General features: G+C 35.4%; 3 protein-coding genes across 7 annotated transcripts; 1 reads left to right on the top strand and 2 right to left on the bottom strand.

Annotated features, from left to right (window-relative positions):
* Positions 1-24,012: 24,012 nt before the first annotated feature.
* On the bottom strand, positions 24,013-77,854 carry OGFOD3 (2-oxoglutarate and iron dependent oxygenase domain containing 3). 2 transcript variants are annotated; one of them, XM_051995649.1, is made up of 9 exons: positions 77,698-77,854; positions 70,569-70,786; positions 57,935-58,010; positions 53,780-53,822; positions 38,457-38,521; positions 36,762-36,818; positions 33,963-34,116; positions 31,669-31,792; positions 24,013-24,209 (listed from the first exon to the last, which is right to left on the bottom strand). In XM_051995649.1, the coding sequence occupies exons 1-9, from the start codon at positions 77,784-77,786 to the stop codon at positions 24,073-24,075; spliced, it is 963 nt and encodes a 320-aa protein (XP_051851609.1). In that variant the 5' UTR covers positions 77,787-77,854; the 3' UTR covers positions 24,013-24,072. The 2 variants fall into 2 exon arrangements, with proteins under 2 accessions (XP_051851609.1, XP_051851610.1); XM_051995650.1 differs by lacking the exon at positions 36,762-36,818.
* Positions 77,855-77,958: 104 nt separating this feature from the next.
* Positions 77,959-117,057, top strand: HEXD (hexosaminidase D). 4 transcript variants are annotated; one of them, XM_051995640.1, is made up of 13 exons: positions 77,959-78,247; positions 84,457-84,602; positions 86,620-86,729; positions 88,829-88,916; positions 90,296-90,460; positions 94,377-94,560; positions 106,158-106,229; positions 106,792-106,987; positions 114,274-114,356; positions 115,202-115,280; positions 115,381-115,432; positions 116,270-116,359; positions 116,681-116,821. In XM_051995640.1, exons 2-13 carry the CDS (start codon positions 84,519-84,521, stop codon positions 116,729-116,731), a joined length of 1,254 nt encoding a protein of 417 aa, XP_051851600.1. In that variant the 5' UTR covers positions 77,959-78,247; positions 84,457-84,518; the 3' UTR covers positions 116,732-116,821. The 4 variants fall into 4 exon arrangements, with proteins under 4 accessions (XP_051851600.1, XP_051851598.1, XP_051851597.1 ...); XM_051995637.1 differs by having other exon boundaries at positions 77,970-78,247; positions 115,381-115,482; positions 116,681-117,057; XM_051995638.1 differs by lacking the exon at positions 115,381-115,432 and having other exon boundaries at positions 77,969-78,247; positions 116,681-117,057.
* A 122-nt stretch (positions 117,058-117,179) lies between these two features.
* On the bottom strand, positions 117,180-142,330 carry LOC127560786 (cytochrome b-245 chaperone 1). The gene is made up of 8 exons (XM_051995655.1): positions 142,210-142,330; positions 137,906-138,076; positions 136,243-136,365; positions 135,959-136,000; positions 133,827-133,900; positions 133,023-133,119; positions 130,986-131,130; positions 117,180-129,421 (listed from the first exon to the last, which is right to left on the bottom strand). The coding sequence occupies exons 3-8, from the start codon at positions 136,325-136,327 to the stop codon at positions 129,301-129,303; spliced, it is 564 nt and encodes a 187-aa protein (XP_051851615.1). The 5' UTR covers positions 136,328-136,365; positions 137,906-138,076; positions 142,210-142,330; the 3' UTR covers positions 117,180-129,300.
* Positions 142,331-144,179: the final 1,849 nt, after the last annotated feature.

Below are 144,179 nucleotides of genomic sequence, written 5' to 3'. Positions count from 1 at the left end.
GTAGATATGATCTGGTTCCCACAGAAGGGACTAGCCCTCATAAGGCCCTCAAAGAAGAAATTTTAAAGGATCTTAAAAGAGAATTAGAAGAAAAATGGGGAAAGCAAAAGAAAACTTTTCAAGAGGATCAGGATAAGGCATGTAACTCAGTAAAGATAGAGTGAAAAAAGAAAACAACTCCCTGAAAAGCAGAATTTGTGAATTGGAAAAGATGAAAAAAAACTCCCAGGAAAACAGAATTTGTGAATTGGAAAAAGAAAAAAATTCCAAGGAAAACAGAATTTGTGAATTGGAAAAAGAAAATAATTCTTTAAAAAAAAAATTGGTGAAATGGAAAAAAAATTCCACAGAACAAAAAAACTCATTTAAAAACTCAATTGGACAAATACAAAAAAAAATTTTTTTAAGTAAATGAAAATAATTTATTAAAAATCAGACTTGAATAAATGGAAATAAATGTCTTGAGGAGGTACCAAGAAAATTGACTGAAAAAAATAGGAAAAAATGTGAAGTACCTACTTGGGAAAACAACAGACCTGGAAAATGGATCTAGGAGAGATAATCTAAGTATTATTGGACTCTGTGAAAATCATGATGAAAAAAAGAGCATAGACACCATTTTTCAGGAAATGATCAAAGAGAACTGCCCAGATTTTATAGAAACAGAAGGTAAAATTGACATTGAAAGAATTAATCGGTCACCTGCTGAAAGAGATCCCAAAATAAAAACTGCAAGGAATATTGTGGCTAACTTTCAGAACTATCAGACCAAGGAAAAAATACTACAAGCAGCCAGAAAAAAAAAAAAAACAATTCAAATATCAAGGAGCCACAATAAGAATCACTCAAGATCTAGCAGCATCCACATTAAAGGATCGAAGGGACTGGAAGCTGATATTCCAAAAGGCAAGGGAACTTGGTATGCAGCCAAGAATAACTGATCCAGCCAAACTGAGCATTTTCTTCCAGGGAAGAAAATGGACATTCAATGAAATAGGTGAATTCCATTTATTTCTGATGAAAAAAACAGAGGTAAACAAAAAGTTTGATCTCCAAATATAGATCTCAAGAGAAGCATAAACAGGTAAAAAGAACTCTTGAAAACTGTATTTCTGTTATGGGTATACAGAAAGAATACATGTATAATTTGGTTTTATTGTTATAATATAAAAAAGGAACTAGAAGTGGAAAAGAAATTGTACCAGAAAAAGGGAAAAGTTGAGATAAAAAGAGGGAAACTTACATCTCACAAAGAGGCAAAAGAAATCTATTATATCTGAGGGAAAGAAGGGAAAGGGATGAACATAGTGTGAATCTTACTTTCATTGGAATTGGCTCAAAGAGAAAATATTAGACACATTTGGTTTACATAGAAACTTCTCCCACCTCACTGAAAAGTGGGAGGGGAAAAGCAAAAAGGGAAGAGATAGGCTAAACAGAAGGGAATACAGAAATAGTAAGGGAAAGGTTTAGGAAAAGGGGGAGGGACTTTAAGGGGGAGAGAGGGATTCTAAAGAGGGAGGGCTGCATGAAGCAAGTAGTGTTCATAAGTTAAATACTGGGAAGTGGGGTAAAATGGGAAAAAAAGAGAAAAGCATAATTTGGGGAATATAAGATAGCAGGAAATACAGAATTAGTAGTTTTAACCATAAAGGTGAATGGAGTAAACTCTCCCATAAAGCGGAGGAGGATATCAGACTAGATTAAAAGCCAGAATCCTACAATATGTTGTTTACAGGAAACACTCTTGAAGCAGGAGATACATACAGAGTAAAGGTAAAAGGCTGGAGCAGAATCTACTATGTTTCAGGTGAAGTCAAAAAAGCAGGGGTAGCCATCCTGATCTCAGATCAAGCAAAAGCAAAAATTGATCTAATGAAAAGAGATAAGCAAGGGCACTATATCTTGCTAAAGGGTAGCATAGATAATGAAGCAATATCGATATTAAATATATATGCATCAAGTAGTGTAGCATCTAAATTCCTAAAGGAGAAGTTAAGAGAGCTGCAAGAAGAAATAGACAGCAAATCTCAACCTTGCACTCTCAGAACTAGATAAATCAAGCCACAAAATAAATAAAAAAGAAGTTAAAGAGGTAAATAGAACACTAGAAAAGTTAGGGATGCTAGATCTTTGGAGAAAACTGAATGGAGACAGAAAGGAGTACACTTTCTTTTCAGCAGTTCATGGAACCTATACAAAAATTGACCATATATTAGGACATAAAGACCTCAAATTCAAATGTAGAAAGGCAGAAATAGTAAATGCATCCTTTTCAGATCACAATGCAATGAACATTACATTCAATTAAAAAGCCAGGGGAAAATAGCAAAAAATAATTGGAAACTAAATAATCTCATCCTAAAGAATGAATGCATGAAACAGCAAATCATAGACACAATTAATAATTTCACCCAAGAGAATGACAATAATGAGACAACATACCAAAATGTGTGGGATTCAATCAAAGAGGTAATAAGGAGAAATTTTATATCTCTAAAGGCTTACTTGAATAAAATAGAGAAAGAGAAAATCAGTGAATTAGGCTTACAACTAAAAAAGCCAGAAAAAGAGCAAATTAAAAATCCCCAGTCAAACACTAAACTTGAAATTCTAAAAATAAAAGGAGAGATTAATAAAATTAAAAGTAAAAAAAAAACTGTTGAATTAATAAATAAAACTAGTAGTTGATTCTATGAAAAAAAAAACAACAAAATAGATAAACTCCCTGGTAAATTTGATTAGAAAAAGGAAAGAGGAAAATCAAATTATTAGTCTCAAAAATGAAAAGGAAGAACTTTCCACTAATGAAGAGGACATTAGAGCAATAATTAGGAGTTACTTTACCCAACTTTATGCCAATAAATTTGATAAAGTGGATGAATACCTTCAAAAATATAGTTTGCCTAGATTAACAGAGGAAGAAGTAAATTGGTTAAATAATCCCATTTTATTTTTATTTTATTTTTATTTTAAATTTTTATTTAATAATTACTTTATATTGACAGAATCCATGCCAGGGTAATTTTTTTTTACAACATTATCTCTTGCACTCGTTTCTGTTCCCATTTTTTTCCCCTCCCTCCCTCCACTCCCTCCCCTAGATGGCAAGCAGTCCTTTATATGTTGGATATGTTGCAGTATATCCTAGATACAATATATGTTTGCAGAACCGAACAGTTCTCTTGTTGCATAGGGAGAATTGGATTCAGAAGGTATAAATAACCCGGGAAGAAAAACAAAAATGCAGATAGTTCACATTCATTTCCCAGTGTTCTTTCTTTGGGTGTAGCTGCTTTTGTCCGTCATTTATCAACTGAAACTCAGTTAGGTCTCTTTGTCAAAGAAATCCACTTCCATCAAAATATGTCCTCATACAATATCGTTGTCGAAGTGTATAATGATCTCCTGGTTCTGCTCATTTCACTTAGCATCAGTTCATGTAAGTCTCTCCAAGCCTCTCTGTATTCATCCTGCTGGTCATTTCTTACAGAACAATAATATTCCATAACATTCATATACCACAATTTACCCAGCCATTCTCCAATTGATGGGCATCCATTCATTTTCCAGTTTCTAGCCACTACAAATAGGGCTGCTACAAACATTTTGGCACATACAGGTCCCTTTCCTTTCTTTAGTATTTCTTTGGGATATAAGCCCAATAGAAACACTGCTGGATCAAAGGGTATGCACAATTTGATAATTTTTTGGGCTTAATTCCATATTGCTCTCCAGAATGGTTGAATTCGTTCACAACTCCACCAACAATGCATCGGTGTCCCAGTTTTCCCGCATCCCCTCCAACATTCATCAAATTTTAGAAAAATTTTAGAAAAAAGAAATAGAAAAAAGCTATCATTCAACTCCCTAAGAAAAAATCCCCAGAACCAGATGGACTTACATGTAAATTCTACCATACATTTAAAGAACAATTAACTCCAATGCTATGTAAACTATTTGAAAAATAAGAATTGAAGGAGTCCTAATAAAATTCCTTACACTCAAGGGAGATGTTAGAATCCTAGTGTTAACTCAATGGAATTGATACAATGCCTATTGGTTCACACCTTAGAGTGAATCCTTACAAAGTGATAAGTCAGTTGCCTAATTTAGCATGGTACTTAGCAAATTCTTTAGCTCACTAATATATTTAAGTACTCATTAGAGTTCACAAGTATGGGAGATTCACAAAGTTAACTTTGTAACTTTGTGAATTCACATCTCCCTTAATCCCTCTGTCAGAGGAGTCAACTTTTAAGAGATCATATATAAGAAGCTAACAGAGGCTGTCAGAAGTTCAGTTGAAAAGATTGACAGGGGAGCACTCTGGGAGGAAGCCCACAAGCCCACTTTTGGAGGCAGAGTCAGATTCATTCCATTTTCCACCTTTGTGCTGGCTGGAGGCTGAAGGACAAACCTTTGGATTTGGAGACATTCGGAGGGAGCTCCAAGCAGAGAGATATGCCACCAAGAAAACTAACCGGGTTATTTTGAAGGAAGCAATAAAAGATCTGAATTTTTATGTAATACCTGGCTGCATTTGGAATGATTATTACTTTGAACTGAAACTAAGGCTGCCTCCAGAAAACCTCCCCAAGAAACCTGCTCCCCAAGAGAACCATTATATATTATATAAAAGGAGAGAACACCACATTTTGGTGCCCTGAACGTGAGATTGACAGGACTCTGATCTCAGTGGAAAAGTCTCCTCAACCCAGAAATTAGGGTGAGTACAACAAAGAAATTTTGTTAAAAGAGTTAAAGTAGAATTTCAGCTAAAATGGGACAGATGCTTAGACAACAGCCTTCTGTTTCTGTTCAAGGAAAATATTTAGAGAGCATTGTCAAAGTTATGAAAAGCCAAGGTTTGATTATAATTTTGCAGCAGATCACTGAACTTTTAGAAACTGTAAAGCACATATGTCCTTGTTTCTCTAGATCTCTATGGATCTAGAGGAGTGGAAATTAGTAGGAGAGGATCTTTGTCAATTAATAAAAATGGACCTGACTCAATTTCCAAAGACATACTTAATACATATAATTTAATACAACTGGCTTCAAGAAATTTTATAAGTGTTTAAAATAAGGAAAAAGAAGAAAGAGCAAGAAGGGGAAGTGCCAACTAAACTAGGTGAAAAGCAGGAAGAATCAGATAAGAATGGAGTTAAGTACAATTCTGAGTGTGATACTTCACAGCAGGAGAAATTAGATCATTCCACATTTCATGACCCTCCCCCCTCAATTAACCCTTCATGGGTGGAGGAAGAAGTGGGAGGGAGAGAGGCAAAAACACAATCAGCTTCTCCTATGAAGCAGAATATGACAAAATTAGAAAAGGCATTAATTAAGGCAAAAAATGAAGGAGAAGATATATCTGATTTTATAAATGCATAGCCTGTGATCGAAGAGCTTGACCCTTCAGGTCAAAAAGGGAGAAGATTTGGAAAAAATTAAAGATTTGAAAAAGGGATGCACTCTTTATGGGGCTATATCATCTTATATTAAGATGTTACTATTTAACATATATAGGACTGCTTGCCATCTAGGGGAGGGGGTGGAGGGAGGGAGGGGAAAAATCGGAACAGAAGTGAGTGCAAGGGATAATGTTGTAAAAAATTACCCTGGCATGGATTCTGTCAATAAAAAGTTATTATAATAAAAAAAAGTTTTTTAAAAATGTTAAGATGTTACTAGATAATTTGTCTTATGAAATCTTAACCCTGAATGATTGGAAATCCATAGCAAGGATGTGTTTAGAACCTGGACAAAATTTGTTGTGGCTTTCAAAGTATCATGAATTATGTAGGATTCAAGCCCAAAGAAATAGGCAAACAGGAGTTAATGTACAAATAGCTTTTGACCAACTAGCTGGTGAAGATCAGTATGGATAGAATTCAGAACAGATTTATTATCCCATACCAGTGTATGAGCAAATTTGTAAGGCTGCAATAAAAGCTTGGGGTTCCCTCCCAGGACAAAAAGATGGAGGGGAAGGCTTCACAAAACTAGAGGAAGGTCCCAATGAGCCTTTTGTGGATTTTGTGGGTCGTTTACAAACAGCTGTCATAAGAACCATTGGAGATAATGCAGCTACAGAAATAATGACCAGACATCTGGCTAAGGAAATTGCCAATGAGGTTTGCAAAAGAATTATATGGGATAACTAGACAAAGATGATCCCTTAGAGGAGATCATAAGACGCTGTGCCACAGTGGGCACAAATGCTTATTATACCCAAACTATGATGAACAGGGAAAGACAAGGTCCTTCTTGGCAGAGGAATTCTAGAGAAACTCATCAATGTTTTCAGTGTGGAAAAGTTGGACATTTGAGAGCTCATTGTAGATATGGAGATAGAGTGAGAAGACAGGGTGAGAGAAAACCCAACATCCCATGTCCAAAATGCAACTGAGGTTTTCACTGAGCCTCTGAATGTAGATTGACACAGGGAAATGAGAGGCAGGGCCCAGCCCCAAGATATCAATCAAAAGACAGGTGGGACATGATAGCAGCTGAGGTTACAACCAGAGAGTGTTTGGAAGGGGAGGACTCTGATGTGATCAATCAGCCTAAAAGTAATCACATGGCACAAAGAGATTACATGATCAAGCAACATAAAAGCAATGAGATAGCATCAAGGGATTACAGTTGGGGAGAATACAGGCCTTTTAACCCAACAGGGCAGTGTCCAGTACAAACAGCTCCAATGTAATTGCCAGATGATGAGGAGAAATCCCAAAAGTGGGAAATAGAAGGGAATTAGATAGGTTAACTGCCTGGGAGAGAGGGTTTGCTTGTATTTCTACACATGTAGAAATGTGTGCATTTCTACACACACCCATCAGAAGGAATCAGATGGGTGCCAATGAGCCATATTCGCCTTGTCCATCAGAGAGAAACAGAAAAAGAGAAAAACCTCAAAACAAAGGAGAAGATTTAAGAAACATCAGACACTGAAATAGCATGGCTGACAATGAGACTATTAAAAGAACTTTAAAATCTTTAGCTTTCAGTTCTTGAAAACCAGCAGGAATCATTGGATTCCTTGAGATGAAAAATTGTTGATGAGACTATTGCAGTACTTCAAAGCTTGTAGGAATTATTGGATTCCTAGCACATGAACTAATGGACAACGGATTCCTTTTGAACTGTTTCTAAGACTTATGGACATGTATAAATTCTCATGTTGGTTCATGTTATTTGTTACATTACTACTAGCCTGTGTTATATTGCTATGAGCTTATGTAATCTATGTAATTATGTGTAATACCCTCCATATTGATGGATTTATGTATACCTGTTTCAAGTGAGTTCCTTCAGAAACCCTCTAATCTGATTTGATTTCCCATTTCCTTTGGTGTTTTCATCTCCCTTCCTGAGATGTCAGGGAGGGTGTGACCAACTTCTTTTTATGGTATTTTCACTTCTTTTTTGAGCAGTCAGGGAAGGTGTGATCACCTTCTTTTTGGTGGTTCTCACCTCCTTGAGAAGTCAGGGAGGTCATGACCACCTATGTTCTAAATTAAAAGAAAGCGGAAGATATTATGAGCCAGAACTTGAAACAAGGTGATAACTCAAGGGAGATGTTAGAATCCTAGTGTTAACTCAATGGATTTGATATAATGCTTATTGGTTTACACCTTAGAGCAAATCCTTACAAAGTGATAAGTCAGTTGCCTAATAACAAAGTTAACTTTGTAACTTTGTGAATTCACACCTCCCTTAATCCCTACCTCAGAGGAGGACTCAGCTTTAAGAGATCATATATAAGAAGGTGACAGAGGCTCAGTCAGAAGTTCAATTAAAAAGATTGAGAGGGGAGCACTCTGAGAGGAAGCCCACACACATGGTACTGATACCTACACCAGGTAAGATGAAAACAGAGAAAGAAAATTATAGACCAATTTCCCTAATGAATATTGAAGCAAAAATCTTAAATAAAATATTACCAAAAAGATTACAGAAAATCACTCCCAGGATAATACAACATGACCAAGTAGGATTTATACCAGGAATGCAGGACTGGTTCAGTATTAGGAAAATTATTAACATAATTGACTATACAAATAACCAAATTAATAAAAACCATATGATCATCTCAACAGATGCAGAAAAAGCTTTTGATAAAATCCAACACACATTCCTATTAAAAACACTAGAGAACATAGGAATAAGTGGACTTTTCCTTAAAATAGTCATGAGCATATATTTAAAACCATCAGTAAGCATCATATATAATGGGGATAAACTGGAACTATTCCCAATAAAATCAGGAGTGAAACAAGTGAAACACTGTCACGATTACTCTTCAATATTGTATTAGAAATGTTAGCTTCAGCAATGAGATGAAAAAGAGATTAAAGGAATTAGAGTAGGAAACCAAATTATCACCTTTTGCTGATGATATGATGGTATATTTAGAGAATCCCAGAGATTCTACTAAAAAGCTATTAGAAATAATCCACAACCTTAGCAAAGTTGCAGGATACAAAAGAAATCCACATAAATGCTCAGGATTTTTATACATCACTGACAAAATCCAACAGCAAGAGATAAAAAGAGAAATTCCATTTAAAATACCTGACAATAGTATAAAATATTGGTATCTGTCTGCCAAGGGAAAGTCAGGAAATATATGAGTAAAACTACAAAATACTTTTCACACAAATAAAGTCAGATCTAAACAATTGGAAAAAATATTAAGTGCTCTTGGATAGGCTGAGTGAGTGTAATAAAGATGACAATACTACCTAAATTAATCTATTTATTTAGTGGTATACCAATCAGACTCCCAAGAAACTATTTTAATGACTTAGAAAAAATAACAACAAAATTCATCTGGAAGAAGAAAAGGTCAAGACTTTCAAGGGAACTAATGAAAAAAACAATCAAGTGAAGTTGGCCTAGCTATACCAGATCTAAAACTATATTATGAAACAGGGACATTAATACATTGTTGGTGGAATTGTGAACACATCCAGCCACTCTAGAGAGCAATTTGGAACTATGCTCAAAAAGTTATCAAACTGTGCATACCCTTTGATCCAGCAGTGTTTCTACTGGGCTTATACCCCAAAGAGATACTAAAGAAGGGAAAGGGACCTGTATGTGCCAAAATGTTTGTGGCAGCCTGTTTGTAGTGGCTAGAAACTGGAAAATGAATGGATGCCCATCAATTGGAGAATGATTGAGTAAATTGTGGTATGTGAAAGTTATGGAATATTATTGTTCTGTAAGAAATGACCAGCAGGATGAATACAGAGAGGACTGGTGAGACTTACATGAACTGATGCTGAGTGAAATGAGCAGAACCAGGAGATCATTATATACCTCAACAATGATACTTTTTGAGGATATATTCTGATGGAAGTGGATCTCTTTGATAAAGAGAGCTAATTCAGTTTCAATTGATAAATGATGGACAGAAGCAGCTACACCCAAAGAAAGAACACTGGGAAATGAATATAAACTGCTTGCATTTTTGTTTTTCTTCCCAGGTTATTTATACCTTCTGAATCCAATTCTCCCTGTGCAACAAGAGAACTGTTCGGTTCTGCACACATATATTGTATCTAGGATATATTGTAACCTGTTTAATATATAAAGGACTGCTTGCCATCTGGGGGAGGGAGTGGAGGGAGGGAGGGGAAGAATCAGAATAGAAGTGAGTGCAAGGGATAATGTTGTAAAAAATTACTCTGGCATGGGTTCTGTCAATAAAAAGTTATTTAAAAATAAAAAATTTTCAAAAAATTTTAAAAGGCCTCATTTCCAAAATAGATAGAGAACTTATTATTTTAAAAAGTTATAATAAAAAAAGCCAAATTGTCTAATAACATCTTAACATAAGATGATGTAGACTCATTAAGAGTGCAAGCCTTTTTCAGATCTTTGTTAATTTCTAGATTAATCGGAGTGTATTTTCTTTTTTCTTGATCTGAAGAGTCAAACTCTTCAATCACAGGGTATATCTCTAATTTTTTTTTATAGCTTTTTATTTACAAGATATATGTATGGGTAATTTTTCAGCATTGACAATTGCAAAACCTTTTGTTCTAATTTTTCACCTCCTTGCCCCCACCCTTCCCCCCAGATGGCAGGTAGATCAATACATGTTAAATATGTTAAAGTATATGTTAAATACAATATATGTATACATATCCATACAGTTATTTTGCTGCATAAGAAGAATCAGTCTTTGAAATAATGTACAATTAACCTGTGAAGGAAATCAAAAATGCAGATGGACAAAAACAGAGGGATTGGGAATGCTATATAGTGGTTCACACTCAATTTCCAGAGTCCTTTCGCTGGGTTAGCTGGTTCTATTCATTATTGAACAAATGGAACTGATTCATCTCATTGTTGAAGAGAGCCACATCCATCAGAATTAATCATTATATAGTCTTGTTGTTGAAGTATATAATGATTTCCTGGTCCTGCTCATTTCACTCAGCATCAGTTCATGCAAGTCTCTCCAGGCCTTTCTGAAATCATCCTGCTGGTCATTTCTTACAGAACAATAATATTCCATAATATTCATATATCACAATTTATTCAGTCATTCTCTAATTGATGGGCATCCACTCAGTTTCCAGTTTCTGGTCACTACAATGAGATCTGCCACAAACTTTCTTGCCCATACAGGTCCTTTTCCTTTCTTTAAGATTTCTTTGGCATATAAGCCCAGTGGTAACACTGCTGGATCAAAGGGAATGCACAGTTTGATAACTTTTTGAGCATAGTTCCAAATCGCTCTCCAGAATGGGTGGACCAACAATGTATCAGTGTCCCAGTTTTCCCATATCCCCTCCATCATTCAGCATTATTTATATACTTCTATTTTTAGATCAGACGTATCTTGCCCTTTTTCTTTAGCTTTAATTAGTGTCTTTTGTAACTGTGTCATAGGTGCAGATGGTGTCACTGCCCTTCCCCCTTCTCCTCCTCCCTCCACGCATGAGGGAGGAATTGAGGGAAGACAGTCAAGAGATGGGGAATGCCATAATGATGCCTACAAGGGTATAACTGAGCTGTGAAAGTAAGAAGCACCACTCCCCTTAAATTCATCAGTACTGTTCTTGTCCAATTCTCCATGCCTTTCAGCTGTTTTGTCAGTACCATCCCCCTCCTGCTCTTTCTCCTTTTTCTTTATTTTAAAACTTGTGGGATTCCTTAAAACCAATTGTATTATGTTGCATATACAGAACGTTTCCTTAGGAATTGAATCAGGATCATTATCACTGTAATATTCAATTAGTTGCTCTCCCACTAGTTTCCACTTATCTGGCTCTAATTTTTCTTCCTTAGAGAACCAATGAGATATGTATCCAAGAGTCCAATGATCTGCTCCCAAGTTAAATCAAACTTTGCCATTTTATTAACCTAATTATGCTTTCTACACCCTTCCTGACTATACCCCCTAGAGCAGCAGCAGGCATAGTAAATCAGTAAAATGCCAAAAATCAATTTCTTTAGCTATGTCCCACATGCTATGCTCTCACCAATTTTCTGCTTGCTTTTTGCCTGATATTTCCTTGTTTGGCTGTTCAAGTTAAAATCTTCCCTAGTTTTAAAACTTGTGGGATTCTTTAACACATTGTATTCACTTGGTTCTCCCATTATTAACTGCTGTATAGTAGCTTCTTTTTCCTTTTCTGTCTCAGCCAGTAAGCTGAACTCTTGTTCTTTCTTTTCTAGCTACTTTAACTTAACTTTTTGTTTTTTCTCTAATTCAACTTGTAATTTTTGCATTTCTTATTCTAGTATCTGTAAGGTGATTTTTCATTTTTTCTCTAACTCAATCTGTAACTCCTGTATTTTTTGCTCAATATGCTCAATCACCTTGATCATTTCTTGATTTTTTTCTTGCTGAGCTGTACTTAATGGGTGTGGGAGCAAAAGCCTCAGAGCTAGGGAATAAGCTTCCTGCCCCTCTTCAGAGGTAATTGCTCCTCTGCTGATTGATCATATCAGAGTACTGAAGTAGAACTATAGAAGACTCTCTGGGTGTAACCTCAGCTGCCATCTTGCCCCACTTGTTTTTTGTTGGAAGTTTTGGAGGTGGGCTCTGCCTCTCATCCCCCTGGGTCAATCTACATTCTGAGGCCCAGTGGAAGCCCTTGTTGCATTTTGGACACAGAGTTTTGGGTCTTGTTCTTTCATCCTGTCTTCTCACTCTGTCTCTATGCCTACATTGAACTTTCAGATGCCCTACTTTACCACACTGAAAGCATTGATGAGTCTCTCTGGAAGTCCCTTGCCCAGAGGGACCCTGTCTTCCCATGTTCTGCATTATAGACTGGGTATAAAAGGCATTTGTGCCCACTGTCTTATGATCTCTAAAGGAGCATCTTTGTGTAATCTCAGAATAATTCGTCTACAAACCTCATTAGCATTTTCCTTAGCAAGTTGTTTGATCATTATTCCTGTGCTGAATTTTCTCCAATCGTTCGTATGACAGCTGTTTACAGATGTCCCACAAAATCAACTAAGGGTAGCAAAGTAGCTGGATACAAAATAAATCCCCATAAATCCTCAGCATTTTTATGCATCACCAACAAAATCCAACAGCAAGAGATACAAAGAGAAATTCCATTCAGAATAACTGTTGATAGCATAAAATATTTGGGAATCTATCTACCAAAGGAAAGTCAGGAATTTCCACACAAATAAAGTCAGACTTAAATAATTGGAAAAATATTAAGTGCTCTTGGATAGGCTGAGCGAATATAATAAAGATGACAATACTCCCTAAACTAATCTATTTATTTAGTGCTATACCAATCAGACTTCCAAGAAAATACTTTAATGATCTAGAAAAAATAACAACCAAATTCATATGGAACAATAAAAAGTCGAGAATCTCAAGGGAATTAATGAAAAAAAAAATCAAATGAAGGTGGCCTAGCTGTACCTGATCTAAAATTATATTATAAAGCAGCAGTCACCAAAACCATTTGGTATTGGCTAAGAAATAGATTAGTTGATCAGTGGAAAAGGTTAGGTTCACAAGACAGAATAGTCAACTATAGCTATCTAGTGTTTGATAAACCCAAAGATCCTAACTTTTGGGATAAGAATTCATTATTTGATAAAAACTGCTGGGATAACTGGAAATTAGTATGGCAGAAATTAGGCATGGACACTTAACACCACTTACTTAACACCATATACCAAGATAAGATCAAAATGGGTCCATGACCTAGGCATAAAGAATGAGATTATAAATAAATTAGAGGAACATAGGATAGTTTATCTCTCAGACTTGTGGAGGAGAAAGAAATTTGTGACCAAAGATGAACTAGAGACTATTACCGATCACAAAATAATTTTGATTATATCAAATTAAAAAGCCTTTGTACAAACAAAACTAATGCAAACAAGATTAGAAGGGAAGCAACAACCTGGGAAAACATCTTCACAGTTAAAGGTTCTGATAAAGGCCTCATTTCCAAAATATATAGAGAACTGACTCAAATTTATAAGAAATCAAGCCATTCTCCAATTGATAAATGGTCAAAGGATATGAACAGACAATTTTCAGATGATGAAATTGAAACTATTACCACTCATGAAAGAGTGTTCCAAATCATTATTGATCAGAGAAATGCAAATTAAGACAACAACTCTGAGATATCACTATACACCTGTCAGATTGGCTAAGATGACAGGAAAAAATAATGATGAATGTTGGAGGGGATGCGGGAAAACTGGGACACTGATGGCATTGTTGGTGGAACTGTGAACGAATCCAACCATTCTGGAGAGCAATCTGGAATTATGCCCAAAAAGTTATCAAATTGTGCATACCCTTTGATCCAGCAGTGTTTCTATTGGGCTTATATCCCAAAGAAATACTAAAGAAAGGAAAGGGACCTGTATGTGCCAAAATGTTTGTGGCAGCCCTGTTTGTAGTGGCTAGAAACTGGAAATTGAATGGATGCCCATCAATTGGAGAATGGCTGGGTAAATTGTGGTATATGAATGTTATGGAATATTATTGTTCTGTAAGAAATGACCAGCAGGATGAATACAGAGAGGCTTGGAGAGACTTACATGAACTGATGCTAAGTGAAATGAGCAGAACCAGGAGATCATTATACACTTCAACAACGATATTGTATGAGGATGTATTCTGATGGAAGTGGATTTCTTTGACAAAGACTCAGTTTCAATTGATCAATGATGGACAGAAGTAGCTACACCCAAAGAAAGAACACTGGAAAACGAATGTCAACTATTTGCATTTTTTTTTCTTTCCGAGTTGTTTTTACCTTCTGAATCCAATTCTCCCTGTGCAACAAGAGAACTGCTCGGTTCTGCAAACATATATTGTATCTAGGATATACTGCAACATATCTAGCATATATAGGACTGCTTGCCATCTAGGGAAGGGGGTGGAGGGAGGGAGGGAAAAAATCGGAACAGAAGTGAGTGCAAGGGATAATGTTGTAAAAAAAATTACCCTGGCATGGATTCTGTCAATATAAAGTTATTATAAAATAAAATAAATATTTAAAAAAAATCAACTAAGGGTTCATTTGGACCTTGCTCTATTTTTGTGAAGGTTTCCCCCTCTGTCTTGCATTTCTGGGAGCATGCCCCATGCTTTAATAACAGTAGGAACAATTTGCTCATATGCTATCAAAGGGTAATTAATCTGTACTGAAGTGTCTGCATACTGACCTTTACCTGCTAGTTGGTCAAAGGTGATTTGTATATTAACTCCAATTTGCCTATTTCATTGGGCTTGTATTTTATATAGTTCACTGTACTCCAAAAGCCACAAGAAATTTTGTCTATCACACTAAGGGTGCCATTCCCAAACAGGCAATAAGATAGTATTTCTTTATGATTATCAAATTGTCAAGGTTTTTGGTTTTTTTTAGGGCAGCATATCTGGGGATATAAAAATACCATCTGCATTAGGATGTGAAGAGCTAGTAACAAACTTTTAACTACAGAGTTTCAAGACTATGTTTCTCACGGTCCAGAGGGGTGTCCATCCACTTCAGATTCAAGTACACCTTTTCAGAGTTCTGGCCCTCTACAGAAAAGCAAGTAACTTTCATTGGAAATAGCTTAATACACAGATTTAATCTTCTTTTGATTGAAATACTAGAGCAAAACAGTGGCAGTAAAATTTCTAAGTCACAAAATGTTACAGTATTTCAAAAGATAAAATATTTAGTTTTGATGAAATGTTGTCATCTACTTTTTTCTTTACTATTTCAGTAACATAATGAATGGTACTGAACTGGAGACGAAGGGCAAAATAATTAATATTACAATTTACTTATTTCAGAATAACAGGACATATTTGATTTCTTAAAAATGTAATAATTACTTTTCTCAGATACAGCAAGTATGCAAGGTTTCTAATAAAACAATTAGCAAAGTTTGCAAAACAATTCACCTGTCCTTTCAAATAACTTAAAAGTCCAAAAATCAGTGCAGGCTGAATACAGAACAGAATATTCTGCCCCTTCATTGTAAATTCACATTACAGGCAATATGTAAAGTATTTACTTAAGAGAAGATCTTTAAAAGGACAGCTAGGTAGCAAGGTAGATACAGGGCCAGGCCTAAAATCAGGAAGACTTATCTTTCTGACTTCAAATCTGGGCTCAGATAATTAACAGCTATGTGACCACAAATCACTTAACCCGGTTTCCTTAACTCTCATCTGTAAAATGAGCTAGAGTTGGAAATGACCAATCACATTAGTATCTTTGTCAAAAAAAAAAAAAAAAAAAAAAAAAAAAAACCTCCAAATGGGGTCAGGAATAATCAGATATGACTGAAATGAGTGAACAACAATCTTTAAAAACTGAAGAACTAAAAGTCAAAGAAAAAAGACTAAAGGGTTATCGATTTGGGAATGTTTTAAAAAAAAGGGAGAAGAGTATGTCAGAGAAGGAGCGAGTATGTTGGCATTGAGAGGAGACAGAGATGGGACAGGGGGAAGAGATGGCAGGAGAAAAGGAGGAAGAGAGGAAAATGGCTTGTTGGAAATAGTGGACAGAAAGGCACACAAACTCCTAGTGAACTTGCCATTTGCCAGGGAAAAGGAGACACCCCATGAGGTTGGGGCCTGTCTTTGGCTAGCAGATTGGATCCTGGGAGACTTGGTACCCTAAAAAGGTTAGCTGTGAGAAGTGGGAGTTGGGAAGTATGGTGGAATGGAGGAAGGGCTGCCATGTGGAAAGGTCCTTGTCACGTTAAATTGTCAGGTGACAATCTAATTTTCCCTTCCTCCCACTGAGTGCGATGCAGCTGCTTTTTAACAAACTGTAGCATCTTGTTGATTGAAGCATTAATTGCTTATATTGTTTAAAGGAATAGCCTACATTTACATGGTGTTTATAACTGGATGTTTTATTTATTTATAAATAAATATTTATTTTAAATATTTTATTTTATTTAGTCTATAGCTATTCTAAGAGGTTTGTTGGAAACGTAAGTTTTCTGAAAGCGATTTATTTCTACCAAGGTGTCCTATCAGTCTTCAACAAATTATTTAATGTTTATCTAAGTGCATGATGGTGTCCTTGTTTAAGGAATATAACCAAAAAAAAAAAAAAAAAACCCAAAAACCTAGAGCAGAATTTTAACCTGATTCGAGAAGTTGATAGGGCTATTTCCAAAAAGTTTATAGGGACTCCTCAATTGGAGGAAAGTGACTTAACACTTTTTTTAAGAATGAAGAAATTGTTAATTCCGATAAGATTCTTTTATGTGAAATTTAAGATTCTATATTCTGTATGACTTTTAATTGATTGTATTGAAACATTTTAAAGTTGTACCCATTATTTAAAGGAACTCTGAGTAGCTTTAAAAAATAATAAATAAAACAAAATAAAACATAAATAAATGGATAAATAAATAGAAATAAATAAAAAATGAAGAAATTTTTTAAAAAGTAGATTTTGCCTTTGTTCCATTGAAAATATTTCTGTTATAGACAAAATGCAATTTAGAATTTTTCTACATATAGGGTATTTTAAAAGCAAAATGATCGGTATAATGTTGAACTTAAAACCATATACTTAGATAAGGAAGATAAGCTGTTAACTTTCTAGGATCAATTACTATGAGCTAGATTTATCTGAAGCTTTGACTGATGAGAATTGTTACAGGAGATAAAATCTCTTGAGACTGCAGCTGATATAACTATAACTATATATATATATATATATACATATATATATAGAGAGAGAGAGAGAGAAAGAGAGAGAGAGAGAGAGAGAGAGAGAGAGAGAGCTGATAAAACTCCAAATAGTTTTAAATTCAGGTATGACTGTCTGATAGATCATCAAGTCAGTGATCCATCTCTGAAATGAATGTCATAAGCTACTCAGAAGTTGTTATAGGTGGAAGTTAGTGTCTGGGAACAAATTAGAAGGACGATCTTGGCCTCGGCTGAAGGTAGGATCCTTCTGACTCAAATTCCCAGGCCCAATTTTGAATGAGAACCCACCTGATTATTCCTGAGTCTTGCTTAAGGTGGAATTGTTAAAAATTAGAACAGTTACCTAAAATAAAACTGCATTAAGGATGTTTTATCCTGTATGTACTCTCAGATCAAGACCTAAAATACCAGTTTTGATACTATTTAAATCATGTTCCTGATTTCTCCTCTTATAGCAAATTTTTGTAATCAGAGCAAGTAGTCAGTGGAAGATACAAAACACAATACCAGTATACAGATATTATTTTGATTTGCAGCCCAGCCCTGGAGGATTCTCTGGTTGCTACTATAAAATCTTTAACTCTTTTGCTTCCTGGGGCTAGAGTTTCTTCATTTGAAGGCCTACTTTGCCTAAGTTTTTGAAGCCACTCCCACTTTCCCTTTTGTTCATTGAGGGGAAGCAGACAATTTTAGCAGGCCCTGATCAGGCTAAGGATTTTTTTTAGGACCCTGAAAAGTAAGCTAATCTGCTTAGAGCCTTTTACACTGTATGTTGATGGAAGGCAGAGCAAGGTCTGAACCTTATCCTAGACTTCTTGCTTACCTCTCAAAGATTTATGTTGACTTTAAATGCGGTTTTCATATTTTGCATGATCAGGGTAACTATATGGAAAGAAGGGGTATTTTTGACAGCCAAACAATTCCCCATTAAGTATGTAGGGAAAACAATTACTGCCATATGTCCACGGACCCAGAGAGGTTTCTGTTGTTTCCTAAAGGAAGGGGAATTCACTTCAGGTGAAGGGAAGCAGGCTTACAGGTCAGCTGTCCATGTTGCTGATTATTTGCACCTGACTATGGCAACTTAATTCCCCAACTCCTGACTCCTTCACTCTCTCATATAGTTCCCAAACAAGTAAATTCTGAAAGGACTATTAAAAGGGCCTACACATGTACCCCTTACAAAGGGGCTTCAAACTGCTTTCCATCTTGTTAACACCTGTCCTAATTAGGTAAAAGCCTTTCCTTGTAAGTTTTTGCTGGGAGAGAGCATATTCAGAGAAGGGCGGGCACAATGTTCTATACATACATTGCACCTACTCCTTTGAGGAAACAAAAGCAAGAATTTTGGGAAAACATTCTTTAGTATTTGTCCTAGGAAAAAACTATTTATTTGAATGAGAGGCATTTATGATAGCCTCATCTTCCCCCCAGCCTTCCTCTGGGTGGATTTCTGATTACTGTTACTGTGTCTAGTAACCTCCATATTGACTCCACTTTTGTTTATTCTTTCTCTTTTGCTCTTATTTAGTCCTTGTATTTTTAATATATTTGTGAGAGTTGCTTCTTCCAGAGTCTGGATCATGACTACTTGTTCAACTTGAAATAACCTGAGACCTGATTCTAACATTCAGCACCAGATGCTGCTGTCATTGCCTAGAAATCACTTGTCTCCCCTCTTCAGTCTGGACTTCACTGGGTAGGGCTATATGCCCCTTGTCAGACTGAAGCAGTTTCAGAAAATGAGATCTCCGTCCCTTTGTCCCAAATGAATCTGGATCTTGAGGTGGGAATGGTGTGACAGTGGACTTGAGACCCCAGGGCTTTCACAGTGCTGTAGTTCTATGGCTGCCAGGTGCAATCTGTTCTGTGATGACTAGGTTTCCAAGACAGATAATGGGAGTTGGTGGAAACGGGGTCTCTGATTCCTGCTCATTGTTTTAAGCAGCAATATCTTGTCACCTGCTTGCTTATGCACTTAATTGTTATGAGCCAGAACTTGAAACAAGGTGCTAAGTAAGTGGAATTGAGGAGACAGTGGTTAAATCTAGTTTAGCATTGATTTAATCCTACAACAAATAATGGTTTCCTAGTGATATGACTGGTATATACTCAGTATGGAACATATAAGAAGGAGCTCTCAGGGCCAGAAAGGACAGGAGCACTAGAAGTTCTCGGAGGCTGAGACAAATTCATTCCATCTTCCACCTTTGTGCTGGCTGGAGGCTGAAACACACACCTGTTTTGTGATTTTAGGGAAAGGTTCAGATTCGCCCCTACAAAATGATGCTCTCGGACTCAATTAAAGTGAAACCAAAATTTAATTATGCAATACACGGAATAGATTGCTTGCAATAATGACTAATACAGCAAATAACACATAAAAGACAAAGAATGATGAAAATTATGATTAGAATAGCAGAAAAAGAGAGAATATATTACATCACTGGTCAAGGGAACTTCAACTCTAATTTACGGCTGGGAGGCCCCGGTATTTCAGCCTGTGAGTCTTGATCGGGATCCTAGGCAGATCGTCATCTCCATAGGTGATCGTCATCTCCAATGGAGAATGCTTTGCCCACTTTTTATAGGAATCAGGACAAAGAAGGCTTTGGGCCAAATGAAGACCTCATGTAAGACAGGGACGTACCGACGAGGGCTCCAGGTGGTTATAGTCAAATGTTGCATTGACAAGGGGGCCAGTCTTATCAATAGCAATGGTTCCAAGGAGTGGCAAGTTCCTGGAATCATGTATTTGGAGCTAAAACACATGTGGTATGTGCCTAGTTTATAGGTTAAAAAATGGTCAAGTTCCCACAGGAGAAGGAGTGAAAGCATATGCTCTTATGGGTTAGGGAACGGTCAAGTTCTCACAGGAGAGTCACGTCCTACCTCGATTAGGTTCACATGGAGATTGGGTTCACATGGTTCGGATGGAGATTAGGTTCACATGGGGAAGGTCACGTTCTTACAATGATTTGAAATGAACTTACTACCAATAAGGAGATTTCTTATTCAACACCGTTGGATTCGGAGACATTCGAGGGAGCTAGAGGCAGAAGCTGGCAGAGGCAAAAGACTAGTAGCAGGAGCTCTCAGAACCAACGAGAGAGCTAGGCCTCTAAAAAAGCTAACTGGGCCCCAGGAAAAGAAACAAGACTTTGAAGGAGACAATAAAGGATATGGACTTTAATCTTTGGCTACATTTGGGGCGATTACTGAACTGAAACAAAAGCTGCTCCCAGAAGCCCCCCAAGAAACTGCTCCCAGAGAATATTATATTTTAGAGAAGAATATTACACTTAATCATTAGAGTTGTTCAAGATTTAGTGTGTGTGTGTGTGTGGGGAGGGATTGGTTCTAAATGGTAGAGGGCAGATTATAATTGGTACTGAAGAGGGACCAGCCTGAAACCTAGGTAAACAAAGATGGAAGATGTATATATTGTATAATGGAAGATGTATATACTGGGGTGAGAAATCTTCAAACGGATGAAAAAAGAGGGAGGACAATATGGGACTGATTGGATGAAGTTTTCTTAGAACTGAGATTAGACCAAAGTCATATGATCCCTATTCCCAGAGCCAGAAGATGAGGTCTTGAACTCAGGGTCCACAAAGGACCCTGGGAAGTCACATGATCTCTAAAAAGTAAGATAGTAAGTTATAGGAAGTGACCTGGCCTGTGGGAAGCAGATAATATTGGTGACTCTTGGTCAAGAATGGTTATGTCCTTTTAGTCTATCCAATGAAAAGGCTTGGGTCTTTTCCCATTTAACCATGTGTTCTACTTCCAGCTGGCCAGATTCCAGGAGCACATGGGGGATGCCTTGCAGGTGTGTGTCTAGGCCTCTCTCTTCAGGGATTAAATAAATGCTTTCTCTTTGTACCTGAAGATGTCTTTGATTAGTTAATTTGGGAAAGAGGTCTAGCATCTGTTCCACACAGTTTTAAACATAAAGACATTAAAATTTCCTTCCATTTTACCCTCAATCTGAGTTTCATCTCACCCAAATCTTGATGAGTTTTTGTTTTTTTACAATTGTGATAATCCAAATTCAAATTATTATATTTTATTAGTTCATTTCCTTGCTTCTCCCCGCAAAACTAGGAGAAGAAAATGCAGTTGTCTTTAGGAAGGATACAGGTAAGTAGTCCGGTATGATAGTTTGATTTTTGCTATTATTGTTGCTGCTTTTCCTCCATCCCCTTTCCAAATCAGTGTGAAGAATCTATGACTCATGAAATTTACTTATGCAGCAGCAAGATTAACTACCATATTCTTAAGTCCTAAAAACTCTTAAATATTATGTCTTTTCAAATAAAAACAAGGAAGTTCTTACAGGGATCATCTTACTAAGCCCATGTTACATATGTGGAATAAGAAGAAAAATTAGTATCTGGTTCAGTGATAGAAATGACAAGGGGAAACCCAAAACACACACACACTCTCTCTCTCTAACTTTGGGGGAGAACGCTAAGTTCTTCCCTGAAGAGACCCACCCCAGAGAATCAAGATAAAGTGGTTTTTATTCTGTTATCTATTGAATTGGAAATTAGCCCAAAGACACTCATTTTCCAAGATTTTCTATTCTGATTCCAGCCCAGGCTGTCTCCAGCCCCCATCAAGAACTGACCCCAGCTTGTAGCCAAAGCTTCTATGAGCCAACTTGGGGCTCAGTCCTTGCAGAGGACCTAACATGCTATGCCAAGAAACCTCTCCTTGGCATAAGCTGCAACCTTCTGCACGCTGAAATGATACTCTCTTTCAGCATTACCCTCTCTTTTATCTCTTTCTCATCTATTTCCCTAACAAGACTTTATACCTCTCTGTCAGAATTTCTCTGCTAGAAACTTTACTTTTCTGACAGGACTTTGCTACCAAGGAATTCAATCTTTCTATTCATGCATAGCAAAGGCTGACTTTCCAACACCAATAATAAATTTCTTTTACCAGTCTAGCTTTTCAGGTTCGTAAATTTCTTTACGAAGGACCTTTGTGCCAGCAGAAAGGGAATTCCCACAACTGCCTACTCTGTGCTGAATCCTAGGGGAATCTAGGGGAGCCAAACCTCTTCATTTGGTTCCCTGAACCCCAAACCTGCCACTAATTTCATCATTTAACTCCCTGACCACACCAGGAATTCTAACCTCATCAGATACATACATACTCACAAAACTATGTTTAGAACTCAAACCCCTAATTCTTCAATTTATACTGCATCTTTCCAGAGACTATTCTAAGCAACATTGTTTTCTTAATATAACCTTTAACCTGAGTGTGTGTAATGTGAGATTGTTTGTGTAGGGAGGTAAGCACATATCTAAAGAGAGTTAAGGAGGGATGAGAGGAGGAATGCAGGGAAGATGCTTAGACACTCTATACAAGCAGAACTGGAAAGCTCAATGGGGAAAGGTAACTTAATTATTAGGAAGATAATCTCTGAGTGTTAAGTAGTACTTGAGAAATTAGTCGGTCATATTTGATAGTCATCTCTTCAACAGTCTATATTTTTATGATATTAAATAATATGAACAGATTTAAAGGGAAGAAATAAAGAGGTATATACATTACTAAACTGGTAAAGACCAGGTGAACAGGATCTTAAGAGAAGTTTTTTGTTTGAGTAAAATGAAAATTCTCAATTTTTGACAGAATCTAAAAAGTAAATCTTTCTATTAAATTCAAAAAGTAATTAACATTACAAATGTCAGTTTGGATTTTACTTGAATTTACTCTTTTTAACAGTCCTTAAAATATAGTTCTTCTGATTAGATGAATTTTTTTTAAATTCTGTAATATTTTAAATGATACAAACTCCTGACAAATGAAGTTCTGCACAACCATTATCTGTGCTCTCCTCCTTTCAAATTTGGCATGTTATTTTACACTTTTACTATTACATGTCCACAAGATCCTTACAAAGACATATTTTTCTAATGAATATGTTCGTTGTTTTTTTCTGTCAAATATCATCTGAACAAAGCTTAAATAAAATACCATTCCTATAACCAGAATAAACTTGTACAAAAACAATGAAAATTATGGTGTGTTTTGGCTAATAGAAATGTGTTTATTTAGAGTCATTCAAAGTAAAAAAAAAAAAACTTTATTTCAAACTTGGGTTGTTTTTTTCTGCCCAAACTATGAGAAGAACTAATTATTTCACCTATTACTTAAGACAAATTGAGATCCAGGAAAGACCTTAACCAAGATTGGCCCATTGTATCTGGGGTAATCTCTAGTGTCCAGACCCAAGTCTTAACCCTGGACTCAGATGACAGGAGGAGCCCAGCAAAGCTGCCCAGCCTCACTTAAAACCAGTTCAATTGCAAGTCAAGACATCATCTTCCAGAAGTTACTGGTTCCTTGGGAACAACAACAAGATACTTAAAGGTTAATTGTTGTATTTATTTGTTCCCCCAAGCAAGAAGACTAAAAGCTATGTTTTTATGGGTAATGGATATGTTAAAATAGGGTTAACATTTTAATTGGTCTTGAATAGCCCTAAAATGGTTCTCCAAATCTTGAGTATGGTCATCTAAAAAAACAGTCTGCCTATGCAGAATGGGAATTTCCAAATAAGTAACATTATATACATTCCCCCAAAATGTAGAATGTCAATTGTTTTAGTTAGGCAGTGGTAGACAATTATGTTCAGTCTTAGAATTTTTTCTCTATTTCTCAAATGAGTAAATATAGTTTCTCAATGAAAAGTTCGTTGTTCCTCTTACAGTATGTTCCTCATACATACTTAAATATTTATAAAATAAAATTCACTGTAAATAAGTGATACGTTAAATATGGCCATGGAGTTTTTAAATTCAAATTTATCACTTTATTATTTCAAACCATGAACCCACAAGGCCCTTATCTTAAAGATATGCTGGGTCCCCAATACCATGGTCAGGATTGCAGGTGAAAGAGATGGTAATTGCATAACGAGTACCCCAATGGACTTTCTCTACCTGATGGAGATTTTCTGAACCCGAGGTGAAGAAGGAGACTCGACCTAAAAGAAGCAGAAAGCAATATCATTACTGAAGACAAGGCAGATAATACTTGAAGGATGACTGGCTATTTGAAAAATGCTATCATTTGGACCACTGAATATTTGTGTATGAAGAACTCCCATAAAAATAACTAATTTTACTTAAAGAGAGCTACTAAAAAAAGTTAATGTGCAGAGGATAAAATGCTTTAATTTTACAAGAGAAAAATCAGATAAAGGAATGAAAAAACAAACCCAGAGAAAAGAATAGGAACACAAATTCTTTTGGGGGACAAAGTCCAAGACTAGAGTGACCAAGGTTTTAGATTATATATTGACATTTATAAAACTAGACTTTGAAAGGATTGTAGGATTTTGGCAGTTTATTAGAATCTAAATGAAGCCAGATACTATATTAAGACACCATGGTAAAATTTTTAAAGTATACTATTTAAAAAGAAATAAGGAAAATAACCTATAGATTCTGCCATCAAACCCAGGGGTTATTCAGAAGATCACCAGAATCCATGGACAGAAAACAAGGCATGAAATAGCCCAGGGCAATTGGAAATAGCCCAGAGTCTGGCCTGAAGTCAGAGATACTCAGTGGTGGGAATGCTCCCAAACCACTGGCAGAAGATTCCTAGGCAAAGACCACCCTGGAGTAACCTCAAAAGCCCAATGATGGGAGCCTCATATGGGACAACCCCAGAAGCCAGTAGTAAGGAGAAAGACCTAAGATATAACCTAATGGGGAGCATCCCTGGAGCTCTGTGACTAAAGGGAGGTTCCAATACCAGAAGAGCATTGGAGTTCCTTGAAGATAGGAGCTAGTCTTAGTCAATCCATTTGGAATAAAGCAGGGCCTGCTAATGCTATTCAGAAGCATGAGAGCAGAACCTGAACAAAGCAGTCTTTCTTTAATCCCCAAACTGGACAGCAAAGATGCTAAAATGAGCTAACCAAGAAAAATATTTAATATCATGAGAAAATACCTTGTACCTGGAAATAGCTGGGGCTCAACTTGGACTCACAAGAAAAAAATAAGTCCTGGCCCAAAAATTACAACATTATCTAGAACAAATAAAACAGGAGATACTAAATGGAATGCTTAAGGAAGAAAAAAATGGCAAAGAGTGGAACAGTGGAAAATCCCAACCAAGTAAGGAATTATTAGAAAATCAGAATAGCCAAGTAGAAATCAACAACTAATTATGACAAGAAACATATTTTTAAAAAACTGAAAAAATATAAGATTATAATATAAAAAATAAATAACATGAAAAACAGATCAAGAAGCAATTTAAGAATTATCAGATCACCTGAAAATCATGACCAAAAATGCAAAAGCTAGGCATTGCATTCAAGAAATTATAAAAGAAAATTGCCAAGAACTTAGAACCAGAGGGCAAAGTAAAAATGGAAAGAAATCACTAGTCACTTCTTGAAACCCCCTTAATATAAAATAACTCCCCAGAATGTTATAACAAAAATCTAGAGCATTCAGGTCCAAGAAAAAAATATTACAAGCGGTCAACAGAAAGAGTTCATCTCCCAAGGAGTCAGAGACAAGACTACCTAAGATTTAGCAGCTAACACTTTGGAGAGATGAGCTTAGAATCTCCGAAAGGCAAAAAGAAAAACTCTTACAAACCAAGAATTATCTACTGTAGAAAAACAAGTGCACTTATATATGCTTGATAGAATTGTAAACTAATTCAGCCATTCTGAAAATCAATTTAGAAATATACCCCCCCCCAAAAAAAAAAAAAAAATATATATATATATATATATATATATATATATATATATATATTCTTTGACCCAGAAAGACCAATATTAGACTTATATCCCAAAAAGATTAAAGAAAGAAGAGAGGAACCATGTTTACAAAAATATAACAAGACTTTTTTTGTGGTGGCAAAGAACTGAAAATTAAAGTATACCCTCATTGTGGAATATTTAAGAAAACTCTGCTATAAGAATATAATGTAATATATTGTAACATATGAAATGATGAAAAAGATGATTTTATAGGAAAGTAGGACTGCTTCTATAAACTGATTTGGAATGCAGTGAGCAGAATTAAGAGAATAATTTATAGTGACAACATAATAGAGAAAAACAACTTTAAAAGACTTAAATTCTTTATCAAAACAATGATAAACTATGAGTCCAGAGAACTCAAAATGAACCATATTAACAACCTCCTATCAGAGAAGTGATAAGCATAAAATTAAAAATGAGCTCTATGCATTTTTATTTGAAATAAATGCAGGAATTTGTTTTGCTGGACTGTGCATATTATGAAGATCTTGCTTTTCATTTTCTAAAAATTATTCTTTAACTGGGGGGAAAGTGGCACGGAAAGATACTGCTTGTAAAAATAAGTACTTTTTTTTAAAAAAAGAAAAAAACCTATACTTCATGTTTTCATGTTCTTATTCTCTCTCAGTTTTCTCAAATATTTTGTGATTATATATCATCCTGTCTTTCTGAAAGAAACAAAACAAAAACCAGACTCAAACATAATTAAGGCTATGTGAACTAAACTATTTTACAGGCACCAGAGTCTAACTAAACCCTTTCTTTTAATATATGAGCCCTCTGATATTACTAAAGAAAGACAGATTGTTTTTAAAATACACCAATTATTCAATACATAATATAAACACATAACCCAATGCTATTTGTGATCAAAGAAAGCAGTCCTGACATCACTAGCCATGGAAACAACATGAAAAACAAAACAAAAAAAAAATAGAATTTGCTGCAACATTCTAATTAGAAATACTTTATTGGCTTCCCAGTGACAGTCTTGAATTCATTCTCAGATACATCCTCGATAACTTGAGTGATACCAAGGCACTGGGGTATCCACTGAGTAATGCCATACATCAATTATATGGTCGAGTTTAACCATTCTACCACCACTACCACAATATGTGTAGGAGTTGTTGGGGGAAGGACAAACTCTAAGTCTTTCTTTAGATTGGTTATTAGAAACCAAAATTGGGGAGAAACCAGAATAGGGGGAAAAAACGGGTGTCAAACATCTTGCCTGTTCAGGTCACTTTTTTGTTGTCATTACTAGTGAGCATACTTTACTACTTTGTAAGACTGTTTTAAATGAAAAAGCTTATTCCTGGAAAAAGAAATGTCATTTTTATTAAGGTTTTTAAATGCTATACCTAAATTTTCCCCAGTAGTATATGTGGAAAGCTTTTTGGTGATTAGTGATTGGCTTAAAGTTTCTTTGAAAAAAAGTAGAAAAATATTAAAATAATGAAGTGTAAGAAAGTCAAACTAATTCTACTTTGGAATTAATTCTATATTCTACTGATTTCATGGTATAATTAATTCTATATTTGTTCAAGTCCCCTTTTCTTTTCTTTTCTTTTCTTTTTTAATAGCTTTTTATTTACAAGTTATGGGTAATTTTACAGCATTGACAACTGCAAAATCTTTTGTACCAATTTTTCCCCTCCTTCTCCCCACCCTCTCCCCTAGATGGCAGGATGACCAGTAGATGTTAAATATATTAAAGTATAAATTAGATACACAATAAATATACATGATCAAACTGTTATTTCGCTGTACAAAAAGAATCGGACTCTGAAATATTGTACAATTAGCCTGTGAAGGAAATCCAAAATGCAGGCAGGCAAAAATATAGGGATTGGCAATTCAATGTAATGGTTCTTAGTCATCTCCCAGAGTTCTTTCGCTGGACGTAGCTGGTTCAGTTTATTATTGTTCCACTGGAACTGGTTTGGTTCATCTCATTGCTGAAGATGGCCAGGTCCATCAGAATTGATCATCATATAGTACTGTTGTTGAAGTATATAAGGATCTCCTGGCCCTGCTTGTTTCACTCAGCATCAGTTCGTGTAAGTCTCTCCAGGCCTTTATGAAATCATCCTGTTGATCATTTCTTACCAAACAATATTCCATAATATTCATATACCACAATTTATTCAACCATTCTCCAATTGATGGGCATCTACTCAGTTTCCAGTTTCTGGCCACTACAAAGAGGGCTGCCACAAACATTTGTGCAGATATAGATCCCTTTCCCTTCTTTATGATCTCTTTGGGATATAAGCCCATTAGTAACACTGTTGGATCAAAGGGTATGCACAGTTTGATAATTTTTTGAGCATAGTTCCAAATTGCCCTCCAGAATGGTTAGATGTATTCACAATTCCACCAACAAGGTATTAGTGTCCCGGTTTTCCCATATTCCTTCCAACATTCGTCATTATCTTTCCCTGTCATTCTAGCCAGTCTGACAGGTGTGTAGTGGTATCTCAGAGTTGTCTTAATTTGCATTTCTCTGATTGATAATGTCAAGTCTCCTTTTCAATGCCCTTTAGTTAAGTTTTCGAATTCAGTTTTCCCCTCTGGGCTAGTTTAATTGTCAACCTGATAAAAGACATTGTAATTAAAATGAAAGGATTGCCATCTTCTAGACCATTAGCTCCAGGGTAAATATCAAGACACCTGGTGTTATCTTTAAGTCCTAAAATTAGTTCTAAGAAATTTATTGTCCCAAAACTATTCTTAAAATACTAAGGAAAGCAAACTTTCTCCATGCCAGAGACTCTATTAACTTTAATTCACTAACAAAAATTACAGAATACAGATGGATCCCATACATCAATCAGCATTATTTTTATGACAGAGGAGTAATCACTAGTTCCATGTAGCTACTAACCTAAAATACTCAAGTAATCTATTCATAATGTTCCTATCCCATGTGTCAGCTCTATAAACAATCACAGTGTTTCTCCATCTACCAAGTTCTGTTATTAGAAGTTTATAAAAATGAGCTATCTTCTCTCAAGATCTCAGACACAGCTGAGGCAGCCATTGACCTTCTTTATTAATAAGATAATGCTCAAAACTTTATTCTTCAGCTTACCTTAATTTCAATCTTAATGTGTATGTGGGGCATGATAGCAACTGAGGTTACACCCAGAGAGACTTTAGAAATTCAGGACTCTGATGTCATCAACCAACAGAAAAGCAATCAGGATTACAGTTGGGGAGAATATAGACTTTTTAACCCAACTGGGCAGTATCCAGTACAAATAGCTCTAATGTAATTACCAGATGATGAAGAGAAATCCCAAAAATGGTAAATAGAAGGGAATTAGATAGGTTAACTGCTTGGGGAAGAGGGTCTGCTTATATTTCCATAGGTGGACAAAGAATCAAATGGGTGACAATGAGACTGTCAAAAGAACTTTAAAATCTTCAGCTTTCAGTTCCTGAAAAACCAGCAACAATCATTGGATTTCCCGAGATGAAATAGAAAAAGAGAAAAACTTCAAAACAAAAGAGATTTAAGAAGCATCTGACACTGAAAGAGCATGGTTGACAATGAGACTATTAAAAGGACTTTTAAACTCTTCAGAGACTGTTTTAGTTCTTGAAAAACCAGCAAGAGTCATTGGATTTCTTGAGATGAAAAAATTGTTGATGAGACTATTGCAGTACTTCAGAGCTTACAGGAATTATTGGATTTCTAGCACATCAATTAATGGATAATGGAATACTTTTGGACTATTTCTAGGACTTATGGACATGTATAAATTTTCAGGTTGATTCATGTTATTTGTTACATTACTAGTAGCCTGTGTTATATTGCTATGTGCTTATGTATTTTATGTAATTGCAAGAATCATTGGATTTCTTGAGATGAAAAATTGTTGATGAGACTATTGCAGTACTTAAATTTTCATGTTGATTCATGTTATTTGTTACATTACTACTAGCCTGTGTTACCGTGTTTCCCCGATAATAAGACAATGTCTTATTATTTTTTTGGACATAAAAACACCAGAGGGCTTATTTTCAGGGGAGGGCTTATTTTAATGAACATTGACAGCAATTTTAATAAACAGGTAAATGTGAACAAAAAAAAGTACCTTTATTCAATAATGATCATGTCATCTTCTTCAACAACATCATCATAAGTGTCCATACCCTGAATTCCATCCTGGATGTCTTGCGCCTCTATTTCCTTCAGAAGAAGTGGACCCAATCTGTCATGTCCAGCAACATGTCATATTTAAATGAACATGTCTTGTCCAGGTAACCTGCTCGTAGTGCCTTGGCGACACAGCTGTCAGTAATTTTATCCCATGACTTCTTCACCCAAGTCATGACTTCTTGCAGACAGGGCTTCACAAAGTTTCCACGCTGATTTCTTTCCATTCTATTTTCAATGTAGTCATTGACTTCCATGCGCAAATGGTCCTTGAGGGTACCGTAATGTAGCGTGTAGCGCAGGGGATCATCTTCACTACAGTAGCAATCTCAATAGGGCTTATTTTCAGGGGAGGCCTTATTATCAGGGAAACATGGTAGATGCTTGCCGAATTCTTTACATTGACAAAATTATCATGTCCTCACAGTTACTGTATCTAATCAAAAGGTCAAGTTATGATGTCCCCCAGAGGTTTTTTCTTCTATAAAGAACCTACTACTTTTTTGCAAGTTCATTAGGAATTGTATATCTTATGGCAGCAAATTCTCTAGGAACTTTCACTACCTTATGGCATCTTTCTCCTTGTTATAATTAACTTCTTAAGGAATTTAGTCTGCCTTATGGCATCTCTTGTTTATTAGGAACTGAACCCCACCTTATGGTTTCTTCTCCCTTGTTAATAGTGAGTTCTGCTAGGAGACTTAGGCCAGTTCTTTCCCCTGGTTAATCACTAATTCGCCACCTTATGGTTTCTTCTCCCTTGTTAATAGTGAGTTCTGCTAGGAGACTTAGGCCAGTTCTTTCCCCTGGTTAATCACTAATTCGCTTTTAGAACTTAGCCCACTAGTCAATGATATAATAATAAAATCTTTGCTTCTTAATTTGAAGATGATTTAAGCTTACAATTTCTTTTGAGATACCTTGTGACAGTGGCCTGAAAATCCAATATACTTTGTGGTTCAGACCCTACTCCCCAACATTCAGTGGACTATATGGGGAGAGTCCTGAAACTCCAATATATTTCTGGGATTCAGTGTCCTATACCCCATCAATATATGTTTTGATAGCTGTACTCTACTCATACTCTTACTACTTGTGGGGCTAGATTTGGTGAACAAGAATGTAACATTTTAGGGAAAGCATCTTCTAAGAATAATTTTGATATTATAATTTTTAGTGAAAATTAAATTTGGGGACAAAAAAGAAAACAATAAAACAGAGTTAAAAAAGTGAAAAGATACCCCCCAAAATGTGAAATATCATATTAGAAAAACAATTGATCTATAAAATAAGTTGAGGAAAGATAACTTAAGAATTATTAGATTACCTGAAAGCCATGATCAAAGAGACTAGACATCTTATCAAATCCTCGACTGCATAAATCCAGAGGATAAAATAGAAATTGCAAGAATTCACTAATCACTCCTGAAAAAATACCAAAATTAAAACTTCCAGGAATATTATAGCCAGTAATTATAGACCTACCAACTTTAGGTTCCACAGTCTTGTTAAAACCCTCTTCCATGAACATAAATCTTCCTCCACCAAAGTCTTCCATATAATCTGAGAGATACAGCAGTGAGGTATAATCAAAGGAACCATATGTTACCTATAAACCAAAGAAACATGAATGGAATAATACTGTTTGCTAGTTATCTGTAGAAATGAAATCTCAAAAGCCATGTATAAGATTTTCCAATTCCAGTTCAGGACCAAATTGGACCTGACTTATCTGAAAGTTAATGAAAAAAATAAATAGCCCTCATTTTGGTAGCCCTTTCCAAATTTCTTGACAATTTAAAAGGGTTTATTGACAAAGTAATTCCCAAGATAGAGAGAAATTGATAGGTTATGATTTTTATTTAGATAGGACATGAGACTGGACATGAGCAATGGTATTTATATTCTCTTTCCCTTTTTCTGAACATAGTTAATCCAACTTGCTCTCACATTAGCAGCAGATCTGGTGAATTTTTTCAGAAGGTGGTCATGACCACAGACAATAAGCTACAATTCAAACTCTTTCTAAAGATCCTAGGAATCAGTCTGGTAAGAAGCTGGGCACAGCAGTTACCCTTACCTCATACTACCAGCAGATCTTGTGATTTTTGTCAGTAGAGAGACAGCCACAGGTATGACCACAAACATTAAGTTACAACTCAAACTTTCTCTAAAGGTATAGTGAGAGGTAGAGAAGAGATATATTCCTATATTTTGCTACTAATCTGAGCTCCTCTATTGTGATTCTCAAACTGTAACAACAGTTACATGGCAACAGAGCCATGTAAATTTCCCTCTCCGACTCTTCAAATAGCCAGTTAAATCCAATCAGATCCCAGAAAAGTCAAAGTCTAATCTAATTGCAAGGCCAGTGCAAAGCCTCCCCTTATTTCTCTTTCTCAAATTGGAGAGAGACCAGCATAGGAATTAGAGAAAGAAATGGCAAACACTCCAGTAAATTAGTCAAGAAAATCCCAAATCAGGTCACAAAAAGTCAATACAACAGAAATGAATGAAAAACAAAGTACAAGAACTTCTGAGAAGTTCACTTCCTCTCAGGCTACAGATGGTCCCAGAGAACAATAAACCCAGATGCTCTCCCCACAGCATCAGTATTCAGCTCTTTTCTAGAGAACTAGTAGCTGCTTAGCTCTCTGGCCCTGTCAGTATTTTATCTCCTACAAACAACTTCTCTTGGTATCTCCTGGGCTTTCTATCACTGATTTCTCCCTTTGTTCAAGTTTCTCTTCTGCTTCCTCTATCATTTATTTAGTCATCTTCCCTTGCTCTCTTGTAGTTTCTGCTGCAATTAGCTTATCTTTTTCCAATGCCTCAAGTGAGTACCTCCTCCTAAGTTGTGATTATCTTTAATTTATGAAGGGAAATTCAAAAGATTCAATTTTTTGATAAATATGACCCCAGTAGTCCTTATACATCCTGTATAATCTTCCCATACTTTCAAAATAATTATTTGATTCATAGTTTCTTAGTTATAACCTTCAAAATTCTGAGAACATTCACATAAAAATCAGCTGATAAACTACCATGCTCTGTGTCTATTATTACTCCTAGTCATTGCTCTGCCTTCAAACAAGTCCTCCACATTTTATCTGAGAAGCTAGATATTCAAATATTCACAGAAATATTCAAATATTCACAGACTCATACTCAGGTACTACTCAGGACCTCTCCTGGCCATTCCAACTCTAAAATTCTGTAACTCTATGGTATCTAGTATTGACTTGTAATTACTCATTCATTTATTTACTCATTTATTGTGTTTAAAAACTTTCATTATTATTTGACTTTCCACCTTATATATGTCTTGTCTCCCAAACTAGAATGCAAATTCCAAGGTTAGGTATGATTTCTTGTAAGTATTTTTCTGTACTTCCCATAGAACCTAATTCAGTAGCATGTATGTATTATTATACTCAATAAATATTTCATTAATAGTTATGCCCTATTTGCTTCTTTTGCTAATACAAGAAACTAGGATAAATCTCAAAATTGTAGGAAAGAAAATCCGGAAATATTAAACAATAAAAGATATAAAGAACATATAACATAGAGAATTAATAATCACAATAAGGAGTTTGCCCTTTGACCTACAATAAATTCCTGCCTTGATCTATTTCATAAAGTATCAAAGTATCATTTCTATATGTCATGTAAAAGATAATTCAATCAATATACAATTTAAGTCTTATGTTCAATATGACATATTAAAAAGGAAAATGTTTTACACACATACACACACACACATACATGCACCCCACCTTATCAATATGAGGATGCCAGTATTCATCATGAGTTGTCTTGGCCTCTGTACTATTTATCCGGGAGAAGAAGGTAGGTTTTGTCAGATACATGGATGAAAAGTTGATATCAAAAGCTTGACCAATTGCATGTTGAATTTTTTGCCTCACATCACTGTAAAAACAAACAAAACACAAATCTACTCACTTTAAAAGCAAACTCGATATGCAAAATAAATATTTTAATTATCTTTAACATGACTCCTATCAAATTTCATTAGTCTAGAGAAGTTCTGGGAAAGAAAGTCCCTCCTATATTAAAGCAGATCTGCAACTTGAATTTTCACTTGGGACACTAAGAGATTAAATGACTTACCAAAATTTATAACCAGTATTTCAAAATTTCCTGACTCTGTAGCCAAGAAAACAAATTAAAATTAATGTAAATGGAATCTGACTTTCCCATAGGAAAAAAAATGGTATAACAGAGACACAGTATAAAGAATATCAGTTTCAGAGTAAAACAAACAGGATTCTAGACTGGATTCTACCTCTATATCAACTATATGGTCTCAAGCAAATGACAATTTCTGAACTCCAGTTTCCATATAGGTTAAAGTATGGGTACTTACTATAAGGAGCAATGAAATAATGTAATAAAAGTGCTTTTTTATAGCCTATGTCTCTATGCTATTTTTTATACTGGAAGTATATTTTTAAAGATCATTTTATTTTTAATTGATTCCTTTAGTTGTAACATTATATACATTTTAAAAATATATCCCCTGGCATACCCATTGAGCACACCTTATATACAAGGATTTTGAAAGTGTATATTTCATACCCATAGATTCTCACCACTGAAAAGAAGGGAGAATGTTATATTTTCTCATTATTTCTCCAGAGCCAAGATTGGTCAGTGTAACCATGCTGTGTTCAGTTCTGTTCTTTCCAATTAATACTGCTGAAGTCACTATGTATATTATTTTTCTAACTAAAGTTCTGCTAACTTCACTTTTTTCAATTCATCTTTCTGTCCCTGTCACTTGATACTTGTGTTATTTTAGGAAAGTCAACTAACTTCCTAAGGCCTTAAGTGCTTAAACCTATGAACAGAGAGGAATGACTTCTAAGGTTCTTTCCAGATTTAAATCTTTGATGCTTGGATCCCATCCGAATTCCTGTTTCTTTTAATTCTTCACATTTAACATTTCTTATAGCACAATAATAGTCCATTATATTTAGGTAACAATTAGTTGAGCTATTTTCCAAATGAAAATGATGACCAATTTTTAAAAGAAATGGTAATGAATTCTATATTCTACTGTAAATAATATTTCGACCTAAAAGAAAGTTTTCTAACATATAATTAAACATGGCAACATAGTAATCCATCACATAAAATCACACTGATCTGAATAAAGGACAAACTTTTTTCATAAATCTAATTTATATGATCAGGATTATTTTTCATTACCAATATATTCCTTCTTTTCAAAACCATATATTTCCTTATAATTTCAAAAGAGACTCCATTTAAGTGACTTGGCATAGATAGCACCATGATATAGTATCCCAAATTTTTATTTTATTCTGTAATTTCTGCCTTATTTTTATTGCAACAACTTAGAACACATTAACATCAGATATGTAGAATTCATGAGGACTTATGAGTTGAGATTTTGAGAAGCATCATTACAGAAATTTAGAGAATTTAATATTTTTTGTTATTAGTTGTTATTTTTGGAAGAAGAAATTGATTTAGGGATATCTGATTTCCTGAAAAAAGATTCATTGCAAATTCCCTTTTAGCAAACAAACTAATTAATTAGTTTGACATGCATATTAAACACTTACTAAGACAAAGATATTAGGAGGAAAAGGTAGAGAAGTAGTTTTGAAGGACCCTGTCACATTATATGGAAAATAGTGAAAACTGCCAGGCTAAATCATTAGCAGAATATACATGGTAGAATTACAGAAGAAAATGTGGGATATAAATATTTCTTTTTCTTTTTTTTTTTTAATAACTTTTTATTGATAGAACCCATGCCAGGGTAACTTTTTACAGCATTATCCTTTGCATTCACTTCTGTTCCGATTTTTCCCCTCCCTCTCTTTACCCCCTCCCCCAGATGGCAAGCAGTCCTTTACATGTTGAATAGGTTACAGTATGGAATATAAATATTTTAAAAACAATGGATCCAAATCATTAAATTGATAGATTTTTAAGATTGATCTTATGTATCTAATAAAAGGCATACACAAACAAAATCTGAATTAAATTCAAAATGGAAAAGCCTGAGTCTAAGCATAAGTCTACTGCCTAACTTTCTCACAATATAAAAAATATTATTGCCAAATTTAAAATTAGGGTATGCATATATGTGCATATATGTATGATCTCATTGAGATCAATTTATATTTTACAGCCAAGTCTGTGAATGTGTATTACCAAAAATAAGTTACACAATTTTATTTTTTAACTAGCTAGATGTAAAAGTACATAGATCATTAAAAGATAGACAGGAAATTTAGGTAATGTATGAATTGTCATTAATATATCCCTTTTCTTCTGAATCAATTCCTAATCTCATCAGTGTAATCTAGTGTAAATCCACTTTTAGCAGTCAGGGTATTCTTTTTGCAAAGATGACAAAGAAACATCTTACATTTGATCTGTGGCTAATTGTCCACCAAAAAAAACATGTATTCAGACACATGTCCTTGAAAGCTCGAACATTTAAAGAAGATTTTTCTAAAGCCTTAGCACTAAAATTCAAGAATATATCTTGTTTTGACTTCTTTGAATTATTTTACCGGTATAGCTGAAAATCCTCTTCTGAAAAGATATTTTGAATTTTTGCCCCAAAATATCTGTAAAAAAATATATATTTTTTAATAAAAAAGAAACAAATCATACAATAGTTTTTCACTCTATTTTCCCTATTGCCTTTAAAATCACCTTTTTCTCCACCATTTAGCCAATTAACATGGCAAAATAAAATTCCTGAAAATTAACTTGTTCTTTGAAAAGAAATTATTTAAAACCATCTATTTAGTGCACTGACAAAAAAAAATCGCCAAAAAATATATAAAATTTACACTAAGTAATAATAACATTCACCAAGGTTGAGAAAAATATGTATTGGTTCCCTTACCTAACAAAAGCAAAGGCATTTCAAGGGAAATGGAATGAATTAGTTTAAAAGTACATTGGGCTATGAGTCAAAAGATCCAGATTTAAATCCTAAGACCTACGCCCTCTACAAAGCTGTGATTTTTTCCAAATTAATAAAAATTAAATTCAGCCCTAATGAAAAAGGGTTTGCTGACATTAAGGCTAGGAACACTGGGATAAAATACCACAGAAGTTATTTTCTGAGCAATATATACTTTAAAAGTGAATTCAATCTCATATACTTCTATGATAAAATGGAATGCTAGGGTAGGTATGTTTTATTATTATTTGTACAGATTTACAAAATGTTTTCCAGCTCCCTCATCTGTAAAATAAGGGATTCAACAAGGAGTCCTCTGAGGTTCCTTCCAACTCTAAGTTTATGATCCTCTGAATCTGTGTCTTTTACTACTGACACAATTTTGTTTGTGTATGCCTTTTATTAGATACATAAGATCAGTCTTAAAATCTATTCAGTTTAATGGATTGGAACCATTGTTTTTGAGCTATTTGTAGCCATTGTTTCTTCTGTAATTCTACCATGTATTCTGTTAATAATCTAGCCTAGTAGTTGCTACTATGTTCCATATAAAAATATAAAAGCTGAACAGTGCAAATCTATATAGAATGCTTTCTTAAGTCTTACCTACCCATATTATTCATTCTTCAAGGCCCTGGTAAAGATGTAGCTGCAAGAATTCACTATACACTATTCCAAACCAATCAATCTCTCCTGTCTGTGAACTAGTATTGTATCTACCATACAGTTTAACTTTTAATTGCTCTCGAATGCTATATGAGCACACCTTGTCTCTTCAACTAGATTAAAATTACTTGCAGTAAAAAGGTCAATTCCTTTTTTTTTTCAATTCTTCAGATTAGTTTTTTAAAAGTGTGAGAATTCTATACTTATTTAATACTTTCTAAACTCATTCAATCTTTTTTAATCATGACCTCATCCTAAATTTTTCTGGCAGAGATACTGGAGTGGTTTACTATTTCTTTTTCTAGCCCTTTTTATAGATGAGGAAACTGATGTAAACAGGATTAAGTGACTTGCCCAGAATCACAGAGTGTATAAGGCTAGATTTGAACTAAGGAAGATCTCCAAATCCAGCATTCTGTCTAATACACTATTAAAGGAAATTAATAGGCTATGGTTTTTCCAAATTAATAAAAATAAGATCAGTCTAAATAAAAAGGCCTGTGGGTAGGAACAGTGGAATGAAATACCACAGAAGTTATTTTCTGAGTAATATAAACTATAAAAAGAAATTCAATCTCATATACTTCTATGATACAACAGAATGCTAGGGTAGGCATTTTATTATTACCTGTAAAGATTTACAAAATGTTTTCCAAATGAAAGTGCTCCAGAATGTAAGTCTAAGATGGAAGCCTGGAAAAGATTGAGAATGAAATGAAAACTTAGTGATGAAAAATCAAGAAAAAAAAAATTTATTCAACTGAAGGCTATAAGTAGCACAGCTCTTATTTGCATAAGAAAATAAATATTTTTTACAATCTGATAGTATATACATGTTCATTTGTGTATTTATTATTTCCCTATATTTAACATTAGTTATATTCTTTCCTTTAGTTGATAAGATGTTAGAAGAATCTTATAGTTCTGATCTGTAACTTAGCAATGGAGGAGAGAGGGATAGCTAGAAAATGCAGTGGATAGAACATCAACCCTAAAATCAGGAGGATCTGAGTTCAAATTCAGCCTCAGATATAAGCCCAAAGCCAATTTTGTATTTATGGCTTGCATTTCTTTGATTAAAAATTCATTAGAAACTGCTAGGAGGATTCCAGCTTTTCAGATAATTCATTATTTGACAAAAATTGCTGGGAAAACTGGAAAATAGTATGGCAGAAACTAGGCAAGACTAATTATCTCACACCCCAAAGATAAGATGAAAATGGATTCATGATTTAGATACAAAAGGTGAAACTAAAAACAAATTAGAAAAGCAAAGAATACTTTATCTGTCAGATCTTTGGAGAAGAGAGGAATTTTTGACTAAAGAAGAACTGGAGAACATGTGTAAAGTCTGGGCTAGCTCCCTGGAGATCTCAGGATCAGCCAGAGTCAGGATAAGCAAAAGTCCTTGATCTTTTGGGGGGAAAAGTGAAAGAGACAGACAAACTGCCACAGGCTCACCACCAATCTTTTTCCTCCTTGTCCTGCCAAAAAGTGAGAATGGCTTGTCTCACATCTCCCTCTAATCCTTCCTACAATTATCTGTATACACCAAAACATCAAGCCAGCACAGAACAGTGAGAAGGGCCATTTTTCCAAACATATGCAAATAGAATCATTATCCAATAGGTAATTAGTCTTAAGTGCTCAGTTGTTTGATTCAGGCACACCTTTTAAGAGTTTCAGCCTTTTACATCTCCCACTTTCTTTTGTTTTAGAATACAGGTGGTCACACCATCCCTGACTTCTCAGGAAAGGAGGTGAAAACACCAAAAAGGAGGTGATCATGCCCTTCCTGATTTCTCAGGAAGAGAGATGAAAAACACCAAAGGGAAGTGGGAGTCAAGCCAGATACTGTTAGCGGGTTTCTGGGCTGAAGGGTCTTATTAGAAACAGGTATGCACAAATCCATCAGCATGGGAGGTATTATACAAGCACATAGCAATAAAGCACAGGCTATTAGTGATGACTTTCCCCAGTGCAGGCTCGATGTAGTGTGACAAACATGGGCTGTACATGAGTGATGTAACAAATAATATGAATCAACATGGTGTTGTAAAAGATTTCCAGAAGTCCTAGAAGGAGGGTATGTAAATAACAATCACACATATGCTTCCTTCAGCAGCCAAGAGATAGTCCAAAACCAATCTATTGTCCATTACTTCATGTGTCAGGGAATTCAATGATCCCTGCAAGTTTTTGAAGTCCTTCATCAGTCTTATTAGGTGTTAGGGAATCCAATGATTCCTGCAGATTGTGAAGTTTTGCAACAGTCTCATCATGTCTCAGGGAATCCAATGATTCCTGACAGTTTTCAAGACCTACAACAATCTTATTATGTCTCAGAGTTTTCCTGAGAGTTTTCAAGTATTACTAAAGTCTTACTAACAATTTTTGATGTTCATGAGTCAATTGCCATAACTGCCATGCTCTTTCAATGGTGAATGGATGGCCATCAATTGGAGAATGATTGGGTAAATTGTGGTATACGAATGTTATGGAATATTATAGTTCTGTAAGAAATGATCAGCAGGATGAATACAGAGAGGCTTGGAGAGACTTACATGAACTGATGCTAAGTGAAATGAGCAGAGCCAGGAGATCATTATATACTTCAACAATGATACTATATGAGGATGTATTCTGATGGAAATGGATTTCTTTGACAAAGATATCTAATTCAGTTTCGATTGATCAATGATGCAGAAGCAGATAACAACCAAAGAAAGAACACTGGGAAATGAATGTAAATTGTCTGCATTTTTGTTTTTCTTTCCAGGTTATTTTTATCTTCTGAATCCAATTCTTCCGGTGCAACAAAAGAACTGTTCAGTTTTGCACACATATATTGTATCTAGGATATATTGTGACATACTTAACATGTATAGGACTGCCTGCCTTCTGGGGAAAGGGGTGGAGGGAGGGCGGGGAAAAGTTGGAACAGAAGTGAGTGCAAGGGATAATGTTGTAAAAAAATTACCCAGGCATGGGTTCTGTCAATAAAGTTATAATTATGAAAAAAAAAAAAAAAGAAATAAAGGAATGTTGGCCAACATGGTTAGAAGGCTTTGAATTACCATCAAAAATAGTACCTGGAAGTCCACTATAAGATTGGAAATGCAAGATATATATGCTGGATGCTTTCTCACTTGCTCTTGAAGTTCCTTAAAGAGCTGATATATATTAGAAGCTACAAATTTTATTTGGGCTGTGGCAATTCTTTGTACCACATCTACTGAAGAAGCCGAATCAGATATTATATTCATATCTCCTGGATAATAAGTAAGAGCTAGAATGGTTGCATACAATTCATTCTGCTGAGTAGACTGAAAAGGAGTTCTAATTACTCTCTTTAGAGTTGTCACAAGAGTATACAGCACAAATATTATGTTTGGATGCAATTTGTAAAGATAGTTGGTTCTTTAAGAAGAATTTTAGAAACATTTTCTTCAAGAATCCATCATCAATTATGTAATAGTCTGGTTATCTTTAATGGAGACCCGTGTGTAAAATTTGGAGCTATAGCTAATAAAATTTGCCACTCTGGGATGGTTTCACAGCATACATTAATTTATGCATTAATGATAATTGTACTGCTTGCTTATTGGCCTTTAATAAAATTCTAGCCACAAGCACTGTGTAAGGAGTAAGGCTTTATTCTGATTGTTTTGGGAGGTTCACCCTCTCTATCACACTGTCTCCTTGATGAAGGACTGCTTGATGAAGGGGGCCTCTTTTGTAGCAAAAACTGATATTTCTGAGGGTTTCTGAGTGACTCTTTCAACCACACTGGATAAAGCCAGTTCAACTTCTCTCAAAGCCTCTTGAGCTTCTTTTGTAAGCTGGCGTGGTGAGTTTAAAGTACTGTCTCCCCTTAAAATATCATATAATGGTTGCAAATGATAGGTAATCAAGCCTAACACTAGATGAATCCATTGGATATCTCCAATCAATTTCTTAAAGTCATTTAAGGTGTTTAGCTTCTCTGTTCTTAAGGAAAGTTTTTGTACTGTAAGCACCTTAGGGTATACGTCATATCCTAAATATTAAAAAGGAGCATGTCTTTGAATTTTTTCTGGAGCTATATTCAATTTATAGTTCCTTAGTGTTTCTACGGTTTTGTAGAATGCTTCTAACATTTGTTCCTCAAGTGCACATCCCAATACATCATCCATATAATGTAATAACATGACTTCTGGAAATGCTTTTCTTACTGGAGTAAGAGCAGCAGCAACATACATTTGACATATAGTAGGGCTGTTTTTCATTCCCTGTGGCAAAACTGTCCATTTATATCTTTTATAAGGCTCACTCTTATAAGGGCACTGAAAAGACAAATCTTTTCATATCCACCTTATCTAGAGGGACAGAATAGAAACAATCCTTAATGTCTATAACCAAAGAGGGCATTCTCTAGGCAACTGAGTAGGAGATGGAAGTCCAGGCTGAAGAGTTCCCATAGTTTCCATCTGTTCATTTACTTTTCTTAAATCAGTCAACATCCTCCATTTTCCAGATTTCTTTCTTACAGCAAATCCAGGGGAATTCCAAGGACTTGGAGAAGGTTGTAGGTGTCCTTGGTCAAGTTGCTCCTGTACTATATCTAAAAAGGCCTGAATTTTATCTTTGGTTAAGGTGTGGTTCTATCCACACAAGTGTATAAGTTTTCCACTGAATAGGAACAGGTGAGAGTGTTGGCAGGCCTTCAACAGCAGCCCTGCCTAAAAATCCAAAGTATCATTTGTAATCCTAATTGTTGTAAAATGTCTCTTCCCCACAGATTGACAGGGATTTTTTCAACTATAAAAGGAGTTAAAAACTCCTGTTTTGCCTTCAAAAGTCCATCTCAAAGGGATAGCACTAACTTCAACTGCTATTGATCCTCCTACACCAGACATATAGGTGTCTGCCTTAATCTTTGGTTAGTGACTGGGCTAATTGGCACCTCTAATGACTGTTCAATCTGTACATGTCTACCAATTCTTCTAATGATATGCCATTTATATAGATAGTGAGCATAGGACAGTCAGCTGTAACTGCTGCTGTCTAGTATATTCCTAGATTTTGTTGCTTGGAGTCAGAATCTGGGTGACTATCACCAAATTGCTTATTAGGAGTCTGTATCAGTAAACCTGGTGCTACTACTTCTCCTGGTTGATAAGTCACACGTTGTCTACCTGTATTAATGACTGGGATATTATCTATACATTCCCCAGTTTCCCACATCAGTGTATGGATGCATACTGTTTTGTAAGTACTCTCAGGAGGTGAAATGGTCAAGCCTACCGTGCCTGGAGGCAAAGGATCCGTAGGCTGAAGAGGAACAGATTTCACCTCTCCAGGGGGTATCTCAGTTGTCCCCGCTGCATACAACTCTATTCTCCCCAATTGTAATCCTTTTCTCCCATCAGATTGCTTCCTAGCTGATTGGTCATGTCTAGGGTATATAATAGCAGCTGGTGCTACATCCAGAGAGCCTTTAGAACACTTCTAAAGTGTTCTCTTCTAAACACTTCTGAATACTTCTAAAGGCTCTCTGGATGTAGCACCAGCTGCTATCATGCCCCAAGTATTTTTTGTCTTGGGCCCTGGGGCTGGGCCCCTCATCCTGTTTCCCTGAATCAGTCTACATTCTAATGCCCAACGGAAGCCTCTGTTGTTGCATTTTGGACATGGGGTTTTGGGTCTTGTTCTCCCACCCTGTTTTCTCACTCTGTCTCTATACTAACATTGAGCTTTCAGATACCCTATTTTACCACACTGAAAGCATTGATGAGTCTCTCTGGAAGTCCCTTGAGAAAAAGGGAACCTGTCTTCCTATGTTCAGATCTTGGAAAGTCTTCATCATAGCCTGGCTATAAAAGGTATTTGTGCCCACTGTGGCACAGCATCTTATGATCTCCTCTAAAGAAGCATCCTTGTGAAGTCTTAGTTTAATTCTTTTACAAACCTCAATAGCATTTTCTTTAGCAAGTTGGACAGTTCATAGGACAGCTGTCTGCATATGTCCCACAAAATCAGCAAAGAGTTCATTTGACCCCTGTGCTATTTTTGTGAAGGTCTCTCCTTTGTCCTGTTTACCACAGGGAAAACCCCAAGCTTTGATAGCAGCTGAAGTAATTTGCTCATATGCTGTTATGGGGTAATTAATCTGTATTGAAATGTCTGCATAAGAACCTACACCTGTTGGTTGGTCATAGGTGATTGGAGTATTAACTCCACTTTGATTGTTTCACTGGACTTGTATCCTACAGAGCTCACTATATTCAGAAAGCCACAAGTTTTGTCCAGGTTCTAAGCATGTCCTTGCTGTAGATTTCCAGTCACTAGGGGTTAAGACTTCATAAGCCAAATTCTGTAATAACATCTTAACATACAATGATATAGCCCCATAAAGAGTGCAAGCCTTTTTCAGATCTTTGATGATTTCTAGATCAAAAGGAGTATATCTTCTACTTTCTTGACCTGAAGAATTAAACTTTAAATCATAGAATACATTTCTATTCTCAAATTGGCTGTATTCTGCCTTTCTTCTGTGGCTTTAAGTAGTGCTTTTTGCAATCTAGTCATAGGAGGGGGTGACTGCTGGCGGCAAAGTGCTGGTGATATTACTGTCCCTCCCACTCCTCCTCCTCCCTCCACCCAGGAAGGTGAAGTTGATGGGGGAAGAGTCAAGAATTTTCTCTGATGTACACGGGGTTGAAGCTGGGCTGTAAGAGTGAGAATCACCACGCCTTTCAAGTTCACTTAAATCCACATGCCTTCTGGTCATATTGCCATTAATCTTCCTTTGTCTTCCTCTTTTTCCTCACATTTCCTCATTTAGCTATTCCCAAAACTTTTCTTTTTTCTATAACTTGTGGGATTCTTTAAGGCCAACTGTATTATTGTACATATAGAATGTTTCCTTGGAAACAGAATCAGGACCATTATCATTATAATATTTACATAGCTGATCTCCTACTAGTTTCCAATTATCCATTTCTATTTCTTCTTCCTTGAAGAAGCAAGGGGACGTACATTCTAATGTATCCACAAGTCCATCAATCTGCTCTCAAGTTACAATCAAACCCTGTATCTTTATCAGTCTGAATATGCTTCCTGTAGATCTCCTTTGGGGTGGGCTTGGGGGTGGGGGAGAATCTTTTCCTAATATCTGCCCCATTTCAGCTAGAAAATGAGAGTTACTAGTTTAGCTCTTAACAAAGTAAATAAGTTCCTTGTTTGTCTATTAAAATACTCACCCTATTTCCTGGTCACCTGGAACTTCTTCTGTGAAATTAGGGTCCTTGGTTCACACATTGGGTGTCAAAATGTAAAGTCCAGGTCTCAGGATCAACCCAAGTCAGGATAAGTAAAAATCCTTGGTCTTTAGGGGGAGAAGTGAAGGAGACAGACAAACTGCCACAAGCTCGCCATCAACCTTTCTCCTCCTCGTCCTGCCAAAAAGTTGAGTCTGGCTTGTCTTATACCACCCTCTAATCCTTCCTATGATTATCTGTTTACACCAAAATATCAAGCCAGCATGGAACAGTGAGAAGGGCCATTTTCCCAAACATATGCTAATAGAATCATTGTCCAAGAGGTAAAATTAGCCTTAAGTGCTCAGTTGTCTGATTCAAGTATATCTTTTAAGAGTTTCAGACCTTTACAAACATGGACTGAGAGAAATAAAATATCATTTAAAAATTATTGGAAGGTATGTATGAAAATTAGTGCACTGTCAGTGAAATTACAAATTAGTCCAAAAAAAGCGAAAATAGGAAAAAGACCCATATATGTAAAAAAAATATTACAACAGCTCTTTTTGAGGTGACAAAGAATTAGAAACTGTAGAGATACCTATCAGTTGGAGATAACAAGGTAATGACATGTGAATGTGATAAAATACTATTGTGCCATGAAAAATGATAGAGGAGAATTTCAAAAAAACCTGGGAAGATTTATATGAACACATACAAAGTGAGCAGAACCAAGAGAACAATTTACACAGTAACAACAAAATTATAAAAATGACTGTGAACTTTGATGAACACAATGACCCACCACAAACATAAAGGACTCATAGTGAAATATGCTATCCACTTCCAGATAAAGAACTCAGATAGATGATCTCAGAGTGCATATGGAAGCATATTTTTCCCTTTCTTTTTCTTTTTTTTTTTTTAATTTGGAAACCTGGCTAATTCAGAAATTTGTTTTCCATGACTCAATATTTGTAATGGGTTTTATATTTCTTGCCTTCTCAGTAGGTGGTGGGAAAGGGTATGGTAAAGGAGGGAACTTGAAACTGAAAATAAAATAAAGTTGAATTTTTAAAATTCACAAAAAACTTTATGGATACCAACATGTTTGTAGAAAAATTGATATTTTCTTTTTTCTCTCAGCCCAAAGATATATTTTAAAAAGTTTTTTGTTTTCTCAAAGAAACTTTTATAAATACTTCTACAAAATAGTCAGGAGCTGATACTATTATATAACAATTTTATGCAATATAAAAAATTTATGAAAAATTCTGATAATAATTCTTTCAAAGACATTCATTCTTCTCAAGGTCTTTTGTGCTTTTGCAGAAAATAAATTAGCTTTTCACACATGTTGATTAGAGTGTTCCTTAATGCTTTACAAAATTTTAAAATTATCTTTATTTGATATAAAATAACTTCAATTCTGGGGGCAAAAATAAGGAATAAATTCAATACAAAATTTAAAGGAACTTTTTTGTCCCACAAAATTATTCCTGTCTTAGTGGACATTCAGGAGGGAAAGGAGAACAGAGAAAGGACAAGAGAGAGAAACAAAAGGTAAAAGATTTATGCTATCTTATGAATATGACTACTAAGAAAACATACATATTTCTCAGTACTAGATTCACCTTAATAAAAATAAATCAGAAGTCAGGACACAAAGAATGGCAAGTAAAAATTTCAAAGGAGACCTACTAACCCCATTCTTCAAAGAACCAAGAATATAAGCAAAAGATACAGAATTAAATAGAATTAACAATAACAAAATCATAAAAAAGAGTGGGTCAAAGAAAATAATGAGGAAATAACAATTGTATAAAAGATCATGATAATGACAAAAAATAACAATTTCTGAAATGGAGCAAAAGTCTTCAGAGGAAAAAATATATTCCTAAAGATACAGTAACAAAAAAGAGAGGTTTTAAGAAATGAAACAAATAAATAAGCCCTCACAAAGAACAAGGTACAAAATATTAAAAATTAGATGAAATAAGACTTAAATGTGATCCAAAAAGGTTATATAAAGCTAAAAAATGTTTCTTTAAGAAGACTAAGTAAATTTATAAGGAGAAGGAACTCAAATTAACTCAAAAATGCTCAAAGTAAAACTATGTAAACAGAAAAAGATTCAAGAGAAACAGAATGCAAAATATAAATGGTGAGATAGGAAAATTAAAAACTACATAGAGAAAACAAGACTAAAATTACCAAAGATCACAGGAGAAAGGAAACACAATTAAAGAACTTGAACATTAGCAAATAAAACAAAAAGGACAATACTGAAAACAGAAAAGAATATTAATATATACCCAAATATTTCAAGCCAAAGGAAAATATATCAACACCTAATAAGGAAGAGGTGATTGTGAATTTCTAAGAGATCAAGGAATGTCACATAGTTTTAAATTATTCTTAAAAATTAAGAAAGTAGTTCACCAGATGTCATATATGAAATACTGTCCTAATACCCCGAAAGGATAAAACAAAGAAATATATCAGGAAATCATTAATTAAGGAAGATTCAGAAATTTTTAAAAAATCCTGAACTACAATAATTCATTACAATTCAAGAATTACATTATAATTAAGATACATTACAATTAATATAGTAATTTATCCAAGAAATCATTCATTATGATCAAGCTAGATTTATATTAGGTATGATTCAATATTAGGAGAACAATCAACATAATCATATCAAAAATAAAAATATCAAAAACTACATGATTATCTAAATAAATATAGGAAAAAAAAAAAACATTGACAAAGTGCAACATCTAATTGTGCTAAGGAAAAAATCCCTCCAAATCAAAATCTTCTAAAAAAGGATCTTTTTTTTTCATCATAGAAAGTATCTAACTTTAGGTATCTTAAGATAACAAAAACAAGTATCCCATTCAATGGGCATTCTTTAGAAACTTTCTCAATAAAAACAATAGTAAAGATATCATCTCAAGTATTATTTGAACTAATTCTACAAATGCTAGCTAGGACAAATAACATCTTAGATTCTGTTATTTTTATATGAAAATATTGTTGATTTTTGTATATTTATTTCAGTTTCTAAATCTAAGAGACAATGATAAAAAGAGCAATGCTTCAGCACATCAAGGTGTAATAACTTGATCTTTGGGTATCCATCAATTCTGAAGTACTCCTAGGTGAGCAGAAATCCATAAAGCATAGGCAGAAGCTATCAGGAAGCTACTTCAAGGAAGGTACAGTTTGAATCTTTCACTATGCTGCCAATTAAGTTCTGCTTTGTCAATCAAAGTTGACATGTTAGTTTGATGGAATCCCTAGTAGATAGTGGTCCTTTTATATCATCCAATTCTTTTTCTTTTTTTAATAATTATTCACTTTATTAAAGTATGGGTACTGTTCACCTGAGTTTTAGCAAAGCTATGGCCCACTTTACTCTTCTCATTGTGATCAGTTCCAGTCAATCCAATTTAAGAAAAAAAATGGGGATAAACTAGAGAGTGTGAAAGAGAGGAGGATCAAGATCATGAAGGACCTTGAGTCCAAAACTTATAAGGATGAAGTAAAGGAACTTGCCATCTTTAACCTGGAGAACAAAGATCCCAAAAGGGCATGATGGCTGTCTTTAGGGCCTACACTAGGTGGAAATTGGAAGTTGGGATGTGAAAACTATGGAAGACTATTCTGTTTAGCCTCTGAGGCCAGAACTTAGTAAGCAATGTATGAAAATTACAAAAAGGGAAACTTGGGCTAGCTATCAGAAAAACAAATGAACAATAATTAAAGCTGTCCTAAAGAGGAATGATAAGCTCCCCTCTCTTTGGAGCTCTTCAGAAAAAGAGCTGGATCTTATGAAGTATGTTATGAAGGGGATTCCTAGTCCTTTGGACTACAAGACCACTAAGATCTATTTCAACTTTTAGATTCTGTAATTCTCTAACTCAGAAGAGATGTTACAGGTCATGTAGTATAATTCCTTCATTTACCAAAATAAAAATTACTTTGAACAATTAGAAAATATATGATAAATGAGTGGATGTATGTGTGTGTGTGTGTGTGTGTGTGTGTGTGTGTGTGTATTGAACTAGATGGCTCAATGGATAATGTGCTGTCAGGAATCATGAAGACTCAACTTCCTGAGTTCAAAAATGGCCTCAGATACTTACTAGCTGTGTAACCCTAGGCAAGCCAATTAACCCTGTTTGCCTCAGTTTCCTCATCTGTAAAATAAGCTAAAGAAGGAAATGGCAAACCACAGTATTTCTGCCAAGAAAACCCCAAATGGTGTCACAAAGAGTTGGCCATGACTGAAAAATACTGAACTATGGGCAGTTAGGTGGTATAGTGGATAGAATGCCAAGCTTGGATTTGGGAAGATCTGAGTACAAATCCAATCTCAGACACAATGAAAAGAACACAAAAACCATAATTTATTAAAATTTAATTAATTAAATTATATCATGTAATTCCCTTTTATATTTACCTAGAGTCTTTTATGCAAGTAACACAAAAATTCTACATATATCACCACTTTCCCAACTATCAACAACATTTGTGCTTTCACTAATTTACAGAATATTATGAGAGCATCAGAATGCCAGGAAAAAGTGGTAAAAGGGCATACTAGAGAAGGAAAGGAAGAATACCCCCCCCAAGAAGCAGTCCCTCTAGACTTGGAAAGTTTATAATCAGGTTACTAATATAGACAGTATAATACATAAAAAAGACTTAAGTATACTAAACATACAAAAAAGTTCTATTAAAAAACAAGGACTTTAGAAGCTCCTGAAGGGAAGAAATAGCTAGAATTTTTGTTTTCATATACTATAGTTATTATACAGCTATGAATAACAAAAATCTCAAACTAAGTCTCAGAAGTACTGAAAAGGATCATCAGAAGTCAATGAAGAAATGCAATGTAAGTGGATGAATAGATTGCAGTAGTTACAAAACAAGGAATTGAGGAAAGAGGATAAAGGATGACCTCAAAAATGCTTGAGTGCAGGACAAAGGATGTCATCAAAAATATCTGAATGAAAAAGAAAATGAGGGTCCCATTCCTGGGACAGATAAAAGATGACATTTGGGACAGTCCATGTGTTCCACTGATGTCCTCACAATGTCAACAGAAATCAAAGAAGGCTCCATAGTACAGTAAGTAGATGTTGTACGGCAAAATATAGATGGACATAAAAAAAGAGTTATATAGGATAAGTAGGTATGGATGGGCTGTGGTCAACATCCCTGGATGAAATACTCAGATCGATGAAATCATAAGTCATCCACTTAAAGAATCTGACTATGGGACAACAAGTAGAACAATGGATAGCACACCAGCCTTGGAATAAAGAGGAACTGAATTCAAATTTGACCTCAAACACTTACTAGCTAGATGATCCTGAACAAAACAATCCCGATTGCCTTCCCCCTCAAAATTAAATAGATAAAATCTCATTTTGCCGAGCACATAGTAGTCACTTAATAAATGACTTGAGTTATAAAGAGAGTGAAAATATATATAAATTTCTTGGTCAATGTAGGAATATATTTTTTGCTTAAGTATGTATATTTGTCACAAGAATTCTCTTTTTCTTTTTTTTTAATTGGGAAAAGAAGAGGTCTATGGATGGAAAAGAAAGAGAAAAAGAGGCAGAAAGAAAAAAGAAAAGTGAATCACTGAAAGGGGATTCTAATATACAGAAGAGAATAGAAAGATAACCTGAGTCTAAGCAGGACAGCTTGTAAAAGTTAGATTGTCTACTTGAAAAATGTGCTATACATAATAATTATAGTTTTGCATATAATCTTTTTTCTGTTTCATAGGGATATGGAAATGCTCGTTCTAGTTGGTATTTGTTAAGTTCAAATTTTTTTTTAAAAAGGCTAAAAATATAAGAATCAACAAAACAAAAAAGAAAATTTACATAAACTATTAATAGAGATGGTGAGAGGAAATAACTCAAAGTAGCAAATAATAAATCTTTCAATATAGACAGACTGCACTTTTCAATGCTCTGCTAATTTAAATTATGCTGTGGTATAGGAGAAACAATACTGGACTTGTCTCAGTTCATACTTTCTCTCTCTCTCTCCCTCTTTCCCTCCCTCTCTTTTTCTCTCTCCCTCCCTCCTTTTTCTTGGAGAAAAATCAGGAATAAGTGATTTGCCAAAGATCACATGGCTAGTAAGTGTTGGGTGTCTAAGGCTGGATCTGAGCTCAGGTCCTCAGGACTCTAAGACCAGTTCTCTATTTACTGGACACCTAATTGCTCTATCTGGTTCTATCTCTTAAAAGAATGGCATAGCCAAATGCTTACTGACCGACTGACTTATTTGTTCTGAATTAATTTTGCTTATCCATAAAATAAGAGACCTAGAAACTTTCTAGCTCAAACCCCTTATTTTATTTTTTTTTCATTTTATTATAGCTTTTTATTGACAAAACATATGACTAGGTAATTTTTCAACATTGACCCTTGCAAAAACTTTTGTTCTAACTTTTCCCCACTTCCTTCCATCCCCTCCCCTAGATGGCAGGTAGTCCCATACATGTTAAATATATTAAAGTATATGTTAAATACAATATATGTATACATATTTATAGTTATCTTGCTGCACAAGAAAAATCGGATTTAGAAAGAAGGTAAAAATAACCTGAGAAGAAAAACAAAAATACAAGCAAACAATAACAGAAAGAGTGGAAATGCTATGTTGTGGTCCACACTCATTTCCCAGTTCAAACCCCTTATTTTAAAGATGAAGGAACTGAGGCCCAGAGAAGTTAAGCAAATGGTGTATAGTCACACAGGTATTAAACAGCAGAATCGAAAAGTGAACTCATATTCTTTTTTGTTTTTTTGTTTTTATTAAAGTTTTTTATTTTCAAGACATATGCATGGATAATTTTTCAACATTGACCTTTGCAAAATGTTGTGTTCCAAATTTCCCCCCCTTCTCCCTCCCCTAGATGGCAAATAATCCAATATATGTTAAACATGGGCAATTCTTCTATACATATTTTACAATTATTGTGCTGCATAATAAAAATCAGATCAAAAAAAAAAAAAAATGAGGAAGAAAACAAAATTCAACACCAAGAAAAAGAGTGAAAATGCTATGTTGTGATCCATTCTCAGCTCCCACAGTCCTCTCTCTGGGTGTAAATGGCTCCCTTCATCACAAGGTCATTGGAACTGGCCTGAATCATCTCATTGTTGAAAAGAACCATGTCCATCAGAATTGATTTTTGTATAATATTGTTGTTGGCATGTATCTTCTGCTTCTGCCCATTTCACTTAGCATCAGTTCATGTAAGTCTCCCCAGGCCTCTCTAAAATCATGTTGCTGTGCATTTCTTATAGAACAATAAAATTCCATAACATTCATAGACCACGATTTATTCAGCCATTATCCAACTGATGGGCATCTGCTCAGTTTCCAGTTTCTTGCCACTACAAAAAGGGCTGCCACAAACATTTTTTGCACATATGGATCCCTTTCCCCCCTTTATGATCTCTTTAGGATACAGGCCCAGTAGAAACACTGCTGGATCAAAGGGTATGCACTATCTGATAACCTTATGGTCATAGTTCCAAATTGTTCTTCAGAATGTTGAATCATGACCTCATATTCTCTGACTCTAAATATAGTGCTCTTTCTATTACTATACTCAAAATAGGGACAAAAGACAATAGAGACAAAGAAGATCTGATTCAGGAGGTTGTAGAAAACTTTGCTCCATTAGTCTTTTTTTTCCCCCTGAGGCAACTGGGTTAAGCCATTTGCCCAGGGTCACAGAGCTAGAAAGTGCTAAGTGTCTGAAGCCAGGTTTGAATTCAAGTCCTCTTGATTTCAGGGCTTGCTCTATCCACTGTACCACCTAGCTGTCCTCCTGCATTAATCTTTATAGCAATTGTTCAAATCATCCTGCTATCTATTACATGCTATCTATTATTAATACCTCTCAGAATGATCTAAAATATCAGCTAAAAAGAGGTATCTAATCTCTAAATTGTTATCTTCTGGCTTAAGAAAAATTACCTAGATTTTTACTACTATTAAAATTCATAAGAAACTTCATAAATTATAGCCTATTTTATCAACTTGTACTTCTGTATTGTTTTTAACTGTTTTTCAGTCATGTCCAACTTTTTGTGACCTTTTTTAGGGATTTTCTTGGCAAAGATACTGGAAGGGTTTCCCATTTCCTTCTCCAGTTCATTTTACAGATGAGGAAACTGAGGCTATACAACTATTGTCTGAGGCTACATTTAAACTTAAAAAGATGAACTTTTCTGACTCCAGGCCCAGAACTCTATACAGTGCACCACCTAGCTGACCCAGTACTTCTGTACCAGAACGCAAAATCATTTTTACTTGTGGTTCTTTCATTCTTTCAGCAACTACTCTATTATCTACTGAAGATATATATATGGAAAATAAGTGGCATAGACTAAGTGAAAAAAAAAACATATTTCTATGCAGATCTCACTTAAAAGAAGAACTGAAAGGTAATCAATACACATATAAGTTTATAGTAACTAGGCCAATAATAGTGACTAGTTAATAAATATTTCTACATTCCAAACCCCACATGGAGTTAACCAAGAAAGAAAAAAAAAAAATTCTCTCCTTCCTGGAAACTTTTCATTTCCTCCAAAAAATATTTAAAAATTATTTCCAAAATTTCAAAAAAGCAAAACAGTAATAGTACACAACTCACCCCTCCTTCAGATCCTCCTAGTGATAATCCCTTTTCAGCTATACTGTAGAGAAAAAATTTCAAATGAGAGAATATTTTAAAATTTTTCACACTATTATGTACAACATATATCCCTAAACAAAATATCAAAGTGAACAACTTGAAGGTACAGATTTTGTTTGTTTTATAATGACATAGGCTAAATTAGTATAAACCTTTAATTAGAGAAGGAATGTATTAAATTAGGAGAAAGGAACTAGGAGAAGACTTGGGTTCAAGTCCCAATTATTTTATTTCCTAGCTTGTTACTTTGAAAAAATAATGCTCTGAAAGACTCATCTAAAGAATACTACTTCACATGATTATTATTAATAAGAATTAAATGAAATAATAGATATGAAAGCAGTTTGAAAAGTGGCAAATGCCATATACATAGAAACACTAGTATTATTATCTTTTTCAACTTAAGTCCAAATCTGGTACCTCAATGTGGTATGGATATAAACCTTAATTCAGCGACAGTTTATCTCAAAATAAAACAAGGAGGTGCTAGATTTACCAAATTTGGGGATGGAAGGGTCTTGTATGGGCCTAGAGACAAAAGATGTTTTTGTTATCTAAGGACTAACTTTAATTATTATGTTGTAAATAGCTATATTTATTATTATTATTATTATGTTGTAAATAGCTATATTTATTATTATATTTATTATATTTATTATTAATTTAATTTAATTTATAGCTATATTTATTATTAATTTAATTATTATGTTGTAAATAGCTACATTTATTAAGAGCCTACAACATTGTAATAGGAGAAATATCTATCAGACTTTGGTAATATTTATACAAGTTTGGGTTTTCCTAAGGCATAAGCAGATTAGGCTAGTTTTTCCTCAAAAGATACTGAAATTTTCCTCAAAACTTAGATGACTCATGACATTAAGGCTTAGGTCACCGACTTAAGTTCTTGGTTGCCTAGATAAAAAACTCAGTTCATAAAGAGAAAAGGGATTTTTCCTGAGGCTTCTAGTCATAGACCCACAGAATGATCAACATCAAGAAGCACAACTGAATTAAACCTGTACCTTCATTGAGTATTCTCTACATTCTTTGACTAAGAAAACCTCATTTTATTAATTTCTAAATATTACAAGAATACATCTTTTCAAAACAATCTTGAATTTGAGGTATCAGCCTCACATTGGATCTGGCCAACTACATAAGATCTAGGCACTAAAAATACATGGACAAAAATGAAGTAATCTTCATGCTAAAAGAGCTTACATTCTATCAGGAAAGACAACATGCATAATTAACAATAAAACATATACAAAGAAAATACAGGATTATTTTCACATCGAGAGAGGAAGCAAAAAATGAGGAAAGATCTTATATAGGAGGGGTTGAGCGGAGCTCTGCAAGAATCCATGGATTCAAAGATGTATCAGTGTGGAGGTAGGGTATTCAAGACATAGAGGGCAAAAGATATAACGTATGAACAACAGCAAGATGTCTAGTCAGTCTGCACTGTAGATTATAGGAAAGGGGTAATATATGATGTATCTGGAAAGTTTAGACTGGAACCTGATTATGAAACATCAAACATAAAAGTTAAGTTCTCATAATATTCCCCACAAAGCTATTTAAGCCCACATATTAATATAATATATAAATTAAAATACTATAAAAATAGATCTTATATAGTCTGTGCCCAAAGGGCTATAAATTCATGCATATCCTTTGACCTAACAATAACACTACTAGGCATGAATACCAAAAGAGATTCAAAAAAAAAAAAAAAAAGGAAAGAAAAATGACATATATATACCAAAAAATATTCATAGCAACTCTCTTCTCAGGGCAAAAAAATTAGAAATCGAAGGGATGTCCATCAAGTGAGGAATAGCTCAATAGGCTGTGGTGTATGTTTATGATGGAATATTATTGTTCTATGGGAAATAATTAGCAGAATGCTCAGAGGAAAAAAAAACCTGCAAAGTTCTCTATGAATTCAAGCAAAACGAAATGTACTATATACAAAGTACTAGCAATGTTCTAGTTTGACCATCTGTAAATGGCTTAGCAATTCTCAGTAGGATAACCATCATGACTACTCTGAAGGACTTATGATGAAAAATGCTATCCATACCCAGAGAAGGAACTGATTGTATCTGAATACAAAATGGAGCATTCTCTCCTTCTCTCTCTTTCTCTTTAACTTAATTTTTTTTGAAGGTTTTTATTTTCATTAGGATAGGAAATCTATGTTTTCTTTCACAACATGACTTTTATGGAAATGTTTTGCATAATCTCACACATATTTTCTTAATTGTGGACAGGGATAAAGGAGAGATCTTAGAACTCAAACATTTTAAAAACAAATGTAAATTTTCTTTGTTTTGAATGTAACTGAGAAAAATATTAAATAAGGAAAATAAAAGAATATGAAAAAAAATAAAGTTCAAGGCCAAAAAAATTATATATCCTATCTACTTAAGAAAAGTTAGTAGGGTTATACTGAGAAATGGATAGTTTTAAAGCTGAGGAAGATGAGGGCAAAAAAAATATATGACAAGAAGACAAGAGTTTTCTCTTTATATACTGGTGACAGGGAGAGGGAGAGAAAAGAAGAAGCCATTAGGGCAACAGTCTCACATTAGGAGGGCACAGTTTCAAGGATATTATAGAAAGAGCTGGGCCAAGTCTGGGTCTATTAAAAAACATTAGAGAGCTAATGGGTACTAGTAAGTGATTGATCCTCTATATGTGTTCTGCCCTAGGACATGCAGTTTAGAGGTATCCATGCTTTCCTCCTTCATGGTTGAGATAGAAGATAGAGAGACATAATATTAAGATAGGAGGTAAGCAGTAATGTCCTATACCACCAGAGGGCACTGCTCAGTTGACTAGGTTTAGTCCCATGGGCTTCTAGATAAAAGAGCCCTTGCTTAGAGAATGAGGGACTGGTATGTGGGTTAGTGATATAATCCACAACAGAAGTATTAAGGCAAAGGAAGTTGAGGGGAGAGAAGGAGGTAAATTAGAAAGGAGAAATTTAGGGGTTTACTCAACCCTCCATCCTCATCTCCTCACCACCAATATTGGCACTTAAAATGCTCTTTTAGACCAATTCTAAGAAAGTGATAAATAGAGCAATGGGGCCTACAAAGACTGGGAGATGCTGTGCCAGGCAGCAGTTAACTAAAGAAGAAATTCTAATTTTTTCTTTAGAAAAGATAGTTGCCCTTAAATAAAGGACACATGTGATTCAGGGACTACTTGTACTAACAAAATATTTCATGGAAATTCAAATGATTTTAATGATATACTTTTAAAAAATCAACAAGGAGACAACAGGTTCAGTTTTTCCAGATCACTATTATGCACACCCTGCTATCAGTTGCCAGCTTGAAGCTAAAGAACAAAGGGCTTGGCTGATGACCTGGATTCTATATCCAATGTAAGAAAGAAGAAATTAAGTTATCTCCTATATTATGTCTATAACTCTCAGAAAGTAATATTATCTTTGAGTCTCCAACAATAGGAGCATGGTAGCAAAGTCTTGATTTTTTGTCATAGACTGCCAACAATTCATATATCTACTTTCTGACAAAGAAAGTGATGGACTTGGTGCAGGATTAGACATGTAATGTGGGTTTTTTCACTGCATACTGTTTTGCTTCACTGCTATCTTTTACAAAGATTTTATCTTCCTTCCTTCTTTCTTTTCTTCCTCCCTCCCCTCCTTTTTTCCTTCCTTTCTCTTCTCGTGGAGGAGATGAGGGAATGGAAAAGATTTTGTCAGTTGAAAAAAATTAAAATTTTACATATTAAAATATTTTTTAAATCTTCTCATGGAAGGGAGAATGGCAGTTTAAAGCTGCTATGCCTAAGTAAAGTACTTTTAAAAGAACAATATTAAACTAGGACATGTTCTTTCACCTTCTGAAATGTGAAGTTTGCTTTGATTGAGAGAAAATACAAAACCAAGAAGTTTATGAAAATTTTTTAAAAATGTCTAGAAACTGGTGGAATGGGATCATAAAGTTAGTACCAGTGTTTTTCAGGAATAGTTTTATCTATAAAATATGACAAATCATTCAAACTGAACTCATAGCTTTTATGTCTCAGGACCAGAAAGTACACATTCAAATGTACAAACTATTTAATTACCGACGAAGTTGTTGGGCTTCCTCTCTGGTGATTATTATGTCTGTTATTCCTCTGCCACATTTTCTAGGTGTACACCCTGGAGAAGAAAATGAAAATAAAGATATAGGAAATAAAAACACATTTTCAAAGCATTGCATAATTTTCTGATTGAATAAAGCAACAATTTCAAGGTATGCTGTGTCATAATAGTATCAATATTTATTAGATATACACTATGTAAATGGCATTTTTCTAGGACCCATAGAATTTTATAGTATGGAGAAGAAATAAATTCCTTTTATAAAGGAGCTTATAATTTAAAGTCACTTACTCTTTCCTCTATTTCTATGAAATATCAGGAAGATAATGACTCATACCCTTAGAATACTCAAATATAAGAGACACTAGGGTCCTTAAAAACTTCTCTTGATAAGTAATCCATTCAATGTTAGAAAATCTTTCCTGACATCTAATAAATCTTTCTTGCTGCCATTTAAATAAATTTTCTCAGACTATATTCAGTGACAATAGAAATCAGTGGATAACTTTGCAATGATTACCACTGCTTTGCCCCAGATATAAAGTATTATCAAGTGAAAAAGAATAAAAAACCAACAGAAATGAGTCTTTCAAGTTCCCAGAGGAAGATGCCTCAGGAATAGCAGTACCTGCCTTAAAATTTTCAGTACCTAACAACAATTATCAAAAATTAATCTCCATTCCACCAAGATAGGGCAATGATATTATACATAAGACCAATATACCTGCCTACCACTTTCTCTATTCTAGTAGAGATGGGATCACATCTCTCTACTTCCCATGATGACAACAAAAACAAAATTCCATTTCAACAAAATGCTTATTCTAACAGATAATGAATAAGTCAAAGAAAAACCCTTGACATAATAAAAAAAAAATTCTGTTATAATATAGGAGAATCACATGACTAAATTAAAGTACTATAAACTAATTCATAAGACAACAAAAAAGATAAAATTAAATAGATAATAAGCACCTTAAAGGAATTAAATCAAAGTTTTAGTTAAAACACTCTAAAAGAAGGGGGAGAAACAACTTAGAAAAATATAAAGTCACAAAAGTCCACTCCATCAGTGGAAAAAGAATAAATATATTTGAGCTTCCTTTTAGGTTCTGTTGTTTTTTTCTTATTTGTATCCCTAGTACTTAGCATAGTACCTGCATATAACTGGAGTTTTATCTGGGTATTGAATGTTAGGTTTTTCAAAAATCTAAGGAGAGGCAAGGATAGGATACTGCAAATTTCTCCAAAGCAGCTTAATCCTTTGTTAGTCAACCAGCCAGGTGGATGGCAACTATGTACACCACATGTCCCAATTTATATAAATAAATTTTATATATATATATATCCCCTTCTTGGCTAGATAGATGCCCACTTTTTAATCACTGTATGCCAACCCAGGCTGGAAAAAAAAGACTCACTATGATTTTTGCTTATATTTCTCAATCATGACATTGTCTGGTGCTCTTTCTAGGTCTTTATTGGAGCAGATTTGAAAGAATCCTGAATGTATAATATTAAATAAGCATGGATTAAACAATCAAATAAAATGAGAGTGTGTGGTATTCTCTTCTTTTTTATAATATATAATTGTTCTCTGGGAACAGGTTTCTCAGGGGGCTTCTAGAGGCAGCTTTAGTTTTGGTTCAAAGTAATAATCACTCCAAATGAAGCCAAGTGTTAAAAGTTCAAATCTTTTATTGTCTCTTCCAAAATAGCCCGGTTAATTTTCTTAGAGGTCTATCTCTCTGCTTGGTTCTAAGAGCTCTTGCAGTTTGTCTTTTAGCTCTTCCAGCTTCTGCCTCTAGGTCAACTCCAACTCATGGCTTCTCAATCTCCAACTGACACTCCCCTCTCAATCTTTTCAACTGAACTCTCCTGATTGAGGTCAGCTGTTTTTATGCTCTTTTAGAGGTGTAAACTCAAAGGTTGACTCCTCCTCTGAGAGTGGGATTATGGGAGGTGTGAATTTGGATATCTCATACTAAACCCTGAAATCTCCCAAACATGAGAACTAATGTGTAAGCTAATGTGTGAACTCTCAAAGGTGTTAACTTAAGCATTGTTTCTATCAATATTAATGACTTATCACCTTGTAAAGATTTGCTCTAATGTGTGAACCAATAAGCATTGTATCAATTCCATTGAGTTATCACCTTGTTTCAAGTTCTGGCTCATAACAAGAATGAGATATTGAATAGAAAAGCAAAACCTCTATTCAAAATAATCTCTTCCTTACAAAAAATGTAAAAATAATAACACTAAAAGTGAAAGGATAAAACAAAATTTATTATGCAATAGACAAATCCAAAAATCAAGATTTGTAATCATACTATCAAAAAATCACAAAAATTCAAACTGTAACCAGAAAGAATTACATTATGCTAAAAGAGAACAATAATGTTAACTCAAATAGAAATAGGTGTCAATAATCCATAGTCACAAATCCTTTTCAGGCTGCATTTTGCCTTACTTTTAAGATGTCATATTATTTATGTTTTATTGTATTTTTATATAATTTGTAAAATGTTTCCCAAATGAATTTTAATCTGACTTGGGCAATATTCAGGCATACTGAAGCAAGATTTGGGGGGGGGGGGGGAGTTTCGGTACAAAAATTTCCCAAAACAACAAAGTCCCTGAAAATCAGAATAGTTCAAACAGAAACTTAATAATTTCATGAGAGCAAAAATTATTTTTAAAAAAGTCTGAAAATATAGATGAATATGTTAAGTATATCATAAGAAAAATAACTGACCAGTAAAACTGATCTACGCGAGATAATTTAACAGTCACTGTTAAAAGCCATGAACAACAAAAACTTAGACACCATATTTCAAGAAATCACAAAAAAAAAAAAAATTGCCCATATTTTTAAGAACCAGAGAGCAAAATACAAATTGAAAGAACCCAACAATCAAATCCTAAAAAAAAAAAAATGCAAAATGAAAATTCCTAGAAATATTATAGCCAAAACCCAGAATTTCTAGGTTAAAGGAAAAAAAAATACTGCAAGTAGCCAAAAAGAATAATTTCAAGTACCAAGAAGTCATAGGGAAAATCACACAAGATTTAGAAACCACCAAAACAGAAATTTGGAATACAATATTCCAAGATGCAAAGGATATTGGCTTGTAATGAAAAATGACTTACTAAGCAAAAATGAGCATAATTCTAAATGGAAAAATAAAAGGTTTCTTTAATGAAACAGAGCACTTCCAAGCATGATCAAAAGACTAGAGCTATATGAAAACTGTGCAGAGTAAACGTGAGAGTCAAGACAAATATAAAAAGGTAATCTGAGTAAACAATCATAAACAACTAAACAAAAAATAAGCTACTTACATTCTTACGGAGAGAAATGATATATTTATCCCCTCAGGGTCTTAACATCATTGAGAATCATAAAGACATTCTAATTAGAAATACTAGAAATGGTTTTAATGCATTTTACTGATTTTAAAACAATAATAAAAAGGGAAATGAAGAAAAATATATTGGGGAGGAAGAAGGATTATCTCAAAAGTCTATACAAACAAAAAAGGAAGAAGGCAAAGGAGATGAACCATACTCGCTCCCAACTGGCCAAAGGAGTGAATAATTCACACACACACACACACACACACACACACACACACACACACAATCTCACAATCTCAAGAGTTGAGTATAAAAATATATATGTTATTCAGCAGGAAAACAGGCAAGAAAGGAGAAAAGGATATCAGGAATAAGAGATTGGGAAAGTTAAAAAAAAAAGTGATTAGTCATATTCAAAATAAACTCTAATTTAAGCATGTACAAAAATATTTACAACAGTTCCACTACAGCTAGCCAAGAATTGGGAACTGAGAGAATGTCCATCTATTGGGAAATGGCTGGACAAAATACAAAGACAGACATAGAGACATATAAAAAATTATATGAGAATTATATGAAATAATGAAGCTTCAGAGAAATCTGTAAAGTTGTATATGAACTGATGCAGAATAAAGTCACTAGAACAAGGAGAATAACTTACAAAATGTCAATATTTTAAAAACAAACAACTTTGAAAGACTTAGGAATTCTAATCAGTTATGTGGTCAATCATGATTCCAAGGAACTAGTGATGAGAAACATGCTAGCCATCTTCTGACAGAGTTGTGAAGTATGCAAGAGTAAAGATTGAGGCTTTTTAAAATTCAGTCAATATAGGAATTTGTTTTATCAGTTACATATGTATGTAACAATTTGGTTTTTTCATTCTTTCTCAATTCAAAAGAGGGGGAGGAACGTCATGAAATGGTAAGGAAAGAAAGTACATCTTTACTGATTGAAAAATAAATTTTAATTTTAAATAATAATACAAAACTAGCAAAGAAATACATTAAAATATGACACAATAGAATAAAAATGAATATAAACTAGGAACATAGATTTAAGATCAAAATAAGGAAAATTAAAAACTAAACCATACAGTACCTCTTTAAAATCTAAAAAGGATATGACTAAATGTATCTTTATTTAAGATGGCATAAAATAGTCAACACCAGAATCATGAAGAGAAATCTGGATTCTTTCTTGTAAGATCAGAAGTAAACAAAACATATCTATTATCACTACAAATTTTTTATCTAGTACTAGAAAAGGTTAACCTTAGTAATAAAACAAAAAAAAAGGAACTCAGTGAATAAGCACAAGGAGGATACAAACATATTGCTTCTTCTAAGTAATATGATGTTTTACTTTTAAAGAATCTTAAAGATTTAACCAAAAATTAATTGAAACAATTTCAGCAAGGTAGCCAGATATGAAATAAAACTATATAAACTATCAGTCTTTCTTTACATTACCAACAAAAGCCAGAAAGAAGATATGTAAAGAGAAATTCCATTCAAAGTAAATAAAATATTTCAGAATTTAACTACCAAGAGAACTATATATGCAACAACAAAACATTATTTATAGAAACAAAGACAGATATGAATAAATAGGCAATATTAATTGCTTGTGATTAAGCCAGACAACATTATAAAAATCCACTAATAATCAAAAAAACATGTTAAAACAACTAGGAGGTTCCTAGTCACACTTATCAGATTGACAAATATTACCAAAAAAAAAAAAAAAAAACCAAGATTAAAAAAAAATAAAGGAACCAAAGAAAGACATTGTTGGTAGATCTGTAAATTAGTACAGACATTCCAGAAAGCAATTTGGAACTATGTCCATATATTCACCAAACCGGACATAATAGTGATAAGACTACTATTACAATGAGTATAACATAGTAGACAGTCTCTGTGACTTGAAATGGACTAAACAATTCATCTTCTAGAAGCAGTGACTGATACCCTTAAGTTTTATTCCTAACCAGTATTTCAAACAACTTATGAGCACATCAATTCTTAAAACCTTTCTACTTCAATAGAATTTTTTTTGGGGGGGAGGGGGGGGGGCTTGTAACTTTTTTTAAATTTTATTTTATAATAACTTTATATTGACAGAATCCATGCCAGGGTAATTTTTTTTTACAACATTATCCCTTGCACTCGCTTCTGTTCCGATTTTTCCCCTCCCTCCCTCCACCCCCTCCCCTAGATGGCAAGCAGTCCTATATATGTTAGATATGTTGCAGTATATCCTAGATACAATATATGTTTGCAGAACTGAACAGTTCTCTTGTTGCACAGGGAGAATTGGATTCAGAAGGTAAAAATAATCCGGGAAGAAAAACAAAAATGCAAATAGTTCACATTCGTTTCCCAGTGTTCTTTCTTTGGGTATAGCTGCTTCTGTCCATCATTTATCAATTGAGATTCAGTTAGATCTCTTTGTCAAAGAAATCCACTTCCATCAGAATACATCCTCATACAATATCGTTGTCGAAGTGTATAATGATCCCCTGGTTCTGCTCATTTCACTTAGCATCAGTTCATGTAAGTCTCTCCAAGCCTCTCTGTATTCATCCTGCTGGTCATTTCTTACAGAACAATAATATTCCATAACATTCATATACCACAATTTACCCAGCCATTCTCCAATTGATGGGCATCCATTCAATTTCCAGTTTCTAGTACTACAAACAGGGCTGCCACTAATATTTTGGCACATACAGGTCCCTTTCCCTTCTTTAGTATCTCTTTGGGGTATAAGCCCAGTAGTAGCACTGCTGGATCAAAGGGTATGCACAGTTTGATAACTTTTTGGGCATAATTCCAGATTGCTCTCCAGAATGGTTGGATTCATTCACAACTCCACCAACATTGCATCAGTGTCCCAGTTTTCCCGCATCCCCTCCAACATTCATCATTATTTTTTCCTGTCATCTTAGCCAATCTGACAGGTGTGTAGTGGTATCTCAGAGTTGTCTTAATTTGCATTTCTCTGATCAATAGTGATTTGGAACACTCTTTCATATGAGTGGTAATAGTTTCAATTTCATCATCTGAAAACTGTCTGTTCATATCCTTTGACCATTTATCAATTGGAGAATGGCTTGATTTCTTATAAATTAGAGTCAGTTCTCTATATATTTTGGAAATGAGGCCTTTATCAGAACCTTTAACTGCAAAGATGTTTTTCCAGTTTGTTGCTTCCCTTCTAATCTTGTTTGCATTAGTTTTGTTTGCACAAAGGCTTTTTAATTTGATATAATCAAAATTTTCTATTTTGTGATCAGTAATGGTCTCTAGTTCATCTTTGGTCACAAATTTCTTTCTCCTCCACAAGTACCTCAATAGAATTTTAACAGCTTGTGTTTCTTTGACACTGTCTAAGAAAACACAGAGTCGACTCCATGCTATGATGAGAGATTAGAACCCTGATAACTGTCATATTATAAACACTGTCCACAAATTTACATCATCAACTACTATATAAAAACAAAACCTGTATACAACAAAGCTATTATGTTGTCACATAACATGTTCTGTTACAAAATCTCTGCAGTTAATTACCCTGTACAATCAATGCTTTATTTGGTTTCAGTATACTTTTTCCCATTTTATATAAACAATTTTTGCTCTAATTATTACTTATAAGGAGTCATATTTCTAATAGAATCCACCTCCTTATTTTTCACAAATATATGTTATGTACACCTCTACTGCCTGAGGTTTTGAAAACTAATTTTTTTATGTGTAACTCCATCTTTTTCCTCTTCATTAATCCAAATATACTTCCTTCAATTGCACATACCAAGCACTTGAAAATATGAATAACTTTACATATAACTCTTACAAATAATTAGATATTTCAATAATTGGAATTCTATATAATGAGCTCCAGTGGCTTCCCACTGTCTCTAGGATAAAATATAAATTCCTCTGTTTAGATTTTAAGCTCTACATGCCCTGTCCTCCATCTATCTTTCTATCATTCCATCTTCCATTCTCATCTGACTATTCCACATGCCTAAAATATACTCCCTACTTAGCTGGCCTCATAGAATCCTTTTTCTGTAAGACCTAGTTCAAGCATTATCTTCTACATGAAGCCTTTTCTGATTCTCTTCTTCTACCTATTAGTCCCATCCATCCCAAACTATCTCATATTTAACTATTTTGTAAATATTTATATTTATATTTGTTAACTTGATATTTACTTTGCATATGTTTTATTGTCTCAACAATTAAAGTATAGCTCCTTTCAAGAAAGGAATATTTTATTCTTTGTATTTTGGACTCTCAGCACCTAGAGCAATGCTTGGCACCATAGTGGCTTAACAAATTGATCACAACAACGAAAGTACCTCTTCCAACACAGATCACAACCTATTTAGGATTTACCATTCAGTGAGATTCTTGTCCATGTTTGTCTATATTCAAGTTTTTATTCTTGTTTACAGTTTTTTTTTTAACAAAAAGATGAGCTATGTTTTGTCAATATATATTTTTTAATATTTGTGGATAGAATCACATCATTTTTATTTTTCATTATTTATGTTTTACTGTTTTTGTTTTCTTGGTCTGGAACAGCCTGTGTATTCCTGGAATAAATCTAATCTCATCAGGGTTTATAATTTTTCTGATATGTTGCTGTACCATTTTTGTCTATTCTGTTGGAACAATTTATAAAATATAGGAATTAGAGTGATATGTAAATTCCATGAGGTAAAGTAAATAATCAAATGTACTCACTTATATTCAAATAAACATAATCAAAAAATTCAATAACAAACTAACTTCTTTCACCCCAGAATTGCTCAAAATGCCAGCCAAAATCCATAAACAATTGGAAATGAGGTTACCAACAAAGGCAATGCCATCACAGGCAAACAAGACAAGAAGACTAATTGTGGGCAAGAGCCACATGCAACCTAAAATGCTCTATGTTTGCAGTTAGAAACAGTAGAGGGTCCTCTAAACACAATCCAGGAGATCAGAAATCCAAAGGATAGAGGCTTTGGAAGCCCCAGGGAGCAGCAGCAATCACAACAGTCAAAAGCACAATGATAGTACTCACACACAGGCAGCCCAGGTAACTAAGCACTGTGTCCAGAAAGACCACACATGTGAAGATCCTGAAGATATAGCACAATGAACTTCAAAGAAACAGGAGGGTCTAACTTTAAGAGACAAGGGTAAGTATAAGAATCAAGGTGACCTATAACTGAACAATTCAAGCCAAAAGTATGGCAGGGTACAGAAATTAGGCCTGATACAAAGCCCCTATTAAGGAATTAAAGAAAACATCAACCTATTATTAAAAATAACTAGAGAAACTAAAAAGGAGCTAGTCACTGTAAAATAACTATAAGTGAGGATTAAAATGTTAAAATAGAATTTTCACAAGAACTATATTAATATCTAGAAGAAATGAAGCAAAGGGAAACGGATAAAATAAAAGCTCTAGGGGAAAGAATTGGACAGAGAATAAGAAGCTTAAAAATATGATGAATAAAAAATGAAATAAACATGAGTTATAAATCCTACTTATAGCAATAGGGAAAAAAAAAAAGAAAGAAATTGAGTGACTAAGCAAAGTCAAAAAGGAAACAAAATTATAATTTTCTGAATATGATAGGGTAGTTTAACCAGTCCATAAAAAATTTATTTGAAACAATAATTTCAGCAAAATTGCAGGATATAAAAATCTACATAAATTATTAGCAAAAATGACCCCCCAAATCCAATAGGAAGTAATAAAAAGGGAAAAATTTTTAAATGTTTAAAAAGATTTCTTTTAAAACTACTACAGAATATATAAGATATTCTACCAAGACTACCAAGATAGAATTTATGCATATACAACTAAAAAAATTTTTTTTGCAGGAATAAAGACAAACCTAAAATAACAGATCAAGCCAATATAATAAAAATAACAATACTGTCTAAATTAATTTATTGATTCTCTGCTATACCAAATTACAAAAGAATTACTTTTATAGACTTAGAAAAAAATTCATACAATATATTTATAGGAACAAAAAGAAAAGAATCTAACAATTTTTTAAATTAACAATCTAATAATTTTTTAAAAATAAAAAAAGGAGACATCAAATTATACTTCAAAACATTAATCATCAAAATTGTTTGATTAAAAAATTAGAGGTCAATCAGTGGAACAGATTAGCTACACAAGACAGAGACGAAAATAAGCACAGTAGACAAATGTTCAATAAACTCAGCTACTTGAGCAAAGAATCAGTTTTACAATAACCTCTAGAAAAATCAGAGAGTAGGATGGCAGAAATCAAATTTAGATTAATGTTTATACCACACACTACAATTAATTCCAAAATGCTACCTAGATGGAAAAAGTCACAAAATAAACGAATTAGAGAAAGAATGCAGAAATAACTTTTCATGTTTATGAGTAAGGGAACAGTCCATGACCAAAGGATAAAGAGAGGGTTCCAGAAGTTAAAATGAACAATATTGCTTACATAACAAAAATAAAATAAAATTCAATTAAGTCAGAAGTGGAAACGATCTTTTTGGCAAATTTCTCTGATAAATGTCTCATTTCTTAGATATGTAGGGAACCGATTTGTTATTTTTCTTTTTTATAATAGCTTTCTATTTTTCAAAATGCATGCAAAAATAGTTTTCAACATTAGTCCTTGCAAAACCTTGTATTCCAAATTTTTCTTCCTCTGTCCCCACTCTCTCTACCCAGAGAGCACCCAGATAGGTTTACACATATTCTTCTTTTAAACATATTTCCACATTTATCATGCTGTACAAGAAAAATCAGATATACAAGGATAAAAAATTAGAAAGAAAAAACAAGCAAGCAAACAATAGCAACAACAACAAAAAAAGGTAAAAATACTATGTTGTGATCCACATTCAATCCCCATAGTCCTTTCTCTGGTTGCAGATGGCTTTCTCCATCACAAGTCTATTGGAATTGGCCTAAATCACCTCATTGTTGAAAAGAGCCAAGTACGTCACAGATGTTCATCATATATTCTTTCTGTCACAGTGTACAATGTTCTTTTGGTTCCATTCACTTCATTTAGTATCAGTTCATGTAAGTATTTCCAGGCTCTTCTGAAATCAGCCTGCTCTTTATTTCTTATAAAACAATAATATTCCATTACATTTATATACCATAACTTATTTAGCCATTCCCCAACTGATGGGCATCCAGTCAGTTTCCAGTTCCTTGCCACTACAAAAAGGGCTGCCAAACATTTTTGTACATGTTGGTTGGGAAATGATTTGAAAGCATGAGTCATTCCCCAACTGATAAATAATCAAAACGATAGAAAGAGGCAAACTAACAACAGGAATATGAAAAATGTTCCAATCACTAAGAGTTATGCAAATTAAAGCAACTCTGAGGTCTCACTTCACACTCATCAGACTAGCAAAGTTGAAAAAAGAAAAATGACAAATGTAATTTTTATTAGAAAACAAGAAATGTGCAGCACATGTAGAAATTTTAATAATGGCTAAAAATAATAACAGATAAATGTAATGGAATACTATTGTTACATAAGAATTGACAAAAGAGAATTTTCTAAAAAATCTAGTATGACTTGTACGAATTATTGCAAAATGAAATGAGAAAAATCAGGAAAATAATTTATATAACAACAAATCTGTGTAGGACAAATTTGAAAGACTTTAGAATCAATACAGTTAATCAACTATGACTGCAGAGAAATGATGATAAAGAATGCTACCAGTCTCCTGGCAGAAAGGTATTGGATTCAAGATACAGAGCAAAAAATATATTTTTGAATAAAACCCCACATGTGAATGTGCCTTATTTGTCTGTCTGTCTGTCTGTCTCTCTCTCTCTCTCTCTCTCTCTCTCTCTCTCTATATATATAATATATATATATATATATATATATATGTTTCTCATGAGAGTTTTCTTTTTCTTTTATTCTATTGGGAGGGACAAGAGAGAAAATAAATGCTTGTTAACTAATTTTTTTTAATTTAAATATCCCATAATAAAAAGAAAAAAGTCAATTGTATTAGTTCAGTTGAGAAGTAATGAAGGTCAAAACTAGAGTTGTGGCTATGAGTGGCAAGAAGAAGAAACATATATTGAGAAAGTAGAAACAAGACAGGGCAACTGAATGAATATGAGAGATAAAAGAGAATGAAGAATTGAGGATAGCATCAAGATTATAAACTCGAGTGATGGAATGACTGTAGTACCTAATAGGGAAGGTTAAAAAAAGAATGATGGAGAAGTCAAAGTCCAAAACAAAGAGATCAACAAATGAGACAACAGAGAAGGAAAATAGAAGGGGTAATAGGACAAAGCTTGGAGTACACCTACTTCTGTATGTAAAGGATGTAAAAGAAACTGAAATGAACTGTCAGGCATATAATGGGAGAGAACAGTATTATAAAAACACAGGGAAAAAAAGCAGATACATCCAAAAGGGAATGGCGATTTGCCAGAGTAAAATATTGCAGAGAGGTCAAAAAAGATCAAGACTGAGAAAAGAACATTAAATTTGGCAATTAAGAGAGCTCTAATAATTTGAAGAGGTATTTTCATTTCAATGATGATGTAGGAAATCAGTTAGTCAGATTTAGAAGAAATGGAGAAGAAAGAAAGAGAAAACACCAAATGAAGAGTGTTGTCAAAGAGTATTACCAACAAGGAGGAGGAAAGACATGGGACAATGCCTAGTGGATATATTTAAATCAAATGAGGGAGACATGAACACGTTTATAGACAGTAATGAAGGAGCCAAGAGACAAGGAGATTGAAAATATCACAAAACATGAATCATCTGAAGTCCATACTCTATTCTTCTCAAGCATAAAAACAATATAAAATTTTCACCATTACTGGTTATTATTGTTACAATGTTAACTTTATTCACAATGTTAGTTTATTCACAGAGAATGGTGATAAAAACATTTTCAGTATAAAATATTAATATATTTAATGTAAATAATATAAATTATTTATCTAAAATGTTAATAATGTGAGGTTTATAACTGCAAGCTTTCTAAGATGAATAGAAATGATTTTTAAATGTTACATATAAACGACAAAGTCAGGGTTAAGATCCTAACACTCTTCTTTTCGAGGCTAAAAGATACTGGGCACATTGTAATAAAATTTTTGAACCAATATTTTACAATCACTTTTTAGATCAAATAACCATCCTATGAGAGAAACAAGCAACATCTATGAGAGAACCAGTACCTTCAAATCTTTTGTGACTGTCATAATCCTTAGAACAAATCACCTCAATAAACTTGTTCTGTAGAATTTCATTATGATGAGCCAGAACTTCAGTAACCCCATCATCACCATTCAAAAAGCTCCACAATAAAAGACTGGCAAGTAGACCAGATGATCCCCAAAATGAAATTTTCAACCATTTTCTCTGGGATTCATGATGGACTCGATTCTTCTTTATACTAGAGATAGAAAATAAACTAATATCAATTTTTATCCAACATTTGATTGAATATTTAAACAACATCAATGTTAAATTCACATATAACTCTTTTTTTTTTAGGGATTTTTAAAATTATAGCCTTTTATTTACAAGATATATGCATGGACTAATGCAGACAAGATTAGAAGGGAAACAATAAACTGGGAAAACATTTTTACAGTCAAGGGTTCTGATAAAGGCCTCATCTCCAAAATATATAATTTATAAGAAATCAAGCCATTCTCCAATTGATAAATGGTCAAAGGATATGAACAGACAATTCTCAGATGAAGAAATTGAAACTATTTCTAGCCATATGAAAAGATGCTCAAAGTCATTATTAATCAGAAAAATGCAAATTAAGACAACCCTGAGATACCACTACACACCTGTCAGATTGGCTAGAATGACAGGGAAAGATAATGTGGAATGTTGGAGGGGATGTGGGAAAACAAGGACATTAATACATTGTTGGTGGAATTGTGAATACATCCAGCCATTTTGGAGAGAGTTTGAAACTATGCTCAAAAAGTTATCAAACTGTGCATACCCTTTGATCCAGCAGTGTTACTACTGGGCTTATATCCCAAAGAGATCTTAAAGAAGGGAAAGGGACCTGTATGTGCAAGAATGTTTGTGACAACCCTCTTTATAGTGGCCAGAAACTGGAAATTGAGTGGATGCCCATCAATTAGAGAATGGCTGAATAAATTGTGGCATAATATTATTGTTCGGTAAGAAATGACCAACAAGATGATTTCAGAAAGGCCTGGAGAGATTTACATGAAATCATGCTGAGTGATATGATTAGGACCAAGAGATCATTATATACTTCAACAACAATATTATATGATGATCAATTCTGATGGACCTGGCCATCCTCAGCAATGAGATGAACCAATTCAGTTCCAAGGGAGCAGTAATGAACTGAACCAGATACACCCAGCAAAAGAATTCTGGGAGATGACTAAGAACCATTACACTGAATTCCCAATCCCTATATTTTTGCCTGCCAGCATATATTTTTTTTAAATTTCCTTCACAGGCTAATTGTACAATATTTCAGAGTCCGATTCCTTTTGTACAGCAAAATAAAGGTTTGGACATGTAAACTTATTTTGTATTTAATGTATACTTTAATATATTTAAAGTATTGGTCATCCTACCATCTAGGGGAGCGGGTGGGGGGAAGGAGGGAAAAATTGGAACAAAAGGTTTGGCAATTGTCAATGCTGTAAAATTACCCATGCATATAACTTGTAAATAAAAAAGCTACAATAAAAAAAAAAATCAGATTGTAGTGTCTTAACCAATCAGATCTTTTTGAATACTAAGTTTGTTTAATATATCATTTAGTTTTGTGTCAATTGAAAAATTTTATTAAAATGTCAACCATGTTTTATGTAAGTCATAAATAAAAGTTTTAAAGAGCCAAAAAAAAAAAAAAAAAAAGATATCCACCTGGGTAATTTTTCAGCACTGACAATTGCCAAACCTTTTGTTCCAATTTTTCCCTTCTTTCCCCCCATCCCCTCCCCCAGAGGGCAGGTAGGCCAATACATGTTAAATATGTTAAAGTATATGTTAAATACAATATGTGTATACTTATCCATACAGTTATTTTGCTGCACAAAAAGAATCAGACTTTGAAATAATCACATATAACTCTTAAAACAGTATTTTACTTGTCGCATATTACTCCTTGAATAAATGCATCCAGAGTTCATAGCTGATGGAAACTTAACCAAAGCTTTATGTCAATCAACAAATAATTATCAAGCATCTAACAGATTTTCAGAAGAAACTTAAATCATAGCTCCTATCCTCAAGGCAGTCAGATAGGTAACAATACATAGATTAAAACAATAATAATAATAATAATAATAATAATAAAATTAGAGAACAAGACAATATCTAACAAAGTTTAAACTATGTGGTAACCTGTGATTTAATTGGTGTCAAGGCTTAAAATAAGGTTCAACTCCACACCCCAACCCTTCCTCCAGGATCCTCTGATATTCAAATTCCAAATGACAGAAATCACTTCTAGTTCCAACAGCAGCACTATGAACCATTAGGTTGAGAACTAAGAAATGGGGTAACAAGACAGGACATCAAACATATGAGGCTGTGCAGCAATCCACTAAGTCTCGAAGAAATAGTACAGCATCCAGCTAGAGACATTTTATCTCCCCACAATTCACTTGTGGCATAGATGTAAGTTGGTGAACTGTGAAATGTTTAGCATGGAAAGAGGCTAAGACACTTTGAGATCCTCCTAGAGAAACTATCATCAGAAGAAAAAGAGTTAGAAGGAGAGTAATAAGGGAAAATAAAAAGGAGAAATCTGAAATTAACGAAGATCTCAAGGGAAAATGCAAAGGTCTTAGATTTAAATGGATAAATCAAAAGGAAAAATATCAATAGCAGGAAAAAAAACCAGGTATACAAATGTAGTAAAAGTTCAGTTATCTATGAATATATATTTCCTCTATCAATAAATAAAATAGAAACATTTCCTTTACATAAAATATAAAACATAAAACTTGAGAAGAGAGAGAAGACCCTGTAAAATTTGGGGGCAGCAGAACCAACAAAAGGATAGAGTAAAACAATTTTCCTGTCCAAAATAACTTAAATGGTTGATGGAAAAGGTCTGTCTCAGTGGGGAGAGAGTAGAAGACAGTACAGCCCAGGCTGCCCCAGCTAAACCCAAAAGCAAGGTCTTGAATCCAGGGCCAAGCTAGCAGTGAGGTCCTGATTCTCTAGACCAAGCAGTTCCTAATAGGTCATCACTGATACAAATATAGCAACAGGCCTTAGGGACAACTGAACTGGCAACAATAGCTTCTAGAGTTCTCAGAAGGAAATTACAGGAGATTTTTTGCTGGAACTGGGTACATAACTCTGTTGCATTGCCTATATTCAGTTGTGAGTCAAAGTCCCAGGTCAAGGAGGATAACAATTCCAGGGTGGAAAAGAGTGATTGTAGTCACAGGCAGAACAGTGACCACATGTCTCCTGAGATCATATCACCTTGGAAGAGCTAATAAGTGACAGATGTCCAGAATTATTTCTGAGCACAATAGCACAAAAGTCCTGAAACTTGAGACAGTGTCCCCTCCACCCAGGAAGCAGAGTTCAACTTTAACATAAATTTAAAGGCACATGAGCAAATATTTAAAAATAAATAAATAAAAGAACCAGACAATAGAAATTACTATGGTGTTAGGAAGATCAAAACAGAAACTCAGAAAAAGACTACAAAGATCAAAGCAGTTACATGCAAAGCCTCAAAGAAAAATAAGCCTCAAGCCCTGGAAGGACTAAGAAAGAATTTTTAAAAATCAAATGAGAGAAACAGAGGAAAATATGAGGAAAAGAAATAAAAATGATGCAACAGCTTAGAGACATACATAAAACACACATACACATAAAGATACTGAAGAAAATAAGACCCTAAAAAAAAAAAAAAAAGAATTAAAAAGAAGCACAAAAATCCCCTAAAGAAAAGAATTCTTTAATAAGCAGAAATGGCCAAAGGGAAAAAAGAGGTACAAAATTTAACTGAAGAACTTAAATACATAGAGGGAACGAAAATGAATTGATTATGACAGGATGATATCCAAAAACTAAAACTAAAGGCTGAAAAAAGGAATGATTGGGAGAAGAGAAGAGAAAAGTAGAATGGGAAAACTATCTCACAAATAAAAAAAGTGAAAGAGTTTTTACAGTGGAAGACAATTTGGGGAGAGGAGATGTAGCAGGCAATGGTAAAACCTTACTCTTATCGGAATTGGCTCAAAGAAGGAATAGCATACACCCTCATGTAGAAATCTATCTTGCCCTACAAGAAAATAGGAGGGGAGGAGGAAAAAAGAAAAAAGGGAGCAAATAGAAGGAAAAGCAGACGGGGAAGCCATGGTCTAAAGCAAAACAATTTTGAAGAGGGAGAGCATGAGAGAGAGAATAGGATAAACAGAATACAAAAATAGAAAGGAATTAAACAGAGAGACTCACAGACAGAATAAAGGTAAAAGACTGAAACAAAAGGAAAGGGGCTGAGGAAAAAATAAAACAGGGATAGCAATCATGATCTCAGAAAAAGCAAAAGCACAAACAGATCTAATTAAGAGATAAGCTGGGAAATTACATTTTGCTATAAGGTATCATAGACATTGAAGTAATAGTAATATTAAACATATATGTACCAAATGGTATCACATCCAAATTCTTAAAGAAAAAGTCAAATGAGTTACTGGAGGAACCAGACATTAAGACCATACTAGTAGCAGACCTCAACTTGCTCCTTTCAGAACAATAACTAGTTAGCCTTTTATTTAATTGCCCACACCTTTTCCCTCCAATACACACATCTCCTATTCAACAAATTTTAATGATTCCCTATTTCTCTACAACCAAATATAAGGTTCTTTGACACTTAAAACTCTTTACAACATGTCCCTTTTCTATCTTTCTAAAGTTCTTACATATTACTTCCCTATATGCTCTTTACAATTCAATCACACTAGCCAACTTGCCAACAGAAGACACTGCACATTGAATCCCTATGCCTTTTTAGTAGCTATCCCCATATCTGGAATGTTCTTCATTCTCAATCTGAATCTTGACGGAAACCAGGGAAGGTAGCAAATAGAAATGAGAAGATACTTATTTCAGGCATGGTAAATAACAAGAAAAACTATCTGGAACAGAGAAATGGAAAACAGCAAAGAGGTTGGTGACACTATATTCAATAGTATCGTAGTAGGGGAGTAAGGTATGTGATTAGAAATATAAGGGGAGAATGTTATGAAAGAAATAGAACCTGAATAAAGATCACTTTCTTAAAAGTCAGAGCCAAGGAAGAAGACTTACAGGAAGTAGTGAAGAAGGCTCCCTCTCCAAATTTCACTATATCTAGAAAGTACCAGACCCTAATAAATAGGAAAATCTAGCAAGAGTCATAATTAATTATTTTTCCAGCCAAGGTCCACTTAAGAAAATAGCAAGGTCTGAAGACACAGAGGACTGTATCAGGCCAGAAATGCTGCATACAGAATACTACAACATAGGGAAAGATTGTGCACCACAGGGCAAGCAGAGGTTCTGGACACATGCTAGGGCACAACCAAATAAATAAGGGGCATTCTGACAGAGACAGATGCTACCTGGCAGCTTTGTATTAAAAAAAAAAAAAAAAAAAAGTCAAGACAAATTCTGACTGAGGAAACAAAAAAATAAGTCATTTTTCCAGCCCAGGGCATTATAAGAAGACAGGAGGAAAGCTCTGCTGATCTAAAAGCACTTAATGATCAGTGAAAGTAGCAGAAAGCTATAAAAGACAGATCAGACTAAACATTTCCCCTATTCCCAGAAGTGAGCAATGCCCAACTCTAATAAGTCAAAAGTCAAGAAATAGGTTATAAAAATTTTTTAAATCACAAGTTACTATAATGAATGACAAGGAAGCTCAAGATACAAATTCAAAAAAAGACAATTACTAGAAAACATTTATAATAAAGCCACAAAGGAAAAATGCAGATTAGACACAAGTCTAACAGGGATTACTAAAAGAGTTAAAAGAAGAGGTTGGGGTTTTTATATAGCAAAAAAATTATTTTAAAAATCAAATAAAGAGAGCATCAGAGAACTGGAATCAGAAGCACCCGAGTTCAAATCAGGCCTCAGATCTTTGATATTTACTAACTATACGATCCTGGACAAGTCACTTAACCCCTATTTCCTCAAAGGAAAAAAAAAAAATCAAACAAAAACCATAGAAGAAGAATTGGGAAACTAAATGACAGCAATGCAAGAAAAAAAAAAGGTACAAAAATACTAAAGAATATATCTCCTTAAAAATTAGAATTGGTCAACTGGAAATTAGTGTTTCCCTAAAGACACCAAAAAAGAATAAAATAAATTCAAAAGAATGAAAAACAATAGGAGAGGAACAAATTCACTAATCAGCAGTAGTTATGAGGCTCAGACCTAGAAGAGCAGGATCTCAGTCTTAGTTTTTAACCTACTCTGAATCCTACAAAGGTATAACTAGGGCCAGAATTCCAGATGAAATGTGAAGCTGAAGATATTACTGAATCAAGAGCTTCCAGATTGCCTGGGTAAGCTAAGTCCAGTTCAATGCAAAACCAGATCAGGAACTTGCAAAAAAAACTCAGACCACTTTAGGAATTCTGAAAGCTTGCAGATCCCCAGCTTGAGTTGTCCCTGAAATTCTAGAATAACAATGCACTCAATAACTCTCCCTCCCCCCAAAGCAATAGGAACACATCATAGACTTTCTGTCCAGAATTATACAATCTGTACCTAACATCATGGCAAGCAAAGATACTCTTATTTTAAGCCTGTATTCTTGCTGTTCTGTCGTTACAGTTGTGCCTTCCTGACTCCTTTGGGGTTTTCTTGGCAAAGATATTGGAATGATTTGCCATTTCCTTCTCTAGTTTATTTTACAGAAGAGGAAACTAAGGCAAATAGAATTAAGTGATTTGGGCAGGATGATACAGCTAGTCCTGAGGCCAAATTTTAAACTTCAAAGCGCTTTATCTATTGTGCCCCCAGACTGCCTATTAGCCACCATTTTAAAATCGTCATCTATCAATCAATCAGTAAACTTGTACAGAGTGCTTCCTAAGTATAACTCCATAAAAACAGCATGACAGAGGGGACCAGCAGAAATACTGGAGGAGAAGAAATTAGCCTAGCCCAACTTTCCCACTATTCTAATAAAGGTAAAAAGAAGAGCTTTAGATGACGAAAAACCAGGTCAACACAAGGAAATGGCCCAAGACCAAGCCGAGCCAAGCTTCCCCATGTCCAGTCCTTCCTTTATTCTCTCCCTCCTGGCACCGCCACCATCGCCGCTACCTGTCCAGGCGCCGCGATTGTGCCAACTCTGTCCCTGCCGACGTGCCGCCTTGATTCCCTTTAGCCCCACCACGCCGTAGAGGTGCCATTGCAAAGCCACCAGTCTAAGAGAGGCCGGGACCGCGAGTTTCAGTCACGCCTCCCCAGAAAGGCGGCGCAGGAGCCCGGCGCACAAACTCTCTAGAATGAACGCAGAACGATGCGATCGGCCATCGGCTCTCGGGACTGGATGCCTAGGACAGAGCAATCTTGACGTAGCGGGAACCGAAGGGCTGGGCCGCGGTAGGTACGCAAACTGGCTGTGGGCAGAGGAGCTGAGAGCTTCTGAGAGGGTGCAACTTCCCGAAGCTTTCGGAGCTTTTAGACGGCTGCTTCTTCTCGGCGTGTGCAGACAGCCTGGGTGTTTGGAGGCTGATGGTACTTGTGTGAGAAGAGGAGAGGAAATGCGACTGCATTGAACTTGAGTTGTATTCTTACTGCCTGGGCTTACTCTGGGGTGGATCCCGGGTCTCTCGGACCCCAACTCTTGTCGCCCGGAAAGCTTAGAAAAGTACGTCCAGCCCCACCCACGAGCAGATGTGGGCGCCCTTCCCTTCCCCCTTCGCTTTTCTCGCTGCCTCTGTTCTGTCTGAGTGTGTCTGTGGCGGGTAACCTTCTGGGCAGGATTGCACGGGTCAGTACTCCACAGCTGAATCTACGCGGTTAATTGCAAATACCTCAAGTCAAGGTAGTTTTTCCCTTTTACCTTTCTCCATTGTGTTATGGGGAGATTTCTCCAACTCTATGGAGAATCCCTTTCCTTGGATTTTCAATGACCATTCTTACCTTGCTCCCCAGCTTCCAATACTCTTACACCTCACGTATCCCACCACGTACTCTTCCAACCAGCAACACTGGCCTCCTTGCCATCCAGGTAGAATAAGGGGCGGGGAGTAGGAGGGAGTTGGGGAATGAATGAGTGGTGAAGGGAGGACGGAAGGAGCTATTTTTCCTTGGCATAAGTTCAAATATAGAATTATGCAGAAAATTTTGGGTGTCTAAGGAATTTCTAAACACAGGTACCTATTTCTAGCCCTTTAAAAAAAATCAATTATGACAAAATAATTTTAATTCTGAACTTTGAGGGTAGGTTTTTCTTTTTATGAATACAAGAATCAGCCGTGCCTGCTTAGTCCCCATTCTGATGCAGACTCCTAGCCCGAAGTCTGGCGGAGACAGTTTTGTAGTTTATTGTTCTGTATATCTACTTATGTTATTTTCCTGTCTCAGCAAAAGCTTCCCCTGGGGAGTTGATTGGAATAAATACTTTAAAAAGTTCCTTGTTTTAAGAAATCACTGTACAATAATAGCTTACATTTATAAAATTTGCAAAACGTTTTAAGTATGTTATTTTATTTGATCCTCACAACCTTGGGAGGTATATTATTAAGATAATTAAGCTCGTTTTATAGATGGGGAAACAGGTTCAGGGAAGGAAGGTGATATGCCCTGGTTTGTGAGTCTACTTAAGATCTAGGGCAGGATTTGAATTGTTCTAGTCACTAATATGCTAAAATATTTTAAATTGTAAGCCCTTTTAAGGATTATTTCTATTATTTCCTTGATTAGCAAAAAAAAAAAAAAAAAAAAAAATGTTGTCCATGGTAAAAATTAGCCTTTTGTAAATGACCCGATTCTTTTTAACGTTCCCCCTAAATTCCTGTCAGAATCAAACTGTCTGTCAGAGTCAAAACCTAGGTGTCATCTTCAAATCCTCACTATCTTTCTGCAGCTCCATATCTAATGTTGCCAAGACCTGTCGATTTCTCATTTCAACATGCTCCTTTTCTCTCCTCTGATGCTACTATCCCCCTGGTGCAAGCCCTTATGACTCATTGCAATAGCCTGTCCTCCCTCAAGTCTCTCCCCACTTCAAGCTATTTTCCATTCAGTTTTTCCTAAAGCACCCATCTAACTATGTCATTCTCCTTGTCAGTAAACTCCAAGGACTCCCAAGTTGTCGTTCAGTCAAATCCGGCTCTTCCTCACCCAGTGGAGCATGGCATGTCAATAACTGCATAGAAAACAGTAGTGGTTTACCATTTCTTCTCTTTTTACATATGAGGAAACTGAGGCAAACTCAACTAATAAGAATCTCAGGTCAAATTTAAACTCAGGTCTTCTTAACTGAAATTTCAAATCTCTGTCCTCTGAGCTACTTAGTTGCCAATGCAAAATTCTCTGTTTGAGGATTCATAAACAAATAGGCTCCATCCCCCACCTCTTCACATGTACATATTTTCTAGTCTTCTTTCACTTTATGCCCTACCACATATTCTTCAATCCAGTGACTGGCCTTTTTTCTGTTCCATGAACAAGATATTTCAACTCTTGTCCTCAAACAGTTTTTCTGACTGTCCTCTATACCTGAAATGTTCTTTCTTCCTTGGTTTCCTTCGATTAAAATCTTGTCTTCTACAAGGAAGTCTTTTCTAATCCCTCCTAATAGTTTGTTTGCACTTAGGTGTTTGCTTATTGTCTTCCCCATTAGACTGTGAATCATTAAATGCAGAAACTGTGTTTTGCCCCTTTGTATTTCCAGGACTAAGTGCCTGGCATGTTTATTGACCAACTGATTAATTGTAATTATGGATGTAAATTTGTTAATATATATGATGTTTGTATATTTCTACCTATTTGTTTTGATGTATGATAACCTCTAAAGACAATCTGAGGATAGTGGACAGAAAGCTAGAAAGATGACATTGGAACCAGACTCTATAGCCTTGGACAAATAAGTCATCTCAGTGCTCCAGTCTAGACAGTTCTTTGAGAGTAAATTGCAGAGAAGGTAATCCTACCTGCCTTGATTAAAGGAGTTTTCTCATCTGGGAGTTTCTCTGTCAATGAAATTACTAGTCAAATTCTTATCCCTAAACCCAGTATGTCTGTAAATCATATATCGATGTATGGTGGCAAAAACCGGATATGTATGTAAATACCTGTGTGCTTATATAGTGAACCCACAATCCAGGAAGGAATAAGATGTTCTGAAACTAAGTCAGAACATCTGCCTCCTTGAAGAAGATAAATATGTACATATATAACTACATTTCAATATGTAATGTAAGAGATATAACATGTTATGGTAATTTGGATAGGGGAGAGTAAGGTTCCAACTTGTTTTATTCTCCCCAATCCAACCAATGAGTCAGAGTTATGAGTAAAACTTCTACCAGTGCTAAGAGAGATTGTCCAAGGAGGCTAGGTCATTAGCGGGGAACTAAGTTTCCCAAAGACAAAAAGGAAACAGTTTAAGCTGAGAGCAATTTTGTTACCTATTGGGGCGGGGGGGGGGGGGGGGGGGGGGGGGGGGGAGGCTGTAGAAGAGGTGGTTACAAATGTAGATTGGAGAAGGTTGAAAGGAATGGGAATAAGGGAGTGGACAATTGGGATCAAAGAACAGGTTTAACCTAATGACAATTGGGGGGGAGGGGTAGCTAAAATTTTGTCAGGTAGGAATTTGTTCATTATAGAAATTATCAATGTTAGTAGAATGGAATCCTCTTAGAGCTTTGAGCAGCTCTGTATAGCTTTTTGAGCAGCTATGTGTAGCTGAAAAGAAGTTTGAGGAGAGAGAAGAGGTACCCATATTGTGGAAGGTTCAGGGAGATAGAACTAGCTGGAATGACATTTCACTTTTATCCCAGGTAGGCCAGGCCAATAGATAGGAACTATGTAAAAGCAAATATAAGGTCTTGCTCTTCTTTCAGAAATTTCTCTGTTTGTTTGCATTATTAAGGTGATGGACTATCAAGTTAACGCTTAAGGCTACTAAGCCTTAAAGAATGGACTTATTTCCCCTAAAGAGCTTCAGTCATTTTCTGGAAGAATACAGAGAGTAAATCCAAACTTCATTACATTAGCTATGTAAGTGAAATGATCAGAACCAGATCATTGTACAGGGCAACAAGAAGATTTTATGATGATCAATTCTGATGAATGTGGCTCTTTTCAACAATGAGATGATTCAGGCCAGTTTTCCAATGATCTTGTGATGATGAGAGCCATCTATACCCAGAGAGAGGACTGTGAAAACTGAAGGTGGATCACAACATAGCGTTTTTACTCTTTAAAAAAAAAAAAAGAAAGAAAAGAAAATATCTTGTCAGTTCAAGTGACTAGTGATCATATTTATTGGTAATTGCTATCTTTATTAATAAATAGATTATGCTTGGAATTTTTTTGGGGGAAAAGAATATTAGCTATGAAATACATGCTCATATTTTTCAATGCTGAAGAATTGTCAGCATAACTGAAAAAATCTACACTTCTTTTTGTTTCCTTTTTATTTTGTTTTCACAGTAGCCTATGCTAATAAATAAACTGTGATTATGCCTGCTGCTTGTAAAATTCTTATATTTTCATATCTTCCTTTTTGAGGAAGGGTCCACACCAACTGTGCTTTATCAGTTCAGACTTAACCACCATGCTTCCGCTGATCCCATCTCCAATTAGTGAGTTACTCCAAGAACCTTTAGATGCCCTCTTCCCTTTTTAGCTGCCTTATATGTATTATCTTCCTCCAGGAGCATGTAAGCTGTTTGAGGGCTGAAACTGTATTTTTGCTTATTTTAAATCCAGAATTTAACACAATACCTAGCACTTAGTAAATAATTAATTAAATGCTGATTCTGCACCTATTATTACTGTTAGAAGAGCAGTATAGACAGAAGTGGTCTTTAGGAAAGCAGGAAATAATAGAAATTCAGAATGTATATGGAAGTTATAGTAGAATTTCTATACTGATGAAAAGGGTTCCTTTTGTTGACCCTATCTGTCCAAGACCACAGTTTGGTGGAAGTAATTGATAAAGTTTTAAAGAAAGTCAACATTTGAGACAGCTTCAATTTGTCAAGGTTGTCTCTACCAAATATTTACCAGTGGTCCATATATTTGTACATACTTTATGATATTCATTCTAAAAAGCTGTTCTGTTGTTTTACTGTACCCTGAGTGATTTAATGGGAACTTTTTTGTTTTGATTTTTTTAAACAAAACTATGTAAGTAGGATTATGCTTTCATGTTTCCATGTAAATTTTATTTTGAGTACAAAAACCTTGCCAAAGCATACCAGTTTCTTTTGGGGGAGGGGAGGGGTTTAAATTTATTTATTTTTTTTAAATAATTATAACTTTTTATTGACAGTATACATGCATGGGTAATTTTTTACCCATTATCTCTTGTACTCACTTCTGTTTCCCTTCCTTCCCTCCACCCTCTCCCCTAGATGGCAAGTAGTCTTATACATGTTAAATATGTTATATTATATCCTAGATACAATATATGTGTGCAGAACTGAACAGTTCTCTTGTTGCACATGAAAAATTGGATTCAAAAGGTAAAAATGACCTGGGAAGAAAAACAAAAATGCAAACAGTTTATACTCATTTCCCAGTGTTCCTTCTCTGGGTATAGCTGCTTCTGTCCATCATTGATCAATTGGTACTGAATTAGATCTTCTCTTTGTTGAAGATATCCATTTCCATCAGAATACATCCTCATACAGTATTGTTCTTGAAGTGTATAATGATCTCCTGGTTCTGCTCATTTCACTCAGCATCAGTTCATGTAAGTCTCTCCAGCTGCATACCAGTTTCTTACTTCAATTTAACCTTATAGTTAATTTATAAACCTTAGATTATCCATTTTCCAAATGATTATTGAATTTTGTTGTGTTGGTTTTGTTTGTTTGCTTGTTTGTTTACTTGTTTTTCCACACTGCTTCCCTGCCCAGCACAATATGTTCTAGAACTTCATCTTCCCTGCTTCCTTGCTGGCATAAAATCAGGGAATGGGAATTAACTCTAATATCAACCTAAGCAAAATAAACAAATCTTCATAAGGTATCTGGTAGCATAGTGGATAGAGCACTGGGCTTGGAGTCAGGAAGACTTGAGTTCAAATCCCAGCCTCATAAACTTACTAGCTATATGACCTGAGCTAATCACTTAACCCCTGTTTACCTCAGTTTCCTCATCTGTAAAATAGAGATAATAATAATAATATCTACCTCCCAGGATTGTTATAAGATTCAAATGAGATAATATTTATAAAAAGTGCTTAGAATACAGCCTGGTACATAATAGGCACTATAAAATGCTTATTCTCTTCCCCCTATCTTTCATAATTTTTTTACCAATAAATTTTCAATTCAACCCCAAACCTGTTTTAATGATTTTTTGCATTCTTTCTCCTGGTTTCACTTAACTCTAATTACTATATTAAGATTTGGAAATTAGTTTGAAGTCTTTTTCTTTTCCCTTCCTTTGAGATGATGAGTATTCTTCAATTTTTGAGATGAGAAAGCTGAAATCCATTTATAGTTACATAGTATCTTGTTGAGTTTTTCTCTCAAATGGACTACCACCTATTCTGACCTTGTTTTATCTAACTGGATATGCTAAAGTAAAGGAACGGGATTTCCAAGGGTCTTTGCAGAGATGTTACTGTAATTGCCTAAGTTGGGATTAAAGTATAATTGCTTTTAGGGGCCTGACTGGGATGTGATGTAACTAATAGTCAGTTTGTAATGGGTAAAGGATAGTTGTGATGGTGTTAAAGACATGATTTACTGTTGTGGAGAGTCCTCCATTGCACACAACCACAAAAATCTTGGACACTACTGTCCTAAAGAACAGAGTATAACTACAGGCAATATAAGAATTAACAGAGATGCTGAGAAGTCTAATTATAATTCTTATTTCTTCTTTTGGTAGAAGAGGCCACACTAGCCATTTTGACTATTAAAAAAAAAAAAAAAGCATTAATAAATGCTGAAATGTCAGACTCTTCACCATTCAGAATGCAATTGGTGCACTTGGACCTTAAAGGAGCTCCTCCCAAGGTCTCATACCTGGCAGAGGTAAGGATTGCATTTGTCTCTGAGGCTTATTCTTTTACTTTGTAATAACATCTTAATGTTAGTTTTCTTTATTTTGCAGAAATTTTAATTTAGAATAATTATTGCACTTTCTCCGAATCAGTCTAATGCCCTGACGTATTTCTAGTCTTTGGTGTAAAATGGATTTATCTGATGACCTTCAGTTTCATTTATTTAGTATGTTCTTTGATGTATGCTAGACATTGTACTTGAAGAATACTAAGGGATTAGTTCTAAGAAAACTGGTCAGACTAAGCTGCAATGATGTTCAGAGAAACATGAAGAAAGAGTTGAAAAGTACAACTTAAATTTTAAAATATATGTTTTTTAAGATCACAAATTTAAATGTGAAAGGAAATATTAGAGGTCATCTAGTCCAACTCCAGCCTTTAAAAAAAAAAAAAAAAGGTTTTATAAACCTGTTTGTAGGTCCATCCAAAAGATCTAACAGACTGAATAAAGCTTACACAATAAAGTGATGGTTCTGCTGACTCTCAATTCAATACTTTTCCCAGTAGATTAAGCCTATTCTATATTAATGATGTCTTTTTTGTTCATTTGTTAATCTGAGGTTGGATTTCCCTTACCACTCAACATGTTTTATAGTCTTCCTGCCAATATTAGTCAACATACGTGGAGAAAATTGACTTTATTATTGTTTTGAGCCAGACAGTCCAACAAATAAAAGAGTGCATGCAATTATAAATAATTTGAGGATTATTTACTTTTAAAATATCTAAACCTTGGTTTCCCTTCATTAGTCCAAGTAATCATGAGCTAACAGTTATTTTAGTAAATGGTTATTAACCTATAAAAGAGGCATTTATAATTTGAAGAATGTAGTATAGAAGTACAAAATAAAAGGAAAATCCATGAATACTTGTGATAAAGAAAAGAAGTTGAGGAGAGCTAAGGAAAGTCTAGATGAATAATCAGGTAGCTAGCACATTTCTTTTTCATTCAATCAGCAAGTATTTATTAAGTATCTATGATGTGCCAGGTATTATGGTAGGCACTAGGATACAAAGGCAAAAATAAAATAGTCCCTTCCCTCAAGAAATTTATATCCTATTGTAGAATACACATGTACTTGTATAAAGTAAATATATTCACTGTAAATTGCAAGGTAAAGGGGATCATAAAAATCTTGTATGTGAAATACTTAAGCTAAGTAGTTAAGGAAGCTAAAGATTCTTAGAGGCATAAATGAAAGAATGCATTCCAAAATAGTTGTGGAAAATGTCATGTGTGAGGGACAGTAGGCTTGTTTCTTCAAATCCTTCTATCTCTGTCCTCTTAACTCTAGTCCCTCAGGTTCTTGATCTCTATAGGTCATTTTCATTCCATATTATTATCTTCTAAATGTATCTCAGATTCAAAATTTTTATTGGGCTTCACCTATCAGTTAAATTATATTTTTAATGGATTTGGAGTATAGCAATTATATAATCATAGATAGTAAGCCTTGTTCCCCAAAGCATACACAGCCCTCTTTCCTAACACAAGTAAGTAATCCTCAGACAATCCCATCTCAGTTGTCATTCAGTCTCAATGTATAGATGTTAACCTGCTTCATCAAAGCCTTTGCCCTTGCTACTAACCACAAATTAACTCCATCATTTCAGTAGCCCAGGCAGTCAGCCATCAGTCCTTGTAATGTAACTACATCACTTACTAGGCAAAGGTTAGAAAATGAGATGAAAAAACCGTACTAACAGTTTCCCTTAAGCTACCAAATATATTACCAGATTTTTGTCATTAGATTTGAGCTCCATTCTACTTGCTTGCCATTCGAGTTTAATTCTTGAATATTATAGTCATAGTCAAAATTCTTGTTTACATATTGATTTCAACTAAATAGTGAAATGATTAAAAGAATTAACATTAATATGTGAATGATTTTTTACCTCCTTTGTAGGTGATAGAATACAAATTTCAATTCTAGTCATTTATGTAGTCCAACCTATGCTTAATGATTTGTACTTTTTTCTTTTTCCAGATCTTCCCTCTCTTCCATGCCCTTGGTGCCAATGGAATCCTTATCGAGTATGAAGACATGTTTCCCTATGAGGGCCCTCTACAGCTTCTAAGAGCCAGGCATGCCTACAGGTATCCTGAGGGCTACGAGGTAACCAGAAGGTCTAGGGATGCATTAATCTGAGAGTAACAATGAGTTGAAAGTGGAAAAATAGCGAAATTTATTTTAAAGCAAAAAACAAATTCAAAAAGGTTCTTGGGCAATTGAGAATTTATGATCATTTTTATCATTTATGATCATTTATGATTATAGTGTCATTTTGGTGGACTCATTTTTGATCTAGAATCAATCTCTAGTAACAGAACAATGACATATTAATAAGAGAAAATCAATATTGGACAGGCTTATATAGGGACAAGTTCTAGATCTATGATTTCATTAATATAGGAAACTGCCAGATAAGGAAACTCCCTCTATCACTGTAGGTTTCAGTTTCTCTGTAATTTGTTAATGACTAGCGTAGAGCAGAAGTGTCAAACCCTTTGGGGAATACAAGGGAAGGATGAACAAGATTAAAATATAATTGCAAAGTATTTAACAAAATAATTTATCAATATAAATATAATTAAATATAATAAGTTATAAAAATATAAATATTATAAAATAACTTGATTTTGATATATGGTTTTCTAAGTGAGTGACCCTCACTTGTTTGGTAAGGGGCCCTGTTTCTGTTTGAATTTGACAACCCCTAGCACTGAGATTTTAAGTGACTTGCCCGGGGTCCACTTTATGGATTAGAGGTGACTTAGGACCAGTGTCTGTGATGCCAGATGTCTATATAGTATGCCATTTTGTCTTTAAGTTTTGTATAGCTGCCTTTTTTTTTTCTTTTTAAGAACTGTGAGGATGATTGTGTACAGCCAGATTAAAACATTTCAGACTAAAAAGGTAAAAGCTGAAAAGGGATAGGTTAAAAATCTACAAAATCATGAAAGGCAGAAAGACAGACCTTGGTATGTTAAAATTAAGAAGATACATTTAAGATAAACAAAAGGAAGGCCTTGATTTATTTAAAAAATAATGTTAGGTAGTACTAGTGAGTAGTTACATTACTCATTAACTAATCCAAGAGGTGGTATAGACATATATAAGAAATATAAATAGCTTCAAAAAGGTTGGATAAATTCATGCATGGTAATCCTAAATGGGGTATTTAAACAAACTTAGTAAAATTTGTTCTTAATAATCATTAAGAAAGTGTTACTTTTTAAATCTAATAGTTTTTCCGTTACTTCTATAATCTTTTGAGTTTTATGGTCAGAGAGGAAAAATCTACCTTCGCAAAAATTATTGGTACTTCTATCAAAAACCAAATGCTGGGTTCACTGCTCCACAAGTCTAATCAGAGATGACATTTCTTATGTTCTTTTTCCTTGGATCTTCACAGCATATCTATGAAGTAGAGAGTGGCATTTACTTTAATTCATTTTACAAACAATGACACTAAGGTATTTAAAGGTTTAATTAGAAAGGTATCTATTCTGTGCAGAATGCTTGGCATGATGCTAAAAGAAATACAAAGATAAGTAAGAGGCAGTTCCAATTTGAAGGAACTTGCAAATGAATATGCTTGCAAAATAGATTGTAAAAGCACATAAAAGAGGTGCAAAGTGCCATAGAACCCCAGAGATCAGAAGGATTTATTTTGAATATGGATGTCAGAGATGTGACCATTCAGAATGGGAGTATTAGGGGATGGTGAAGATGCTAGGAGTGATTGAGGAACTTGAGACAGTTTAATGATGTTGGTAAAGTGACTTGCCTGTCACACAATCAATAATAAAGCTAAGATTATGGTAGAGGTCTCTGACTTCATTCAAGCCAGACCACATTGCTTCTTCTGACCTCTGTTTCCTTAGCTGTAAGTACACATATAATAAATCTATTTATTTAGATTACAATTTATTGAAGGAACAGTTTACAATTATTTCAGGGGCTTCAGGAATTTTTTTTAAGTACCATCATTCTTATCCAAATCTTGAAGGAAATACTTTCCCCCAACCCCCTCTTAAAAGAAGATTTTATGATAATGAAGATTTGTAGACTGTGGTACTTTTTGAGGTTATCCCTCAAGAAATTGGTATGGACTGTCATTTCTTAGTGAGGGTATGGGCAAAATTGTATTGAAAACATCTTTATTAATTTCCCTCTTAATTCATTTCTCTAGTCCCTCTGAGATCAAAGAAATTCTTCATCAGGCTAAGTTACATGAGTTGGAGATTATTCCCTTGGTGCAGACATTTGGACATATGGAAGTAAGTGAGGAATTATCTTTTTAAAGTGAACAGAAATGACGCTTATAGAAATAGAACTACAAAGAAAGAACCTTATAGATCATAAACTGTATTCCCCTAAAATTCACCTCCCACCTGAGCTTCCATGTTTTTGTTATGTGCATCACCATCCTTCCAGTCACTCAGTTTCACTAATCTTGATATTATCCTTAATATCTCATTCTTCTCTCCCACATATACAGTCAGTTGCCAAATCTTAATTCTTTTGCCACAATTTCTCATATCTTTCCCCTTCTCTCTTTGCACATGACTATCACCCTTATGACCTCTTGTATAAACAATTATATATTCCTCCTAATTGGTGTCCCTGCATCAAGTCTTTTCCCTCTGAAGTAAAAAATCTTCTAGCCCATCGCTAAAATTATTTTTTTAAAACTCGGTACTGATCATATCACCACTTACCAACTTAATATCTTCCACTGGCTCTTTTTGCTTCTAGAATCAAATATAAACTCCTTTGTTTATTTTTGAAAGCCCTTAACAATCTGGCTCTAACCTACATTTCTCTCTTTATCATTCATTATTCTCCTGGCCTTCATGCTATTCCTCAGATATTCCATTCAATCTTCTATCTCTCCACTTTCGTTATAACTATGTCCTGTTTCTCTCACCTCTGCCTCCTTTGTTTTCTATCCAGTGCACCTTTCACATGAAATCTTTCTATTTATCTTGCATATACTTTATACCAACTTATATGTACATGTACATCCCCTGTTAGAATGTAAGCTTCCTGAGAGCAGGGAGTGGTTCACTTTTACCCTGCGTACCCAGCACCTGAGGAAGTGGCACAGTAAATAGTGTGCCAGCCTAGAGTCAAGAAGATTCATCTTCCTAAGCTTTAACTGACCTCAAACACTAGCTGTGTGACCTGGGCAAGCCATTTTTATCTTGTTTGCCTCAGTTTTCTCATCTTTAAAGTGAGCTAGAGAAGGAAATGGCAAACCACTCTAGTTTCTTCGTCAAGAAGCCTCAAATAGGGTTCCTAAGAGTCAGACACAAATGAAACAACTAAACAACAAAAGCTTAGGATAATACTTAGTATATAGTAGGCACTAAGTACACAGTAGACCTTTTGTTCTCAGAGCACAATCATTTTGGAAATATTCTCCCATTCTCCCTCTCTTTTCTCCCTCTCTTTTTTTATGCTCCCCTATTTCCAAATTAAATCTATCCTTTTAACAAAGAAAAACAATTAAACAAAGATGCCTTGTACCTTGTATTTTATTACTACTTAGTATATACCATGACATTTTATACAATATTCTTTCCTCATAGCCCTCCACCCCATGTCCAATTTTATTTTGTCAGTGATTGAGCAAATTAACTCTCTCTTCCTGCAGTTTGTTCTGAAACATGAGCAATTTTCTCACCTCCGGGAAGTGGAGTTGTTTCCAAATGCCTTGAACCCCCACAAAGAGGAATCCCTGGCATTAGTGGGTACAATGATCAAACAAGTAATGGAGCTTCACAGAGGTATTCGTTGGTTCCACATAGGATGTGATGAGGTATGACATCTCCCTCCAGTCCTGGAAATTTCCTGAAGTACCCATTCTCATTTATTAATCATGTCTAGCCTTATTTAAAAAACAAAAACAGAATAGCCTTCTACTACCTTGAATTATAGAATTTTCCCCATGTTCTCCTAAATTCCTCCTTGCCTTCACTTTATTCTGCATTCTGGTTTCTGCTTTTCAAAACAAAAATAATAAATGTATTTTCAAAAGGATTACCTTAAGAAATTTTTCAATACCAGTAAAAGCCTCACTTCTAATCAATATTCCCTGAATTTTTAAAAAATTAAATCTTACAATTCTGAGGTAACCTGTCACACCTCTCAAATTGGCTAAGATGACAGGAAAAGATAATAAATATTGGAGGATGTTAGAACCATGCCGGGATGAAGGGGCAGGTCAGTTTTTCAAGAACCTCCACAGTTGTGGATTGTGACACTTGAGGGAGTTGTAGGGCAGCCCTTATTGACACAGGTGTTGCTTGTGCAGTGGGAATGAAATAAACTGTAGGCAGAGGGAAGAGGAGAGAGGTCAGACAATGCAACTGCCTTTCAGGAGATAAGTCAGAGAACGCAACTGCCTCTTAGTCTCCTTGAATCCTCCTCCTCCTCCTCCTCCTCCTCCTCCTCCTCCTCCTCCTCCTCCTCCTTCTCCTCCTTCTCTTCCTCCTCCTCTTACTTCTCTTTCTCCTCCTTCTACTTCTCTTCCTCCCACTCCTCCCACATGAAGAGATCTATTCTACAGATCTGAGTTAGACCTCTAGCAGCCACTGGCAGGTGGCTTCCTTAGCACAACAGAGGGGATGTGGGAAAAATGAGACATTAATACATTGTTTGTAGAGTTGTGAATAGATCCAATCATTCTGAAGAGCATGTTGGAACTATGCCCAAAGGGCTATAAAATTTCGCATACCCTTTGATCCAGCTGTGTCTCTACTAGGTCTGTATCCCAAAAAGATCATAAAAGAGGGGGAAAGACCACATATGCAAAAATATTTGTAGCAATTCTTTTTGTGGTGGCAAGGAACTGGAAATTGAGTGGATGCCCATCAGTTAGGAAATGGCTGAAAAAAGCTGTAATATATGAATATAATGGAATGTTGTTATTCTATAAGAAATGATGATCAGGCTGATTTTAGAAAAGCCTGGAAAGACTTACATGAACTGATGCGAAGTGAAGTGAGTACCAAGAGATATTGTACACAGCAACAACAAGATTATGTGATGATCAACTGTAATGGATTTGACTGTTTTCAGCAATGAGATGATTAAAGGCAATTTTAATAGCCTTGTAATAGGAAGAGCCATCCATATCCATACAGAGAACTAAGGAGATTGAATTTGGATCAAAGCATAGTATTTTCACCCTTTTTTTTGTTGTTATTTGCGTGCTTGAATTTTTTTTTCCCCTTTTGATCTGATTTTTCTTTTGTAGCATGACAAATATGGAAATGTTTAGAAGAATTGCACATGTTTAATCTTTATTGGATTGCTTGCTGACTAGGAGAGAAGGAGGGAGTGAGGGACAAAAATTTGGATACAAGGTTTTGCGAAGGAGAATATTGAAAACTATCTTTGCATGTATTTGGAAAAATAGGTTTTATTAAAAAATTCAGAAAAAAATTCAAATCTTACATTGAAAGAAAGATCTGCTTTCCCTCTATCTCACCTCCCTTTCCCCTGATGAGAAAACAAGAAAAACAAAATACCTTTTAGTATAGTCAAACAAAACAAACTCCCTTACTGGCCAACTTTAAATAAACTGTGTCGCAATCTGTATTCTGAATCCATCACCTTTCTATCAGAAGGTAGTTATTTCATCTTGAGTCCCCTTTAATTATAATTTGTCATTATGTTGATTAGATTTCTTCCCTAAATTTGATCACAGCTATAGATTTTAATTATATAAGACTCATGACCAACAGGTGAGAATAAAAATACGCAGTTTTAGTTAAATGTTAAATAAGTCAATGGCCAGCTCATCAAAGGCATAGTATGGAACTAAGACCAGAGATGATTTTAGTTTTACCATCTTTTGTTGTTACACAGGAAAAATCACTTGAGCAAAAATTGTCTATAAAACAAGAATCCATAAAATGGGGAGTGAGGGAAATCACAGCATAATCCATCATAGGATATAGTTGATCACTAATACAGTCATACTTAGAGAGTTAGATGTCAAGTCCCATGTGAGAAATACTATGGCAACGAGATGCTGGAGTACAGAGGAAAGGGAAGGGAAAAGCAGTTGAACTGCTTGGCAAACTAGACTAGAGTAAACTCAGTGCAGGCATATGGTGAGTTTGGAGGAGTTTACCTCCATCCCAAGAAGTCTCTTAAACTGCAGTTCCACACCCCCCGGGCAAGGAAGAAATAGGTCTGCTATATAAAGGATTTGTCCATAAGGATCAGAGTATTCAGTATGAAAAAAAATAAGGTATAAATTACTAATTGCCCACAAAAACTCATTTTTAAAATGTTATTGCAGTCGATGAGTGGCTTTCATTATCCTTCTAACTCTTGAATTCTGCATGGAGAGTCAGACTTCATCCTCTAGAGACCTCACCTTTCACTGAACAGAGCCATGCCTGAGGTATGGTAAATTAGAGTAAGCACCCTGAGCCCTCAGCTTTAGAGTACTTCCATTCTGCTTCACTCAGATCTCAAAGGAAATTACCCAGAAAGGACAGCCTATGGCAAATAATAATAATAATAATTTTTTTTTTAATCTTTAAAAGTCAGTTCGAAAGTCACCATTCCCCAAGGCAAAAAGGGATGAGACAAACACTTCACTTTGTATTCACATTACATGTTGGTGACTTTATTTAATTCTGCCCATGGTGATTACAAATAACTTTAATCTCACTTTAAAAATATCTGGGAAGAATTATATCATATGATTTGCCAATAAATCACAACCTAAACCCCAGGAAAACAAAGAAGTAGGTAAGCTGAGGAGAATGTGGAATAGCTAATATGAGCTATACTGGGGAGAATGTTTCAAGGATCAGCTTTTTTAAAGACATGAAGATGAAACTCAGGTACCTGGACTTTTTTGATTCTTCAGCAACCTGCTAATAAATCTATTCTTATACTCCAAAATATGCCACCCCATGCCCAAATATACATACACAAACACATGTGCTTGAAATTCTTCGTGTACACTGAAATTCCTGAATTTCTTCTTTGAAATTTGAACAAGTAGAGGTTAATTTGGTTTCCAGGAGTCTTTTTGTAAAAAGCAATCAGATGAACAGGGAAACAGCTAAAAGTTCCATTTGGTATATGCCTAGCTGAATTCATCAGGGATTGAGTAGAAGAGAAATTCAGGTGAAGAAAGGTTCTTTTTAGAATATTATATCATATGGAAAAGAAATTAGTTAGACTGAAGGCACTGTGAGGTTGAAAGGCAAGGGTATTCCTTGCCTTATTCCTCTTATTCCACTTATTCCTCAGAGCTGTTTCCTGGCCCCATTTGGATAGTTTCCTCTATCTGCCTCCTTCCTCCCTCCACCATCTAAGTTGGTTCTGTAATAAAAATGTTCTGTGAAAAAAAAAGTAAAACCAAGGGAAAAGTTCAGTCACACAAAACAGTTTACATGCTTGTGTAGCAGACAAGCAAAACTTTTTCTAACCTGCAAGTTATTACAGAATCCCTGACCAAGAGAGTGCCCAGAACTACCCAACCTGGAACTAGCTTATCTTCATGTTTACCATATGTAATCATTCAGGGGCCTGGGAATTGTCTACCTGCATTTTTTCTCCAGTGTGTGCATTAAAATAAACAAGGATAAAAGGGCTTCAAGTATAGCCCAATATGAACCTTCTTACTTATTTTACCTACCTTCTTTTCTATATGGGAATGAAATCACAAACCAGAGTTTACTTCTTTCTTCCTCTTCCCTACCTAGGTATATTACCTTGGTGAAGGGGAGATGTCTAAACAGTGGCTGCAGCAGGAACAGAACAATATGGTAAAACTGTGTCTGACCCAAATGAAAGCAGTTGCGAGCCATGTGCTCATCCATCACCCCAATGTGAAGCCCATTGTATGGGATGACATGCTCAGGGGTATTAGTGAAGAATATCTCACAGGTATTGAACAACTTCAGAATACAAACATTCATTTTCACTCTTGTCAGCTCAATATTTTATTAATTTCTCATAATCAACACTGAATTTGTTTATTTTTAGAAAATGTTCAAAGTATACAAAATAGCATAGTCATTTGAGATCTGATCTTGGAGTCAGGAATCTGAGTTCAAGTCCTACCTTTGGCATATAGTAGTACCTGTGTGATCATGGAACAAATATAATAATTTCTTCATGCTCCCAAGCAACTAGCTAAGACTATATGCTACAAATAGATTATCAGTCCACCTCATAGAGGGTATTTTCCACATTAGGAGGTTCTCACATAACAAAATCAGAACTGGACAACAACAACAAAAAAAGAAGTTAAGGAAGGTTTTATTTACTCTTCAACAAATGTAACAAAATGTAATTGGTGAATTGGTGTAATTGGTCTGATGGGTTATTTTTTTATTTGCATTAAAGTATTTTATCTAAGGAAATGGTTTCTATGCATAAAAAAACAAAATTTGAAGTTGTCCACCAAAAGGAACTTGTAAAAAATGCCTTTGCAGAATTATGGAAGTGATAAATATTAACCAACAAACCACCAGAGATTGCTGACCTCAGTAGCACCAGAAATTGGAGCAATTAAATTTCCAGTTCCAGAAGGAACTCATCTGAAAAGGGACTATTAAATGCCTCCAAACATCTCAGCATCACAAAATACACAGTAAGGACCAATACTATAGGGCAAAAATTGGCCAAATTTTCTGTATTCATAAAATTTTTTTATGCTGCCTGTAAGCAAAAAAAAAAAAAAAAAAGTTCCATTTATTTATTAAATAGTTAAGTTCAAATAGCTTAGTATTTATACTTAAATAACAACTTTGTAACTTCTTGGAAAAAGAATACTGTAAATTTAAAGAAAAAATTTTATTTAAATTTCATTCTTAAATAACTTTTATTGACTAATGAGATATATATATATATATATTTCTGTTGGGTACTATGTAGTTTCTCAAATCTTGGAATCAAATTGGACACTGCCACCCTCATTTCTTATTTCATATTGAATTTCCTACAATACTTGTTTTTTTTTTTCATGGCAACTATCAAAAATTTAACTTTACAAAGATATGTTGCAAACAAGAAAGCTTGAAAAATTATTGTTGTAACTGAAAGTTCAAGTAAACAAAAACACACCTTAAACATTCTGAAACTTTGAAAGATGGCAGGCAGCACATCTAGTGTGAATAAACTATCTTGAGCTAGTAATTCATCAAGGATTCAATGAGTTCCCAGTGTACATTTTAGGAAATATAGCTGTAAGGATTAGCCATGGAAATCCCTGAAGTAATTAATACATTGATTGCAGGAAGAGTTCCCTACAAATATAAACAGTGACAGCTCCCTAACATCTACGCATAAAAAAAAAATAAACAAAACTATTTTGAAGACACTTCACATATGCAGAAAAATAATCCAGTTGATTCTAAAAGTTCATCTCTTCCCTCTCTAGACCATCCTACTTATAGCTGCCAAAATAATGTAACTATGTTCTTTCTTGCTTCAAAACCTTCATTGATTGTGCAAACCTTAAAGTGTTTACAAATAGCTCTAAACCTGGCTCTATTCTATCTTTGGAGCCTTTTTTCCTACTGTTCTTCATATTTGATCTTAATTAGACTACTTATTTCCATTCTTCATCTGCCTTTCTAATACCTCTGCATTCTCACAGGCTATCCCATTATATCCAGAATGAACTCCTCCTATATCTATAGGCAAAGACCTATTAGAATCATTGCCTTCTTTCAAGATCCATTTCAAATATCACTTCTTCAAAGATTTCCTCACATAAAAGAACTTTCTCCCTCTGAAAATTTTCTTATAGTCCTTTGACATTATTATACTTTTTCTCATATTTGCCTAAATCTACATTATATTCTCTATCCTTTCCGTTAGATTATATATTCCAGGAGAATATATGCTTTTTTTAAAATCTTTGTATCCCTAATACACAGCATAGGTACATGCATATTCTTAATAATTCTTTAACTTGATTGATTGCTAATTCCCTATAATAGATATTTTTCCATGATTTGTATAGTTTTCTAGCTTCTTTGTAAACATTGATAGAGTCCCTGGCATTTTGTTAGAAGGGTAGTCTTCAATTGAATATTAAGCAGGAAGTTTGAAGAAATTTCTAACCTCAAGTCAGACTAAGGCTTCTGACAGAAATACTGCCTAAAGCAACATGTTAAAGTTAAAAAAAGAAGAGAGAAATTTAAGCCTTTGGGAAGTAGGTAGATGAGACTGTGGTACAAAAAGTTTTGTTTCCAGTGTGAGAATTCTTAAAAGATGAAAAGTCTTTTTTTTTTTTTTTTTTTTTTTTTTTTTTTTTGCTAGGGCTCTGAGAACAAGCAGACCTCCTAATAGTAGAAAAAGCTGCTAAGTTTTCCTACCAAGCTGGCTGTCTTGGTGTGTAAAAACCCTACGTTTCTAAAGAGCTTTAACGAGAAGTCTTTGGGTTTTAAATAAAAAGAACAATAGCGTATCATAGACCAGAGCTGACCTAGCCAATCTGATACTTTAGGTTCAAGAAAGCTACTTCAGCTACAAGAGGCTTTTTTATTTTCATCATACCCCTGATGTTCTGCTCATGGCCACTTTTTATATCAGGAAACTTACTGTGAAGATTTGGCCCTCCCAGCAAATGGACAAAATTGTCCTTCTAAGTGAAGACAGCAAAGCCTGTAATTTATCGCCTTCATTCTTTCATGTTTTGTTACTCCTTCAGCGGACCATTATTTTGCTTATTGTTTTGTTGTTGTTGTTATTATTCTATTTCTAATTTAGTTTTTCTTATTCAGTGTTGCCTATACCAAATTTTCCTTATCTCCAAGATCAAGATTGTCTAGAAACAGTCCTAAAAACATTTTAAGTGATAGAAGTTCCTTTTGAATACCTTTAATGTCTTGCTAGATGTAAGATGCAGTGGTATAAATATTTATTAAATCATTCTTCACTTAGGATGAGCTAGTTCATTTTCTTTTTAATTTAATTTAATTTTTTAAAAACTTTTTGTTTTCGAAATATATGCATAGATAGTTTTCAGCATTCACCCTTGTAGTTCATTTTCTTAAAAGGTACTGAATCAGCATCACTGCTGTTACTGAGAGATTTTTCTACAACTTCAGTACCTTAAGTGATTAAGAAAGGACTTCTGAAGGGAAAGGCTTTTTCCAAACTATATGTGATCTTCCTGTTAGAAAGATACCAAAGGGAGAATGTCCAAAGAAGAACTTGTGAAGATTCCCTGAATAAGGAAACTATGTGAAATCAAAGACTCAAGACTCAAGTATTATTGTTGGTGGAATTGTGAACACATCCAGCTCATTCTGGAGAGCAATTTGGAACTATGCTCAAAAAGTTATCAAACTGTGCATACCCTTTGATCCAGCAGTGTTTCTACTGGGCTTATACCCCAAAGAGATACAAAAGAAGGGAAAGGGACCTGTATGTGCCAAAATGTTTGTGGCAGCCCTGTTTGTAGTGGCTAGAAGCTGGAAAATGAATGGATGCCCATCAATTGGAGAATGGTTGAGTAAATTGTGGTATATGAACGTTATGGAATATTATTGTTCTGTAAGGAATGACCAGCAGGATGAATACAGAGAGGACTGGCGAGACTTACATGAACTGATGCTAAGTGAAATGAGCAGAACCAGGAGATCATTATATACCTCAACAACGATACTGCTTGAGGATATATTCTGATGGAAGTGGATCTCTTCGATAAAGAGAGCTAATTCAGTTTCAATTGATCAAGGATGGACAAGAAGCTACACCCAAAGAAAGAACACTGGGAAATGAATATAAACTGCTTGCATTTTTGTTTTTCTTCTCGGGTTATTTATATCTTCTGAATCCAATTCTCCCTGTGCAACAAGAAAACTATTCGGTTCTGCAAACATATATTGTATCTAGGATATACTGTAACCTATTCAACATGTAAAGGACTGCTTGCCATTTGGGAGAGGGAGGTGGAGGGAGGGAGGGGAAAAATCAGAACAGAAGTGAGTGCAAGGGATAATGCTGTAAAAAATTACCCTGGCATGGGTTCTGTCAATAAAAAGTTATTAAAAAAAAAAAAAGACTCAAGTATTGCATGAAAGCATCATTCTAGAAAAAGCTTCACAAGCTTGGTCTCTAGCATTCTAAACTAGGGAGCTGTGGAATGTGATTGATTTAGAATATCCTGGAGATATGAGCAGACAAATAATCATTCACATAAGCACTTTAAACAAAATCAGTATATATGAGTATGCTTCATTTAGGAGAAGTTTTAGTAGGGAATTGGTCTTTAGTCCATCATTCAAAAAGCCTTTTAGTTACAATTCAGAAAACAGTCAGACTAGATGATTCCTGACCAGAAATTTCTGTTTAATAGAAATATTATGAATGTAAATAAATGTGGAAAAACCTTCAGCCACCTGGTGGATCTTAACAAAACATGAAAAGTTTTTGAAAGTAACAAACAGGAAATCTACAGTAGACATTTCATACTGGAATGAGAAACTCTTTGAATCTAAGGATTTATAAGAAATCTTCAGAGCAGAGGAGCTAGAAGAAATATGAGAGAATTTATATAGGAGAGAAACCAAGTGCTTATTATCTATCAGAGAATTCTTACTGGAAGGAAACTATTTGATTTTAGTACTCAAATGCAGGTTGTTGTAAAGATCAAATGAGATAATATTTGTAAATCATTTAGTACAGGGCCTAGTACATTAAAAAAAAAAAACTTAATAAATACTTATTTCCTTTCTAAAATTAGAAAATTCTTCAAGCACAGGGAAAACTTTATTTAAACATAAAATAATTCATACTAGAGAGAGAAAATACATTTTAAATGTGGAAAAGGCTTAAATTCCATCATTTTTCACCAAAGATTTCCTAAGAGGAACTACATAAAAGAAGTGAATGGGTATGTTATGTCTTATCTTCCTTCCTGCTCCTTCAAACCTCTCCAATGAAATGTAAATGCTTCTTTAGGACAAGGATTACTTGTTTGTTTTTGTATTCCCAACATGTAGTATAACTCTTAATATGTAGCCCTTTTAAAAAGTATCAGCTAGATGAGACATCTTATTACACATAAAAGAATTTATCCTGATAAGAAATCTTATAATATGGGAAATGCTTAGGAATCAGCAGTAAAGTATTGTGTATTTGGAATTGCATTAACCATGAAAATAATAATACTTAACATTTACATATTACTCTGTGGTTTATAAAACACTGGTTATGTCTACTGATCCTCATGGTGGCCCTGTGGGATAGATGTCCATTTTACAAATTAAGAGGTTGCATCTCAGAGAAATTGAGTGACTTAACAAGGATCACTCAAGGTCAGCTTCTAAGGCAGAATTTGAACTTGGGTCTTTCACACTCCAGGTCCAGTGATGCATCTTAGACCAGAGGTTCTTCTCTTAGTCTACGAACTTATTTTAATATTTTGATAACTATATATATACACACACACACACATATGTATATATAACTGTATTTGAAAACTATATATATATATATATATAAAACTCTACATAACTATATTTTAGTATATTTGCTTTCCTTTTTAATGCTATGCATTTCATCTTATACATTTTAAAATATTCTGAGAAAGGATCCCTAGGTGTTATCAGATTGATATGAAAATGATATGACATAAAAAAGGTTAAGAATCTTTGTCATAAACTGTTCTAGAGGTTAACAGTGGGGTTATAAGAATTTGGGGAATATTTCAAAAAAGAGAGTTTTTTTTTGTTAAATATTTTTATTGGAGAATCTGAATTGCAGTATGCAATCAAATGGGGTATTTGGTATACTGAAAGATAAAAAATATTTTTTCTTTTATTATGTCCTTTACATAAAAATGTGCCATTAAGTGACAATAGAATTTATAAGTTACTGGTAGTTTTAACAAAAAATTGGGGGGGAGGGGAGATAGGACAAAGTCACACTTTTACTTTTTATTCCAAATTTAGTAACTGAACAAAAAGGAATATTCATATTTAAAAATAAGCTTATGGGAAAAGAAGGCATTGAAAATGTTCTCAAGATTTAATTAACTCAAGAAACTAAGGCTCAGGCCTTGACATAGCTTCCTGAAACAAAAAGTACTGAGATTGCCTAAGGTGCACAAAATGTACCTTAGAAGAGCTCCAGCAGGGTCCTGAGGCAGAGCAGCAGAATGATGCAAGACAATGAAGCTGTGCTCAAGTCAATTAGTTGTAGCTTCAGTATTGTTTGTAGCTTTTTAATTTCTTCTGCTATGGCCAAGTCTTTTACTGATTCTGGACTAAGTTAAACAACTGAGCATCTCATTTCATTCCACTTTCAAACCTAGCAGACCTATCTGCTCAGCGCTATTCTATTCTTCTTATGGGAAAAAACAGCAATTCAGTTGAAGACTCCTGCTGAAGCTTTCTATCTGAAAACCAAAGAAGATCTACATCCTCATCCTCAGCAGAGCTTCCTCTGTCAAGGACCACAGGGCCAGGAGAGCAGCATTAGGCAGAAGATCTACAGAAAACAGTGCCAGGCAGAGGCCCTATGACTGAGGAGCTGCTGCATGTACCAACAAAGCATCATGAGAGGAAAATGACCTGTTCGAGATCACTTAAGTAGATGGCAAAATAAATAACTGAACCAGTTCTTCTGATCCAAAATCCAGCCTTTTTTTTCACACTATATTATCTCTCATGGCATTTCCAAATATTTGTACATGTACATAGCCAAAGAAGAAAAAGCATTTCTTTTTGTTGCCACTGGACTGGTCAAAGCCAATTAAGAGCTAAAACTTCAGGGTTTGGAGATAAAGAATTTATCATACTAACCATTACCCAAGACTAGATATTATATTATTACAAAGAATAATAGTTTCAAAATTTCAAACCTAGTTGCTATGATGATTCCCTCTATGCCACCTTATAGAGAAACTAGAAAAACCCTTTATAAAGAAAGATTTCCAAGAATGTGCCCTTTTTCTTTTTCCATTTTACTTAAATTGTCATCCTGGTTATTTCAAAATAACCTCACCAGCACTCTCAGAAGGCTGACTAATCACAATCCCCAGTCTCTTCACTGCTCCTTACTTGCTAAAGAAATTGATTTCTGCACTAACTTTCTTTAGTGCAGTCCTTTGCATCAATTATCCTATTTCAACTTATCCCTTTCTGAAGTCTAACTCTGGATTATTCCCACCATATTCCTTCTCTTTTCTCACTTGCTAATGCAGAAAACCCCTAGAGGAAGTCAACTAATTATTTCAAAGAGGTCTACTAGAAATTTAGTTTAATGTAATTTAATATCAATTCTGGCTTCTTACTGCAAGCTGTTAACTTTTATTCTTTTCCAAACATCTAATTTCTCAAAATAATCGATATCAGCCTCTACAACCTCTCCAGTACATTATATTTTTTTCCAATTCAGCAATCATGTATTAAATCTCTGCCATGTACCAGACACTGTGCTAGACACCAAAGATACAAAGACAAAAGACAGAGAAAGAACTATGGAGATTGAATGTGGATCAAAGCACAGTATTTTCAACTTTTTCTTTTTTACTTTTCCTTTCTTGTAGTTTTTTCCTCTTTCTTGTACAATGTGACAAATATGAAAATATGTTTAAAAGGTGTAGTGTTCTCTTCTTTTGTATAAATATAAGATTCTCTCTGGGAGGGTTTCTTGGGCAGATTTTCTGGAGACAGCCTTAGTTTCTGTTCAGAGTAATAATCACTTCAAATGCAGCCAGCTGATAAAATCCAAACATTTATTTTCTCTTTCCAAGTCTTGTCTCTTTCCTTGGGCCTATCTCTAAGAGATAAGCTCTCTTAGAGGCTTATCTTTCAGTGGAGAAGTGAAGGAGGAGAGCCTGCCACCACAGTGGTATGAGATGGAATGAATGAATCTGGCTCCACCTTCGAGAGTGGGCTTCTTCTGAACTGACCCTGACTGATTTCACTGAAGCTCTTTTTATGCTCAGTGTAAAAGATTGACTCCTCCGAGAGAGTGGGATTGTGAGTTTCTGATTTGTGAATCTCCCAAAAGTGTGAACTCCAGTGAGTACTTAAATACATTAGTGAGCTAGAGAATTTGCTAAGTACCATGCTAAATTAGGCAACTGACTTATTATTTTCTAACAAATTCTAACAAAAAGGATTATACATGTATAACCTGTATCAGAATACTTGCTGTCTTGGGAAGAGGGGAAGTAAGGGGAAGAGGGAGAAAAAATATGGAATACAAAATCTTACAAAAATGATGTTCAGAACTATCTTTACAAGTATTTAGAAAAATAAAATAGGGTTGAGAAAAAAAAAAGTCTTGCCCTCAAGGACTTCACATGTTACTGGGAAAGACAACATATGCCAAGTATGTAAATATAAATTATGTGCATAAAGAGTAATACAAGCTAATTTGGAGAAGCAGTGGAGACACTAAAAATTTGGGGAATCAGGAGAGGTCTCATGTAGAAAGTATTACCTGAGGTAAATTGCCATGCTTCTAAGTATTACCTTCTAATTTGCTGAAAAAAAAACTGAGGTCATCTGTCCTATCTCCCTCTCCTATCAAATTCTATATTTCAAATGACTATAAAATCATCTTCATTTTCTCCTTCTTTATTTCAGTGTTGGAGAATAAAATAACCTTGCCAGTCCTAGCTCCCCTACTTGTGCTCTTAACCCAATAACTTGCAGGGGGGAGGGGGGTAGTGGGATTCCTATCTTCTTTTGGCATCTTGCTCCCTTGATAATCCCTCTTGCTAATTTTCAATCCTAACTTAGCCCTTAGCCATATAGTTTCTCTAACCATAATGCAAAAGAAATTGCTTTCTTCAAAGTTATCAGTGATTCCCTTTGTGAAATCCAATGGCATTGTCTCAGTTCTCATTCTCCTTCTCCTTGACCTTTATAGTACTTGACATGGTTGATCCTCCCATTTTTTTGGATATTCTATCTGCCCTGAGTTTTTGACATTGCTCTGATTTAGTCATGCTACCTGTTTGACCAATCCTCAATCTCTTTTGTAGGATCATCATGTCCTATCCTCTATATCTGGTAGTATTCTAAGACTGTGCTGGAGCCCCTTCTCACCACTCAGTAATCTTATCAGCTCCTATCGACTCAGCTGTTAGGCAAATGACTCCCATATCTATATAACAAATTCCTACCTCTTTCTTTTTTTTTTTTTTAATAACTTTTTATTGACAGAACCCATGCCAGGATAATTTTTTACAGCATTATCCCTTGCACTCACTTCTGTTCCGATTTTTCCCCTCCCTCCCTCCACCTCTTCCCCTAGATGGCAAGCAGTCCTTTACATGTTAAATAGGTTACAGTATATCCTAGATACAATATATGTGTGCAGAACCAAACAGTTTTCTTGTTGCACAGGGAGAATTGAATTCAGAAGGTATAAATAATCCGGGAAGAAAAACAAAAATGCAAGCAGTTTATATTCATTTCCCAGTGTTCTTTCTTTGGGTGTAGCTGCTTCTCTCCATCCTTGATCAATTGAAACTGAATTAGCTCTGTTTATCAAAGAGATCCACTTCCATCAGAATACATCCTCAAGCAGTATCGTTGTTGAGGTATATAATGATCTCCTGGTTCTGCTCATTTCACTTAGCATCAGTTCATGTAAGTCTCACCAGTCCTCTCTGTATTCATCCTGCTGGTCATTCCTTACAGAACAATAATATTCCATAACATTCATATAGCACAATTTACTCAACTATTCTCCAATTGATGGGTATCCATTCATTTTCCAGCTTCTAGCCACTACAAATAGGGCTGCCACAAACATTTTGGCATATACAGGTCCTTTTCCCTTCTTTAGTATCTCTTAGGGGTATAAGCCCAGTAGAAACACTGCTGGATCAAAGGGTACGCACAGTTTGATAACTTTTTGAATATAGTTCCAAATTGCTCTCCAGAATGGCTGGATGTGTTCACAGTTCCACCAACAATGTATCAGTGTCCCTGTTTTCCCACATCCCCTCCAACATTCCACATTATCTTTCCCTGTCATTCTAGCCAATCTGACAGGTGTGTAGTGGTATCTCAGAGTTGTCTTAATTTTCATTTCTCTGATTAATAATGATTTAGAGCATATTTTCATGTCTATAAATAGTTTCAATTTCTTCATCTGAGAATTGTCTGTTCATAGCCTTTCACCATTTATCAATTGGAGAATGGTTTGATTTCTTATAAATTAGAGTCAATTCTCTATATATTTTGGAAATGAGGCCTTTGACTATAAAAATGTTTTCCCAGTTTATTGTTTCCCTTCTAATCTTGTCTGCATTTGTTTTGTTTGTACAAAAACTTTTCAATTTGATATAATCAAAATTTTCTATTTTGTGGTCAATAGTGATCTCTAGTTCTTCTTTGGTCATAAATTCCTCCCTCTTCCACAAGGTCTGAGAGGTAAACTATCCTATGCTCTTCCAATTTATTTATAATCTCATTCTTTATGCCTAGGTCATCCTACCTCTTTTTTGAACTCTGCCATTTTATCTCTACATGGATATCTCACAGACATGCAAATTCAATATACCCACAATAGAATTCATTATATTTTCCTCTAAATCCCTTCTATATTTTTGTATGGGGTACCATCATCCTTCCAGTCATGCAGGTTTTTACTCATTCACCCATCATATGCAGTCAGTTGCTAAATCCCTTTCATTTGTCCTCTTTCCACCTAGGACTATCATCCCATTTCAGCTTTCATCACTTCTTACTTTGACTACTTTATTAGCCTCCTAATTCACCTCTAATGTATTCAGCCCTTCCCATCTACAATCCATTCTTTACAGAGGTGCAAAATTGATATTCCTAAATTCCAGATTTGCTGGAATCTAGTTTCTTTGCTCAAGAAGCTATTAATAATCTGTTGCCTCCAGAATAAAATAAAAATTTCTCTAATATTGTAAATATTGAGTGAATATGAAGGTATTATAAATACCTTCATTTATTATTTCCCCTTATGTGGATCAGCCAAACTTCCATTTTGCTATTCCTCATACAAAAATTCAGTCTTCTGCCCTCTGTACCTTTGCATAAACTATTCCTAATTCCTAGAATGCTTTTCTTCATCTTCTTCCCTTCCAGGTTCAACTTAAGAAGCATTTTCTGATTCCCCTATTAGTGACTCTCTTCCTGATTTGCTTTTTAAATATATTTTGTATGAATATGTTACATTTTCCCCAGGTAGAATATAGTGCATTTGAGGATGGAAGCTTTGTCACTTTTGTCTTTTGTGCCTTAGAGCCTAGCACAGTAGACATCTATAGCAGTTTTTTAATGAATATTGATTTGATTCATTTAAATGGATGAGTTTAATTTGCTGAGGGAACCTAGTTTAAACATATATTATGAAAAATAAAGACAAAATGGAAATTAAAAATTAATGACTCATGTTCTCTAAGGCTTCTCCTATTTCAAATACTTGACCTTACCTTCCATATACTATTAAAACATTAATTATGGATATAGCTCAGACCATAAATCCTTTCTCAATTGTCCTTGCAGCATTTTTTTTTTTTCCAGAATCTGGAATAGCACAGCTGGTGGAACCAATGATCTGGGACTACGTTGAAGATATGGATGTACATGTAAAGGGTCAGTACTGTATGGCTGAGGAATTCACATTTTAATGTTCTTTTTAATTTATCCCTTCTAAGATCTTATTGTGTGGTGGTGTAGAGTTTGTGTGTAAATCACTGAGTGATTATCCCCCACATTTAAGAGCAAACCAGTTTCTTCCTTTCCATGACATTTGATCTTTTTAGTGAGATAGAATTCTCCTGATTAAACAACCTTATTTCTGTATTTGGGGCAGAAACAACAGTGGATGGAAGTTGCAATTTTAGGTTTAATGTAAGGAAAAACTTCCTAACAATTAGTGCTATTCAGAAATAGAATAAACTATTGTGGGTAGTGAATTTCATTGGAGAATTTTGAAACGAATATTGGATGACTACTTGTTGGGATGTGTTGCTGTGGGGATTTTGTGAAGGCTGATTTGTTTGATCATAACCCAGTGCTAAAAGAGAATAGTACTGGATGTTTTATCCCTACATGTAGATCAGAGAAAGTTGGTATTCACTGGTATAGATTCTATCTACCACTGACTTTCCATAGGAGCTTGGAAATTGAATTTCTTTATTCTTTTTGTTTTTAGTTCTCCTCATGGATAAGTACAGGAAATGTGGTTTCCCTAAACTGTGGGTAGCCAGTGCTTTTAAAGGTGCCACAGGGGTGAATCAGTCTTTGACTATTATTGGCCATCATCTCAAAAATAACATCCAGTGGTTAAAAGTGGCAGACAGTGGACCTGCTGAGATGCTGCAAGGAATCGTTCTAACTGGTTGGCAAAGGTAAAGGAACTATGCAAAGTGACCTCTGAATCCTTTCAGTCATTAGTCTTATTTGCAAATAGCACATATATAAAAATACTCACTGTTTATAAAGGGAGTAAAGGCTTCTCAAGTAATAGATTGTGTTTATCATAGGAATAAAAACTTCTTTATTACTGGCATCTGTCTAGGTTCTATCTAACTCATCTCCCTGAGAGAAAGTATCTTTTAGATTCTGAAAGGTCTTTAGAGGATATGAGATTTCTGGGTTCTTTTACAACAAATGCTAAATTGAGTAGGATCTTCTACCTTATTTTTATATCTTTTTTTTTTTTTATCACAACCTATGATTTTATGAGTGCAGGAACTCTTGGTATGAATGCTCCCTCTACTGACATAAACTGACAATTTATCAGTAATTTATAGCCTTAAGAGATTTGCCATCACTTAACCAGGATATGCTTGAAGCAGGATTTAAACCAAAGTGTTCCTTACTCCAAAGTTAGCCTTAACCCTTATCTCTGTCTTGCTTTCCTTGGTTTGGGAAGACAGATCTTTTTCAGTATATGAAGGATCTTTCCATTTATTCCAATAGATAAAATGACAATACTCCTTTTCAGTGAATTACAACCTGTTATAGAACCTGAAACTTTTTACTGATTCTTGATTCTCAGTCTTCATATCGATGAAATAGACAATGAAAAGAATTATTTTGTCCATTCTTCAGTCATAAAGCTAGTTGGTAGCACATAAGGAACTGGCACCTAGATAACCAGACCTTTGCTCCAAGATTCTTTCCATATCAAACTTTCTACTGTTACTTGTGCTTATTTAGTAATACATAAAGATAGCTTATATACAATATCTAATTTTTTTTAAATAGCCATTCTTTTTGGTGACATACAAATGTAATTAACACTGGCTTTCCCATAAACTTAAAGGTGTTTTTTATTTCTTTCCCCTGACAAAAAGAAATAGATTCAATAGACACTGACCTCTTGCTTTACTGAAATGGTCTGGAACCCCACAAAAGTTTAAGAACCCTAGACTGTGTCTTGTACTATGCTAGTACTAGTAAAAAAAAAATGTACAAAAATGTATTTACAGTATTCTCTTTTTTAGATAATCAACACAATAAATGAAGCCTCAAATTGGATTGTTTATTGATTTCTTAGGTTTAAGTGATCACACTGAAAATTAACAAAGGACTCTTTCTGGAGCTGGTTCTAGCACATCATTCATTGTGTCTTATACTTGCCTGGTCTTCCCCTATTAGATCATAAGTTCCTTAAAAATAGAAACCCTATGTTCTCTCATATCATAGCAACTTGCACAATGCTGGGTACAAAGGAGGCTCTCCATAAATACTTATTGGATTGAATTGATTGTTTCTTGAATTTATTGGGTAGAATTTGATTGTTTCTTCAAATGGTAATCATACTTCCCATGCCCCTAAGTCAATAAACACATGTGGAGTGGAGAAATTTATATGGTCAGTGGTGCAGTCCCAAATCTGTTGTAGATAGATGTTTTTCTTCATAGAAAACTCAAAGTAATAATTGAATGCTATCTTACTAGTATCCACAAACATCTTCCCCACCCCACCCCACCCCCGGGCAATTGGGGTTAAGTGACTTGCCCAGGGTCATACAGCTAAGAAGTGTTAAGTGTCTGAGGTCAAATTTGAACTCAGGCTGGTGCCCTATCCACTGCGCCACCTAGCTGCCCCCACAAACATCTTGAGGAAGAAGATCTGATTCACTAAAATTCACAAAAATCAAGTTTGATTTCACTTCTAACAAATTAGTTAAGGTTTTCATTGGCTATGGTCTAAGAGTTGAATGATCTAAGAGTTGAAAGAGTCTTGAGATATAAAGATATATGATATATATATATATATATATATATATATATATATATATATATATATATATATATATATATATATATATATATATATAATCTCTGGAGATTATGGACTAAGAGTTGAAAGAGTCTTGAGATATAAAGATATATGATATATATATAATCTCTGGAGATCCTCATACAAAGACCAGATGACCAAGTGGTTAGATACATTGTAGAAGGAATTCTTATTCAGTGTAAGTTAACATCAGTAACTTGTGGACCATTTCAGTTCTAAAATTTTATGTCTGGGAATTATCAACAAGGAGTAGTGAACCTAACTTACAATGTAGAGCTGCAAACTAGTTGAGGCAAGAAAATCACCTTTTTTTAGGTTTAGAAATCTGTCTTATCTTTTTTAAAAAATTTTTAATTGTATATTATTTTATCCCATTATATGTAAAGATGGTTTTCAACATTCATTTTTGTAAGATTTTGAGTTAAAAATTTTTTTTTTCCTTTCCTCCCTTACATCCCCCTTTCCCATGCCAACAAGTAGTCTGATATAGGGTATAGGTGTGTATTCATATTTAACTTATTTCCATATGAGTTATGTTGGGAAAGGAAAGTCAGAACAAAAGGAAAAAATCATGAGAAAGAAAAAAAAAAGATGAAAATAGTATGTTTCTATCTGCATTCAGTCTCCATAATTCTTTTTCTGGATGTGGATTTTTCTAAAATTTATTGAAATTGCCTTGGATCACTGAATTGCTGAGAAGACTAAAGTCTCTCTTAGTTGATCATCTCACAATCTTGCTGTTGCTATGTACGATGTTTTTCTAGTTCTGCTCACTTCACTCAATATTAGTTAATGTAAGTTTAATTACTTAACTTAAGCTTAAGAAAATCATATCTTAAAATCTAATCAATATCTCTATCTCTACTTGGTCACTTTTGTGACTTTCCTATCCTGCCTTCCTACTTTAGAAGTGGACTGTTCCTCCATTCTCTTCCAGAGTCACATGAACTTTAAGATACCTTCAAGCCTTTTAGAAGTACAAGTGCCCATAGGCCATGCTGAAGTCGCATTCTGGCATAGTAACATTAACATCTTAGGTTTCTTGAAAAACTATCAACACAAAAGGTCCCATTTTTCTACAGTTGTTTTGTTGTTTGCTTCTTTAAATTTCATTCTTTTGAACTCATCATCCAGATGCTTTTTTTCTACAAAAACTTGATAATCAGGTCACTACTACCCAACTACACTAGATGGCACGGTTAACTTTGGTTTTGAATTAAAAAGTAATCTTTATAAATTACCTCAGTTCATGGGAAATAACAGCAAAGGCACTGATAGTAAGGATTGGGAAAGGCTACCTGTAGAAGCTGGGATTTTACCTGGAAATTGAAGGAAGTCTGGAGGAACTAAAGAAGGAGCATATTCCAGGCACACAATGAAATCTCCAAAGCCAAGAGACAGAGGATCTTGGTCAAGATCAATGTCACTGGATCTTTCTTTATACATTGTGGGGACTGGGGAAAGGAAGAGGAAGGGGAAAAGGGAAGGAAAAGAGTAGTCATTTCCATAGTGCCTACATGCCACACATTGTGCTAAACACTTTATATATCTATATACCTCTATCTCTATATCCTTTGATCCCCACTACTCTGTGAGGTAGATGCTATTATTATTCCTATTTTCATAGTTGAGGAAATTGAGGCATACAAAGGTTAAATGATTTGCTCCAGGGCACATACGACTAATGTCTGAGGTCATATTACCTGGCTAGATCCAGTGCTGTACTAGTAAGTTGTAAAAAAGAAGAGAGGGGAGAAAGGAAGGGACAGTGAGTTATAAAAGACTTTGAATATAAAATAGGATTTTACATTTAATCTTGGAAGTGATAGGGAATTTTTTTCAGTAGGGGAGTAGCATAGTTGGACCTTCACTTAAAGAAAAAGATAAATGGAAAATAGACTGGACTAAGAAGAAACTTGTGGCAGGCAGACCAACCAATACTATTGCAGGTAGGCACTGTGCTCAGCATTTTTTACAAATGTTATCTCATTTGATCATCACAACAACCCTTCAAGATAGGTGCCATTATTACTCACATTTTATAGTGGAGGAAATTGAGGCAGACAGAAGTTAAGTGACTTTCCCAGAATCACGTTAAGTGAGATTTGACATTAGATTATTCTGACCTCTTCTACTATTTCAACAGCTATCCCATAGAGAAGGAGGCATATGCACAAGATGTTGCAAAGATAAAAAACTCCAACAGATTGCATATGGTGGGTAAGAGATACAGGAATTGAGAATGACCCCCAGCGTGCTACTCTGAGGGACTGGAAGATGCTGATGGCATTAACAGTAATTGGGAAGATTGGAAGTTGGGAAGATTTGGGGGGAAAACATAATGAATTGTGTCTAAGATATCTAGGAGATCTTCCATTTGTGATGTCTAACAAGAAATTGTCAATACAGGACTAGAGTTCATAGATGTTAGGGCTGGATATAAATAAATATGACAATCTTCAGCATAGTGATGGTGATTAAAGGAAGTGGACAAAATCACAGAGTTATCAGAATGACAGAACTATTTGAGGATGGATACCCATTGTTAATGAACATATCCTGGATGAAGAGTGGCCAAATAGTTAAGAAAAAAAAAAGGAAAAAATAATGTTCTGAAACTTAAGAGAATAGTATTAAGAAGAAGGTGATCAACAATGTCAAAGGCTGTATAAAGATTTCAAAAAGGATGAAGATTGAGAAAGGCCACTAGATTTGGCAATTAAGAGACAATTAACTGTGGAGAGAGCAGCAGTGAGGACCCTTTTGAGGATATGTAACAAATCTATAGTGGGCCCAGTCAAAACAGTTTCGTGGTTTTCTCAATCTTTGTATAAAGCAGGATATGTTTATAAGCAGTAAGTAAGCAGATGATGGAAGTGATATAAGATTGAGGCTCAATAGGGCACAATCAGCAATATAACGTGAGGGGCAAGGGATTTAAGAGAAAAGGACATTGTTGAATTGAACTGGGTCTGAGAAAAGGAGAAAAGAATGGCTAGTGCAAGGGAGATGGCCTACAAAAGAACTAAGGGATCAAAGATTTGGAAGTCAAGATGTGATGAATAGAGTTTGGAATGGAAAGGCAGAGAGAGAGAAGTAGAAAGCCAACAGAGTGATCACATAAGGGAATTTCAGAGTTCATTAACATGGAAATGATAAATTTGTGGGTTATAGCAAGATGTAAAAGTATGTCAATGAGGAGTTGTTAATGGGAAACAAATAAACTAAAAAACTGGTTAAGGGTGTCTAAGGAAGTATCAATATGTATGTTGAAAGTATCAATATGTATGTTGAAAATACATAGTATGAAAACAGGATTGGGGAAAAGAGAAAGATTATGAGCTAGGTACTGAATTCATTAAAAAGAAGGAAGGGGAGTCTCCTAGAAGTCTATAGATGGAAGATGTAAATTATGTAGACCTCAAAGGAGGAGAATTTACCTAGTGATGGCAAGCAAGGAATATTCCATCTCCATCACCTTGACCAGACCCCAGTCAAGGGAAATGAGTGAAAGTATATCCAGGACAAGGAGTAGATGAAATTTGAATTTGCATAGATAAGCTTCAAGAAGAGATTTTGGTGATTGTTCAGTTATGTATGATTCCTTGTGACCCCAATTGAGGTTTTCTTGGCAAAGATACTGGAATAGTTTGCTATTTCTTTCTCTAGCTCATTTTCCAGATGAGGAAACTGAGATCAGTAGTTTAGTGACTTAGTCAGGGTCACACAGCTAGTGTCTAAGGCAGGATTTGAATTCAAGTCTTCCTGACTTTAGTTAGGTCCAGCTCTTTATCCACTGTGCCACTTAGCTGCCCTTTGCAAGAAGGAAAGGAAGACTTGGCAGGGTCGGGGGGAGGGAGAGAAGAACAGAAATAAAAGGATCAGGAGAATGAAAATTGTTTCAGATAGGAAGCAGTTTCAAAAGGGGAAAAGTAGTGAGGGATATAATGCCATAAATAGGTTAAGGAGAAAGCTTGAAAACTCAAGAGCAATTTCAGTAGAGAGGAGTCAGAGGACTGAGGAAGACTCAGAAAATGTCAGAGCAAAGATCAGTTCTTCCAGAACTTTGATTTGGAAAGAAAGGTGGCAATATGGTAGCATATGTTGTTTTTCCCTAAGACAGAAGAAATCTGAAAATACTGGTTAGCAGACAGAAAGCTATTGGAGAGGCAGAATGTAAAAAGACCTTACAGAGTAATTAACAGGGCCACTTTTTCCTAAGGAGAGAAGGAAGAGGAGGGGATCAAGGTCATAGAGAGTTAAATTTGGAAAGGAAGACTATACTTCTCTGAAAGGAAAAAAGAAAAGGAAGAATGAATAATAAATATTTTTTTCCTTTTTTAAATAATAGCTTTTTATTTTCAAAATACATGCAAAAATAGTTTTCAACATTTACTCCTGCAAAACCTTGTGTTTCAAATTTTTCTCCTTTCTTTCTCGTCCCTAGATGACAAGTAATACAAATATGTTAAATATATGTAATTTTTCGATACATATTTCCACATTTATCATGCTGCACAAGCAAAACTCAAACCAAAAAAGAAAAGAAAATGAGAAAGAAGGGGGAAAAAGCATGCAAACAACAACAAAAAAAATGTGAAAATACTATATTGTGACCCACATTCACTCCTCATAATTCTCTTTCTGAGTGCAGATTGCTCTTCATCCCAAGTCTATTACAATTGGCCTGAGTCATCTCATTGTTGAAAAGAACCATGTGATCAGAGTTAATCATCACATCATCTTGTACAGTATTCTGGTTCTACTCACTTCATTCAGCATCAGTTCATAAAAGTCTCTCCAGGCCTTTCTGAAATCATCCTGCTGATTATTTCTTATAGAAAGATAATAAATAATAAATATTTTAAGGCAAAGTAAGGTATTTGGAGTTGAGTTTAATTTTCTCAAGAAAAGAATAATTACCTACTAACAGGGAGGACTGATAAACAAAGGATTGAAGCAGCTGCTACGAGGTATATTATTAAGGAATCAGGAAGTTAGAAATAAAAAGTTCACCAAGAAGTTAAAAAAAAAAAAAGCTGGTGGAGATATGTGTAGCAGGCTCAGTGAGCAAACTTTTGTAACATTCTCCAACAACAATTTGAAGCCACAAAACAGAATTAGAGAAAAAGAAAATCAGAATAGGATGAGGGAAAGGGGTGACCCCAGAAAAGGGACTATAATGGTTGGCAGGGCAAAAAAAAATTTCAAGATATCAAAATATCTAAGAATTTAATAATCTTAAAAGGGCTGACCACAGACTGGGTAATTAGTTAAATATACATAGAATGAGATCATATTTTGAGCAAAGGGAAAATAAGTAAGATTCATCATGTAATTCATGGTATTAAAAATAAATATTTCTTCCTTTTGTGGATTCCAGATATGACCACTTCTCTGTTCTCTGTGAGCTGCTCCCTATGGGAATCCCATCCCTAGCAGTATGTCTGCAGACACTCAAACACGGTACAGTATATATTACTTTCCTTTGTTTTCCCTAGAATCTTTTTTTTTTTTCCTCCCAGGAATATAGGGATCAAGTGTATGTGCAGTAACTGCCATATTGGAATGCTCCCCACACATACCTTGACCTTCCCTTTTCACACAAGAAAAATATGCTACCCCACTACCTTGAATTCTTCATGGAGTTATTCTAAATAAGAAAGTCTGTTTGGGGATAAGATTGTGGGATAGTTTCATTAATGCTAAACAACCATGCTGTCTTTCAAAGGGAGGAGAAAAAAAATCTCATTACCATGCTCAATGTATGTCATTAGACTGGATCTAGTCAATAGGCCTGACCTTTGAAAGCCTGTAGTTCAATAAATAAAACAAATTCCATTTATAGGAAATAGTCCTAGAGAAAAGGGCCTTGAAATATCAAGATAATTTTCTTACAGGGGAACAAATACAGGCTTGGGGAGGGTAATTGCCTGATTGGAAAATTATCCCTAATAAATTCTCCAAAGGCTTTTGCTAAGCAATGAATTCACAGCTTTCCCAACCAGGTCAATAAACTGGAATAAGTTCTTTTAAAATAGACGTTTTCTCTGCATATACTTGTATAACATCTTCTCCCTTAGCTCTCTGTTTCACTTTTCTCCTTTTACTAAAGAAAATGCTTCTTTTGGGGCAGCTAGGTGGCAAAGTGGATAAAGCACTAACCCTGAAGTCAGGAGGGACCTGAGTTAAAATCTGGTCTCAGACATTTAACACTTCCTAGTTGTATGACTCTGGGCAAGTCACTTAACCCCAATTGCCCTCAGAAAAATAAATAAATGAATAAATGAAAGAAAATGCTTCTTTTTCAGGAGGATATACTGACAATGTGAAAAAAATAGTGGAGAAATACCTAGGGATGTCAAATTTGGAAATCAACAATTTTATGAGGTAAAACCACCAGTTCCTTCTAATTTCATTCTTATGAGGCCTAAACTGATAGTTTAGTTCTGATAGTTCTGAAACTGATGAAGACTTTCTCTCTGACTAGTGAAAGCTCTGGGACTTTCCCTGGCAGTGATGTCTTCTCCCTGGTCACTCAGGTCAGCTTTCACCTAAGGCGTTCGGTGGATGAATTGCTAGAAAGAAACAGGTTATTTATTTATTTCTTTTTATTATTGTATCTTTTTATTTACAAAACATGCATGGGTAATTTTTTCAACATTGACCCTTGAAAAACCTTCTGTTCCAAATTTTCCCCTTCTTTCCCCCACCCTCTCCCCTAGATGGCAGGTAGTTCAATATATGTTAAATATGTTAAATTATATATTAAATCCAATATATTTTTATATATACAGTTATCTTGCTGCACAAGAAAAATCAGATCTAGAAAGAAAAAAAAAACCTGAGAAGGAAAACGGAAATGCAAGCAAACAATAATAGAAAGAGTGAAAATGATATGTTGTGGTCCACACTCAGTTCCCATAATTCTCTCAATTCTCTCTGGGTGTAGATGGATTTCTTTAATACTGGACAATTGGAAGTGGTTTGAATCAACTCATTGTTGAAGAGAGCCACGTCCATCAGAATTGATCATCATATAGTTTTGTTGTTGCCTGGTATAATTATCTGGTTCTGCTCATTTCACTTAGCATAAAGTAATCAATGTAAGTCTCTCCAGGCCTTTCTGAAATCATCGAAACAGGTTAGTTATTAACAAGTATAGAACAATTCCAAAGAAATTAATTGTTTCCTTCCTTCACCATCCAGTCTATTTGGGTAACAAAACATAGATGAATGAAGCAGCCTCTGCCAGATTTTTCAGTCATGTCAGAGGCCTTACAAAACTAATGCCTCAGGATAAGCCAAATAATAAGAAGTACTACATAGCTGCATGCACCCCTGACTACTGAGTACAATCCCAATGCATTTATTTACAGGTATGTGACAGGCTGGTTCAGCCCTTATCACCGCAAGAGGAAAATGATTCACCCAGTTATGATCCAGCACATCCAACCAGATGCCATCAGGTAGTAGTAGTACCAGCTCTTTTGCCAGACTCAGTATACTTCATCTATCATTTTTCTAAAATAGCTAGATTTTAAATCCCTGTGCTAAAAATAGCTTTGAAATAAATTAATTTTTTGAGACAAAATTTAAACTCAAAGACCAGATAAGACTCTTTAAATGAATTCATTTATTTTTATATCACTGTATTAGACATTAATAGTTCCAAGTGCTTCTCATTTTCTTTCTTAACTTCCTATTAAAAGATTGACTTCCCATAGTATTTCAACTTTTTAATGAGGACTCACATGTCAAACTGAATCAACCTTTTCTATTTTCTTCAGCCTCCTAACCAGATGGAATGCCATCATCCAGGAGTTGCAGGCAGCACTTGAAAGAATTTTCTACCCAGATGCAGTAGAGGAGTGGCTGGAAGAAAATACATATCCCACCATCCAGAAGCTACAGCAGTTGTTGCAAGATCTGGATGCAGCAATAGCAGCTCAATCTTAACACTTTTGACATGAAAGTAGCCCATCTTATATGGAAGGCTTACCTACTGCTAACCCAGTGGAGATTTTTACAGATGGCCAAGGACAGTCACTTACTGAGGGGAGGACAGGGTTGAGAGGGTTCCTATGGGTTTGATCGAAAAATCTGATGCTAGGTCAAAATCTGAAAAGATACATTGAGGTAAAAGCCATTACCATGAGAGGATGAATGTGGGGTTCCTGACGTGCCTTTATTGTGGGAGGAGTATCTGCCCTCTACTTACCCACCTATCTGGGGTCTTCGGTCGTCACCGGCTTCCAACTAGGAAGAAATGCACTGAGTCGAGCGCCGTGGAGTCAAGATGGTGCTTTATTCAGGGATCGGTTACATGGTGCAGAAAGGGTGCGGCAGGCTTGCTTGCTTGCTTACTTGCTTTCCCCCCAGTCCGGGCATATTACAACTTATATACTCTTTAAGTAACGGCGAGTTCTAATCACAAGACTAAATGTGGAATTTTCCTTTTATGGTGGTATGGCTATATACAGAATTTGATGACTATGTGTCTTATAACTGTATATATAGAATTTAATGACTAAGTGTCTTAACCTAAGGAAGTGTGTACATGTCACATGCCTGTTCCAAGGGCCTCATACTCCCCTCACTCAGCAGGAGATGTAGGTTCAAGTTGACCCTGTCAGCAGGAAATGTAGGTTCAAGTTGACCCTGTACTCCAACAATTCCCCCTTTTTCTTTAATCACGGGAAAATGGCCACATGTTGCTAAGGAATTTTCTAGCCATTGAGCGCTGGCTTGGGTCGCGGAGTCAACCCTTGTATCCAAGGTGCACCTGCCATGCCAGGTCCCGCCATTGGTAGGGTTACTCCAACGTTGCCCGTCATGGCACTGCAATGGTCTTACAGACATGGCTTAGCATATTCTTTTGTACCATGGCACGTGAAAATCCTCATCCGTGAAACAAAGAGGTTCCGGTGAGTTTGGAGTACTAGGTAGGAAGAGATTTTCCATTGAGTCAGAGGGATGAAGCCTTTGGTAAAGGACCTGGACATTCTTCTGTACCACCGAGTCAACTTGACTCTTTATAAAGGTAGTCAATTTCCTAAACATCCAAGGGCTGAATGATATAAGGAAAAGAAAACCTATAAAGGGACCCAATATGGTGGGGAGTAATGTGGTCAACCAAGGGGAAGTGGAAAACCAGTTTTGGTACCAGGGGTCATTCATAAAGCTGCACCAGGCTCGTTGATGTTGAGGTTTTAACAAAATAAGGGATTCTAAAACTAAAGCATCCAAATTCAATCTGAACTAGTGAGATAGGGGGTGGGGCAAAAGTGCTTAAAGCAAAGTGAATAGGAGCTAGGTGTTCCCATTCTTTCAGGTATTTTGAAAAAATATATACCAGTTTCCCCAATGTTCTATCTTTTCCTCCCTTTTTTTTTTTTTTTCTCATGGAAAGGAATTATCAAATGACCATTCCCCATATAAATTCTGAGAGTGAATCAAAATCCCTATACATAATAGACTAATACAGTAGCATTTCCTAAAAATCCCTCAAACATAACAGTAACAGTTACACAGTATTAACAAATCCCATCCCAAATCTTAAGCACACAGTAATAGATGAGCTAAGCAAGGTTTAACAGTCATTCATCAACCATTCCCAAAGTCCCTTATATTAGTCCAAACTACAGTAGATGCAGGGTCCAGTCCATGGCTCTCATTTAAAACTGCTGCTCCAGGCTGTGAAGTGACAGGAGGTTCTCATTCCTTGCAGAGTGGGTGCATCATGCTGACAATCAAAGCTGATCCAGGTTCCAGAAGCAAGCCAATATCTGTAATTTGACCAAAATCTAGAGCAAAAACACAAATCTAGCAAATAAAGATTAGATCAGTCTCAGATAGAAAGACTCAGTTCATCAGGTTGCTGCAGAATATGAGGAGGCCAAAATAGATTGTTTCCTATGTGAAGAAATGAGTTTGCTTTACAGGCCAAGCAAATGGGTGCAGTCCCAAGTTGCAACATCAGTGAGGTCTCACAGACCCCTGTTAATTGTCCTCTTATCATGTAGAAACCTTAAAGAAATAAAACACAAATATCCAGTAACAGACAGATGACCAGGCGAAATGCTCAGTTGCCCAAGCATTTAGGATACAATGATTACATATGACCAGACTGAAAATAGTAAGGCATGACATAATTGAATTACATTAACAATTCTATTGACCATTGCTCTGATCAGAGAGATCAGTTACAAAAGGAAAAATGCAAGAACATAACTATAACATAACATAAGCAGTTGAGTTTTAACAGCTTATCAATCAATTGTCCCAGTAACTGTCAGAGGGTGGAGCTTTAAAACTCCCAAATAGCATTAACTAATTAATTCTAAGCCCAAAAAATTTTTTACCTCCAATAACAGATGTCATTAATCAAATTTCTGATAACTCTTAAACAGTTATTTATCATAACCTTGTAGTAATAACAGAAAGAAATTTCGTCTCAATAAGTTCACAACTTAGAACAATTATCATATCTGGGTAGATGTTACATAAGTGAACATTATACATACAAATCATTTGGCTTTTAAAATACCCAATACATAGAAAAATATCCCAAACTGCATATTGTCCATAACAGAAACATTTTCAAAAGGACAAAGAAAAAAATTATTATTTTCAGAGGCCCTTTAAATAACCTCAGGATGACCCAATACAATCAATTTAAACTTATACAAAACACCCAATTCCACATAAAAGAATTCAAGAAGGTTTTTATCATAGCAATTAAACTTTTAGAAATACTCGGACCAAAGTATGGATCACATTTATGACCATATTCCTCAACCAAGAAAATATTTATGTATCAAGAAACAAATATTCAATCAATTAACTTAAAAGTATGTCCTTAAAAATCAGTTTGCTGAACTGGCTGTAATCAGATAAGAAAAAAGCGGCAGGAACATACTTAAGAGGGGTGAGGGGAGGAGAGGATTCCACATGGCCACCCTGCCCCCACTCCTGCCCCCTGGAAAAAACTTCCCTCAGGTTCCCCATTCAAATTTCCTAATGGGGATCCTTTTCAAGATTTAACCCATCAGTTTCCCAATATCAGGTTTCTTCCCAAATTCACCCATTTCCAACCTTCTCTTTCTCCCTGGCTACAATTTGAACAATCTCCTTAAAGAACTTTCCTATCAGATGCTCCTGATGCTACTATAAAGACAGTGGAGGTGGATGGCTCCCTCCCCCCACCTCTTCACCTACTCCCAAAAGATTTTCTTTCACCTTTTTTAAAACCATGCAAACCTCTAATTGTTCCTACAAATCAGTCCTTCCTAAATCACCTGCATTCCTCTTTCCTTTTCTGTCCGTTTAAAATAGCTAAATTCCATGTACTTACAAAATTAGTACAACAGGTTAAAAGTTTTAAAATCACAAGCAAATTTTCAAACAACCAATTCCCAAATTTCTTAATCATTGTTGTTAAACTTAACAAAGCTTTTAAATCAGCAAAAACAGACTAAGGGCTGTTTCCAGGACCTCCACCCCCAGAGAGAAGTTAGTTTCACCTTTTCCCATTTCAGAATCCAAAGGGTTTCTGTAAATTTCCAAGCCCATTCAGTACTTTTCTCTGCCTTCACAGAGAATGCGTAGATATTCCATTCAAACTTCTTTCCTTTAAATGTTAGCACACTGGTCTTCTATATACATATTTTAACTTTCCGAAATTCCAAATCCCTTTCAATCTATTTTTTCATTTCTTTTTCTTCCTTTCTCTCACTTTTCTCCCTTTGTCTCACAGGCTGCTGCAGTCAGCCAGAGACAGAGAGAGGGAGAGAGAAAGATTTTTCAAGCTTCTTGATATTTGCTAAGCCTGCACACAGAGGCTGAATCCTTATCTCTTACAAGTTTGCTAACTTTTAACACAGACACACACAGACAAACATGGAGCTCCATTTAAAAATTTTTCCAACCAATAAAACAGACAAATCACACAGAACATAGAACACACATCACACAGACTATACAGTTACAAGACTAACCAAACATATAACACATAACATAGGCCCAGATATTTTCCAACGTCCCAGAAAATATCTGTCTCAGAATTTTTATTCTTCAAGGGTCTCACCCCTTTGGGTAATTAATTATGGGGGCAGTAAGAAAGGGCAAGTTGTAAGGAGGTGGAATATACCCTGCAGCCTCACTTTCTAATTCACCAACGTCTGAGGCACTAAGGGCATTCTGAGTTTCTTTTTCATTTTTTACAGGGAGTTTAGTTTCAGCGGCAGGGAAGACGGGGTATGCGAGATTGCTTTCTACGGGGGGAGTCCCTTCTTTGGGAAGCGGGGGGTAGATAGACTGGACTGGAGGGATCTCAATGATCCCTGGGTGTGTATAGTCATGTGCGGCCATTTGCTGACCCACTAGATGCCATCTTCCTATTCTTATGCCTGATTGTTGGACCCATGAGCAGACGTCCCAAATCTTCTCTATAAACTCCCTGCATGTTTTTATGGGGATTTTACATTCCTTTTGAGCACAAAGTTTATATAAGCACTTACTAAGCACCATCCTCTCCTCCGGCAACAGAAGTGGAATACTCTCCCCACTTCCCTCTAACCCTCCCTATTCTCAATAGGGGCAACTCAGTGAAGGCAGAGCCCGCTCTGCCGAGGCAGTCTCTCTACTCCCCTATAAGCCTCCGGGCTTATCTACGTCCGGTCCCTGGTCCAGGGTTAGATTATACCCTGTCCCTGTTCGGGCGCCAGTTGTGGGGTTCCTGACGTGCCTTTATTGTGGGAGGAGTATCTGCCCTCTACTTACCCACCTATCTGGGGTCTTCGGTCGTCACCGGCTTCCAACTAGGAAGAAATGCACTGAGTCGAGCGCCGTGGAGTCAAGATGGTGCTTTATTCAGGGATCGGTTACATGGTGCAGAAAGGGTGCGGCAGGCTTGCTTGCTTGCTTACTTGCTTTCCCCCCAGTCCGGGCATATTACAACTTATATACTCTTTAAGTAACGGCGAGTTCTAATCACAAGACTAAATGTGGAATTTTCCTTTTATGGTGGTATGGCTATATACAGAATTTGATGACTATGTGTCTTATAACTGTATATATAGAATTTAATGACTAAGTGTCTTAACCTAAGGAAGTGTGTACATGTCACATGCCTGTTCCAAGGGCCTCATACTCCCCTCACTCAGCAGGAGATGTAGGTTCAAGTTGACCCTGTCAGCAGGAAATGTAGGTTCAAGTTGACCCTGTACTCCAACAGATGAAGCAGAATTTATTATGCTACAGTTGAATCCAAAAAATTAGGGATGGCAATCATAAGTTTCCAAAAGGCATCAGTAAAAAGACACTAAAATTTAAAAAGCGAAGAAGATAACCAGAGAAACTACATTATGCTTGAAGGTATTATAAATAATGTTAATGGTGAAATACATGCACAAAAAATAGCATAGCATTTAAATAGTTGAAGGAAAAAATAATGAACTACAGAATGAAATAGATTACAAACTATAATATTAGAGGACCTCAGTGTGTCCCTGTTCACTCTAGACAAATCTAATAAAAAGATAAGAAAGATCCTGAAAAGAAATAGAAAAACCAGATGACAGATGTCTGGTTATTATAAATGATAATAAAAAAGAATATTACTCCACTACATATGGCACATTTATAAAAACAAATGCAGAAAGTTTAAATATATTCTTTATAACACATCAGCACAATAAAAACTATAATCAATAGAGGGAATTTGAAGAAGTAAAAGAAAATATGTTACAGTTATTACCAATAACAGACAACTTAACACATTTAAAAAAACTGTTACTCCACCCACTGCGCTTAATGTAATAGAATAAGCACTCTTATGACTTTTTTTCTCTTCCATCCTCTTGATGTTCAGGATCATCTTCAGTGAAGCAGCTTGTTAAAACTACAGCTGGATCATGGACAGGAATAAAAAATGACCAGTCTGTTGCTCTGAAATGACCAGTCCCATAAGCCAAAGCATCCCCTTCTCATCTAAACTGTAGCTTGGTCCTAGGCTAAATCGTGGTATTAATATTTATATTGAAGCCCCAGAGTAGCTAAGTTCTTATGGCTTTGGTGGCAGTGTTACAATCAAGGTACAACTAGACAGAAACTACTATTTCCATACTTCTGTTCTGCACTGATGCAATACAAATTTAAAATTTTGTCCTCTACAAGTTTAGACTATATCTTTTAGAGTCCAAAATTTGTAGTTAAGAGTTTTTCCTTGAGTGATACTCTCAGACTCTATGCAAAATTGTAAATTGTATAAGATTTAATTTTGGGGGGGGGGTCCCTTCCCCCTCAAATTTCCTGAGAATCATTTGGAGTATTACTATCCTCTTATTTAATAAAGTGCCAGAGTACTTCCAGAAAAAAAAAAAAATGATACAGATGGTGAGGAAACTAAGCGCATGTCATATGACAACTGATTAAAGGAACTCTGGATGTTGAGCCTCAAGAGATATTGAGCCTTGAGAAGACAGTAAGAAAATAATTTAGAATTAGAAACAGTGAATTAGAAATTGCAGGGGCAAATTTTGGCTAGATCCAAAAGATTTCCCAGCAATTAGAACATTACAAAAGCATTATAGGCTCTCTTGAGTAGGGTCTTTCATTACTAAAGATCTTCCTGTATAAGACAGCTAGATGAGTACCACTGGTTAGGTCTAGATTATGCTAGAGAGGAAATTCCTATTCAGCTGTTGGTTGAACTAAAATTAGTAATGCTAAACTAAAAAAGGAATAGTTCTTAATAAGCTCATATTGACTGCAAAAATCACAAAATAAGAATGGATGACTTGACACTACCTCTTTACTATCGTTATTGAAAAACTACTACCCATTCCCATTCTGCTACAGATTTTGGTTTGACACCATAGAAGTTGTAATTGTCCATTTTAAAGGGCAGTAGTGAGGTAGAATAGGTTCTTGACAGGGGCACTAAAGTGATCACATAGGGAATATTATATCCACTTCTGTACACCATTTTAAATAAGGCATTGGCAAGCAATAGTGCCTTCACAGAGATGTAATCAAGAACGTTGAGAAGACTGAAGGCAATATATACTATACAGGTATTTGTGGGAAACAGGGATATTTAGCCTGGAGAAAACTTAAGGGAGCCATGATTACTGTTGAGTATTTAAAAGATATGCAAGGCTTATTCTTGTTTCCAGGAGGCAGAATTAGAGCAATAGGTGGAAGTTGCATAAATGTAGATATCACAATATAAAGAAAACCTTCCTGACCGAGAAGTCAAAAAATGAAATCAGTTGTTTACAGAAGTTTAGACTGCTTGCCCTCGTGCTCCCCTCCTCCCCCCCTCCCCAGGATTTCCAAAGAGAAGCCTACATCTTTCAAGAAATCTTGTGGAAAGGATTCCTGTTCAGGTAACATAATGAAGTAAATGACCTCTAAATTCTCTTCAAACTCAAGAAATTCTGTGATTTGATGAAAATGTATCCAGGGAAGGAAATTGGAGGAAACTTAAGATACAAGAAACAGTAATCTTTTAAGATGGGTGCCTAAGTCAGACTTGGAGAATGTTTGAATGGAAGCCCAGTTAAGTGAGTAAAATAATTTGTAAGAAACAGAAACAGAGACAAACCCAGGTTTGGGACTTCTCAGAATGAATGAATGGTTTTTGGTGGGCAAGCTGATTTCCTTTATCACAGTGGAAAAATTGGCTTTTTAAATATACTCTACCTTTTCTCTCCAATCAAAAATGATGAATATTCCTGAAATACAGCTAATAGACTTTCACGAGCTTATTAGTTTTAATTCTACTGGCGACATAATTGCTTTAGAAACAAAAAAGCCAAAGCCACCCACAGAGTTTGTTTTACCACCTAGAAGACTAAGAACAAAAAGGAACTCTACTACTCCCAGCAGCTACACACACAATTTGAACTTCACTGAATGGCATGAGAATGTTAACACCAATCCTGGTTTTGGTCACTTTCAAACAAAAGAACACCTAGTCAAATATAAATACTTTTATGTTTCAAAAGCAACAAGATACCATCTGCTTAACTGAAAAAATTAATGGTTAAGAAAGTGTAACTACAATAATCATACAGAAATATCCTATAATTGAAAAGGATAATTCAAAATCAGTCAATAAACATTTATTAAGCACATTTATAATGCACCAGGCATCATGCCAAGAACAGGATACAAAGAAAGGCATAAGACTGTCCCTGCCCTCAAGGAGCTCACAGTAATGGTGGAGATTACACATAAAAAAGCAAAAAGTGGGAGAAGGAAATAGCCTGGCACAATATTATGCAGCTGGGACAGGAAATTATCTGAGAAGGTATAAATCCCTGGGTTGATTTCATTTTCTCCCACCTAGGAAAGCAGATAGGTGGAAAATGACAAAGAAAATGCCGAGTGTCCTGAAATTGGAGAATCTGGGCAAAACTCCCAGAAGCCCACCTCTCACCCTCTCTAATCAGAGGAAGGAAAGGATCCCAGAGGCAGAGGGTCCTGAGGAGGTATGAAGTAATTCCTGTGATTTTCCTACATGCCTTACAGGAAAATTGGAAATTTATTCAAGAAATGTATTCTAAAAGTTCCCGAAATAACTATCAGCCTTCAGCATTAGATAAGAAGAGCTTCAGGAGCAGGTAAACTACCACAGTATTTCTAGATAAATCAATTTATAATTTACAGGGTCAATGTTAGGATCAGGTTCACCAATATCGAATGGCAGAGCCCATAGGGATTCCTATATCAAGAAAGTCACTGTCAAGTCTCAATTATTTAGGGCCCAATTATTCAGATTGTGGATTTAAAAAAAAAAAGTTCTTTGCCTTTCTCTTACTATCTACCCTGTCACTGCCAATTACCAAGTGAGCCTAAAGGCAAATAGAAAAGATTTTACATGACTGTGCAGGCCACTGTAGCAAAAAGATTAACTTTTGTGAATTAAATAACTAAAAAGAACTTTCAAGATATTTTTGGAATTTCACTTACTCATCTTGATTAACTAGAAAATGTAAATTGCTATTCAATTATTTAAAAAAGAATTGACCAGCTATTTCAGCAGTAATTGTCTACACCCTGATATTCATGCTTTTGTTGTACCTTATGACTAGAGAACATATATAAAATATATGGTTCAATGTAGCCATAGAATAGTTCTCAGTGCCACACATATAATGACTTCTTAATTATATAATTTTATATAACATAGACTTGTGATGGAGCTACCCAAACTCAATCTTCAATATACACGATCTGTCTTTCAGTTTAGGGGAATTGAAGATGCTGCATCTCACAGCATCTGAGGCCATTCCTCTTGAACCTGATCTATATCTTACCACTGGAGCTAGAAGACTGTGGAGAAGAAAGTGAGGCTAGTGACTTGCAAAGCCCACCCTCACTTAAATCCAATTCACTTGCACGTCATGGCATCACCTTGACATCATGTTTCTCGAGAATAGAACAAATGGCAAATAACAATGTTAAGTATATAGCACATCCAATGCATTCTTCTGTTTTCTGTGAGAACTAGACATCTAGCTACTGAGTCCCAGAGGAGTTAAAATGTTGAGATTAAAAAGAAAAATGGATTACAGAAATTCTAGATGATACAGATTTGTAAGTTAAAACTGGGTCTTCTTTACTCTCCAGGAGGGCAATTGCAGGAAAAGAGAATTCCAACAACTGAGATGCTCCTTTCTCAAAAGAATCAGCCAAAGGCAAATTACAAAAGGTATCTCTCCTCCTATGTAAACAGCAAGGTCATTTTACGTTAAATAGGACTTGGCCTGTCCTAGATCAATCTATCCTGACACACAAACATACATACCCTTTTCTGAAGAAAAAAATGTAGCACTGAGCCAAAAAAAGTAACTGAAGGGCAGATGCCCCAATTCTTCCAAGCCAAGACAAGTCAGGGAAAACATGACCATGCAAGGCATCACAATATGCAAGAAAATAGGCCAAGTCTCAGTTGAGTGTGGTCTGAGTTTCAGGGGCTGAACTTTATAAACCATATTCCCAGAAGCTACCAGTCCATGGCCTAGTTCATCCAGTTCTTCTGGGCTTGGGCCCACTACCCAAACAGTTCTATACCACATATAAGTTTCCCCAAATAGCTTATTAAAAATGGTTAAAGTAAAAAGAAAGGTAACTCAGGGAATGAATTCCTAGAAGCTGACATGGGTTTAATAAAAAGCAATTTCTCTTCCATTTAGCTAAAATGGCTTTTGCTATAGAGTGACAATATTTCTTTGGCTGAAAACTTATTAATAAGTCTGGTAGTCTTGAAGTCAAAAAAGTAAAAGAAGGGTGAAGGAAAGATACTTTTAAATCTCTGACTTCAGATTTCATATCTGGCAAAAACAGATTTCAAAATGAGACTCAAGAACTCTTGAATATACTTAAACAGGCCACCAACAGCCAGTATCTCCCTCTTGGAAACACATCTAAGAAAGATTCTACATGATCACCCATTTATGAGGCTTATTTACAATAAGATGGAGCTGGAATGCCTAAGAAGGCCCCTCACAAGCCATGTTGCAAACTCCAATTTATGCTCTATTCCTTTGGTTCACCATAGAAGACAGACAGGCTTATTATAAAAGGGCGATTGCTGTTCAAAATACAAAGGAAGTAGGAAAACACCTTGAGATCTCTGGAAAACTTTCTAGTGTAGTCACAATCTCCAAAATGTAAAGGGCTGAAACTCAAGTTGATGCACTGAGGTTGGACAACCCTGCACTCAAGGCTAACTACTGACTGGACAACTCTATTAGCATATGCTTGGAAAATGGCCCTTCTCACTGTTCTGTGCTGGTTCAATCTTTTGGTGTACACAAAGAATTGTCACAAGGATTAGAGGGTAGAGTAAGACAAGCCAGAGTCACTTGGGTGGTGGAGGTGGAAAAGGAAGGTCACGAAGATCCTGTATCCATTCCCTTCACTTCCACCCCTAAAAACCAAGGACTTTTGCTTATCCTGACTCCAGTTGATTCTAAGGTATCCAGGGTGCTAACTCGGTCTTCACACCAAAACATACCTTGTTCTACAGTTTTGTTTACCCTGCTGCTTTACCATCCCCCCAAACCTCACTTCAGCCCCTTTAGTGAGATGGAACCAGAGTTGGCAGCTTACAGAGATCTCATTTCTCCAGTGCTCTATTTAATTCATTTGTAGAACTTCATTATCTGTAGCTGGTATAAAGCTGGGACTTCTGGCCTCTCACAAGACCCTTTAATTCAAACACTTGTGCTCCCAGTTGTGGAGAAATATTGAGGAGGCTGAAATAAGGCTTGGCTTCCTAACAATTTCCAGAGACAAACATTTAAAAAGTCCACAAAGAACAGAATCTCCAACCAGCAATGGCCACATAACCACTTCAAGTCCCTGCTTGAAAGTCTAGGGCTGTCAGCTCCCTAAAATTTCACAGAAGCAATTAAATATTTAACAACCAAAGTTGCCAGTTGCCTTGGTCCCATGATGAGGCAGCTGTTTTTGTAGATATGATTTTAAATATGCTCAAATGTTTCTAGACCAGTTCTTCGTTTTTGTGTCATGGACTTCATTGACAGTATGGTGAAATATGCAATATGGACTCCCTTCTTACAATACTGTTTTGTTATTGTTATTTTTCAAATTCATAACTGAAGGAAATGCTAGACTGGTGAAAATAGATATGTAAAATTTTTCTTCCCCATCTAAGTTCAAATGTTCCATGAAATCTGTCCATGAGTCCATGGACAACAGATTAGGAATTCCTGCTCAACAGAAGTAACTCCAACTGGTTGATATCCACATTCCTTCCCGAATCTCATTCTGCTCAAGTTCTTCCTTCATTTTGTATTTCTTCATCTTTATAATCCCTGAAGCAAAATCACAAAAGAACCTTCTTGCCCAGATCTCTCCAGGTCCTCTATGTGAGAAAAACTGACCAGTGGCTGAGGAGACATGTCAGCTTAATTTCCCACTCCCGAGAGAATGGCATAAGGCAACATGGTATAGTGGAAAGAACAATGGAGTTACATATATTATGTGGTTCATGTCCCAGCTCTTCCATTTATTAAACTCTTTGACTTTAGGAAAATGATTTCCCCTTTCTCAGTCTCAGGTTCCTCTTCTGTAAAATGACAGTTGAATAGTCCCTAAGGTCCCAGTAAGTTCTGTAACTACATAACAAATGAGAAGGAAGGGGCAAACTCAACAAATGGCCACAGAACTTAAGGCAAAATCTAGTGAGCTAGAAGCTTTGCCAGAGAAGCAGAAACAAAACATAGATCCCTCTGTTAGCAGTCCACATCACTGTAAAAACCAAATACAGTCAAACAGCCGGCCCTGGAGGAAAGGAAAAAAGAAAGAAGTATCGAAAGCTGCAGGAGGAATAGGGCACCCAGATTCAGTGACTCAAGCCATTATGTCAGACTTAGTTCTGGTGCTTGGGTTCATCCACATCACTGTCACTGCTTTGGGATAAGTCTTTGGGGTTCTCTGGCTGGCGCAGCTCCAGAAAGTTGATGATAAGCTTGGCAATTACTTCTACATCACTAAGATAAAGAGTGGGAAGAAGAAGGAAAAAGGACAATTCACATTACTTACCACATAAGACCATCCCCAAATCCTTTACATAATAGCCCAAGAAAAATGAAGCAGAAGATTTATTCTTTACCCCCAATCCCTCCAACAAGTCATCTTCCTTTTATTCTAGTTTGCTCCCTTTCTTATTTTCCCTTGATTTAATATATAGTTTAATATCATCATAAATAATACCCTCAGGAAGTAGGCAAACTTTGAGGGTGGAAATACATATATGTGACTTTGGAAAAGTTTATCCTGTTTGCTTTTTTATGCTTCGATTTTCCCATATATAAGAAAAGAGAGAGAATATAGTATAAGTCAAAACTGACTATGAAGCCTTCTGGACTTTTAAGAGGTTAAATTTTTCAGATAAAAAAGTTTCTTTCAAGCCATAAGTTATCTGACAGGAAAGTTATAGCCAAAAGTAAACTTCAAAGGAAAGCTATTACCACTACCCATTGAGTTCTTTTTTTTTAGAGTAGTTCAGAAGCAAATGAAGATTCCATTATGTGACAACTTTAGAAGCACTACAAGCCAATGTTAGGACCTGCCTCAAGGAATAAAAAGGAATCATGAAGTGGAACAGTCATTTTCAATATCTCTCTTGACCCAGAACACCTTATTGCCCACCTAAACAAAAGCCCCCCAAAATCAAAAGGCTGTTTGAGGGAACATAAAAAGATGATTTGACTTGAAATCATCTAAGAAAATGACAGCTTTAGAATAGAGATTATGTAATTATACTCTAATTTAGCTTTCAACAAAGCTTCACAAATGCTCTATCATGAAAGTATTATCATAATGCAGGTTCCTATTACTATAGACAGTGCCAAGCCCTTGGCTCTTATGCAAAGCTGATGCTTAAACACCTTACCAATTTCTTTGCCCAGATGAAAGACTGCATACTGTCTAACCAAATCATGCTGAAGCCAATTTTGGTCTATTTGATCCAGATGTCTCTACTGGTTGGCCTTCACTTATTTTGTCTATAAAATGGTAATAGTTGTTCTTGGGGAGGGGGGAAAGAGGGGGTTCCAAAAGGCACACCCACTAGGATGAATTACAAAGCAGAAGGAAAAAAATGATTCAGGCTTCAGGGATAGCCACAAACCAACCATGATTTTAGACAAAATAGTATGGTATATTTAAAAGATCATTATATTTGAAGTTAAGGAATCTAGATTCAGATGCTGGTTCAATTATTTATTATGTGACCTTCACCAAAGTCACTTTCACTCTAAGGGCCTTCAATTAGTTATAATATGTAAAATGTAAAATTAGGTGGCTGAAACTAAATAATGTCCAAAGTTCCTTCCAATTCTAAATCCTATGACATTAGGATGTAGTCACTACTGACCCAAACAGAACCAGAAACAATGGATTACATAATGTCAGTAACTTGAAAGAGAATCCAAAATAAAATGGGTTCTAAGTTGCTATAGATACATCTATAATTTAAATGTTACTCTCAGTGCAGGTAAAGCTCCCCATTTGCCCCTATCTACTACTATTCCCAAGACTTTGTTATCTTACCTCCTATGACCCATCACTGCATTCTGGGTAAGAGGATGGGAAAAGCCCGTTGCAAACCGAAGTACCACTGTATAGCCCTTTCCAAAATATCGAACTTTCTCTTCAATGACATTCACATCCTTAATGTCATTCAGTCCAACTACCACTGAAAAGATAAGAACAGTTAATATTCATGTAAGAATGTCAGATCTTAGAAGACATCACAAAATGATGTCAGTGATAACAGTCATGGGTTTTTTCCAAAGTCTAAAACTCTGAATTGAGGCTTTCCTAAATTTCATGTAAATGTATTTCACTCAACACAACAATCAGTAGCACTGAATTCCATTTCTGTCTTTATGAATTGGATAGAAAGCCTTATGGCAAGTCATTTTTCCTCCCAGGATGAGTTTCAATTTCTCCAACTGTGGACAAGAAAGATAGCTACACTCTAAAGTTTCCTCCAACAATATCACTATGAGATTCTGTGATTTGAAGAAATTCAGTATTTAGAAAGTATCCAGGATCTATTGAAATATTGACAAACCTTTATTTCTCAATCTGTTTCCAGATCAACATAGTAGGATTCTGCTTGATCTACTTCCAAACATGAAGTCAAAACAATAGTATTAAAGAATAAAGCAACATCCTTCCTAGGAACCATTGATCATAACTGATTTACTCTTTTCACAGGAAAGCAAATCTGGTTCTGGTTTCCAATCTCATTTATACTAATTAAGAGAGCCTTCTTATTTGTTTTGTTTGTCTTAATTTCTTCCTTAAGGTACCATTTGGTATAATAGAAAGAACATCACAAGGACTTGGGTTCAAATTCAAGTATGTAATCTTGGGAAATCACTTAACTCCTCTGGGCCTGTTTCTTCATCTGTAAAATGAGTGATTTAGACAAAGTCTCTAAGAATAGTCAACAACGTGTATTTTGCCTGTTTGTGATTATCCAAGCTCAGCCTTACTAGATGGATACAAAGAAGGAAAGAAGATTCCCAGCAGGTGGCTTTAGTGCATGAATGTAACAAAGCTGCTTAAAATTATCCTAAATGAACGACTATTATGATGAGTTAGCCAAAAACTATTCCCAAACAGAGCCATTCTAAAAAGTGACATATAACCAGGAACCAGGACATTCCCTGAGCAAGGGCAGTTCTCGCAAGGCTCAGAGTTTCTTTTGTATCAGATAACTGTGATTATGAAAGCAGAACTCCCTTTCTCATTCACTCTTTAAATTCATAGGGTTGAAAGATCAATACAACCTAGTGGGCCATATCATCTCTCTCTCTTCCCTCTGCCTCTAAATTTTTGATAGACAGTAGGAATCCTAAAGAAAACTTTAACATGGCATTAAGTGTCCTCCAGATCCTGATGCCCTTTAGCTGGTTTTCTATTTTACAAGACAAAATGAGTTTAACATAGCATCAGTTACTTATCTAGACAATATTTAAAACCAGGTGCCTGGCCTACAGGGAGCCATGAAAATCCCTATAGAACAGGAAAAAAAAATTAATTCCTGACTTCAAGATTAATAATCTCCTTTTTTTCAAACAAGTTTTGAATTTGACCATAGGGTTAATAGTATCCAAGCAATTTCAGTGCTATTACACTTTGCTCCTAAAAATAAAAAGCCAAACTTGGAAAATTCATATTGATGCAAAAGAATAGTTTTCAGACTTTATATTCCCAAGCCAAATCACAATACCCAAGAACATGGAAGACTATGTGGTGCAAAAGAAAAAGCTTATATGGAGTTAGATGATTGAGGTTTGAATCTTCATTTTTTGTCTTATGTGACTTTTAGATAAGCCCTTACCATAAGAGCATACCTTCATCATCTCCAAAAAGAAGGGCAGAGGGAGAGGGAAAATATTAAATGAATTTCTTCCCAGGTCTAAATCTATGAGCCTAAGGATTTTCAATTACCTTGTTCAATAAAAGCTCAGCTTGAAAACTCTAGACTAGCCAATCAAAAAGACTTGTTTAATAAACAAAAGTGACCCCTTTGTATCCACTGCAATACTTAAACATATGCAATACAGCTCTTACCTTGTTCATGGCATGCCCTAGAAGCCATCAGTATTTTCTTGTAGAGGTTGAATGTTTTCAAGATTACTTTCCCAGTAGTTTTGTCAAACAGGGCTTCCTGAAAAAAAAAAAAAAAAAAAAAAAAACAGCAAAAGATTACCACACAAGGTCTTGAGTTCAGGAGACACACTAATTTCTCTCAAACCTCCAGAAAAGAAACAAACAGTTGCCTTGCTACTTAATGATTATGATTAAGAGTTCCCAGTCCCAGTATCTCCCTAATCCTTCAACTGTACTGCAGATTTTCTGTTGTCAGATATTTTCTACTCTAAAAGCACACAAATTTCTCAGACAGAATTTAGAAAAAAATTTGAAAAATATCCTTCGTTCACCCATCCCAACACTTGATTTATCAAAACCAAATGTTTTTCTACAAATCTAATTCCCTTAATCTGGGGATTGAAAAAAAGAGTAATAATGACAAAGGAGGATCCTTGAGAAATTACAGGACTCTCAAACAATCTTTCTTTCACAGATTGTGCTCTGGCCAAACTAATTTACTCTCTAGTCCCCTAATGCTTACTGCATTTATACTCTGTCTTTATCCTGAACTGCCCTCCTTTTCCCTCTTTAACTGCTAAATTTCTACCCAACTTTTAAAACAACCCACTGAAACATCATCTCTTTCATGAAATCTTTTATCATGATCCTCAAACAGTAATGACCTTCCCACTTAATCCACAGAGCCCTTGGTATTTCTCCTGCCCTGGGGAACTTCCCACCCCAATTCTTCCATCAGCCCATGATGCTAACTTTAGCCCTTACCTCCCAGTCCTCTAAGTTCTGCACCGCCACAAACAGACACCCTGTGACATAGAAGAATTTCCAGCCTAGATTATCTGGAAAGTAAATATCCAGAGTAAATAGCTATGAAAGGCAAAAAGGGAATGCCAACACTGAACTGAAAGCAAACAAGCCCAGAAAGACAGAAACGTTTCCTCTCATTACTCCATAGGGTGATTATCTCCTAAAGAGCAGCAGCAATTACATGCAAAGGAGGAAGGGGAAAAGAGGGAGGGGGGGAGAGAGGAAAAAATTTTCCATAGATCTTAAAAACGAATGTCCTATTCCTAAGCACCTCAAAGCCCAGGCTGCAGACAAGCTACTTTGAATACTGGATATCTAGATATAAAGTAGCTTGTCTACTCTGGCAAAAACTCTTTAGTTAGTATTTGTCTTCCTTTCAGTGTCTAGATGAGCTTAGAGGATTAGCTTGGAGGATACATAAAACAATATGCCAAGAGATAAGATCATGGATCTGGCACTGCTAATGTGAAATAATGAACAAGCTAATTCCCCTTTGTAGTCCCTATTTCTTTTTGTGTAGGATGAAGTGGTTTCACATAGATGATATCCAAGGGCAATCTCCAGTCATCCTGATGGTCTTGCAACTGGACTCAGATGGCTTCAAAGGAGAAATTCACTCACATGTAATGGCATCACCTTTCTGATGTCACGGTCTTCTTCAAGAATGAGAAACAAACAGCAACAACAGATGATATATTTTCCATTCTTATCAATTTTACTTTGAGCTTTAGTGATTATATTTCATTGTGGACTTGGATGATTTTTTTAAATTAAAGCTTCTTATTTTTCAAAATATATACATGGATAACTCTTCAACATTAATCCCTGCAAAATCTTGTGTTCCAATTTCCCCCCCTCCTCCCCTACTCCCCTCCCCTAAATGGCAAGTAGTCCAATATATGTTAAACATATACTTAAACCTATTTTACATGTATGGGACTATCTGCCATCTAGGGGAATGGGTAGAGGGAAGTAGAGGAAAAGTTGAAATAAAAGTTTTTGCAAGGGTCAATGCTGAAAAATTATCCATGCATATGTTTTGTAAATAAAAAGCTATAATAAAAGAAAAAGAAATATATGTCAAATCCAATATATGCATATATATTTATACAAGTATCTTGCTGCAAAGAAAAATCAAATCAAACCGGAAAAAAATGAGAAAGACAAACAACAACAAAAAGAGTGAAAATGCTATGTTGTGAAACATACACAGTTCCAACAGTCCTCTCTCTGGGTGTAGCTGGCTCTCTTCACAAGATCATTGGAACTGGTATAGATGATAATTAAACTCCCTTCTAGCTCTAAGAATTTATGATTTTCTGAGTAGAAATGTCCTAAGTCTGATTCTTAGGCTCCTTATAGAGATACATGAATAATTCCAAGGAAAGAGGAGATTCAAAGCATACAAAAATTGAGTTATATGTAAAGCAGTTTGCAGCAGAACATTAGACATATAATTCTAAAAAAAATGTGGGTCAAAGAGAGGAGAAGAAGGTCATCAAAATATATAAACTTACTAAATCCCTCCTGGATGAATTAAAATTCATCTTTAAAATCTCCATACCAACTGATATCAGACAGTTATTAATGAAAAACAAAATACAATGGTGGTAAGCAAAGTAAAATGGATGTACAATAGAAATGACAAGCATACAGCTCACATGTTCACAGGCCCACAGCACTTCCTGTTGTGACTAGAAACAGATTAAAATATAAATGGGAATAATAAAACAAGTAAAAACATAATAAAACATAGATAAAATTACATTTTAAAAAAGTCAATTTGCCAGCTGTATGAATCCTCATGTACAGATTAATGGACCCCATTTCCACTTGAGTTTGACAGGACGTACAACAAACAACTTATAGTAGAAGCTGGGAAAGCCTGCCTAGAAGATGCTTAATAAAAATTTCCTGACTAAACTAAAGACCTGATTGTTAGTTCAGCCTTAGGGAAATGAAGAAGCAAAAGAGATCAGCATAGATAAAGATAGAAATGCTAGAAGGACCTCAGTGAAAAATCAAGAGGATAAAAGTGAAAAATTCCAAAGAAAACAACTCCATAACAAACAGCAAGAGAGCCACTGTACCTCCACTGTAGTATGCAGCTGCCAAGCCAATGGACAAGATACCTGAAAAAAAAAATAAAAAACTTTAGTTAGAACTAATGCCCCAGGTTGTCTCTAATCACCCACCAAAAGATTAATATCAGACGGTTTTGTTCCTTCCCCCAACAGAGCTTACAAATAGAAGCTAGGAAGCAACAGCTCTGAACAAATAACTTTTCATTTGTTATTTGAGTAGTGAAAATGAAAATAGAAGGGAGTAGAAGAGAAAGATTTTCCTATTTCAAAACCAGATATACTGGGCTTACCTACAAGAAGAGACCAGGATCGGATACCAGGAGACCTCTTCAGATGGAGAATGGAGCCAGTTCGGGTCTCTACCTGCATGTACATTCCTGGCTTCTGGAACTACTCCCAAAGTAAAAACAAGACTTGTAGAGAAGAATAAAGAATTAGGTGAAAATGATCTTGCCAAATGACCAAAGAAATATTCAGTCATTCTAGTTAAGTCTATCTGTTTCTCTGTCACTCTATTAGATATTCTAGTAGACATTAGTATTAGATGCTGTTGAAGAAAGTGGCAAAATCCCACTACAACTAAGAAAATCTGGATACTAATCCCAGAAATGCTTACACCTAGCTATGACTTTGGACAAGTCAAACAATCTCTGCTCCAGTTTCTTTAACTATAAGATATGAGTTGAATTAGATAATTTCCAAGGTACCTTCAACTTTAATATTCTAGAAGCCTAGGAAATATTACGACTTCACTCTTATCTCAGTATTCCCTCAGTCTCTCTCCTATAAAAACAAGTAAAATATCTTAAAGATATTAATAGATAATAATTCAGAGTAGGAAGGAAAGTGAGAAGTCATTTACTCATGTCCCTCATTTTTCAGTTGAGGAATAGGTGTATAAGGCTGTTAAGTTACTTGCCCAAGGTTGTACTCGTAAAATGGCAGAATAAAGATTTGAATTGCTTTTTCTGATTAGAAACCAAACATTCTTTCTATTACACCAGAGGGTTCATAAAAAGTATTGGATTCATCCAAGATACAACCCATCAAAACTTTAAAGACTTCCAACTAAGATGGCAACATGAAAAGTTACAGAAAAGCCCATCTACCCCACATATTAACCTAAAAAGGACCTTAAATTAAGCAACGATCAAGAAACACGAAAAAAAAAAAAAAACAATATAGGGAAAGCCTTTTTCCAGAACAAAAAGTCAATCAAAAGCCTGTGAGCATCGGGAAAGGAAATGTGTCAGAGAAGATAGTGTGAACACAGATCAGGGATAACTGAAGGAATTTTATTTCTGGAGGCCCAGAAGCTCTGCTCAGATAGGAAGCCCACAGCACTTAAACCACAGGATAATCATTTTGGTCTTCTTCAATTACAAAGGACAATCAAATAAAAGGCAAAGACAAATGGGCAATTATAGGAATCAGTGTTGCAGAATTCCCCTCTAAAAACTCCTCTTGACAGATATACAAAATGCATTAGATCAAATCCTGAGGGGGGAAACCAGAAAAAAAAAATCATAGTGAGTCATTTGTCCAGTCCAGTTTGGCAAAAGAAAACAGATAAGAAGGTCTGTTTATAGTGGGAATAGGGTCAGGTCAGCAGCACTCCAATCCAGCACTATGTATCAGGGCAAAAGGAGGTCCTAGAGTCATACTGAGGCTCTACTAGACCCATACTATGGCACTTCAAAGGGAACAGATATAAATTGGTGGCTTTGTCCGCCAATTACAAAATTTCAAGTTACAAGTAACTAAGAATGGGTCTTGTATACAAGGAAGGCATTCCTGAGAAAAGAGTCCCTGGCTGGTGTAACAAGAAAGAAGAAAGTTCAAAAACCAGCAGCAACATGGCTCAGATTCCAGCATAGAATAGTCTCCAACCCATACTGCAGAGGAATAACTAGTATAAGAATAGCAAACCAAAAGGGAACTACAATTCTGTACCTCTTAACCAATGGAGCTGAAAGAAGATGAATCCAACAGCAGGCTATTCTTGAACAGACCCAAAACCAGGTCAAGAAGTTGCAGAGTTCAAAACAGGGCAGCAGCAGTGAGAAGTGGCTCTGAATCCAGGTACTTTGAAAAGCTTGCAGGTCCAAACCTTTCCCTGAAATTCTAAAATAACACAACACTTAATATCTCAGGAAACCAACAGGAATAGCCCAAACCTTCCCTCCAGAAGTGTGACAGATGCCAACCCTGACATTAAGTCTAAAATCAGAAAATGAGCTGGAAGAATGGTAAAATAAACAAACAAAAAGAAGCCCACTTATAAAGAGTGATTAAAATGAGAGACACTCAAGACAAAACCAGAAGAAAAAGAAGATTCCAAAAGCCTCAAAGAAAAACCCAGCATAGGCAAAAATTCAACTAGAATTCCTGGAAACAGATGAAGAATGAATGAATTTGGAGGAAAGAGGAAGGAAAGAACATACATATATACCAAAATTGGTCTATGTACACATACATGTATAGATACATATACGTATGCATATGTAAATTTTTTTTTTTAAAGACTGAACAAAGGGACAGCTAGGTGACACAGCAGATAGAGCACCAGTCCTGAAGTCAGGAGGATGTGAGTTCAAATCTGGCTTTAGACACTTAACAATTCCTAGCATTGTGATCTTGGGTAAGTAACATACCCCCAAGTTGTCTCAGAAAAAAAAAAAAAAAACTGAACAGAGAAGTGGATATGGACCCATCATGGTATCAATGCAAAAAGAATAACTGGCTTTGCAAAATGACTTCCCTCCAGTGATGACTGAATGAAAAGAGTGATCAAAATTCAACCACTCAGTACACAAGCCACAAAAGATACAATAGGTACTTTATATTAATAGAAGTCTTGGATCATTCCCATTATTCATCACCTTCACTCCTAAACATGTGTAGTTGAACAAAGATGGAGTAAATAACACAACCATTCTGTCTGATTCGACTGCAAAATGAAAGCACTCCAAAAGTAGATGACCTCAACTGGAGCCTCACTGCACTAGGCAAAATTCCCTCTCTCCTTTATCAACTCATTATCCTCTCTCCAAAATCTTTTTCAAACTTTTTCATTCCTCCTCAAACCTCTCATACCACTGCTCTCCTTTCCTCCCCTTAATTGAGATCTTTGCTTCATCATTTTACAAGAAAAAATTGAGACTATTTGCTGTGAATTCCCTCTTCCTCAACTCCTATCACTCAAATGACTTCTACTACTTCTCCTCTTTCACCCCTGTCTCACATAATGAGGTGGCTTACTCCTTAACTACTTGTTAAATGATCTCATTTCATCTCATCTCTTCCAACAGACTGCCCCCTCTGTTATCTTTAACTCTTTCACTTATTCTTAATTTCTCCCTGTCTACTTGCTACTTTAACTATGGCCTACAAACATGCTGTAATCGCCTCCATCCTCAAAAAAACCTTCTCTTCTGCCCTTTAAAACTAAACTCCTTGAAAAGGCATCTAGGTGCTTCCAATTTCTCTCCTCCTTAATCCCTTATAATCTGGCTTCCGACCTTATCATTTCACAGAAACTGCTCTCTCTCCAAAGTTACCAATAATTTCTTAGTTTTTTCAATAGTCATGCTTCTTCACCTCTCTGAAGATGATGATAATGTTGATGATAGCAGCTAACATAGTGCTTACTATGTACCAGACATTGTGCTAAATGCCTTACAATTATTATTTCATTTGATCCTCACAAAAGACTGGGATATAGATGCTATTATTACTCCATTTTACACATGAAGAAATTGAGGCAAACAGAACTTAATGACTTGCCTAGAATCACACAAGATCTTCCTGATTTCAGGCCAAGCTCTCTATTCATTTGGCTACCTAGCTGCCTTTTTAACATTGTTAATCACCTTCTTCTCTTAGACACTTTCTTCTCTCTAGGTTTTTGGGACACAGACGTCACTTTCCTCATTCTCCTCTTACCTATATGACCGGCCCCTCTCACTCCCTTTTGCTAGATTCTCATCCAGATCCCTCCCTCCAAACACAAGTGTCCAAATACAAGCCTCCCTCAAGATGCTAATTTAGGTTTCCCTCTAATTCTTTCTCTATGCTGCTTTATATAGTGATCTCATTAGCTTCCATGGATTTAATTATCATAACGCCAATGATTCTCAAATCTCCCTATTCTGGCCAAAACTCTCAGCTGCCCTCCAATCTCATCTGCAACTGCCTCTCAAACTGGACCTCCAACAGACATCTTAAATTAAACATGTCCAAAACAATACTCATCTTCCCTTCTACACCTTCAACCGCTATTGCTACCACTTCCCCATTACTATAGAGGATAACATCATCTTCTCAGTCCATTAGACTTGCAATTTAAGAATTACTCCTGTTTCTTGCCACTACTATTTCTCACCTCCCATATCCTAGCTGTTGCCAAGATCTATCAATTTCACCTTTGTAATATCTCTCAGATTTACCTCTATCTTCTCTGACACTGTGCCATTCAGATGTAGGCCCTCATCATTTCATGCCTGGACTATTCCAATAGCCTAACAAGGGGTCTGCCTGTCTCAAGTCCATTTTCTATTTAGTCATTTGTGATTTTCATAAACCTTAGGTCTGATCATGTCATTCTCATGTCACTCAATAAACTTCAGGGGTTCCCTATTGCTTCCAGGATCAAATACAAAATGCTCTAGGACTGAGCCTTGGAAGACATAGTTAAAAGGTAAATCAATTAATAAATAATATATAGTGCTGGGCCAGAGGGACAGAAAGACAAAGCATGAAATGTTTAAAACTATTTGTAACTGTAGAGAGACGTTTTAGTTGAATGATAGTCACAAACCATACTGCAATAAGAGAGAATTAATTTTAAGAGAAGCATCAGAGATTGTTGACCCTTTTGAAAAAATAATCTCTAGACTTTAGATATTTTCCTAACTGGAAATTTTCCTCCATTAAACAAATGAGATGAGTTTTTCTCTTCCTCCATGAATTCAAAATTCTGGAAGAAATTGGCTCAAAAATACCTTTCCCAGATGTGAAAGGATACAGGTCTTTCTGGGTTCAAAAGAATTTGTGAAATGTCATCTGCAAGCAAGATCATTTTTATAATTTTCTCACTTTTCTTGCTTTTAAAAATAATATGGCTAATATAAAAATGTCTTATATGATCTCACATGAAAAACTGATATACTGTTTGCTGTCTCAGTGGTTAGAAGAGGGGTGGAAGGAAGAATTTGAAACTCAAAATTAAAAAGAAAATGTCTTCAATAAAGTAAAGTGAAAAAGAAAAAAAAAATGTTTGGAAATTTTTGTGGATAATAAAGAACTCTTCTGTTTGAATTATGTATCTTTCCTGACAATGGTGAACTCTTTAGGTGGGTACACTTTTCGGTGTTTTTATCCCTGGCTTGATGTTGAAACTCATGTTGTATCTGTCATAGAATCTGTCATCGAATATTTTATATTTGACAGACATCTCATTTGAGGAGAGCCTTTAAGACTGCATTTTTTTCTACAGAATTTTAAGGCTACTTACTCAGCCATAAACTCACCCATCACAGCTAATAACTGACAATAAGTTATTTGTTAGAACAATAGATATCAGGAAAGCAATATCCTGAAAATATGAGGGATTGAAGGAAAAATTTTCTGTTATGAATTGATTGGGGCTTTCTTGACTCAAAACTGATTCCTATGAGGTATATGGACTGGACAGAGGCAGCTTTTTGTTTAAGTGACATCATTTCTACTGACCTTCAGGGATAACAGAGCTTGGATATGTGTTATTTCTGGGGGAAAAGAGAAGCAGCTTTGACACGTAAATAGAAGGAAAATTACAAAAAGCTTATGTTAACACATTTTGGCTCTGACACTAGCTGTGTGTTCTCTGGCAAATCTGGGTTGGATTAGATGACTCTTCCAATTTTAAAGTTAGGATCATATTGTCACTTGGTTCATCCCCACCAACCAGCAAGAGTGCTTGAGGTATGGGCAGGGTAAGGGGTAGTCCTGTGGCAGGGGGATCCTGTAGAAAGAGAAAACCCAATGGCCCACAGCTCTCTGCATCACCGATAATACTTCCTTTCTTTTCCCCTTTCTCCAGCTTCTTCTGGCTAGTGGGAAGAAAAGGTAGCAAAAAAGATGCCAGCATATTGGCAGGCATGTGTATTCATTCATTCACACCTGCCCTATAGCTTAGGCAAAACGAACTCGGTAAGTCCTACCACCCCCAGATGGCAGGGAGAGCGGCAGAGTAAGTGGATGGAGAAGGCGCCTACCTAGTACAAGACGGCGGCAGAGGCAGTAGCACCAGACACCAGCAGGAAAGGAGTCGTTTGAATGAGATCTGGGCAGGAAGGCTACTTCCGGATTCATGCCCAGGAGGGTGGAGGTACCATAGAGTGAATCAGATGATCCACTTCCGTTGCGGAAGAGGAACAGAGGGCGGGCAGATCTCGGGAGGTGCCCTACTTCCTCCGAAGTGGTGATGGCCATCTTGCGTTCTGGTAAAAATTGTCTTAGAGACCCTAGGTATAGAAGGAATGACACGGTTGTAAATGACAATTCCCAGGGGAAAGGAAAAACACTTCCAACTGTCTGGAGGTTCAGTAAGCGAAACCGAAGAAGGGTGGCTTTTATCAGTCTAAAGAAATAGGTGAACTGGAAACTTTGCCTGATTGCAAGATGGCCTTGCCGGTTTTGTAGACATTAGACCTGAAGCCCTGGAATTGGCGGCTGGGCAGTAGTGAAAGGAGCTAATGTGTCCTATTAAGATGGGCTTCCATGGAGTGCCTTACTTTCATGTTCCAGAAAGCTTCCTTTTATTCCTCGTGAGCACAATCCCGGGGGAGAGGGATGGAATGGAGTGACATTTCCCTGTGTGCTGGTGTACTTCGATTCCCTCTTTCTCCTGAGCAAAATTACCATTTTAATAAGATGGTTACTATATGTAGAAGGAATGCTAGACAGTCATAAAATTCATACATTAGTTATTAGTTCTGAAGCCGTGTGATTTTCTGCAAGTCACAGTGTAATGCCGGAGAAACTGAGGCAAGATAGAGATTAGAGAATTTTTAATATTTTATTTGTATTTCTGAGAGGAAGAGATTGTGATGGGGGCATGATGCCCTCAAGGCTGATGTCCACAGCAGCAGTGGAAGAGTTCTGGATGATATATTGTAATGCCAGAGAAACTGAGGCAAGATAGAGATTAGAGAGTATTTAATATTTTATTTAAAAGAGAGATTTACTGGGACCAAATGGATCCATGGTTTGGTCCTGGGGCTGAATTCCAAGAATCCAACAAACAGTGAATTCTCTCTCTCTCTTTTTTTTTTTAATTTTATTTTATTTAATAATAACTTTGTATTGACAGAATCCATGACAGGGTAATTTTTTACAACATTATCCCTTGCACTCGCTTATGTTTCTTTTTTTCCCCTCCCTCCCTCCACCCCCCCCCCAAGATGGCAAGCAGTCCTATATATGTTAAATATGTTGCAGTATATCCTAGATATAATACATATTTGCAGAACCAAACAGTTCTCCTGTTGCACAGGGAGAATTGGATTCAGAAGGTAAAAATAACTCGGGAAGAAAATCAAAAATGCAAATAGTTCACATTCATTTCCCAGTGTTCCTTCTTTGGGTGTAACTCAAACAGTGAATTCTCAATGACATATATACACTGTGGCTCAACTTGGAGGGGGGGGAGAGGGGAGGTAGACTGAGGCAAGGGCGGAGTAAGGGTGCTGAGAGTTGGCACTGGACTCTGACAGAGTGAGGCAAGCCACCAGAGATGGGGATGACATAATGGGAGGAGGCACCCCAGAAATGGGGAGAGGCATCTTGATAAGGCAGTATCTGATGTTCTGATAGCTTGGGATGGGGAGAGGCATTCTGATATTCTAAAACATAAGATTTGTTATCCTTATCAAATATTCTGATTATGAGGGAGGGGTGTGTAATGTTCTCTCTAAAATGTAATGTTCTCTGTTAAGGTTTCCCAAAAATTGAATCTGCCAGGGCAATTCCAGCAGAATAAGGGATTTCAAAGTTAAAACATAACCAGCAAATCATAGTCCAGTAAATTTTAAGCAAGGAGTAAAAAACAAAAAGGACTGTTTAAGTAATTTCCAACTCACTCTGAACTAATGAGATAGGGGATGGAGCAGAAGTATCTAAGAAAAATACATCAGTTTCCCCAATTTCCTAATCAGTTTCTTCCTCCCTTTTTTTTCTCATGGTA

The sequence above is a fragment of the Antechinus flavipes genome, chromosome 4, assembly GCF_016432865.1.
Source record: "Antechinus flavipes isolate AdamAnt ecotype Samford, QLD, Australia chromosome 4, AdamAnt_v2, whole genome shotgun sequence".
Taxonomy (NCBI): Eukaryota; Metazoa; Chordata; class Mammalia; order Dasyuromorphia; family Dasyuridae; genus Antechinus; species Antechinus flavipes.
This window is presented reverse-complemented; position numbering and strand designations above follow the sequence as displayed.

Excerpts from the sequence above, each read along its gene's own strand:
- OGFOD3 (XM_051995649.1), bottom strand. The coding sequence starts at position 77,786 with ATGGCACCTCTACGGCGTGGTGGGGCTAAAGGGAATCAAGGCGGCACG. Across the intron at positions 58,011-70,568 it reads CAGTCACAAAAGATTTGAAG|GGTGTACACCTAGAAAATGT; the intron begins GTACTGGTTCTC and ends TTTCTTCTCCAG. Across the intron at positions 34,117-36,761 it reads GAGGATTTTCAGCTATACCG|TGATGTGAGGCAAAAAATTC; the intron begins GTAAAATAATTC and ends TTGTTTTTACAG.
- HEXD (XM_051995637.1), top strand. The coding sequence starts at position 84,519 with ATGTCAGACTCTTCACCATTCAGAATGCAATTGGTGCACTTGGACCTT. Across the intron at positions 88,917-90,295 it reads AGACATTTGGACATATGGAA|TTTGTTCTGAAACATGAGCA; the intron begins GTAAGTGAGGAA and ends CTCTTCCTGCAG. Across the intron at positions 115,281-115,380 it reads GAAATCAACAATTTTATGAG|TGAAAGCTCTGGGACTTTCC; the intron begins GTAAAACCACCA and ends CTCTCTGACTAG.
- LOC127560786 (XM_051995655.1), bottom strand. The coding sequence starts at position 136,327 with ATGTACATGCAGGTAGAGACCCGAACTGGCTCCATTCTCCATCTGAAG. Across the intron at positions 136,001-136,242 it reads ATCCTGGTCTCTTCTTGTAG|GTATCTTGTCCATTGGCTTG; the intron begins GTAAGCCCAGTA and ends TTTTTTTTTCAG. Across the intron at positions 131,131-133,022 it reads TAGGGCATGCCATGAACAAG|TGGTAGTTGGACTGAATGAC; the intron begins GTAAGAGCTGTA and ends TTATCTTTTCAG.